Here is a 133,190-nt window from a genome sequence, read left to right as displayed (position 1 = left end):
AATAGAAAATGATATGGTGCATTGTTCAATTACCTTTGTTTCGCTAACCTTCTTGATCTAACCAATCGTATATGGTGAAGGATGACATTCCTTTTTCAATTGCAATTTTTCTACCATTATCCTAGAGATGATGTTCTCGCTGCTCACACTATTGATGATCACATCACAGACTTTTCGATTCACCGTAAACCTAGTTCGGAAGATGTTACGTTGTTGTGGGTGTACTTCTTTTCTAGGCACATACAATAGTCACCTCATAACAAGTGATTCGCCACAATCCTGCTGGACCTAACCTGACTCATCTATCTCATCTTCTGCGCGGTGCTAGTTCTTCAATACTTGGATCCTCATTAGCGTTTTCAGCAGTACTATCATTAATGGCAAGGTTCACCACTTACCGAGCATAGGTGACCCGGCTGGCCACAATGAAAGCAATGGTTCGGCCTTGGCCGAGCATAAGTGTGACATCCTAAATTTTTTCTATTTTGGATTGTCAAAAAGTCCTTAATTTTTTTTTATATAACTAACCCACATTGTCACTTATTAACCCTTGACGCTCGAAGTGAGCCTATACGCGGCTGGTACCGATAAAGAACCGTACAAATAAGATTGATCAGTCGTAGAAAACCAACAAATCCGACCAATCACTTAAACATCGAGTTTAGCCCCATGATTTGTTCACATAGGACCCAAATCTAGCCAACCTATCACTGACCAATCGAGATAACCATAACCAAATAAAGACATACCTAAAGCCGAGATAACTATGGGTCAGATCTTGATTAATAAACTAAATCAACCCAGTCACTCATTTAGCCTAAGAACCAACGATCTAGAGTGATCATAACTGAATCACCAATTTTGCTAATTTCAAATTAGGCCACACTGTGAACTTAGTTAATCCTGACCCTAACAACTGAGCCCAAGAAATATCCTTACCCAATTTATTCCATAAATGCCTCTATTACCCGAACAAGCTTTAAACCGCTCGTTAGTGGGTCATTAGTTTCAAAATTATAGAATAACGTCCATCTCACTGAGATTAACATCCATCGCGGACGATGGGCCCAAACGATGCCCCGAACCGCACAACTTAGACTGTGAAGATAGAGCTTGAAAGGCGCGACTCTCCGAAACTTGAAACCTAAAACATAAGTGAGTTGGCCTTGCTACTAAAATGGCGAAGTTGAGACTTTCCAACCGTTGAATTGCAATCAAACTCGGTCCATGAGTCAATGATATTTTCCTACTCATATCCGTATAATTGTGGGCCCGATCAATCATCAGTGATCATTGATCGCAAATCGGGCCCCTTCGATTAATTGACTCATTTGTTTGCCACCAAACTTGGGACAACTCTTTATCTGACTATGGGACATCTATTCCATAACACAGATGGGTCAGGGGGCCACTAGGATAGCCCCAGGGAATAGAAATGCACCCACTAAGGGTATATGCATTAGGACGAGCCTCCCTAAGGCCAATTGGGTTAACTTCCAGGCTATATAAGCTATAAAAATCCTCTCCCACCCTCTCATACAAATTTTTCAGTAAATGAGGGAGAGAGAGAGAGAGAGGGAGAGAGGAGAAAGAGGAGAGAGTGGAAGGGGAGAGTAGCTCAAAGGGTAGGAATTGAGAGGATTCCCTCTCCTACCACGATCTCACGTCGGAAACCGCATCTCCACCGCTACAAGAGGGGATTTGCTGCAATCCAAAAAGGTAACCACCCTATCATCTCCCTAATTCCAATAAGAGGAGCCGCATACATGTATCATAACCTACAAATTTATATGACACAGGCTCCGACGTGTCAACCCACGAGTCCAGCACCCCAAAAACCACTCTGCGAGCCTTTGGCAACCCCTAGGTGCGAACCATTAGCCATAGGTGGCCATTTATCAAATCTAGGCTGAAATTAGTGATTATGGGTGTAGAATTTGCTTGCATGTCAGTTGCATGTATGTTAATTGTGGAATGAGAGTGTTGTTTCGAACGTTTTTCAATTTAGGGGGAACTTAAGCTCTCAATCGCCCAAGATCCTTGCATTGCCTTAATTCCTATTATTTATGAGTATAAAATTAGGACACATTCCCCAAATTCTGATACAAATAGGAAAATTTCGTTACAAGTCTCCTATACACATGATTAATTACTGATTTCATGCATACTTGAAATTGAGCTTGTTTACATGTTTATTTAAAATTTCCATGTATTTAAGAATCTTTGATGAATCATGATTTTCATGTATACAGTTTACTGTTATGTATGTCTAAATCCCTCATAACTAGAAGTAGACCGACATCTACTTTAGTATTATTCATTTATACCCTACCCCCTTTCCGGATTGGCCAACAAATTTTAGAACCCACATAGGCAGCCCCTCTGGTAAGGCCGCCCACGAGTAAATTTGACCCAATTAGTCGAATTACGAATAGTAAGCTGTAGTCAAACTACACCGGACGTCGCTCCCAATGCCGTACAATTCGTAGTTCGTCTAGAGGGGACAAATTGGCTCACCAACTGGTCATTATGTTCGTTAAACATGTATGTACAAGCCTGTCTGAATTTAAAGCACCCCATACCTTTGAGAGGCTACTATTAACTATTAATGATACGATCTCCAAGACTCATGAGCCGGGCATGGTGATATGGGACACTGTGTTTGAGCTGTCAGCCTAAGCTGGGGTGATGAGCCTCCCCATAGTGACCAGTGAACAACTAAGACTCGGGAGCCGGACATGATGGCATGGGACACTGTGTCTGTGTTATCGGCTTACGTTGGGATGATGTGTAACGCCCCGACTTTTCAGGACTCGAGTATATGATCCGTATCTCAAAAACCCGAGTGTTAACTTTAAAGGATGGTTAGATATAATATTTTTCTTTTATCAGAGTGAGCAAATGAGCGCAGTGTGGACAAATCGATATAAAGAAAAATTTCATTATCATTCAAATATGCCCATAATGACTTATACAAACCAATATCTCTAAAATTAACAAATACAAAAATTACATGATCTAATACATGAGAAATAATAGAAAGCATATAAATATAAGTCGAAAGATCACACAACTCCTCCAAGCATACAGTCAAGCATTCCTGGTGATCATACCCTTCTCCTTATCAAGCTGAACATGCATATCACTTAAGCCACCTGTACTACCTGTACAGTTTTATATTTGATGGATGAGTGGCCAACTTAGTGTGAATTTCCCTCAAGATTACACACCGCCGCATTAGGTAAGAAATAGTATAAAACATACAGACAACCAAAACAGAGTAAATGCAGTTTTGTCAGATGCATGGATGCATGAATGTAATGATCGACTCGGGTAAAACATCCAGACGGTCTGTGCCCTGGATAAAACATCCGGATGGACAATGGGATTGTCACCCAGGGATAAGACTGGTTATCAGTGCAACACGCAGCGTAATCGCAGGGCATGATAATCCGAGTCAATATCATAATCGAATGACTGGACATAAGCGCAACACGCAGCGTAATCGCAGGGCAGAGTGATCCAAGTCATCGAAATATGCCATGTATGCATGACTTGTCAGCCCATTATTAGTCTATTTGCAACCAGCCAATTTAAGTAAGCTCATGGTCACTACGGGGAGCACATGGCCCAGCGTAGGCTGACAGCTCGGGCATAGGTCCTATTACCACCATCCCCGGCTCATGAGACTACCACCTTAGGATGTTTAATGGAAACCCATCGACTAGTGGCCAATCATATTACGGTATATGGGGCTTACCATCGCATGGTTGCACAGAATAAAACATCGAACCCATATAGGGAGAATACTAGAACAAAGCCACATAGGGCAATATCAAAGTAGGCCACATAGGGTGAGTATCAGAACTGTGTGATAAAAGACCATCCTTGAAAGCCATTGGACACAACAACCCTGGATGGTAGGCCCACATCAATGATCCATCTAAACCATCACTCAATAACCACCAAGTCGAAGGTCCATTACGATCACAACTAGTCAAGTTACATTCCAAGTATGGGTGTACATTCATATGTAGGAATTTCTCACTAATGTACCAGTTTAAGTTCCATAAGCAATCCACAAAAAGAAATCCACAAGCATGAACAATTATACAGGATAATCATAAAGCATGTAATACATCAATTCAATTTTCACCAGCTAACATATGTGAATATGAAGGGAGATATCAATTATGAATTAAAATAAAAACTATAACTTAAGCTAATGAGAAGATGGAAAGGTCAAGGGGAAGAATCATCACCAGATACGTTGTAGGGTGTCCTTTGGTGTGAGCCCTCTCGAGAAGCTAGCATCTTTGCGTCACTTGAACAAATTCTTAGAGAAATCTCTTGCATTAGTTGATAAGTCCTAAGGTTCTAGGACGCCATAGTTGGTCGAATGGCCCAAGTCATGATGGTTTGGCGCTCATTTGAGAGGGGTGCTGGCCCGACAATACTTGTCCCAATAAGTGGGCACAATATACTGTTATTTAGTTGGTGGGTCCCTTGCACATACCGTGCAGATAGGCATTTATATCATGGTGGAGGGTGCTGCCCATGGGACCCTCTAACATTTCATGCGGTATAGCCCACATGGCTTTGAACGAGGTACAACCCATAGTTCATGCACGTTGGGGTCCACAAGCCCAGTCTGCTTCACATCAGCAGAGTGCGGCCCATTCGCTAGACGGTATGGATTTAAACACACACAAGGAATGGGACCCTCAGGGTTGCCGGCGTGGATGTAACAACTGCTGCAGTTGTAGTGGTACACCGGCCCATCACCAAGTCAATGGATGGTCTGGGTATGCCTAAGGTGGACTACGATCCAGACCTTGGACGGCCCACATTGAACATACGCACGAGGTGGGTTTCACGCATATAGGACTCACCATGCATGGATGTATGAGGTACCTTATAAAAAGTTCATGCACGTACAGATGCATGCATACATGTATATATGTATATATGTATATACATGAGGCATGCTCCCTTGTGCACCTACACATGTGCCATGGGTGCCGAATCCGATCGGTCCATAAGTGTAAAATTCCAAGAAACCCTAGGGCGTGAGTTTTCACCCTGATCCAAGATTCTGGTGGGCCATAGCAAGAATAATTTCAAATCAAAGGAAGAAACTATTTGCATTCCTTGTGGCCCAATGAAGTTTCGGTTTAAAGTAAAATTTGAAACCAAGGGGTCTTATGTGGTTCTGCTTCATATGGACCATTTGGATTTCCCAGACTCATCAGCTATGATGAGATCTCAACTTTTTGCAATCAGTTTACGTGAACTGATTCGGCAGAGGAGCATTCAACTGAACATGTACAATACCCTCTGTTTCAATGCCCTTAGCATGTATGCACCGTTTATGCATTTCACAGGTGGGTCCCAGGTGGGGCCCACCACTTATCTATGTATACTATCAGGTATATGTTCATATACGTATGTATATATATACACATATATACAAATATTAAACAGAAATATAAGGAAAGAAAGAAGCAAGGAAAACTGCCCAGTACTGGACGTCTGGCCTAGGCTCTTTTTCTGGATATAACGTCCTTGATGGACGGTCCAACTTGAATGGCCCATGGTGGCCTGACACTAGAGCAACCCACCAACATTTGGTGGGGCCCACAGTCGGTGCAGGGCCGGCGGTCAAGGCAGCCCACAACTGAGGCCCACCTTCATTTGTGCAGGCCCAAGCCAGCAGTCAACCCACCAGCCTTAAACGTGAGCAGCATCATCTTCTGCATGGAGTTGTTTTCAGACCCTTCTGTAGCTGGATTTAGGTCTGATTTGGGGACCCTCTCACGGCCCACTTTCGAGGCTGGGTGGAAGCCGATCAAGGGCCATTCTGAGAGCCCCCAACCAGCGTTCATTGCTAGTCTAAACGAACCCGAAACAAGGCCGTTTGATGGCCTGTCAGACGGTCTGGATTCAACTCCAAACAGAGCTCCAAACAGAGCAACTGTTTGACTTAGCTTTAACTCAGGACAGGCCTTCTCTTAACTGTTCTCCAACCCCAGAAATGCTGTCGTTGCTGGACTGATACATCCTGAAAGTATGGCCATTAGTTGGCCAGTTTTCAAGCTCCAAAACAGAGGTTCAGCCCAGCGATTTCTCAGCTCACCCTGCTGCCATTGATTGGCTCAGGTCAGGCCGAAACTGGTGTCGTAATAGGATCAGATTCCCCACTGAAACAGAGCCATGGATCGGCTCAGTTCCAGACCAAAACAGGGCCATGGGTTGGCTCCGTTCTAGCTTAAAAACAGGGACCCAACATTTTTACTACATCAGTCCATCCCATAGCCATTGTTTGGCTGGTTTCCCGAGCTGGTTCGAAGCTCTATGGAGAGCTGAAACAACATTAAAATGAGGCCTGAACAGGGGTCTGAAATGGCCATTGTTTGGCTCGTTCAGACGTTATTGTGGCTGGACCGAACCCGACCATTGGTTTATTACCTCTATCTAGCCGAACTACAAAGGAATGAAAGGGAAAAATGGTTTACCCAAAACGGCAGATTTCTCCTTCTCTCAAGGTGTAACAGAGGCTCGGCCTTCTTCCTCACTTTCTCTCTCTTTATTTTCTCTTGGCATGAATTTCCTAGGGCTGCAGGACCCATCTTATAGAGGGAGTGAGAGAGAGACAACGGTTGAGATTGCTCTCTCATCGGACGGCTGGGATTCGTCCTTCCCAAAGAGGAAGGGCGGTCCTGTTTCTCTCGTCTTTTACAGGCTCGGGTCGGGCGGTTTTTGGCACGGAATGGACGGTGGCATTCGATCTCCTTCGTCCGATTACAAGTGATCAAACGTTTAAACCGTTTTGATTGTGTGGGTCCCATGAAGGATTTTAACGGTTTAGAGTGCTCGGAAAGCGATCGTGGTGGCCCACTTATAGGGTTGAAGTAGGTCGGTTTAAAACAGAGGAAAGGCGGGAAGAAGATATTTCAATCTCATTAGAGAGGTGTTCGGTCAAGGCCAGTTTGACTGAGCCAATGGTTTAGTGCCCTTCGTGCACAAGTGCTCTCAGTGCTCATGTATAGTGTGAGGGCCCACTGAAATGTGACTATTATAATCTACTCCATTCATTTGCATTGGGGAACATTACCCAGAGATCCTGGCCCACTTTGGGTCGATGGTCAGGCCCAGGTGGCCCATTACACACATCCTTGGGCCATCATTGGCTCAATCGTCATGATCCGCTGATCAGGTGGGCCTGATAGACTTTTTCAATGGTTAATGTAGGATATTAGTTATGATGAAGGCTTCGTTTGTCACTAACGAATTCTAAAGTGTTGATGACAAGTGTGTTGCACCAGAATTAACTAGCATAATGGCTTCAATCTTTGAGTGTTCGAGTGGTCTCACCTTCCCGATTATCGTAGGGAGTATTCTGGCTCCTGGAGGCCCTGATGGATGGTTCTAATGTCGACGGGAATCCCCATCCTGCGTATGTCGAGTTCACGTTTTGGTTAACCCAAATAATTTTTAGTTTAGTGTGGGTTTAAAAGGTAACACCCGAGTACTGAAAGTACGGGGTGTTACATGATGAGTCTCCCCGTAGTAACCAATGAGCATAGGAGGTGATAGGTCCCTGTTCGAACGGCCCCCATCAGATAGTTCCATGCCAGATTACTATTCAAATGACCTGGGCATGAATGGAATTGGGCGACAAGTCATTCCTTGTGGTGACTTGGTTATGTAACAAGCCCGCTCCTCAGAATTGAGTGATCATACTCGGTGTTTGGGTGACGAACCATACCGAATTGATCCTCATACCTTTGGATATTATGCCTTACCTTTGAAATTATTGATTTGTGAGACAGATGGATGATACTTAAATTTGGATCATAGATCGCAAGCTCAGAGCCGCTACGATCGCCATGGGGCAAGTGATCTGGATAAGGCCATTGATTAAATGGAGGTGTTTCAGTTTTTCTAATCTTGCTGGATGAACAGATTTAATTAAATACTCAGCTAACATCTCACCATCACATTGCATTAGTTAGGATTAGCGATTCGGCAGTCAAGGTCACATTGAGGGAGCATTGAGCATTGTGATCGTTAGACGTTATCGCTTGAGGGAGTATTAGAAGTAAGGGCATGCATCATATCATGAAACTATATATATGCATTAACAAGATTGGTTAGGATTCTATCAATGATTGCTTTTCACTAACTTTGTCTATGTATTTGATAATATGTATAACTTATTGATAACCGAACCACTGAGTTAGTTGCTCACTCCCACTCTGGGACGGTGTTTTAAAACAGCAACCAGAACCTATCATAGATGTAGGTGTCATAAAGCTCGATGCGTTGGATGGGGCAAGCATGGACGAGGAAGAGGAGCTCTCTTATTTTCAAACTTTCGGCGGATCCCTGTATACCGTCTTAGGACTTGCGATGGGGCCCCAGGGCAGGGATTTGTACATCTTTTAGATTATATATTTTGTGGGACACTGTCCCTTACGTTTATTTACATTATCTCTTTTGCTATATATATATATATATCCCATATTAGTTGCACATTTGGCTTATTATATTGGTCTTGATTTATGCTGCATGGTCCACTAAACTTCTCCCTTACTTATGAAACAAACAAGTTATGCATATTTTAAAACCTCGTAAGGCATAAGTGGCACCTGGGAATTCGGGAGTTGAGTATCTTCTCGGCCCCTGAAATCTAAGGTGTTATAATAGGGGTTCGGGATCCTGCTTGGGCTAGTAGCAGTGGATACACTCCTTTGGGGCTTGGTTTGTCCACTTCCTTGATCTTGATTCATGGGTGTAGGAGGTTGAGTGCGTGCTCCACGGGCTCCTTCCCCTTGGGCTGTGGTACTTCCTGGGGTGGACCTGCCGTGGTGACTCTTGCAGTAGGATAGGTCCGTCTGTTAGAAGGGTCCTTCCTCTTACCCGGGTGGTAGACTCTCAGTAGTTTCAACTCCCGGTCAAGGGTTCAAGGAGTACCTATAGGTGGTGAAATTCCACCAGCGTGAGTGTGTGGGGTGTGTGTAAAAAAAAAAGGTCTGTGTGTTAGAACATTCAAGCTGCGCTTCCACCCAGGTAGTCAACTTGATTGCATCATTCATCGTCCAAAAGGACTGTATCTAGACCCGATCCTGAATCGCCATACGCAATCCACCGTTTAATCGGGAGACTTGCTGCGATTCAATCTCGACCAAATCGTTATGTGCCGCTAGGCGTTAGAATTCTTCTGCCTATTCTCTCACTGGCCGACTACTCCGTCTTCAATTCTGGTATTGTTGGAATAATACCTAATTGTAGTCGCTAAGGAGGAATCAGGCGTGTAGTAGTTGCTTCATCCGCTGCCATGTGCGGATTAGGCCTTTTATTTGTTTGGTCCATGCGAGTTGCAATTGTTCCCACCAAGCTGAAACTCTCCCTTTCAACTTATAGGCCACAAGCTTGACCTTTTTTACTTTAGGGATGTCCATATAGTCGAAGAATCGCTCAACTTTATAAAGCCAATCAAGAAAATCCTCAATGTGTAGTTGGCCATTGAAGCTAGGAATATCGACCCTCCCGATCTGTTCGATTTATTCGATCGCCGCCTTGTCTGGGATATTGGAGGGTTATGTCGTCGACCTCCTCATCGCTGGATCCTCCTTCCTTAGGTCTGACTCTTTGGTTCGTTGCTGGTACTATTTTGCGATCAGGGTGATTATGAGTTCAAGCAATAGTTGGTAGTAGATTACCACTATGAACAATGAGTTGCCTTAGGGCCTCCACTAGGCGATCCGCCATGTGATCGATAAACGGTCAAATCCGATTATTAAATCTCAGGGTCGAGATTTTTATTAAGGGGGGGTAGATTGTAGCGTCCCAGTTTCTACATAGTCAAGTACACGCACGCCTATACATGTACATCCACCTCACGAGGAATAAAGTAAAATACTAAACATAACGGATCAGTGCAAGTGGAACATATAAATAAATTTCAGGGATGAAATTTTGTTTAAGGGGGATAGATTATAACACCTTGAACTTTTCAATACCCGAGTATTGAAAGTCTTCGAGTGTTACCACAAATTTAACATATTATGTACACATGTACGGTACCAATTCAGTTAACCTAACCCTACATCCATCCTCCAACATGAATCTGACCGATTACGAATGATCTTCATCCATAAATCAAGTCATCCGACCGTTGATCATGTGGTCTAATATATGTACCTTCCCTTGACTAAATCAATGAATAACTTTTTAACCATAATGATTTATATGTAAGTTCTTTTGTAAGAATTATTTAGAAATGGGCATAGAACCACGTAGAACCATTAGATTTCACAAAACTCTTAGATCAGGAATAATTATGAAAATGAAATTAACCTAGACTCCTGAATTCTATATCACGTGGTTCTCATGATCTACTTAATGAAGAACTTTATACTATGCCTATTTATCATAAAATAACCATACATGCTGAATTTTAGCCCTTAAATCATTGCAAAAGTGGCCCAATTGAAAAATCAGCCCGTAACAGTTGACTTTGGTGTCCATCGAGTGAAGAAACCTCGTGGGTAGTCGTAGTAGGATATTTTCCTTGATATGAATGACTTGCATTGTCTATCTGAAATATAAAGACCCCGTAGGCTGTTCCTTAAGCGTGAAGTTATCCTTTCCTGGCTTATCAACTCTTTAAAAACCTAGATCTTCAGATCTAGCCACTACCTGCCGTCCATCACAACTCAAATTTGGATCACACCTTAGCCTCACTTGACTACGATATCATACAAAATTCGGACCCCGATCTATGATCCTACACCATTGAACATTAAAGTCAGTTCCTTTCTTTTGATGCAAAAAATGATATTTCAAATTTAGCCTTTTTCCACCATCGATCAACCACCACGTTTTGTCCAATTGTCTGCCTATCTTGAATACACGTTTCCTCCAAATTTGGGACCTGATCATCAAACATGGACCGTTAATTTAGATCAAGTCCATTTTGACACCCGCTAGGAGACCTTTCAAGATAAGCTCATGTAGGGCTCGGATCTACTTTATATTTGAGCTCATGGGCTAACATAACCCGACTAGAGTAATGAATGAAATGGATTCCCCAAAAATTTATCATAGTGGGCCCCACTGATTTCGTACAACCAAAGTAAAACGAATTCTACATGCTATAACATCATCCGAGATACGTGTGCTTGCGAGGAATTTACGTACATCCTTACTGTAATTGTCACTCACACTTTCATAACATGTGGCCCACTTAATACTTAGATCAGGCCCATATTTGAAACCATAACCGAAGGTAACATTGCAAATGTGATGAATGAGATGGATCTCACAAAAGCTATCAAAAGTGGGTCCCACCAACCCTACAACAACCCATTTACGCATCCAAGCTACCCTCACGTATAGGTAGGGCTATACACGAGTCAAGCTAGCTCGAAAAGCCCACTCGGCTTAGCTCGATCTAGCTCGACTTAACTCGACTCAAATGATGAATTAAGGCGAGCCAGGCTTTATATGACCCAGCTCGTTTTGAAAACAAGCCAAGTTCAAATATAGTGGAGTTTGACTCGACTTGACTCGAATTCGGCTTGGCTCGAAGCTCGAGCTCGGCTCGACTCACATATATTATTATATATATTAATGTATATTATATCATATTTAAAAATTAAAAAAATAAAATATAAACCCTATCGTATCCGTTCGTTCCTCTCATACCATTTCCCTTCCTTACTTAACCCGCCGCGCTTGAGCCTCTCTCTCTCTCAGTATCAATAACAAAGTACCATCTATGGTTTTATCTAATATTTTATATATACACACACACACACACACACATACACACACACACATACATACATGTGTGTGTATTATTAATTAAATATTAGATTTGAGGGTTGGGTCAATTGGGTTGGGTTGCTGGTTAAGTTAGGTGTGGCTTGTGGGTTGGATCAGGTTGGGAGCAAGCTCGACTTGACTCGATCCATTAGCTTGCCTCAAGCTCGACTCGAAAGTTTTGGCAAACAAGCCAAGCGTCAATAGTAAGCTCGAGGCAAAGCTCAAGCTCGTGCTCAAACTCGAGAAGAGCACGGAAAAGACAAGCCAAACTTGGCCCACCTCGACTCGACTCGGCTCAATGTACAGCCCTATGTACAGGTACGTATTTGAATGAAACTCCTCTCCCCAAAATTTCTAATTTCGGAAGAATTACTTCAATCTTCAACTATTTCAGATCGTGTGGTCCACCGTATTAATGGATCTGCCTCATTTTTAACCCTATGTCCTAACATGATATGGAGAAACAGATGGACGAAGTGGATCTTTCAAAATCCATCATGTGTGGACCCCACATCCTAACAGCGCGTGTGCACAGGACATGTGCACCCGAAGTGCACTAAACCACACGACTCAGTCAAACACGCTTTGACCGAGAAAATCTCCAAAAAGAGAGATTTCCTCCCCGTTTACGTCTTCCCGCCAGCGAAGATTCAAACGAACATCGTCCGTTTGCGGCCATTGCGGCCCACCACCATCATTTGCATGGATGATCTGATCCGTTCATCACGGTGGGGAGCTCGGTCCGAACGGAACAGTGTCGCCCATGTGCATACACGCACACAAACGTACTCGTAGCAACAGAGAATGCATCACACCATTGGCTGATGGTGCAGCCCACTTCGAGCTCGGAATCACCTCACGATTTGGCCTATGACCTAAAATAATCCTAAAAAACTAATGGAGAGAACGGATCCTCCGAAAACCAAGATAGTGGACCCCACCAAGTCACGAAAATCAACCCGTAAGCGAAAGTTCAGCCGTCGTAACAGAGGGCGATGAAAATGGTTTGAAAGAGGATGTTACAAGACTGGAAACTCCCACGTTTGAGGAGATCTGGGCCATCCAATCCGTGCTTGAGGGAAAACCGACTCCCTCCACGTCGTTTAAAAGTCCTGGTCGAATAGAGAATGGTGGGAACAAGATCCGCCATTAAAAACGGATCCCGTCTCCTCGACCGAGCATTGAACTGTGATCGTTGTCCCTAGCTGCTTTGGCGAATCAACCGTTGATCTGATGATCCCAAGACAGACCATGACCTGCAGAAAACATGCACCCAAGAAGGTCAAACGAATCCGATGACAATAACGAGGACCCACCTTGCACAAGATGTGATCACCGGCCAAGCGAAACAGTTTTCGCAAGGAACTAACGCACACAGGTCGGCTACGCAACCCGACTACGCATGTTTACGCAGGAATATTCTAGAGTCATGTAAGTTATAAAAGGGCCTACTCTGTCTGACTGTCAGAGAAAAAAGAAGAGGTGAAACGTGAGAGTGAGAGAGAGCTCTAGCCGATTGGCTGCAGCACGAAAAGAGAAAGAGAAAGGGGAAGAAAAGAAAGGAAAGGGAAGAAAAAGAAAGAAAGAAAGAAAAAGAAAGAAAGGAGAGAGAGAGAGAGAGAGAGAGAGAGAGAGAGAGAGAGAGAGAGAGAGAGAGAGAGAGAGAGATTGTGTGCTGAGTCGACTTACCAAGTCAACATCTGAGTTGCTACTCAACGTTGGTTCAAGATGGGAAAGCGGGTTCTGATCCTAGGATTACTTGATACCTGTGACCTTATCAGCGGATATTAAATAACTGAATGTGAGGATTTTATCTTTTAGGCTTACATTAATTTAAGTTGTTATATTTACCTTACCCTTACATACCATCTCATTGTGTTATCTTACATTTATTTGCTTTCGTATTATTTCTTCCTTGCCTTTAATCTGCCTTCGTATTACTTTGAATTCTTCTTATAATTATATATTTGACCATCAATTATTTACCTTTTGAGATTATAGTATAATATTGCTTACGAGTGATCTTTCTGAATTTATGTGGAGCCTTGGATACAACCCTTGCCCTTGCCTCTCCTCTTTATTGAGTTGGCCATTGCCACTCTCCTTATTAAAGAATCGGCCGTTACCACTCTTCTATTTATTGAATTGGTCATTGCCACTTTCCTTATTAAAGAATCAGCCGTTGTCACTTTTCTATTTATTGAGTTGGTCATTGTCACTCTCTTTATTATTGAATTGGTAGTTGCCACTCTTCAAATTGTTATGTTGGCCATGACCACTGTTGAATTGACCATTATCACTCTTCTCTATATTGGCCTTGTGCTATCTATCTTTAAAGAGCTTGGGCATGTGTCTTGATATTCCAGAACTTTCATGATTCAATTTGTATTCTTTGTAAGTGTAAGTACTATGTTGCGTATTCCACTTCTAGCGATCAAATAAATATCATAGACGTAATGCGTTTTCGGTAATAGTCCATAGGGCGATATGTAATTCCATATTTCATAAGTAGTGGTGCACAAATCGATGTAAGTAATTCGCAATGCATGTTACATCACTTCTGAGATTGAATGTTCCAAATAGTCGCTCTATGAATAAATCGTGTCACGTAATTCATTCAGTCATGTGTTGTGTTTGTCTTGGGGTAATCGCATAAAATCATATTAAACGTAAGACACGCTGACAAATCTCCGTAGTATGGGATGTGGAGCAAATCGGATAACTCTAATCATATTTCACATTATGGTGATCGCTATATGAACCGCATATACCTTGCTAGGTATGCATCTTATGTAAATTGTTTGTGCATATTGATACCTTTTGTAGTTGTGGAGTACGGGACGTATCAGAACCTTTATATTACTTTTATGACTCTCTCGAATTACCTTTAATCTTAAAGGATGACCATCACTATGAGTAGGGCATTGACCCTCTCCCAACCGTACAGATGATGCAGGTGATGTACAGCTTGAAGACCTAGAGGACCATCTCCCAATAAAAGACCATATTGAAAGAATAAGAAGATAACTTTATGATTTAGTTTTATACTTCTGTTGCGAACTCTGACATTGTAATACACTCCCATTAGGAGGACACATGATGTTTTATTAAATTCTTTTAATAATAACGACGGTTGATTTTATTTTTATGAATAGTTGCCTTCATGATTGTATTTAGATGTGATCCAAATAAAAAATAATAATAATAATCAGGTGCTATTTTTAAAGTATCTAAGTTATACATTATTAACACCCATTTTTTTCGGGCACAAGTATAAACTCTGACCGTGAAAATTCGGGATGTTACACTAGGGTTTCCACTATACGATCCGCCATGCGAACGATGGAAGCCTACAGCTCTTGCATGGCTTGTTGATTCTCTCATTGCATTGCTTCGAAAGCTACCATCGTTAAAGGTAAATTCCTTCAAGCACCATCCATAGGATTGTTGCTCGACCCGTCGTTAGAAGCCATAGATCCAAGGAAAAACTTTGCTTTGATACCTAATTGACGCAGGGGAAGGCGTGAGGTAGAGCACATGTCTTCCTCGAGGGGATAATTATTCCAAATCCACGGAACTTCTCATGTAAGTTAGACACTCTTCCCAATTTCTTGGTTAGTAATAATAATAAAAAAAGAAGCAATATTTTATTTTGTAAATTATCTTTTGAAGCTAAATACAGGTCCACGACTTTAACTGCATCCAATTTATCTCGACAAAGACTTTATTTAAGGACTTGAGAATATGTCATAAGAACCAATGAATCTTTTTTAGGACAATCATGACGTTATTCTCATAGCAGTACTTAATTCCATTTTTCATGTTGGTAAAAGGGGTATACAAATTGATTATCTCCTAGGCTGAGAAAAGGTGCAGTACTCAAGCCTGATTAATTACTAGGCCTTAGAAACACATAATTAATTTGCAGACCATTTTCTTCAAAATACTCTGAAAATACTGTTTGCAGTATCTTTGTTTCAAGCATAGCTTGATTGATTGACATCTATGCACTGTCTTGAAGGGAATTGATGCTTGTTTGTAGCAGTTATTGGTTACATGCAACCATTAATTTTGATAGGATTAGGTTAGGTAGGTCGTGTCTTGAATTTTGAACATTTGTACCTTCATTTCTTATAAATGTGAGGATTCTTCAAGTAGTGATCCGTCTTTCTTCATTCATAATTCTTACACAAGGGATAAAACTTAAGGGTTAAAATTTGTATTTTCAAAAGTTTATACCTTTTAGAGATCTACCTATAAACAGGAAAAAATTTCTTTTTCTTTCACCTTTTTTTTTTTTTTCTCATTACTTGTCAAAAATTTAAATGGGACAATACCAACTTATCAACCCAAAGTCATGCTAACAACAACAACAACATATGATAATGCTCACATGCAATTACTTAAACAATATGGTAGTGTCCAACTGCCGGGTAAGTAGCACAGCATCATCTTTGTTGTTCAACTGGTACAGGAAGGGGACGTGCCATCATAAATTAAAATATCATCGTATAATAGTGTTAAGTGGTCCTCAAGAATGATTAAGTAATCAAGGGTTAGTAGAAGAAAGCTTTCTATTCCAATAATATATTGGATGTAACTTTCAATTGGGGAATTAACAACTGAATCCTCCTTAGTTGATACATTAAACCCTTTGGGATGTAGAATAATGCTTAGTGACCCTACGAGTATGACATCTATCTGCGGGCCTCACCATGATATATTTATTTATCCATTTGCTCTATTCATATTATGTTGTGTCACATAGAAGCAAACCCAACTTTAATCAAACAAGGCGGAATCAAATGTAAACGAGAATGCATGAAGTTTAAGTAGAAAAATCCTCACAAGAAAAAATCATAGCACAAAGCGACAGGTAATCCACTATAAAACAATATTATAAGAGATGTATGGATCACTTACCAATTTGAACAACTCCATAATCCTTATTCAAAACACTAGCTTTTCTCTTAACCACCTTAGAAATGTTTTAACATTCACTTAGAATTCCCTAATCTCAATTACACCCAATATATATACTATCACATCTGGAATTAGAAATAAATTGTGCACTTATGTTGTTTTGCACGCACTATCAATGAGACCTTCGATGGCATCGAAAGCCATTGAAGACCAGTCAATGACATGAAAGCCACATTCGATGGTATCGAATAGCAACTTCAAATCTGTTCAGCGAGCAACTGAAATTTTTTAAAAAAAATTCAATGACATCAATAGAATCTTGATCTCAGATAGATTGAAGACATTTGACAACATTTTTTACCTCAAAAATTAATTTCATGTGGACCACACCAGAGGAAAGCATTGGTGATTGAATGACCACCGTTAGAAATTTCTTTAAGGCCAACTATAATGTTTATTTGCCATCCAATGTCAATTAGTTCACATAGACCTGGACGAAGGAAAACCACAAATATCAGCTTGATCCAGAACTTTTATAGCTCCCAAGAAGTTGTTAATGGAAAGTGTCCAATCACCACTGTTTCCTATGGTATGATCGACATGAGATTTAGATCTGCCTCAATCTTAAGCTCATGTCCTAAAAAATGATGTGAAGAAAATAAATGGACAGAGTGGATAAAACACATACTTCATGGTGGGACCTACAGACTTTTCCAACACCAAACCATGTTTAGGGTATGGAATCCACTGCTCACATTTTCGTTCCATATGCGGCCGGGACGTCATGCATTATGTGTGTACTCAAAACATGTGGTTGGACATTCGAAACAACAGCTGAGTATTAATTCTAGAAAACGTTAAAATGCCGGCTAACTGGGACGAGCCATATCCCCAAAATTAGATTTATTAGTTGTTTTTTATATTAGAATAATAGATATTTGTTTGTTGATTCTATAGCCATTAGTAATTTTTGCTTTTCACAGTAGTCATCCATTGGGTGGACAACAATTAAGAAACTGTGATTATTTTTTCAGTGAACCAGTGAGTTATAACCATCAATGGTGGGCCATGATCTAGACAGTATAGTTTAAGGTACACGTACACCATCTTATGCAATTTACACGTTCATGGAGCGTCACAATCCACCAGAGTATCAATTTTTTTCTGGTTGGGAGGCAAAGGGTTGAGACAAAACTTAAAGCATATTCAAATCTCAAGTGGACCATACCACAGAAAACGGTGGGAATAATGATTTCCACCATTGAAACCTTGCTAGGGCCCACAATGATGTTTATTTGTTCATGAGATCACCCAGATATGATGAAAGGAAACATACAAATATCAGCTTGATACATAAATTCTGTGGCCCCCAAGTATTTTTCAATGTTGTTTCCTGTGGTGTGGTCCACTTGAGATTTGTATATACTTTATTTTTGAAAAGCCCTAAAATTATCTATTAAAATACATGGACGGAATGGATAAAATACATAGATCAGTTTGCTCAGTATGCTTAGTAGGCAATCATACAAGAAAGAGAGCACACGATCACATGAACGGAGTGGATAAAATGCATGGGTAATTTTTTACTATAGACCTAACTTACCACCCACCTTTTTTTATTCAACCGAATAAAATCTACCTTATTAAACTAAACTAGACCTCTACCCGTACGGATGAACCAATAAAGACAAAAATACTCCTAGTTTTTCTAACTACTTTACCTTACAAATCAAGAGTATTTTTGTCAAAAACCCTCTTTCCTTATACTAAAAATCTACTTTGGTAATATAAGTCTTCACGTGTCGAGGAAAAAAAAAAAGACATAAGAGGAAAGAGTCTACGGTGCTAATTTTTAAAAAAATACACTGCTTTTTGTAGTGTGGTCCACTTAAATCTTTGGATTTGTCTTATTTTTTGGGCTCAAGCCTTAAGAATCGCTCAGCAAATGGAAGGATGGCTGGGATATAAAACATAACTCATGATGGGACCCGCATAACTTGGTGACGTAAACACACCGTGTAAATCGGTGGTGTGAGGTACACCAGCATATCCGCTTCCAGATGCATAGCTTGAAATTTGTGTTGAACCCAAATTTATAGGATTGATTAGTACCAACAACAGCAAAACAACATTTGCATCTCTCCAAAGTCCATCCCTTTGCCTGTTTCAACACCCCTCTCAAACTCCTCTCTTCTTCCCATCTACCTACTAAAACAAGAAGAAAGGAAACATGGTTGATTCGCTTGTCTCAAACGCAGTGAAGAAGTTGAACACCATCCTCGAAGATGAGGTGGCTTTGTTGGCGTGTGTCACCAACGATATTGAAAAGCTTTCCAGTACATTCAAGTCAATTCAAGCTATGCTTGAAGATGCTGAGTCTCAGCAATTGAAGAACAAAGCAGTGAAGATTTGGTTGGAGAAGATCAAAGAAGTGGCCTATGATGTGGACGACATAATAGATGTGTGGACGACGGAAACTCTCAGATCACAAGCAGCTAATGAAGGTGATATGTCCTGTTTCAGCAAGAACATTGTAAGAAGCTTCCTCTCCCCTATTACTTGCTTTAAACATGTCATGTTAGGCCATAGAATTGGAAGTAAGATAAAGGAGGCAAGGGGTAGATTAGATGATATTTCCAAAGAGACAAGACAACTGGGTCTTAGTGTAGCTAGTGGAGAGAGGGAGAGAGTGGATAGTGAAGTGAGGCAAGACGAAAACAGAAAACGAGAAACAAGTTCCTTACTTGATAGACAGTCGATAGTAGGTATAGAAGATGATAAAAAAAAGGTCCTAAACTTGCTGCTGACAGGGAGTAGCCAGGAGGTAACCCAGGTGCCTGTAGTCATTTCTATCGTTGGAATGGGGGTTTGGGCAAGACCACTCTTGCTCAGCTCGCCTACAATGATGAGGAAGTCAAGAGGCATTTCGGCGTGAAAATTTGGGTGTGTGTTTCTATTGGACGTAGGCCAGTGGGGCCCACTGGTGTGCAATCACTAGTGGGTGGGTCCCACATGTTTAGGCTTTCTCCGGCCTTCTTTTCCATTCGATTGAGATTTCAAATTCAACTTTGAATTTGAAATATGATAAAAGATAAGGATTTGACCGGATAATATGGTTTCATCTTATCTCATCCGATTTCTCCCTCCTTTCCTATAAAAGGGATGCGTTCTCTCTCTCGTAATAACACAATCATACGAAATACCGAGAGTATACAGAGAGATATAGTGTGCACGGTAGTCTGTCCATCTTTAGAAGACCACAACAAGAAGGGGAATGGAAAGAAGAAGCAGAAAAAGACAAAAAACAACAGTGGTATCAGAGCATATGCTTTTTCCACAACAAGAAGGGGAATGGAAAGAAGAAGCAAAAAAAGACAAAAATAATCTGCTTTGTCTGTGGAAATTCCTGCCATTATGCTCGGCAGTGTGCCCACAAAAAGACGGTAATTTCTCAGTCACAAGATACTTTGTATGTAGGCGTTTGTTCTGAAATCCTTTCCGTTGATTCTATATCTAACGAGTGGATTTTGGATTCAGGCGCAACAAAGCACATGACACAGAGTCGTCGAGGACTCGAGGAATTTCAGCCTGTAGCCAAAGGAAGTTACAAGCTGTACATGGGCAATAACGCTGTTGAAGACGTACTAGGGATTAACGCTCTCCATCTCCGTACGCGCATAGGGCAAACAATAATCCTTCGTGATACTCTTTTTGCACCGGGGATGCGTCGGAATTTAATTTCTATTTCTAGGTTATTATTTGATGGTTTTGATATTCAATTTTCTGGGACTAGAGTTTCTTTGAGACAGAATAATCTCATCTTTGCATAGGAAAATTTAATTTCAAATTTATTTATTCTAGACGTAGATTGTGATAATGCTCATCTTGCTTTATCTACTATGTCGAATAAAAATGTAGTATCTGAATCTCAAAAATGGCACGCGAGGTTAGGTCACATCGGAAAGGATCGTATGACAAGACTAGTACGTTCTGGTCTGTTAGACTCCTTATCCAAAGTTGATTTGCCATTTTGTGAACATTGTGTGTCCGGGAAGACATCGAAGAAACCATTTTCCAAAGCGGCTAGATCTAAGGGCACACTAGAGATAATCCATTCAGATATCTGTGGACCCTTTAATGTACATGCTAGAAACGGATGTCAATACTTTGTCACTTTCATTGACGATTACTCGCGCTATGGATATGTGTATCTCATCTCACACAAATCTGAGGTTTTTGATTGTTTTCTTAAATATAAAGCTGAGGTGGAAAATCAGCTTGAGAAAAAGATTAAAACCCTTCGATCTGATAGAGGTGGCGAGTATATATCTGAAACGTTTAAATCATATTGTGAAAACGTTGGAATTGTTCGGCAGTACACAATGACTTACACTCCACAACAAAACAGTGTTGCAGAGAGAAGGAATAGGACACTATTGGACATGGTTAGATCGATGATGGCACAAGCCAATCTCTTTACCATATTCTGGGGAGACGCACTATTAACAGCCGTCTACGTCCTTAATAGAGTCTCATCCAAATCCATTCCTAGGACTCCATATGAGATATGGTCTAGGAGGGCTCCTTCTTTAGCCCACCTACGCCCTTGGGGATCATTGGCATATGTTTTGCTACCTACTCAACATAAAGGTAAACTTGATAGTAAAACCACTGAATGCGTGTTCATTAGGTACCCTATGCATTCAAAGGGATACGTTCTAATTTATGAGGACCATGGACGATGAATTGAGATAGAATTTCGAGACGTGACCTTCGTTGAAGATAGATACCCAAGCCGAATGAAGCAAAAGGTTCCAATAGAACTTTTTGAAATACCCGATGTATCTCAGGAGAGTGGGAATTCTGCTCCTCAAGATGAAGATGCTCCTATAGTTCACCAAGACAGTGGGAGGACATCTCAGCAGGCTCCTGAGTTACGTCGAAGTGAAAGAGGATTGATTCCCCGAAGATACTTCGATATTGAGGGGCAAATATTCTCTTGCATTGCAGTTGATGATGATGAACCTGATTCATATCAGGATGCATTATTATCTTCTAACTCGGCCGATTGGGTAAATGCTATGGAGGAAGAAATCGCCTCCATGGAGAAGAATAAAGTCTGGGAACTTGTTGATCTGCCTTCTAATCGCAAAGCGATAGGTAATAAATGGGTACTTAAGATCAAAAGAAAGGCAGATGGTACAGTGGACAAGTATAAAGCACGATTAGTTGCTAAAGGTTTTACATAGCAAGAAGGCATTGATTACGAGGAGACCTTTTCACCTGTTGCAAAGTTCTCCTCAATCCGTATGATCTTGTCCATTGTCGCAAGTTTAAACTTAGAGTTATATCAGATGGATGTAAAGACCGCATTCTTAAATGGTGACTTGGATAAAGAGATATACATGCAACAGCCCATGGGTTATGTGGACAAAAAACATCCAAAGAAAGTCTGCAAGTTGTTAAAATCTATCTATGGGCTGAAGTAATCTTCAAGACAGTAGTACATGAGGTTCCACTTGGCCATCACCACTTTTGGATTCACGATGAGTGAAGAAGATCATTATGTATACATAAAACGGTCTGGAAGATCTTTTCTGATACTATCTCTATATGTAGACGATATCCTGTTAGCTGGTAATGACATGAAATGGTTAATATTGACTAAAGATTGGCTATTCTCGAACTTTGAGATGAAAGACCTCGGTGAAGCCAATTTTATTCTTGGGGTAAAAATCATCAGGGATCGCCCTAAGAAATTTTTAGGCTTGTCTCAAGCAACCTATATACAAAAGATCTTAGCGCAGTTCAGGATGAAAAATTCAAAAGTTGTTGAAACCCCTATGGATAAAGCTACCAAGCTAAATAGGAAATCGTGTCCCCAGACTGAAGCCGAGAAATTGGCTATGTCCTCAGTACCTTATGCAAGTGCAGTAGGGAGCTTAATGTATGTTATGCTTTGCACCAAACCGGATATTAGCTATGCAGTTGGCATAGTCAGCCGTTATCAGAGTAACCCGGGACAGTCTCATTGGCAAGTCGTCAAACGTATATTCCGCTATCTCAGAGGAACAAAAGACCTAATGTTGTGTTATGAAGGAACAAGCCTCGAGCTCAAAGGATATTCAGATGCTGCTTGGGGTAATGACGCCGACGAGAAAAAGTCTACTTCAGGATATGTATTCTTACTTGGAGGAGGAGCTATCTCATGGTCGAGTAAGAAACAGACATCCACAGCTCTTTCATCTACGGAGGCCGAGTACATTGCATGTTGTGCTGCAGTTCAGGAGTGTGTATGGGTTCGCAGATTTCTATTGAGTCTGGGTGTTGTACCGAGTGTTCGCCAGCCTATATCGCTGAAGATAGACAATACTTCTGCCATTAACTTGGCAAAGGACACCACCAGAAATCTAAGCACATTGAGATCAAGTATCATTACGTCCGTGATCAAGTGAGAGATAAGAAGGTCACCCTCAGCTACATTCCTACTAAGGAGATGATGGCTGATCTCATGACGAAACCTATAACTAGAGATCTATTTCAGGTTCACGTTAGGCAGATGGGATTGAGGAAAGCTTGACTGATGTACTTGTTTTGTAGTACCTTTGATCTTTCATTAATGAATATTATATTTCTTTTTATTCAGTATTGAACACTAATATAACTAGGTATGAAGATCATCAGCATTTACCTTGAAATCATGTAGGATTTCTATTTTTTGTTGGCAGGCCGGTCACCCACTCGCACGGGTTGACCAACCTTGAATGTACAAGAGAGGTACATTTATGGTTATGTTTATACATTGAGGTATGAACTTCCCTTTATTGTGAATAATAAAGGATGAGGATATGAGTGAGTCGTATCTGCCTACAATCTTATAAAGATTGAAGATGAGACTGATAAAGTCGAATAACATAATCGCACCATTCCGTTACATGCGATCAATGTTATATCCTAAAATTAAAGCCAGGTTATGAGGTTATGAGATGAGTCATACCTTATGTAGAATGACATGCGTATTGTAGACCCGACATTCACCTAGTATTGTCTACTTTACGACGTGGATTATCGCCACGTGCTGAGACCTATTACCTACAGATTGCTTTGATTCGATCTAATCATTGCAACGTGCGAGTAGCCAGTCCCGTAGGTGACTCTTTGTGTCTTTAGCTACCCTCCTCTTGTGTATATGAGGATGAGATTGAGTGTTGCTACTTTAGTGTACTATGACGAAAGGTCCTTGATTGGCCAGACTCAGTTACGCTAGGAAAGCAGCTTGATTAATTCCAAATTACACATCTGCGTGGGGAAGATCCCGTGACAGCTACAACAAATTTCTAGAACTATAAATACGCACTTGAAGACTTATCCGCCGGCAGTATCGAGTTGTTTTTATTAGACTTTTGCAAACAGTATTTTTCTTAAAAAGCATATAAGTATTGCTTTGAATTGGTTTTATTCGAAGTTTGTGAAAAATCAAGTTTTCATAATAACTCGATAAGTTGGATAAGTGCGTATGTTGGCCGAGTACTCCAGGTCGGGAGTTAACTCCATCCGGTGTGGTTATTGAGTACTAGTCAGGTGGTCACTTAGTACTTAAGCACCTGTGAGAAGATTATGGTGATCCAGCTGGTCCCACGCCTCTGATTCTTTTGATCACAATGTTTATTTTTTTATTGTTATTAGGCAAGTTAGATGGACAAATCTTTTGTGCCTATCCCACAATGTGATTGAGTGGGAGATGTTGGACGTAGGCCAGTGGGGCCCACTGGTGTGCAATCACTAGTGGGTGGGTCCCACATGTTTAGGCTTTCTCCGGCCTTCTTTTTCATTCGGTTGAGATTTCAAATTCAACTTTAAATTTGAAATATGATAAGAGATAAGGATTTGACCGGATAATATGGTTTCATCCTATCTCATCCGATTTCTCCCTCCTTTCCTATAAAAGGGATGCGTTCTCTCTCTCTCGCAATAACACAATCATACGAAATACCGAGAGTATACAGAGAGATATAGTGTGCACGGTAGTCTGTCCATCTTAGCTTGTCCTTGGGACGATCTGATTCATAGATCGCAATCCGGGGCCACTATATACCGTAGGATCAGAGGTGTGAATAGTTCCATCTGCTCCAGTAGTAGATAGGCGGGCCGTTGGAGCGTCAATCTTCTGCTTTGTAAAGGTTCCAAACATCGTGTAGACCGTCAGATCTTGAGGGCTCACCTTCCACGCTTCCCAACAGTTTCAGAAGTGTTTGATGTGAAACGGATTACGAAATTAATGATAGAATCCGCGACAGGGTCTCCTTGTAATCTTGAAAGCTTGGACCTGTTGCAAAGTCGCTTTCGTGACATCTTGCATTCAAAGCAATTCTTGCTTGTGCTTGATGACATTTGGAGTGAAGATCGTAGGATGTGGGATGAATTGAGACTTCCCTTCCAAGCTGGTGCATTAGGGAGTCGAATTGTCATAACCACTCGAAAAGAAAATGTTGCAAGGGCAATGAGAAACACCCACATGTGCAAATTGGAGGCCTTATCTGATGACGAATGTTGGTTATTGTTCAGCAGCGAAGCGCTTGAGCATCGGAGTACAACAGAGTGTTTGGAGTTAGAAGAGATTGGACGGAAAATCGTAAACAAGTGTGGAGGCATACCACTTGCAGCAAAGACACTTGGGAGTGCCATGCAATCGAGAAGGATGAGAAGGCAGTGGGAGCTCGTGTTGGAAAGTGATATATGGAATTTAGTTGATGTCATGGAAGGAATTTTACCAGCTTTATTACTCAGCTACTACGACTTGCCTCCTGCTCTGAAGCAGTGCTTCGCATATTGCTCTATTTTCCCCAAAGATTGGGAGATAAAGAAGGATAAGATCGTTAAGTTATGGGTGGCACAAGGCTTCATCAGCTCCGACGCAAGCAAAGATATGGAGGAAATTGGTGGGGTGTATTTTGATGATTTATTAAAAAGCTCGTTACTCCAAGATGCAAGAATGGATGGTGATGGAAAAATATTCAAGTGCAAGATGCATGATTTAGTTCATGACCTAGTGCAATTTGTTGTAGGAAATGACTGTTCCATTATGAAGATCATACAAGGGGCCATTTTGAACCTAAACAAGGTCCACCATTCTTCTTTAGCATTCACCACCTCATTTGCATTTGAAGTGACTTCAATTCCATCCACCTTGTATAAAGCCCACAAGTTGCGAACATTGCTAATCTTCCCAGAGTCAGATTTTATAAGTTTTCGTTTTGAGATAATGTCGGAAATGGAAAAAGTAAGAAGCTGCAGGGTCCTTCACAATTTATTTCATCATTTGCGATGCCTTAGGGCATTGGAGATGAGTAGATCTAATATTTCGAGATTACCTGGCACAGTAGGACAGTTGAAGCAATTGAGATATCTCGATTTGTCTGGCTCAATGATAGAGGAGTTATCTGAGGAGTTGATTAATTGCATAAATTTACAGACCTTGATACTCACTGGCTGTTATTTCCTAAAAAGACTGCCTAGAGAAATGAGGAAATTGATTAGCCTCAGACATCTAGAACTCAGCGGCACCGACAAGCTGGAGTACTTACCCAAAGGGATAGGGAGACTAACTTCTCTTCAGACGTTAACAGAATTCGTTGTGGGTGGGAACGATGGATGTGAGTTAGGAGAACTGAAACACCTTAACCTCCTTCGGGGAAGTCTTCGTATAACCCAATTGCAAAAGTTAATGTCGAGCCTGGAGGATGCTATGCAGGCAGATTTGTATAAGAAGGTGGAACTTCATAGTCTCATCTTATCCTATGAATATGGAGAGGTAGTGGGAGATGAAGAGAAGAGGAGAGCAGAGGTGGTGCTTCAAGGACTCCAACCCCATACAAACTTGAAAGGGTTGATGATAAGGGGTTACAGAGGTTCCAAGTTTCCCAATTGGATGGGGGATCCTTCTTTCTCCAATCTAATCAGAGTGCTACTGTTTGATTGCACCGAATGCGAAGAGCTACCACCTCTCTGGAATCTACCAATGCTCCATAAATTGATGATCTTCAATTGTCCGCTCTTGAAGGAGCGGTACAAAGAGGGAGGGGAAGAGAGGCACAAGATTGCCCATATCTCTTCTCTACATGGTTTATGATCTGGACACCACCACCTGTGATGATTTTATGAGCGCTGAGGGATCACTTGATGTATTTTTTTTTTATTTTTTTTTAATTAGTTGTGTGTTGTTTATATTTATCTTTTCATATGTAATGGATGTGATAAGATATCAATAAGTGAATATTTGTTCCTTGTTGTGTGATACCATGCAATTCACGAGATACTATTAAGGTGGAAATTGTATTGTGTTGCGTATTTCATTAAGATTGAGAAAAATATATGGATGAAGTGGGACGGTTCTTTAGATATATGTAGATCTCACCATATATAAATATTTATGTCATACATAGCATATCAAGGTGAAAAGCCTGATATCATCCACATGATTTTTAATACAAACCATCAACTCAGCAACGATTTTCTTGTTAGTGGCTCTGATATCACACACCTGTGCCCCTTTTTGGTTGATATCTATGTGGAAAAGCCACCTTGAAAGTCTTCACATACACCTAGTTGAGCAGTAAGTGATGATGCGGGCCAATCACAATGCAGGCAAACATGGTTTTCCTGTTTGTCACAAACAGAGGATCCAGATTCCATGAGTAATTATCCAATGACTCTGTTTGGTCTTCCTCACATCCACCATCCATCATGTGGGGCCTATGGGGCTAACCTTTGATGTGGACCATTCATTATGTGGGCCTCACCTTGATTTGGGCCGTCCATCATGCAAGGCCCACCTTGGATGTGGGTCATTCATCATTTTGCCCTGAACTTTAATGTGCACCATTCATTATGTAGGGCCGACCAAAATGTCCGTCATCCATTAAGTGAGGCCCACCATCAATGTTATTGTCCATCATGTTGGGCCCATCTTCAATATCCACCACCCATCATGTGGAGCCCACCTTTGATGTGGACTGTCCATCATGTGGGCCCCACCTCTCATGTGGACAGTCCATCATGCAGGGCCCGCCTTGGATAAGGGCCACTCATCATTAGGGCCAATCTTTGATGTGGACCTTCCATCATGTGGGGCCTACCTTGATGTGGATCATCCATCATCTGTGGCCCGACATTCTTTAACTGTCCATCATTTGGCTTCCAAACTAAGAGTTCTTAAAATCCAATACCTGGTGGCACATATCAGATCAACGGTTAGGATTGTCCAAACCATTAACCATCCTTGTCAAAGGTATGGACATACACAGATCCTTGGTTACAGATCATATCATTCGATTCCATTCCTTTATTTGGAAAAACTATTTTAGAAAAAAAAAAAAAAACTTCCAAAAAGAAAAATAACATACAGTTGATCAAACATGTTTTTCATTGGCCGCATTTCCTAGGGTGGCAAGTGGCCCAATCAAATTCTGGCACATCAGGTGATGTAGAGCGGGTTGTGGACAGTTTCATGGCCAAGATGGATCAGAAAAGACCCGATCAGAAGAGGATGTGATCTGGACCTTTAGAACTTAAAACGGACGTATCTCGCAAACCAGAATGAGCTATCAGACATACCATACATGATTTTGCGGTAGAATGAGCTACTTTAGCCACCCAACCCCGCTATGCCAGGTTGCTACCATCGTTCGAGTATAACTCTTCATCCGTTCGGCTTTAGGAGTTGCGCTCAACATGAAAAGTGCTTAGAATAAGTAGGAGAACAGCATGGACCAAATAGGACACTTACTATTTTTGGCCGAAAACTATGCGCACTAGTAGAGATCACGACCGTTTGTAAATATAAAGTTTACTATTTCTAGTAAGTCATGAATTCTAGGAGTTTTAGTTGTAGTTTGATTATGAAACTTCTCACATGGCCTAGTATCCATATTTAAAGGGTTGTGAACTCGTTTATTTCATTCATCAATCAATTTGACGAATTTTATAGAATTTATTTTCTATTTTCCTTGCTTTTTCCTTGTGGATTTGAGAAGTTTCTGTGGGGAGTCCAGGGAAGCTCCGTATATTCGGAGTATAGAGAAGCTTTGTGTATTCGTAGTTATCCTTGAAGAAGATGGTGATCGACTTCATCACGTTCATCCCTACGTCATCAGGTCACCACACTGCAGGCTCACTATGCGGACCCCAATGATTTTTAATGGCTCCAATGTCAGGTAAACTTGATGAGGCTAGACCCGACTATAAATCTTAGTTAACTGACAATGAGATGTGTGTGGCCCAAGATAATGTTTTTGTGACATCCACTCCGTACTTCATGTGTATCCCATCATGCTCACCTGTACATGCATAAACGGGCCGATGTAAAAAATCAAGTGGGCCACACCATAATATTTAGTGGATCCTTACCTTTGACACATTAACCGAATAAGACTTGTTGAATGGATTATTCATATTGATGGCTGGATTTTGTTCCTAGTAGTCCATTTTGCATGTCAAGGACAGAATACAATAGGCTGCTTTAATGGTTGTGAATCTTCATGGCGAACTATATACAGTGCTGTGAACCTGATGAATGGTCCAGATCAATAATTTAAGAGCCCTTTATGTATGGCAAAAAAGATCCAATTCTCCATAAAACACAAGCTAACTGCCTACTTAAACATGCTGATGCAAATTGGTGGCATATATCTATTAATGGTCTCCATATACAAACGCAACATGCCAAATAACACATTAGAATAATGTAGTGGACCAACTACCAATTTCGATAATGTAAAGTATATGCATCATCATTACAAATTTACCTCTACCTAACCAACCACAAGAGTCACCACCCAAATGCATTTGCATTTTAGAGAAGCAAAGGAATTTGTATTCATTGCATTACAACAAAGACCTTAAATCGAAATATTTTGCATTAAAATAATGTAAAATTGTTATTATTACAATTTTACCACTGATAATTCAAACATGGGAATTAACGATCAAATAAAGATGTTGAGAGGCACAAAAATAATGTATTAATACTACGGACTTGGTTTGTCGTTTTTTTGCTGTTTTGGCGTAATGATTTATCGTGCAGTCCTTTGCATTAACATGATAACTAATGAAACAAACAGCCTAAGTGTAATATAGGTAGACATAGAGGCATGTTATTGCTCGACTGAGTTTTGTTTTGCCTATGCCATTACTCCCATAATTTCTTGCTCTATTGGGGCCCGGTATGGGCCATATTAAAAAACATAGGCTGAATGGATTATTTGAACCATCATCATAGTGCGTCAACTAATTTGCAACATTGCAACTAAAAAATTTTATTTTTCACATTCAACTCCAAAAATAGCACGCCATTACTTATAGTTATGGAGTATTGAGAACATGGACGGCCCAAATCTTTGTATAATCCAAGCGCATATGTAGGGCTGTAATTTGGGTTATCCCAAACCCAACCCAAGTTCAAGTCAAGTTGGATTAGGTTGTCAAGGTCCTCAAGTCAGGTTTAGGTTGAAAACGCCAATTTTTTTAAAAAAATTTTCTTACACCCAGTACTCACACCACAATGGGTACTCGAACCCATGACCTCGTGTTGAAACTATCGTGAGTCTACCATAGAGGCATGAATCTGGACCCGAAAGGAAATCACTAACCTGATTTGAAGTCGAGTTGGCAAAATTGTTGTCGGATTGGGAATAATCACATGTATTCCGATTCAGTCAGGTATAAACAAATTCAGGTTGGGTTCAAGGTAGGCACCTCGCACTGGAATTCAGTTTTGGGTCCTTTTTATTAATATTGGGTTGAGTTCACGTTGATTCTCAACCCAACCCATCCTACCCAAATTCCCCAAATGATCAATATAAATCATGTTGTCATGATCCACGTAGACCCTATCATTAGGGCACCCACAAAAAGTTCCACCATAGGTGGGGCTGAAAGTAGTCCAGACTATGTCCAGCCCAATCGGTTTGGACTTTTGCTAAGGCTAATGGCCCATAGGTTTGGCTTAGGCATGAGTTTTTTACTTGTTACACCTAAGCTGAGTTGGTTGTGTATAAAGGCTCTGTACATCATTAGGGATGCACATTTGCGCAGGTTGAGCCAGTTTGAGAGTCAACTTGAGCCTGGCACAACCTCAAAAGGACAAGACCCACACCCCAACCTAACTCAAATTCCAACCCAAGGTGCCCAGCCCGAACCAGACCCAAATTCCTCTATACTCGACCTCACCCGAAACAAATACATTCAATTGTTTCGAATCCGGCGTAACCCAAACCATATTTGCTCAATGCAAGCCCAACCCAACTTTTCTCAAATTGGGTTGATGTTATCCAACCCGAACCCAACCTGGGGACCTTGACAAGACCCATACATTACACCACCTTGAAGCCTAACTATTTTGACATTCTTTGGATGGAGAGTAGAGTAGTAGAATGCTTATTTATTGGGCTAGGCTAGGCCTAACACGTGTTATGGGTTGGGCATGAATTTTGAAATATATGAGGTGTAATATATTGTGTAACAAAAGAATCACCAACACATCAATAATAGAGATTCAACATAATAATCTTAAAGGCGTATTTGATTGGAAAGACATCTATGATGCCATGATATATCGAGAAGGGATTTTGGTCTTCCGGACCTTACACCCTTAGGAGAACCTCTCAATAGAACTAGGGTTTTCTCTTTTATGTGGATGGGGGGACCAAGACATGTATAATTTATAAGAAAAATGGTTAGAGAAACTTATCCATTATACTTCTCTCCTCTAAAATCTTCATACTGTAAGCTTTCATATCTGGCTTAATAACCTTGATATAAGGACCGCGGTTCAAGCGTCTCACCCCAAGTCTATTTGTAATGGTCATAACTGTAGTGGGGCCCACTGAATCGCTCATTATAAATAATCCAATTGTCATATCTAAACTAGGGCTGAAAGTTGGGCGGGTTCAACTCGACTGACCTGACATTGGGTTGGGCTTGGGTAGGATGTATCGGGTTTGGTCTCGGGCTTAGGCCATACAAACACCAACCCGATAACACTTGGGTTAGGCTTGAGTTGAGGTCTCAGGTTGCCCGACCCAACATGAACCTGATCAAATATATAAGTTCAATATAAATTAATTATAATTGAGTGCAGATCATCTGTGTTGAAGGCATATAAGTTAATTATAATTGAGTGCAGATCATCCGTGTTGAAGGCACAAGAAATTCCAATGCCGTCGGGTTTCATTGCTCCACGTCATTTCTGATGATTCAAGCTAACAAGATATGCTTGATTTCTCTCTCCCGAATAGATTGCTTGATACACAATACGACTTTTAAAAGAGTAGTTGTCCTATATTCTAGCTTATTTGTTTAGAAAAAATGAACTTCTTTACAATAAATAAATACATATATAATTAATAAAATTATAGGTATACAAAATAAGACGCGTATTGAAAATATAATAGACTGAAGTATAATGAAAATATTAGCATATATCTACCCAACCAACCCTGCCAACCCGACTGAGTCCGCTTGGGTTGAGAATTCCCAACCCGAGTTTGGGTTGAGTTGGGTTAGGGTCAAGGTTTAGGAACCTTGGGTTGGGCTAGGGTTGAGCACCAACCCGACCCGACCCGACCCGCCCGACTTTCAGCCCTAATCTAAATTGGTGATCTTGTGCGGCCCACCTAATAGTCTTACATAATGTTCTAAATTCTTGAGTTACTAATACATTCTATTTATTTTTATTTTTTTAATACATTCTATAAAAATAGATTTAGGTAGCTAAATTCAATTGAATTTAAAGGGATTTGAGGCTAAAAGCCAATCTCTAAGTTGGTCCACCCCATAGACGGAATTGGACTTGGATAGGTACCATGGGTGGGCCCCACATAGTCACCCACTTCAAAGACCCCACTCTATCCAAGTTGGGTGCAACTCAAGGTGAGACATGATCATTTGGTTCAACACCATGAATCACCCGTGACTTGGCTGAGTCACAACTCAACTCAGGTCGAACGAGTCAATCCAAGACACTGAGTTGTTTAACCTTGTGTCCAATGGTCCAAGTCAACTTGTCATAGTGACTAGGTGAGCATTCAAGTTGTGTATTAGGTGAAGTGTAGCAAGATCATTCAAGGCTGAAAGCAGCACATATCTGCCTACATGTACGTACCATTAATCTCTCTGATGAATGGATGGTTGGAGGGAGTCCAGTAGCATTATTAGATTTTTAAGTTTTAAAAAATTATTTTGAAATATGTGTTTGGATTCCCACCCAAGTATAAACCTTGAAAATGAATTCATTCTTTAGCGGCATCTTCTTTTACCTTGAGCACATGTTATTGTTGGTGATGTGTTCTGCTTGGAAGAGGAACCATAATCAACTGATACCATGAAATCCTCATTGCAAATCATCGGCTTGTTCATGGTGATGTTGACTGTATTTGCCTTGTAATATGGTAAAAATTTGGAAAGGGAATATAAGTTTAAAATATGAACGCTGACAAGTTTTTAAAAGTTTTTTGGACCATCCATCGTATTTCCAGCTCATTTTTCAGCGGGCCCAAAAAAAATGAAGCACATCCAAAAACAGTGGTGATTGACCATTAAAAACTCTCTATGGCCACACAAGTTTTCGATAAGCTGATATTTATTTTTACTTTCATCCAAGTCAGGGACTCACCCACAATGCTGTTGCCCGGGACCTGATCTGTGCTCAGACTCATGCATCTGAGTTGATTTTTGAAGGCGTTCAATCACCACTGTTCAATCATACAGCCATCTTTCTGCTTCGGTAGTCCCTCTGCCTCTCAACTCATATCTTCTTACTTCTATCTCTTCCATTTCTTTAAAAGTCTTTCCTGGTCTTCGCTTCCTTCCATCTACATTCCAAAAGTGGAGAAAGAAAACATGGTCAATTCCCTTGTATCGATCGCACAGGAGAAATTGAGCACCATCATCCAAAATGAGGTGGCTTTGTTGGTGGGTGTCAAGAACAAGATCGAAAAGCTTTTCGGAACGTTCACTTCAATCCAAGCTGTGCTTGAGGATGCTGAATCTCGGTGAGTGAAGGACAGAGCCGTGAAAATCTGGTTGGAGAAGCTCAAAGAAGTGGCCTACGATGTGGATGGCATACTAGATGAGTGGACGATAGAAAATCTAAGATCACAAGCAGCTGAGGAAGGTGATGGCTCCTGTTTCAGCTTCATTGTCATTTGCTTCCTTTCCCCTCTTACTTGCTTTAATCATGCCATGTTCCGCCATAGAATTGGAAGTAGGATAAAGGAGGCAAGGGGTAGATTAGATGAAATCTCCAAAGAGATTACCCACTTGGGTCTTACTGTAACTAGTGGAGAGGGAGAGAGTGGATACTGTAGTAAGGCAGCACAAAATTAGAAAGCGAGAAACAAGCTCCCAAGTTGACAGATCGTCGATTGTCTGTAGAGAAGACGAGAAAAATGAAGTCCTAGACTTGCTGCTGAGGGAGAGTAGTCAGGAAGTAACTGAGGTTCCCTTTGTCATTTCTATCGTTGGAATGGGGGGTTTCGGCAAGACATCCCTTGCTAAGCTCCTCTACAACGATGAGAAACTCGAGGGACATTTCGACGTTAAAATATGGGTGTGTTTTGGAAGATTTTGATGTGAAACGGATTACAAAATTACTGATAGAATGCGCAACAGGGTCTCCTTGTAATCTTGACGGCTTGGACCCGTCGCAAAGTCGCCTTTGTGAAATCTTGCATCCAAAGCGATTCTTGCTTGTGCTTGATGACATTTGGAGTGAGGATTGTAGGATGTGCGATGAACTGATACTTCCGTTCCAATCTGGTGCATTAGGGAGTCGAATCATCATAACCACTCGCAGTGAAAAGGTTGCAATGGCGATGGGAAACAGCCACATGCACAAATTGGAGGCCTTATCTGATGAGGATTGTTGGTTAATGTTCAGCCGCAGTGCATTTGGCGATCGGAGTGAAGAAGAGCATTTGGAGTTGAAAGAGATTGGACAGGGAATCGTAAAGAAATGTGGAGGCATACCACTCGCAGCAAAGACAACAGGGAGTGCCATGCAGTCGAGAAGGAAGAGAAGGCAGTGGAATTTAGTTGGTGTCATGTAAGGAATTTTACCAGCTTTGTTACTCCGCTACTACGACTTACCTCCTGCTCTGAAGTAGTGCTTCGCATATTGCTCTATTTTCCCCAAAGATTGGGAGATAGAGAAGGATACAATAGTTAAGTTATGGATGGCACAAGGCTTCATCGGCTCCGACACAAGCGAAGATATGGAGGAAATTGGTGGGATGTATTTTGATGATTTATTAAGACGATCGTTACTCCAAGATGCAGAAATGGGTAGTAATGGCAACAAATTCAGCTGCAAGATGCATGATTTAGTTCATGACCTCGCACAATCTGTTGCAGGAAATGACTGTTTGATTGTGGGGATGACACAACAGGCCAATGTGGACCTAAACAGGGTCCACCATTCTTTCATCTTCAGTTCATCTATGTTTGAAGTGACTTCAATTTCATCCACCTTTTATAAGGCGGCCAAGTTGCGAACATTGCTAGTCTCCCATGGGTCAAGACCTTTCCCTCCTAAATTGGAAATGTCACTAATGAAACAAGTAAGGATCTCAATTTGTCTCCACAAATTATTTCATCATTTGCAATGCCCAAGGACGTTAGAAATGACCGGAGCTAAGATTGCAAAATTGCCTCGAACAGTAGGACAGTTGAAGCATTTGAGATATATCAATTTGCCTTACTCAAATATAGAAGAGATCTCTGCTTGGTTGATTTATTCCGTAAATTTACAGACCTTGATACTCAATGCCTGTGAATGGCTAAGAAAACTGCCTAGAGAAATGAGAAAAATGATTAGCCTCAGACATCTAGAACTTGAGAGGACCAACAATCTAAGCTACTTACCCAGACTAAGTACTCTTCAGACATTAACAAAATTCATTGTGGGTGGAAACCATGGTGTGGATGGATGGGATTTAGGAGAATTGAAACACCTTAAGCTCCTTCAGGGAAGCCTTGATATAACCCATTTGCAAAATGTGTCGAGTGAGGACGAAGCTAGGGAAGCAGAATTATATAAGAAGAGGCACCTTCATACTCTCTCCTTATACTTCAAGTACTCCACATATGGAGAGGTAGTGGGAGATGAAGAGAAGCAGAGAATGGAGGGAGTGCTCGAAGGACTCCAGCCTCATACAAACTTGAAAGAGTTGAAGATACGGAGTTACAGAGGTTCCAAGTTTCCTGAGTGGATGGGGGATCCTTCCTCTAATCTAATCAGGATTCTACTGTATGATTGCAGTGAGTGAGAACAGCTACCAGCTCTGTGGAATCTACCTATGCTCCAAGATTTAGGAATGTTCGGGTGTCTGCTCTTGGCAGAGAAGTACAAAGAGGGAGGAGAAGACAGTCACAGGATTACTCACATCTCTTCTGTCCGCATTTTTTAACTTGACTGATGTGGGACTAGATTAGGTGGTGTGATGATGTGGGCCCCACCTTGATGTATTTGTTTTACGTTCATGCATTCATCCATTTTTCTAGCTCATTTTAGGACATGAGTGAAAAAATTAAGCAGATCCAAAGCTCAAGTGGACTAGACTACAAGAAACAGTGGGGATAATAATACCGAATGTTAAAGCATTACTAGGGCTTACTGTAATGTTTATTTTCTATCCAACATGTTGAAAAGGTCACCCAGACCTGGATTTTGGAAAAATACGAACATCATCTTGATCCTAACTTTTGTGGGCCACGAGAAGTTTTTAATGGTGGGTGTTCAATCACTACTGTTTCCTATGATGTGGTCCACTTGAGCTTCAGATCTGATTCATTTTTGGGTTCATGCCTGAATGATCTGGCAAAACAGATGAATGGCATGGATACAAGACAAAAACATCAAGGTGGGCCTGACAGTGCCCAACACATCATTGTACCACTGCTGGATGTAGCAACACCACCTAATCTGCATCCAGTGTCGCGAGCATCGGGTGGCGCTCCATCAATTTGTTTTGGTGGGGGCATTTGATGGCACCACATGAATCTCTTTCTTCATTTTCTCTGTTCTTCATTGGGCTTCTTTCTTCTTTTTTCTTTCTTTTTTCTTTTTTATAAATTAGTTGTGGCTTGTTTTTCTTTTGGTTTTCATGTGTAATGGATGTAATAAGATATCAACTAATGAAGACTTGTTCCTTTTTCTGTGGTACTATGTATGGTGGAAACGGTATTGTGTTCTATTTCATTAAGAATGAGAAAAACATTTTTTTTTTTTTTTTTCCAAGGTGCGACCTCTCTAGAGATATGTCGGAAATCGTATGTCATGTAAAGATAACTTCGTTTCAATACTGAGATCAATGGAGATAACCTCGTTTCCAGAGGCAGGGCCATGCCCTGGTGCTGTGGCTTTGGGATTGGAAGCTTGCGAATGGGTCCCAAAAGTCGATTCAATTGTGGGGTGTCTTGAGGTGGTGTTGGATGAGCATTTCTCCTGCTTGGCTTTGTATAATGAGTTACATGAAGAGATGAGATCAATGGATCAGAAGCTCGTGAGATGTTCACAGCAGAAGCTGAGTTGTGTTGTTCAGTGGTGAGTGTAATTGAGAATCTGAGAGTGGATGCTGGCAGTCGTGGAGGTACGAACGCTGCTTTCTTTTCTTTAAAGCAGCGTTCTATCTCGGTAATTTTGATTTCCTTTTGCTTCTTTTTCTTGTTTTGGCATGGGATTGGTATATCCCATGGCCAATATGTGGCATGTTTGGCCGGGCGGACTGAACTTGGGATTGCAATCGAGTGGGCGTGTTTGGACGGGCATGGGATTGCATGCAATCCCATGGATTGAATCCAAAGGCTGCCAAGGGTGGGCAGATTCGGTTATAACCACAGGCCCACAGCATGCGTAGGCAGGCCTCTATGGGGCCCACTGTGATGTATTTGTCTCATCCACGCCATTCATCGCACCACTGGACGGATGTAAGTACGTAGTCCTACAATTGAACGTTGTCCATCTCTCTACTGGACCACATCAAAGGAATGTGCAGTGATAATAAAACCATCGTATACGCGATTTCATGGGCCACCGTTCTTTGCTTTTTTACCATCCAAAAAAGCAGTGGGCCACACCCTAAAATCTGGTTTATTCAATCAGATATCAGTCTCACGTGGGACATGTCTATGTATCCTGTGGACCACACCATATGACAGTGCTGTGATACAGACATATCGAGATAATATGGATAAAATATAATGTAAAGGAAAGTTTTTAACGGCTCATGTGGCCAACGTGAGTATAAGTCATACAAGAGAATCCTACTAAAAGATCAAGTTATAATCCCATGTCTTCTGAACCTATTAACAAACATGTTAAACAGGACCCTAAGACAACAAAATATCCAAGAAACAGGTCTATGTAGATTCAAAACCTTTTGGACGGTCTTAATCTTTTCCCAATAAAAAAAGCTCGACTCTAAGGAAAGAAGGCAAAAAGCTCCATTCTAGGAGTTGATCTGACACAACCAGATGTATAGATATGGATGATGACATGCATCAGATATGGACCCACATCATCATCGAGTAACTGTTAATCTCTCCTGTAACAGTTGAGTACTAAGAAAAGAGCAAAGACATGTGCAGGATAACTACGCTAGAAATTGGATTTTACAAATCCTCGACATGCAGAAAATCGTGAAGAACAATGAACATCAATTTCAGAGAAATTAGCAGAACCTGATCCATATAACCTTTATGCGTAATATATAAAAAACAAAATCCATCTGCCCACTACCTGAGAAACAGTCAAGGCAAAATAGATGAGAGTGACCATACCAGAGATTTATAACAAAACCCGGAGATGAGATCAATGAATATCAAGTCAATGAAACATTGCTGCGAGTAACCAAGAGAAATTCACAGAATAAAACCTGACTTTATGTGTTAAAAATAAGTCATATTGATGTATTAAGAAGGAATCCAACTGCACATATCTGGATTGAATCCAAAGAATACTCTTCAAATCACAAAATACAACAATTTTCATATATACTTACCAAATAAAAAACAATTCTTCCTCTATATATAAACCAAGAAACTTCTTCCATAGTAAACTGAATGTGAAGAACAGGATACAAAATAATCTTTGCACAAACACACTACTTGATAGATACAAGTAAATGAATTTATATACATCATGCTATATCAGGTTTCAAGGGTGGGAAAGTGCAAACAAGAACATAGCTTTGGTAACCAAAGAGTCACTTTGGTAGTTTAAATAAAATTTCATAACTAGACTACATGGAAACCAACAATAGTAAATTCATTCGAGAATGTTGGTAAGAAGAAGAGCAGACTGAACTTCAACTCCAACTGTACCAACATGTATGATATTCAATCAAAGTAACATCTCATAAGAAGTAATTATAAATTTATGAAGAACATTTCACATCAAGTTCAGATAAATTAGTAGAACCTGATCCATAAGACCTTTATGCATATTAAAGAATATCCATATGACAAAATTTATGAGCATATTCAGATGAGTCGAACTTGATAGTAAATGAAATTACACAGAATATTAAACCAAGAATCCATCTGCCGACATTCTGAAAAACAGTAAAGCACAATAGATGAGAGTAACCATACCAGAGATTATAACAAATCCCAGATATGAGACCAGTGAACTTCAAGTCAATGAGACCATGCTGCAAGTAACCAATAGAATTCCATGAAAAGAATATGACTTTAGGTTAAACAGAAAAAATATATTCCTTGCTTAAAGAAGGAATCCAACTGCATATATCTGTATTGAATCCAAAGGATACCATTGAAACCACAGAAGACAACAATTTTCATATATGTTGACAAAAAAGAAAACTATTCTTCCTGTAAATCCTTCTGAGATCACTGGTAACAGGAAAAACAGACTGAACTTGAAGTCGAACTTATTCGACACATGATATTCAAGCAAAGTAACCCTCCAAGGAAATTAACAGCAATGCATGAAAAACAATCCACATCAATTTCAGAGAAATCAGTAGAGTATAAGACAAATTTCCACTTTATGCAATTCAAAGAAAACCCATATGACAAAATATTCACAGATATTCAGATGAGTCGAACTTGATATTAAATGAAATTCCACACAATATTAAAGTAAGAATCCATATGCCCATATTCTGAGAAACAGTAAAGCAAAAAAAAAAAAAAAAAAGACAAGTGTGAAAAACAAGATACTTGATAACAGATGACAAAATATACAAAGATATTGTGAGAAAATCCACAGCCTAAACTGAATGTGAAAAACAGGAAAATTTATGGGCATACATTCCGCGAAAAAAAACAATTTATCTCATTTGAATTAAAAGAAAATACGCATGGACAAGGATCAACAAATAAAGATAGTATTGATCAAACAATAATTAATATATGTACTTAAAAAAAAAAAATCATAACTTGATTCCAAAGAAAACCAACAACAGTAAATCCATATGAGATCTACCAATGTAACACTCCAATTAAGTAAATAGAGATTCTCAGAAGAACAATCTATAGCAAATAGTCCATAAATTAGTAGATTATATAACACACATGAGATCTACGAAACTGAAGAAACCAAATAATCAAATTCCTCAAATATATTCAGAGAACCCAAAACCCCCTGGATCATGTTATTGCAAAGACTTTTATAATCAGAATTCAGAAGGCCTAAACATGAGAATCGATATAGAAGAAAACCCACACGACCATACTCCTACGACATCACCACCATCCGAGTTAACAGAACTTGAAGACAATGGAATGATGCAGTGAAATACATCAGATTTTTGTAAGAAAGGTAAGAGCAATAAGAATTAAAAAACAGTATATATGGCCTATAGACAGTACAGAAGGGCGTTTCATGCTCAGTGGGCAAAGAAGAAAACCTACCTTAGCCTGACCACACTGTCAACTCGCAATGCCCGGCGATGAAAACGGCCATCATGACCTGATGGTGGTTCTTATAACCTAATTTCGCGCCAAAACAAAACCCTCCCTCTACCATCTCTCCCGCCAAATCACCACCCTGTGAAAACCTATCCCACGGTCTGTACAATGGTCTGCGGACGGATATGGGATGGGATCGAGAAGGGATACAAATCCAGCGATTTCACCTCCGCGGGATTTCATAATCCAGCAGAAAGTCTCCTGAATCCAGCGAAATCTGCCATCCATCTTCAATCCGTCACCGCCCAAACAGACTTGCATACGGACGGGATAGTATTCGAGAACCCTATCTCACCAACTCCACCCTACTCCAGCATAAGACGTCTGTCCAAACATGCCCTAAATATAAATCCAATGCAAATCCATGAATTTGACAATTTCATGGATTTGCCAAATCCACATTCTTATTTTCTTGATTACAAACAGGGTCTAAGGTAATAATGGAATTTATCATGGGATTCTACTAAGAAATGTGCTTGTGGCACATCAATGGTGATTTGAACTGCCACCATGGGCTACTGACCCCTGAAAAAGAAGAAAAGAAATCTAACCTGTAGAAAGTTTCAATCATCCAAACTATTTCTTGTATATGGATGCAACAGTAAATTTTTGAGAAGAAAAAGTCTATCGATGTTGCGGATAGGATTTCACAATTCAAACCCTTTTTTTAATCATGCTCATTCAATTCTACGTTCTTAGTAATGTGTAGCCTCTTGGAGTCTTTAGCAAGTGGATCCCCTCCCCCCTTCTTATTATTAGTGGTTTTGGAAGCTTTGATTAGCATGCTTTCCAGGGGTCAGTCAGTGGGTCTATTCTGTGGCTTTGAGATGGCTAATTTCTCCCAGTGAGTAAGTCACCTCCTCCAATTTGTTGATGACAACCTTCTTTTATGTGAAGCTGATAATTCGAGATGATCATATGCTGGTTCAGGGTTTTTTCGGGGCTGAAGGTGAATTGGGCTAAGAGTGAGTTCCTTAGGGTCCATCTTGCTTAGGGTTGTCGAGAGGACTCTTTTCTGTCGTCCTATCGAAGTCATTGAGAGAATAGAGAGGAAACTCTCACGCTAGAAAAGCAAATTGTTATCAACTTTAATAGAGAGGGCTCTTTTCTATCTTCCTATCAAAGTCATTGAGAGAATGGAGAGGAAATTCTCATGCTAGAAAAGCAAATTGTTATCAACTGTAATGGAGGAGTGCCTCTTCAACCTCCCAATTTACTTCATGTCTTGTTTTTGCCGCCCTAGATCGGTTCTTTTGGGAATTGATAAGTTTTGCAAGGACTTCATGTGGCAAGTAGTTGCTACTTACCAGAGGAGTGTCAATGCAAGAGTCATTTGTGGTGCGGTCCATTTGGCGTTGGATCTACTTCATTTTTGTGTTCATGCCTTAAAATGACCTGAGAACGGGGATAGACGGCGTGGATAAACAGATACATCATGGTGGGCCCGCCCATGGAGCTGCCTGTTGGGGCTAAGACAGGTGGCTGTAGGACAAAATCCACATCCATTATCCAAAACTCGGGTAAGCCACACTTCAGGAAAACATGTGTGATGGAATGTTCACAGTTAGTTTTGTGAATGACCCGTACCCTTTGGGTACGTGCCATCCAATTCTTACTACATCATTATACATTTAATATGATAGTGTTGATGTTAATGATATGGACCAATCATAATGCAAACCTTTTCTACTTATAACTCATAGGAGATAAGAATTCCATATTCTTTCATCTGACTTCTATTAGAGATACTCTCAATCAGTGGGATACCCTCCATTGATTGAGGTAAAACGCAGGAGTATCTCCAACCTTAACACAATTTTGATTGCTGAGCTGTGACATGCTAATCTCATCTTATTATTTTGATTGCTGAGATATGTCATGCTAACATCCAATCTTATCACAATTTTAGTTGTTGAGCTGTGTCGTGGTAATAACTTCTTCCCTGCGATGAAATAATTTCCAAAATTTATGAAATTTTAAAACTCAGGTGGGCCGTTCCTAGTGAATTTAGAGGTTTTTTAGCTATAAGCTTTTTGGGTGGCCCACCTGAGTGTTGAATCATCATCCTGATTTTAAGAAGCAGGGCCTAAAAGTGGTATACGTGTTCGACGGCTTAGATTCCATGCACTCAAGTCATTACTCCCACGTGGTGAAAGTAACCGCCGTCGGTAACTACCAACGAGTACCAACTGTTTTCTTTCGAACATGCATCCGAGGAGACTCACGCACGTGTCAAGAATCCAAACCGTTTAGTAGCTGGCCCTAATCCAGAATCGGCATATCATCTGATGTTGACCGAAAAAGGAATGCTCGCTTGCGAAAGGAGCATTTGATGTGGGGTCCACCGTGGTGTATGGACGGGTAGATCTCACGAAAGTTACACCCACGTGGCTGTCGGTTTTCGAAATAATCCACGTGGGCGCGAGTTATACGGGCGTGGATTCGCTACTAGCCTGACTCGCTACTGAAGTGACGTCACCAATTTATGCACGTTAAGCCATGATGTATATTTTACATCCACACCGTCCATCCATTTTGAAAGATCATTTTAAGGTATAAGACAAAGAACGATTCAGTGACAAAGCTCAAGTGGACCATCACAGAAAAAAGTGAAGAGAGTAACACCCACCGTTAAAAACTTCTAAGGGTCACAAAAGTTTTCGAAGAAGCTGATATTTGTTTATTTAATTTTTTAATGTCTGTGTTAACTTAATAGATTAGATCTCAAATAAACATCACGGTGGTCCTTAGGAAGGTTTCAGCAGTGGGCGTCACTCTCTCCACTCTTTTCTTTGGTGGGGTCTATTATATCTTTGGATCTATCTCATTCTTTGGATCATGCACTGAAATGATCTCTCCAAATGAATGGACGGTGTGGATATAACACATACATCATGATAGGACTCACAGAACTTGGTGACGTCACTTTAGCGAGTCTCGCTACTCAACCTTTCAGTAGCTAATCCGCGTCCGAGTTACCCTAGCGCGGTTGATCAACATAGAAATAAGCGGGCGGTGGACTGCTACTAGCTTGACGATTTCCAGGTTGCAGAGAAATAGTGAGAAGAAGGGGAGCGGATTCGGTCAGGCCGAGGTAATACCGAATTCCGGCAGCTGTGAGGTGGCGCCGGCCGCCAGGCAGGATCGAGTACGTACACGACTCGAGCCGCTTCATTCCATCCCGTCAGATGCATTTACTGGTCAGACGGAAGAGGAGCTCCTTGCCTCCTCGCAAGAAGATTCAATGTAAGGTTTTATTTATTTATTTATTATTATTATTTTTTAAATGCAAGAGGAAAATCTAAATCCCCACAAACTAAGAACCGGGCAAATCCTCGAAATGAGACTCTTATAAAAGCGAACAAAGTAATTCCTATACAATGAATGCTCTACCACTACAATAAATGCTCCCCAAATCCATGCATTTGTAATTTGATTTCAAATGATTTCAAACAGTAGACTTTACAATTCGCTAAATGTAAATCCAATGAAAATCCATGAATTTGACAATTTCATGGATTTACCAAATCCACATTCTTATTTTCTTGATTATAGACAGGGTCTAAGGTAATAATGGAATTTATCATGGGATTCTACTAAGAAATGTGCTTGTGGCACATCAATGGTGATTTGAACTGCCACCATGGGCTACTGACCCTTGAAAAAGAAGAAAAGAAATCTAACCTGTAGAAAATTTCAATCATCCAAACTATTTCTTGTATATGGATGCAACAGTAAATTTCTGAGAAGAAAAAGTCTATCGATGTTGTGGATAGGATTTCATAATTCAAACCCTTTTTTTAATCATGCTCATTCAATTCTACGTTCTTAGTAATGTGTCTTGGTTTGGGTTTTTCAAAGCCTCTTGGAGTCTTTAGCAAGTGGATACGCTTCCCCCTTCTTTTTATTAGTGGTTTTGGAAGCCTTGATTAGCATGCTTTCCAGGGGTCAGTCAGTGGGTCTTTTCTGTGACTTTGAGATGATTAATTTCTCCCAGTGAGTAAGTCATCTCCTCGAATTTGTTGATGACACCCTTCTTTTATGTGAAGCTGATAATTCGATGGTGGAACATCTACGGAAGATCATATGCTGGTTTGGGGTTGTTTTGGGGCTGAAGGTGAATTGGGCTAAGAGCGAGTTCCTTAGGGTCCATCTTGCTAAGGGTTGTTGAGAGGGCTCTTTTCTGTCTTCCTATCAAAGTCATTGAGAGAATGGAGAGGAAACTCTCATGCTAGAAAAGCAATTTATTATCAACTTTAATAGAGGAGAAGGGCTCTTTTCTGTCTTCATATCGAAGTCATTGAGAGAATGGAGAGGAAACTCTCACACTAGAAAAGCAAATTGTTATCAACTTTAATAGAGGAGAGAGCTCTTTTCCGTCTTCCTATCAAAGTCATTGAGAGAATGGAGAGGAAACTCTCACGCTAGAAAAGCAAATTGTTATCAACTTTAATAGAGGAGAGAGCTCTTTTCCATCTTCCTATCAAAGTCATCGAGAGAATAGAGAGGAAACTCTCACGCTCAAAAAGAAAATTGTTATCAACTTTAATAGAGGAGGGCTTTTTTCCGTCTTCCTATCAAAATCATTGAGAGAATGGAGAGGAAACTCTCATGCTAGAAAAGCAAATTGTTATCAACTTTAATAGAGGAGAGGACTCTTTTCTGTCTTCCTAGCAAAGTCATTGAGAGAATGGAGAGGAAACTCTCACACTAGAAAAGCAAATTGTTATCAACTTTAATATATGAGAGGGCTCTTTTCCATCTTCCTATCAAAGTCATTGATAGAATGGAGAGGAAACTCTCAAGCTAGAAAAGCAAATTGTTATCGACTTTAATAGAGGAGTCCCTTTCCAACCTCCCAATTTACTTCATGTCTTGTTTTTGCTGGCCTAGATCATGATAAGTTTTGCTAGGACTTCATGTGGCAAGGAGGTGCAACTTAAAAGTAGGGGTGTCAATGGGCTGGGTTGGCCTGTCGGGCTTACAGGCTTGGTTGAGCTTGGGTTGGAGTATCAGGCCTGAGGGACGGGCTTGGGCTTAAAAATCAAGCCTGTTAAAAGACGGGCCGGGCATGAACGCAGACATCTAAAGGCCTGTAAGCCCGGCATGGCCGTCTCTCTTTCTCTGGCAACAGCAGAGCCATCCGCCGTTCCTCCCTCCCTCCCTGTCTGGCAGGGCGCCCTAAAGTTACCCAAAACCCTGGATGGACGCTGGTGCAGATTGCCTACGGAAGGCTTTCGCAGGGAGTTCCTTCGCTGAGAAGCTAGGTGGGCCCATCATGATGTTTACAATAAATCCACCCTGTAATCCAACCTGTTCATAATGTCACATCGACATGGATGAAGGGAAAACACAAAGATCAGTTCATCTAAAATTTCTGTGACACTCAAGATTGTTCAACAGTAAGCGTGCAATTCACACTGTTTATTATGGTGTGCTGGATCTTTGGATATGATTCAATTTTGGGCTTTTGCCCTAACATTAGATTTTAAAACAGATGGAGAGTGTGGATAAGACATATTTCACGGTGAGTCCCACAAAGTTTACTCAGTATGCTGTAGTGTAATGACTAATGAGTTACTCAGTACATAATCTCCTTTCCTTTATAACACAGGTTGTTGGAAGGAGGATTGCCAGCGTACTGAGTAAATGGGGTGGGGCCCATGGTAATACATGTATCTTACCTACACTGTCCATCCATTGTTATATCTTATTTTAGCTCATGAGCCCAAAATTGAAGCATATCTAAGGCTCAAACGGACCACACCACAAGAAACAGTGGGGATAACGGTGTTTGTGGTCCGTTCATCTGCTTTCCTCCGACATGCTTGAACTACAAGCTAAGCATCTCAGCAGTTGGACAATCTTACCCATCTTTCTGTTATCTGAAAATGGACAGCTAAAATAATATCAATAATCCACGTTCTGTAAAAAATAAAAATATTAATCTCAGGAACCGCTGATTTCTGTAATTCAGGCAGTTTTTTAAACATAGTCATTCCACAGTGGAATTGAAAAAAACACAGTCAGTACCACTACCACCACATTGTTATGTCATATGACCAATTTTGAAGGAGTTCATGCTTTGTAGTACATGGTGTGAGTAAAATAAAATAACAAAATTTCAGGCGAATACAACCCATCAATCGAAAGATTAGTTTGCAATTTAATGTTCGTAATTATTTTGTTACTCAAATGGTATTTAAGGTGACATATCTGTCAAAGATAACATGAATTTGTTCATTCTGAAATCTAGGTTGGAAAGTGACAGTTGGAGCTTAACACATCTAGTGGCCCTGCATTTTACCATTTAGCTTAAATGAAGTTGGAAGAACAACGCTCCAAGTTCAGCACCTGTTTATCCATCCATCCATATATCTGTATTCGAATGAATGCTGAACAACATCTGTCTATAGTCAACACAGATAATCTCCATTACTGTAACCCCTGATCCTTCTCTTTTTCATTGATCTGCACAGATGTCTAATTTTCCATACAAAAGGATACTACGTTTCCATTTCCTGCAAAACCCATCTCTCAAATCCTTCACAACAGCCTCCACAACCCCACTGCAATCTTTCACAGCCCAATACCTCATAAAGTCATGTGGACTCCCATTAGAAACAGCTCTCTCCATATCCAAAAGGCTCCACCTTCAAGAAAACAACCTGCAAAAACCTGACTCTGTCCTCACTTTCTTCAAATCCCATGGATTCTCGGAGACACACATCACAAAAGTAATTGCAAAGCTTCCTGGCCTCCTCCAATCCAGAATAGACAACAATCTCAAGCCCAAAATGCAGTTCTTCCTTGCAATGGGCTTCTCAAACTCAACCCTACCTGAACTGATTGCATCAAATCCTCTCATTCTGCGAAGAAGCCTGATCAATCACCTAAGACCATCTTTTTATTTCCTCAAGAGCTTTCTTGAGACGAATGAGAATGTCATAACTGCAATCAGGCGCTCGAGATGGTTGCTAACTTATGATTTGAAGGGGATATTGAGGCCGAATCTCAATCTTTTAGTGAATCGAGGAGTACCAACTTCATGCATTTCGAAATTGATTCTGAGCAAACCGAGAGCTATAATGCTAAAAGTGAACCTGTTTGCCAACATTGTGGAAAGGGTTGAGAAATTGGGTATTATGCCGGGATCTCCTATGTTCGTGCACGCGATCCGAGGGATGAGTACGATGAATAATTCCTCGTGGGAGAGTAAGCTCGCATTTCTAAAGAGCTTGGGGTGGTCGGAAGAGGAGATCATGATCATCTTTAAGCGAGAGCCGATTTGTATGACGTGTTCAAAGGAGAAGATTCGAAGGGTGGTGGATTTCTTTGTGAACACATTGAAGTTTGACCATTCAATGTTGCTTACAAATCCAAAGCTTTTTATGTATGGGTTGGATAAGAGAATTTTTCCGAGGTGTGCGGTTATTCAGGTTTTGCATTCAAAGAAGCTGCTTACAAAGGATAAGAAGCTAATTTGGATATTTTATCTTCCTGAAAAGAGGTTCTTGGAGAACTATGTGATTCGATATGTTGATGAAGTCCCGGGTTTGATGGAGATGTATCGTAGAGGCATTGCAGTCGGCCAATTTGATTCGAAGGACAGAAAAGTAGTGTTGTAATTGTAGAATGTAGAATGCATAATTTTAAATGTTATTTTTCAGATCTTGAAGAAAATGTTATACATGCACTGGCTGCTTTTCTTCAACGCCCCTTGTTGATTTTAGCTTAGTGCTCTGGATTTTCATCTATGTTTGGCAAATAGGTACAATATCCTTATCAGGTATGCTTTACCTTGGATGGCCAATACCTCAAAAATAACCTGATTTCACAATCCAAACTGTCTTTAGGAGGAATTTTGGATTAAGAAAATGGATGGTTATAAAATGTCCATGGAAGTTTCCTTGGCTGTCCAATCCTCCAATCAAAGGTTAGCATCGTCCAATTGGTGTTAGTTATAGGATATAGACAATCCAATATCGGACCTACTTCACGTCGGTTTATAATCGACGTACATGTTGCATATATGAGAAGTGAATAAGTGAAAAAAAGAAGAGAAACATTATGGGTTTTCTCCATACTGATTGTCATTTTATTGCATGTATTAACTGTGATTTCTTGCAAGGTCTATGATATGTATGAATGTGATGGCTTGGATTTTTATTTATTTATTTTTTTCTGACAACTAGAATGTAATTCTATTAAGGAGTTCTAAGAAAATATAGAATTCCTGACTCATCTATGAAAATCTATTTTACTGACTAGAAATTAAATAAATAAAAACATTATTCTACAATTCCTTTGTGGTGGCTGCTTGCAGACTTAGACAAAATGTCTGCTGTGACATTTGCTCGCAGGGAGACTAGCCGAGTCCTCCGGATCCTGATTCAATAACCCAAACCATTTATGTGATGGGCCTTACTGTGGATGGTGGATATCTGAAGAACCTCTCACGTTGAAATAATTCAACCCATTGACTATCCAGGGGTTAAGTTGATCATTCATATTCAAATGAAAAGAATCAAATGATCATTGATTTGAAAATATCCTGATCAAAGATATTAATAGTTCTTATATCCCCTATCTAAGTTGAGGCCTATTATATAAAAGGTTTGGATCATTGTGAGATGACCCAAATCCAACGTCTAAATTCCCAATGTATCTTATAGTAGGTCTGGATGTGTTCTAGCAAACCTCTGGATTGAATGATAGGGACTCCCAAGCACGTGGGAGGATTTCTAGCCATGGTATGGTGGTTTTCAATCTCAACTAATTCCTCGAAAAAGTTCTCAACATCACCTTATTATCATTTCATATTTCTCAACCTCATGCTTCAAAGTGACTTAAAATCTTATTGATAAATGTATCAAGTATCATGGATTCAAAGATTTTAAGAGTTTGCACCTTCCATTGTTTATCTTTTTTCCCTGGGTGAAGTGGTAGGCGGTTTGCATTAGAGCTGTACACGAGCCAAGCTAGTTCGAAAAGCTCACTCAGCTTGGCTCGGCATGGCTCGATCTAGCTCGGTTTGACTCGACCTGAACGATGACTCAAGGCAAGTCAAGCTTCATATGACAAAGTGGAGCTTGACTCAGCTTGAGGCTCGAAGCTCGAAACTCGATTCCAAGCTTGGTTAGCTTGAGCTCAACTTTGCTTTTATATATATATACTCTAAAAACCAAACCCTAACCGTCCATTCCTTTACCTTTCCTCTCTCTCTCTCTCTCTCTCTCTCTCTCTCTCTCTCTCTACGGCAAGGTACCTCTACATATATTCTTTGATTTTTTATTTTTTTTAATTTATCTAATTAATTGAAAATAGAAAAGTTTCAAATCCTAAAATTGAGATTTGGGGTTTTGAATATATGATTTGCAAATTGAAAGGTTTGGAGGTCGGGTTGGGGTTGGGAGCTCAAATGATAAGCTCAAAGGTGAGCTCAAGGAGAGCACGGGCGAGTCAAGCCAAGCTCCAATGGTAAACTCGAGGGCGATCCTGAGGTGAGCACGGACGAGCCAAGCCAAGCTTGGCCCACCTCGACTCGACTCGGCTCGATGTACAGCCCTAGTTTGCATGAGGAGAGATTGGAGTGATTCAAGGTGGCCCACTTGATGAGTGTGATGGTTTCCTGTTTAGACATCAAAAACAAATTTTCACTTATTTGATTATCTGACAATTGGATTGGTAAACATTTATTGGACTATTAAAAAAAAAAAATCCAGTGATCCTATTTCCACAAACACTCCTCGACAAATCAGAGGTCAGCATTGTGCAACCAATCTGATCTTGAGAATGTGACTTGGCGGAAGTGTTTTCCACAGTTTGTCGGTTTAAAGTCTATATGCCATGTACTTAATTTATGAGTGGCTGTATCAAGTGTCAGTGTATCATATTAAAACTCCTCTGTTGCAATTACAACTTAAGGCTGTGGCATATGCATTAGGGGTACGCGCAGTTCGGTTCCGTCCAGTTTTGAGGTGAAACCGGAACCGAACCATTCCTAACGGTTCCAGGAAAACTAGAACCGGAATCTGACCGTTTGCACCCTAGAACCGAATTGGAACTGGACTGTAAAAAACCGGTGTTCTGCAGTTCTAGGCTTTTTATAATCCAGCCCAATCGCGTGGTTTGTTTTTATAATCCAACCCAATTGCATGGTTTTTTTTTTTTTTTTTTTTTTTTTAAATCCAGCCCAAGCTCCTCTACTGAAAATTTTCACAGAGGGTAATCTTGTCATGGTTTGTTCTTATAACCCTTTTGTGTTCCCAAAATGATTTTTCTACCAATGTCTATTCGTGTTGTGATTCATTTGATGAATAGTCTAGTTTTTCATATTTAAAAAAAATAAAAAAAAAATAAATATTTAATGACCAAGTGGTCTGGTTCCAGGTTCAGTTCTACGGTCCGGTTCGGTTCTATAGAACCCCAAACCGAGAACCGAACCAAACTAACTGGTTCTTTGATTTTCGAAACCAGAACTGGCACACTTCAGAACCGGACCAAACCGTATGGTCTAGTTGGTTCCGGTAGACCCTACCGCTTCGGTGTGCACCCGGCCCTAATATGCATTGCACACGGAGAGAGGACGGACGAGAGAGATTTGCAGAGAGTAGCTGCTAGAGAAGGGAGAAAGTAGGCATTGGAGCCCTTTTGAAATGACAAAAAATGACCTTGGTTGATGACTTCGATTTTTCATGCCCCAAGTATCCCAACCTATACGATTAGGTTGAGGGCTCTCCTAAAAACTACTTGCAGGGACAAAATCATCCAGTGTAATATATATAGAAATTGAGAAGCTGAACTTTGTCAATTGGAGCGTACTGACTAAGGGCGTGTTTGGACACACCCTCAAAAGGGCCGTTTGACACCTATACTCTGTTTTGAGCCAAACCTCAGTTTATGTTGTGTGTTTGGATGCACTGTTTGATTTTGTTCACTTGTGCTACATTTCAGTTTTCAATGTAACACATTAACACTGTAATGGAGGACAATGGAGCAGTGATGAGGATAGAATTTCTTGTTGTTCTTATGCAGGAAAAACATCAACATTAAAATAGCTGATGTGAGATTCCTGCGGCCAGGATCTGCTACCATGACTAACACAAGGATAGGATCCATTAATGATGCCTTGGTGCATGAATATCTCTTGGGCTGCATTCATTGGCTTGTAGAAATATGGGAGACCTGAACATGCAGACTGGTAGAAAGAAAGATGCTGAACTTGGCAATGGCCCAGCAATCTGCAGAATGGTTGGTTTGCTGGTAAATCCTCACCATTGGAAATGTCTACCAGAGTCTTATGTTCCTTAACTCTGTCATTGTCAAGCTTAGAGCCTTCAGATAGAAAGAAGAGGAAACGAGGAAAATCGAAATAAGAAGAAAAAGAAAAAAGAAAGAAGAAAGAAACATCATCGGAGAATTTTTGGGGCCCATTTGGATTCACACTCTGAAAGAGTGTTTGCTTCCTAAACCATGATCCGAATGGCAGTTAATCTTTTGCGTTTGGATGCACTTTGCAAACCTTAGATTCATCTCCTACTCGGCAGAATAGGTGCTAAAATGCTGACTCGACAAAAACCAATCTGATTAGTTTTCGCCAAGTCGACTAAAAAAGCAGGCTTGATGGTAAACTCTGCTTTGAGGAAGTGCCCAAACAGGCAGGGAGCCCCGATTGAGAATGTACCATTGGAAAGAAGGGGTGAAGAAAACAGAAACATGATCTTTGTTTCCAGTAAACTTCAAATTTCTTGGATAAGAAAACAGAAACATGATCTCTATCTCTTCATCTGCTTGATAAGATTCTCGTTCCATTACCACTACAACAGCGTAAGTCTTCTGCCTTTACACCCCATCTGGTACCTTGAATTTGGTGGAAAATGGGTGTATTTCGAATCCAAATAGCTGCCTATTTTGCATCTGGAAGCCTTGGATTTGCAGTAAATGGAATCCAAGGTATTTTAAATCTACCTTTTTTAGCTATTCAAGGGCGTGAGAGTCACATATGCAACAAAGGTATCTCTAGGCTACTAATCCACTGAACACATGGCATGCTGGTGATATCCAAAACAATTCAATTATTGACTGCAACACTAAAATCACATTAATAGAATGATCCGAACCATCCAAACAATGGACATCTAAATGGATGGTTAGGAAACGTTCGTGAGTATCTTGTTTGTGATCCTTGCATTTGTGGCCCACCCAAGGCTTCTAATTTCCTCTTTTTTTGCCTAAAGTATATATTTTAATGGGCTTATTACAATCATTCTATCAAATATCATATATATATACACACACTAATTTGGGATGTGAAATTTGATTTAGTTAATCAAATCTAAGTTCTGTAAATATATACTAAGAAATCCAATGTCCTCTCAATACAAGCTTCCAAAAGGAAGATTCGGATTCCAACGCATTTCAACCAAACACAAATGAGGATTTAGAATCACCTTGATTCCAATGTAATTGTGATTTAAATTCCAATTCATTCCAAATCCAAGCTCCCAAACGGGCCTTTAGGAAATCCAACTTGTGAATGTAGCCTTGAAACTTAAGAAACCTGCGGCCGTTGCAATATGTTTGGGTCAAGTCTAGTTCAGCCCCAGCCTTACCTGTTTCATAAACAGGTTACCGTATGTGGCCCCGACCTGACCCATTTAAAAATTAATGAGACCGTGTGAGTCGCAACCCAACCTGTGTATTTGTAATTTGGGCAGGTGTGGTAAACCCAACTCAACATCCAATTCAAGTTCAAGATTGATGGGGGATCCTGACTCTTGCTCCGGAGTTTCAACACGTGGTCAAGGGTTCGAGTATCCATAGGTGGTGAAATCCCACTAGGCGTGAGTGTTGTGTGTGGGGATGTGTGGGAGCCGGCCAGTGCTAGGGAACTATTGAGCTGTTGAGATGAAATGCCTACCATTAGTTTTGTGTAGGACCCGCCGTGGAGTTTATATGCAATCTAATCCATTCATCTTATGTGGATGATCTGGATGAAAGCATTACTCAAAAAGTACAGTATTCTAAAAATCAAGTGGGCCATAAGACATGAAATGTATATGTTTTAGTTGTATGTTTTTTGTGTAGCCCACCTGAGTGGATTGCATGATTCTTGTCCTGATTTTTGGGATCAAGGCCCAACTAGGGGTGGAGTACTTGATGGATGGCGTGGATTTCATGCATGTGAAGTCGTTTCTCTCATGTTAGTGGAAGTAATGCAGGCAGGTACCTAGCATAAGGTATCCAAGTGTTTTCCAACTGTAGTAAGGTAGGATTGCAATCAGAGTATGGAATGTGGGATTTTATTTTATTTTTTATTTCCGGAAAAGTGCTTTTACATGCAGGTGCCTCTTTCTTATTGGTGTTCTGCCTTACAACGGTTCTCTTAAGATTTAAATATGGTGCTAAAGCTACGCATTGCCAGGCTAGCTCATACATGCATTATGCATGTGTCTCTTATCTTCCCTTACCTTGTTTTGGGTTTCACGTTAGGTCGGGCCATTGGGCTGAGCTCACTGAGAGCCTGTTCTAGCGAGAATTGATGGTTGTGGGAATCTCCTGTAACTTTTTGGCATGGTTCAATGAAAAAGCGGCAAGTATGTTGGTAGTGGTGAAAACTGCTGGAACTTTGTTTTACTTATAGGAATCTTTTCCTTTTTCACCGTGGGCTTCACCTCTAACACACACCCATTTAATGCAGCCTAAACCACTTCTAAAATAGCTTGGCATGCGAATTGCCTATAGAAATCTCCTATGACTCTGTTATGGATAATAATAATAGACTCTATTATGGATAATAATGATAATAATAATAAGGATTATGTGCGCATGTCAAAAGTAAAGCTTCAAGACAAGGAAGGCAGAACCGTCATTTCACCCAAATGAATCTTGTGCTTTTCATTGTAGTCCCCCTCTAACATTCACCCATGACTCCTTTTCATTAGGCCATGTTAGGAGTTACAGGATATGTTGGTTACAAACAATTTGCATCCTGCGGGGATTGGTTGGGTAGGCAACATGATCCTATAGGGCTAGGGCCTGTGCCCTTAAACTTTGGCTTGGGAGTGGGCTGTATCTAGCCCTAACGATAGTGTCAGGCTGAGGTAGGTCCAATGATAAGTGGTCAGGCCCCATTCCGTTTGTCCGATTCAATCTTTTAAGTAGGACGCCATTACGATGGTCCACCCCCCCCCCCCCCCCCCATATAGTCATGCTCACCTAAGTAAGTGCATACCTTTGTACACATGTCATGGGTTTCTAATCCGAACGGTCCATGTGATGTAGAATCCCGTGAAGCCCCTAGGGACAAATTTTTACCTTGATCTAAAATTATGGTGGGCCATAGCAAAGAGAAATGAAAATTAAGGGAAGAAACTGTTTTCATTTTTCATGGCCAACCAAAGTTTTGGATCAAAGTAAAAATTGAGCTCGGAGGGTTTCATGAGGTGCTGCTTCACGTGGACTGTTCAGATTTTGGAACCATGTCATGTATGTTGAGTTCTCAAGTGCTATATATATGTGTGTGTGTGTGTGTGTGTGTGTGTTGGGGGGAGGTCAAGCTGGGTGGGCCCCACCGTGATGTGTTCGAACATCTTACCCCATCAGTCAGATGCACCATTCCATGGTGGGCCATGGGCTTAAAAATCAAGTTAATTGGTGACTTGGGTAGGCCACAGCACATACAATAGTTGAGAGGAATTACCCTCCCATTAAAACATCCCTAATCATTTATTGGGCTCACCGAGATGTGATTCACAAATCCAGCCTATCCATTGTGTGTGTCCCACTTATATGAGGGGTTAGACCAAGTTTCAGCCACATTCAAAATTCAAGCATGCCCCACCAAATGCTTTTTTATGTTTCAGGCATATGTTCACATCATTTTAGATGCTATGGCCCACCTGAGTTCCATATACGGCTGATTTTTAGGATATCCTATAACCTAAAGGGGACCCATTAAATGCACGATGTTGATGTTCGACACACATCATGGTGGGGCTCACACAGCTCGTCCTCACGGGAAGTTCCCATGAAGTCTGACCTTATAGTACCATATATATATATATATATATATATATATAGAGAGAGAGAGAGAGAGAGAGAGAGAGAGAGAGAGAGAGAGAGAGATGCTCACACAATTAGTTCGACCCTGCGGTATCATCCAACTAACTGGGCATTTATTGAGAAAAGATCCCTCTTGGATATAGTATATACACCTATGTTGAGTGATTTTGGAATATATGCTATAGTTATGTAAAGTGACACACGTGTTAAAAATTCAAATTATTCATCAGTTAAGGCCCACTAAAGAGAAGTCATGTATCAAAAACTAATAAACAACGCTTATTAAATAACCACACATGCATGTTGAATCTGAACTGTTGAACTGCTTTATTAACTACCCACTCTTGCTCTCTCTTTTTTTATCTTTTTTAGCTTGTTAGTACACCCATTCTCAGTTCACACTTCCCTGTTAGCCACCCCATTAGGAAATTGATACTATGACCTTAGTTTTGAAACGAAGTATCTTTCAGCCGGTCTGCCACTTGAGCGCCGGTGGTAGACTCTCAAGAGTTTCAACACCGGGTCAAGGGTTTTGAGTACCCATAGGTGGTGAAATTCCACTATGGGCGTGAGTGTGGGGATGTGTGCGCCTGTTTTTTTAAAAAAAATAAAAAATAGAAAAAAATAATGCACTACCCACTCCTTTTTAAATTATTTTGACTTGCTTGACCACTAGGGTCTTTATCTTTTCTTCTTCTTCTTCTTCTTCTTCTTTTTTTTCTCTTAATTTTTTCCCAAGCATATTTGCAATATACTATATCCAATGAGTGAATCTGATCTATTATACATGAGTTGTATGGTCCAAATCCATTACAAGTGTGTAACCTCTTGGCATTTACTCTCAATTTTGTGCATCTTCCCTTCCCAAATTTCTCTAAATAATGTTTGCGTGGCTTTCCTATGTTTTATAACTTGGAAGCCAAGACTTCATGCGGAGGAGATCCACACTGTCCATGACGTGGACCACCTTGTGTTTGGACTGCGTCTCAAAATTCAGCCTAATTCAATACTCAAGTGGGCTACCACAATGAGCGAAATAGTTTAAGATGGGAATTCCCACCGATAAAATCATCCAAATTGTGTGTGGCCCACATACATGTATGGTATGATGGCTGTTAGGTGTTCTCCAAAAGGTGATGCTTACAGTAGGCCAATCTATTAGATGGGTTAGATGTCATACACACATAGAGGTAGAATGGTAACTGGATGTTGGATTTTAAACTATATTGCAGTGGCTGTTGTACCTTACACTTTCATTAGAAATATATATATATATATATATATATATATATTTTAATGGTAGGCTCAGCCTTGATTTTTTATGGGTCAATCATGGTGTGTATGTGAGAGACGTTTAATCCGACGTGGGTCCCAAAACAAAAAAATAAAAATAAAAATCAAGTTGGCCTGTGATTTAGGTGGGGCAACACCAAGGGAAACCATTGCAAGAAATATCTCTCTTGATTTTTACAGGACCCACCGTGATGAATGTATGAAATCCAATCCAACCATCAATGCCACACTAAAACGCACTTTTAGGACCAAAATGGAGGGAATGATTTAAATGGGCCACATCAAGGGAAATATTTTGGAGGGTGAAACTTTCCATGTATACTGTTTCCGATCATATGGCCTTTTTTTTTTCTTTTTTTTTTGGATTAGCTTGTTAGTACACACCCATGTCCGTACATAGTCCATGTTTGCCACCCCAGCTAGGGACCGATACCAAGACCTCAAGTGTTGAAACGAGGTATCTCCACTCAGTCTGCCAGTTGAGCTATAGATCTGGATGTTCCAATCATATGACCTACTTAAACCATGGATGGAGCTAATTTTTGGACCCTTGGTGTAACATGCAGTGACCTAATTGATGGACGAGGTGGATTTAACATTAACCCTAAGGCCCACCCTAGCCATGACCCCTTCAAAACGTTTTCTAGCTCCTCCGCCAATATTTATTATATTAATTAATTGCTTGATTAAGTGGCTGGTTGTTTTCTCCAGAGAAAATTACCACTGTAGAGCCCATCTTTTATCCAGCGTCTTTTACGAAAGATCCAAAACTAACCTTCCCAACTTATACCTTGCACGTATGGACAGAGCATTTGAAGATGGAAATACTGCTTTTCAAAGTGATTTTTTCGTCTCTATAGACCTATGGCTATGGATTATAACCATAGCTAGGACTATACACGAACCGGGCTAGCCCGGTTAACTATCTCGACTTGGCTTGAAAAAGCTCGACTCGGCTTGACCCGGAACCGAGTTCGGTCCGGGATGGGCCATTTTCTTCAGCTCGAAACTGAGCTCAAGCCGAGTTCGAATAAGTCCCAGTTTGGCCCAACTCGACCTTTATCCTTTATGGTATATATATATATATATATATATATATATATATATATATATATATATATATATATATATATGGGAAAAGGTACTATGCACTCGACCTCACGATAAGCTCCTGTGAGGTCGAGCTGTGTGGGCCCCACCGTGATGCGTGCCGATCATCAACACCGTGCATTTGATGGGTACCCTCTAAATTATGGGATATGCCAAAAATCAGCCGTATACGGAACTCAGGTGGGCCATACCATCTAAAATCATGTGAAACACCGTTAAAACATATAAAAGCACTTGGTGGGGCCCACCTGAGTTTTGAATGCTGCTGAAACTTGGTCTGAACCCTCATGCAAGTGTGACACACATAATGGATGGGCTGGATTTGCAAACCACATCTCGGTGGGCCCAAAAAACTGATTATGAATGTTTTAATGGTGCACGACTCCTCCCCACTTACGTATGTGGTGTGGCCCATACAAGTCACGATTGACTTGATTTTTGAGACCTAGGCCCACGATGGAATGGTGCATCGGGATGGGTTAGATGTTCAAAACGCATCACGATAGGTGTAAGACCGTATCTGGTTAAATCTTGTTAGTCGAATCCGCGATCCTTCTGTCGAATTTCGCAACTGTGACGTATAATCGGCGTTTGCGCGTGACCCTAAGTCATATTTTGTAGATTTGAGTCGGCTTAAATCAAGACTTGTACCATTGCGACCGCACGGTCGCCGTGTCGCACTGATCCGATACCCTGGCAGGAAGATGTGAGCCGGCGTTTATTTCGAAGAAAATGTCGCGCATTTACAATCTTAATAGAATCTCTACAATATGTCAAATCAATCCCATCAATCAATCCATCAATCAATCACATCATGTCAAGTACACATCACCTTTCACCCCATCCCCAAGCAACCACCAAGTCAACTCTCTCTCACCCTCTCTCTTACACACCCATACATGTCAAGTACAACATCACCTCACCCATCACTCACATCCATCACTCTCTCTCCTTACATCCCATCTCCCTCTCTCATTTCTCAACTCAATCCCAAGCAACAAGAGAGCTCACGTCCAAGCTTTCTTCCATGTGAGAGAGTGCATGTGTGTGGCCCACTTTCCCATCCCAAATCCTTCATCCTAGCCATTCACTTCTCATCTTCCACCATTAAAGTGAAGCTTAAGGAGATCGGCATTCCAACAGACCGAGAAGATCGACCAGTGGGTGCTTCTATAGGCTAGATTTTCCATGTTCTTATGATGGGCCAAGTGAGGCCTACTGATCAATGGTATGGATCTCACTTTGGACCGTAGGTGTGGTCGATGGCCCACCTTGATGCTCATGATCATTCTATGATAGAGTCATTCTCCATGGACCCCATCATGATGTTTATTTTCTTGCTTAAATAGGGTCATCTAAACCTTTCATTTTGGTGGAGAAAGGATCTCCACCATTGATTTTCAATTTGATGGGCCCACGTGCAATGGGACCCACTTGATGTATGATCGATTTCAAGGGAGGGCCCATAGTGTCGGGGTCCCTCCATCATGCGTGTCCCACTCTATTTCTCTCTCTCTCTCTCTCTCTCTCTCTCTCTCTCTCTCTCTCTCTCTCTCTCTCTCTCTCTCTCTCTCTCTCTCTCTCTCTCTCTTCCTTTTTGTGATGAAATGGTTGTGTGGCCTGCTTGGATGCACCCCACCATGAGGCATGTGTTGGATCCAAGTCATTTGTAGGTGAGGCCCGCTTTATATGTATTGTATACACACTATCTATCATTTGGTGGCCCACCTGAGCAGGGCCCACCTTATATTTATGTGTTGTGCCAAGCCGTCCAGCATCTCTAGACGCTGGACGTGAACTGTATATATATAAAAAAAAAGATTCCTTTTAGATTTTGGGGTGGGCCACTCATTCAGGCCCCACCTTGATATATAAATTCAATCCATGTGGTCCATCCCTTTCCTAAGACTATTGTAGGCGTTGAGCCGAAAAATGGGGCTAATCCAACTTTCCGGCAGGCCATGCTTCAGAAAAACAGTGATTTTCACTGTTTAAATCCACTTACAATTTTCTACATGCCGAAAGATGCCCAATATTGGGCTTGATAGATTTGTTATGGTCTATAGAGACCAATGGGTGGGGTGGATTTGCTTGATGCAGGCCCCACGAGTGAAAAACCATGAAAAAACAAGGTTTTTTAAAAAAATAAAAAAATAAAACCAATAGCAGCATTGCTGCTGCTGCTGTGTCAAAGGCGCCTGCGCCTGCGCTTGCGCCAACGGCGATGGGGTAGTAGGCAAGACCCACAGCTCCAGATGTGGGCCCCACCATGATGTATATTTGTCATCCAACCCGCTCATATGGTGGGCCACTTCCAACAGTGGTCCCCCTCCAAATTTCAGCCACATCCAAGACTCAGGTGGCCCACATCATGGGAAACAGTGGGATTGAATGTCTGCCCTTGAAACTCCTTTTCTGGGCCACAGAAGTTTTGGATCAAGACGAAATTTGTTCTCCCTTTTCACCCAGGTACGTGTGACCTTATGAACGGATCGGATGGCATATAAGCATTATGGTGGGCCCCACATGGGACCCACAGTGATGCATGTGCTTTATTGCCACCGTCCACGCAGACAGTGGATCCCACGGTAATGTATGTGTTTTATTCAAACCGTCCAGCCATTTTGCTGGCCGCTTGATGGATAGTGGACCCCATCATGATGCATGTGTTGCATCCAAGCCTCCCAACCATTTGGAAAGCTCATTTTTTGGGCATGAGCTGAAGAATGAGGCAGATTTAGGATCAAGTGGACCACATTGCAAATAGTAGTGGGGATTGAGTCCCTGCCATTGAAATCCTTTGTTGTCACAAAAGTTTGGATTAATAGGAAATGTGTTTTCCTCTTAATCCAGGTTTGTGTGACCTTATGACCGGATTGGATAGAAAATAAATGTTAGGGTGGGCTTTGGGAACCTTAATGGTGGAAAAATCACTATCTCCACTTATATTTGGGTGTGGCCCATTTGGTATGCATGGGGCCCAATTGGTGTGGTCCATTTGAGATACATAAAGCCCATGTGATTAGGCCCATTTTGATGTATTCTAAGGCCCATGGGTTATGGCCCATTGCAATGTACATAAGGCCCGTTGGTGAGGCCCATTAATGCGGCCCATTTGATGAATGTAAGGCCCATGTGATACGGCCCATTTGATGTATCTAAGGCCCATGGGTCGAGGCCCAATGGGTTGTCCTTAGGGTCCATTGCAATGCGTGATTTCTCCATGGTTTGTGGCAGGCTATGCCTTGGGAGCAATGTTGGTTTGACGTCCACATTGCAAGTATAATGTTGGTTAAATGTCCGCATTACGACTCTCCCTAGGGCCCATTGATAGGCCGTACTTGTTGTGTGTAGGCCGTCTAGGCCCATCTGCATTGTAAGGATAATTCATCACTTTATAACATGCTTAGTATAGCTCCATGATACATGCCCATACGCATCATATGTATGCTTGATATGAGGAATGTTTGATCATAGCATAAGCCGTTGGGCTGAGGCATTTACGGGACTCCTTATGAGACGGAGTGCCCCACATGAGCGCGTGGTACGCGCGAGATTGATGCAAGACTGACGGTGTGACTCATGCATTCCGCATATGTGTGACTTGATCACTTCACGCCCTAGCGACATCAGAGCCGTGGCCTCCATAGGCACATCGTGGATGGTCGTATGGGATACCGAAAATATTGGCTCTAGCATTGTGGGCACTTAGGATGTCCTTGGGTGAAAGTCTCAGAACCTTTTTGGTACCAGGAGATGCTCCAACGTCTACACCGAGTGGATACATGAGCGCCGAGTGCCGAATACCGTGAGCGGAGTCTCCCACCGTGTCGTGGTGGATTGGAAGAGGGTGTGGCCTTATCCGCCCGAGTGAGGGAGTTTGACCGGCTCGTAAATGAGTCCGCTATCGAGGAGCCGGGTAGGTATTGGTAGACTCGGTTAGGCGGATAGTGAGGTTTATTCCACTTGCTCGACTGTGCGGCTAGGGAGGAGGCAATCTGTGTGGAGTGTATTAGACCCCAGTGATATCCAGAGAAGAACCATACTGATATGTGTACTTGATGAGGATTGGCATGCTTGCTTTGCATCTCACATATGACATTTGGTTACATAGGCCTCGCATTGCATGGCCTTGGTATGGCCGATGGTATTCATGTCTTGCATCATATAGCTTTGGTACAGCTGATAACATTCATGGACTTACCGCATATTTCCGGATTACTCTAATATTGTACACTTGGCGCTTGCCTTGCGCACACACTTACACCACCCTCTAAGCTTTTGTAAGCTTATGCACGATTGTTGGTTGCAGGTGTCGTTGGACAACAACAGCGTTGAGGTAGGAGCGTGTACCTGATCATTTTGGAGCTTTTTGATCACCTTATATTTCCCTTTCCGCATTGTACTTAAAACTTTTTGATATGTTGGATATGTGGTGGTGTTATTTTGTGACTTGGTTATGCTTGTGGTTATGCTCCATTACAAAAAAAAAATTATATTGAAAATCCTCCTTTGAGGATCTTAGGATCGAAATCTGGCATATGGGTGCCGAGAGTCGAGAATAGGGCACTACGGAGGCTGTCGGCGCCGGATTCGGCATCTGACTGATGGGGTAGATGTTCGAAACGCATCACGGTGGGGCCCACACGGCTCGACCTCATGGGACGGACTCGTGAGGTCGAGCGCATAGTACCTTTTCCATATATATATATATATATATATATATATATATAATGTTTTAAAAAACCCTAAATCCCCAATCCCTTTCCCCTTTTGAGAAGTCGCCCGACCCCACCAAACCCTCTCCCCTGCTCCCTCTCTCCCTGTCTGACCCAGCAAACCTCTCTCTCTCTCTCTCTCTCTCTCTCTCTCTCTCTCTCTCTCTCTCTCCTTCATTTCTTCTCCACCGCAAGCATTCCTGTGCCCCTCTCGGCTCTCACCTCTCTCTCTCTCTCTCTCTCTCTCTCTCTCTCTCTCTCTCTTCCAACTAGCAGGCAGCGACGTCCGACAAGCATTCCTGTGCCCCTCTCGGCTCTCACCTCTCTCTCTCTCTCTCTCTCTCTCTCTCTCTCTCTCTCTCTCTCTCTCTCTCTCTCTCTCTCTCGTCCGACCAACAGAGGCCCTCCACCTCTCTCTACTCGTCTTTGCTCGTCCGTCCGTCCAACCACCAGAGGACCTCCGCCTCTCTGCTCGTCTCGCCACCCAACCAACAAAGGCTTGCTCGTCCGTCCGTCCAACCACTATGATTTCTCTCTCTCTTTCAGTGTATTGATTTGTGGAATGTGGAATGTGGATTTACTGTTTCATTTTTTCTTTTTCTTTTTTTTTTGGATGGTAGGGATCTCATAAACATGGTATTCTAAACCATTGATTTGATGGGCCTCCACTCATAAATCATCGATTTGATGGGCCTCCATTCATAAATCCTAAAAATTTATGATTGGGTCAGGTGTGCAGCTTTGAACCATAGCTTGAAGCCAATTAAATTAATCTCTGGGTTGATATCAAAGCCCTGGTTCAGACCTCAGGTCAAGCCTGATTGAGCTAACCGAAAAGAGAGAGAGAGAGAGAGAGAGAGAGAGAGAGAGAGAGAGAGAGATTAAGGAATTGTGTTGGCAATGGATATTCATTTACACAGATTATTTTATATTTTTTATCTAAGAAAAGCATACACGAAAAATGAGATTCTTACCCAATTCAAAATATTTTACTCGATCATTTGATTACCCAACTTGGAAGCAGGTTGGAGACTCATATAACCATGCCTATATCCCATTATCCAAATCATAGGAGAGCATTTTCATAATATACTCAACTAATAATATCTCTTTTTCAAAATCTTAAATACTAATGCATGATATATTAAATTCTACGGGTTTAATTCTTGACATGGATGTGGATGATTATGTTGATAAGGTCAATGTTGCTATTATTGGCATTATCTTTCATTAAAGCTACTAAGTTTTTATTTAATTGCTTTAGGTTTTATATATTATTAGTTAATTACCATATGAAAATTACTTATTTTTCTATTTTAGCAACTGTTTTAAACTTTACTAAGTGCCTGACTTTTCTTTCTTTTTTTTTTTTAATAAAAAAAAAAAAAAAAAAACTTTTTCAAGTAGCTAGATACTAGTCAGATATCCAATTACCTAATTATCCGACTGCTTTAGATGATATTCGTATCTAACTTAAACTACACTTGTTTAGATGGGATTGGAATTTATATCTGTATTGGATGTCTAAGTCGAATGTTGAAAATGCATATGGTAAAATCTGTCTATATCTTATCCCTTTAAAGCCTTAAGCTTTTAGCATCTTGCTTTTATTTATATGGGTTGCATAACCTACACTCTTTAATAAAATGGGGTGTGGATTTCCTTTAACCATGGATCTCCTTTGTAAGTCATAATGTAATGTTTGTATGAAGGACTCAATTTTGTACACCTGGCACCTGTGTACATGATCTAATCACTTGATGGGCCCCAATCTAGATGGACCTGAGTCAAATATCACATAGATTAGAATATCTTGACCATTCATTTGGAGACTTGACGAAAGTAAATATGATTAAGAAAACAGTTGGCAGACCGTCTGCTTATATATTTTCTGGCAATAAGTTTCCTACAGCAAATATGTTTCTTCTAGCTGTGTGGAAGATCAAGGATGCCCTGAAGAAAGCTGCTAATGACGGTTCATTTTTTCTACAACTCATGACAGGTGGATTGCAAATGAAGTTCGATAAGTACTGGGATGATTGTCATGTGATAATGTCTTTAGCTGTTGTTCTTGATCCTCGGTGCAAAATGAGTCATGTTAAGTACATCTTCATGAGGATTTATCCTAATGAAAAGGCAATATCTGAAACCTCGAAGATTCGTGACGCAATCGAAGCATTATACAAGACGTACATAACCACAGTGTCCACACCAAGTACTTCTGAAATTAGATCGCATGTTGCTTCAGGCTTCGATGATAATTACATGTCTTTTTTAGCAAAAGAAAATACAGACATAGAAACGAAAGAATCAGAGTTAGACATGTATCTCAAAGAGTCAGTCGTACTACGGTAGGATTCAGAGTTCAATGTTTTAGAGTGGTGGAAAATGAGAGTTAGTAAAGAAAAAATCTTACACTATCAACGATGGCACATGATATTTTGTTAGTTCTTATTTCAACCGTGGCATCGAAATCTACTTTTAGCACATGGAGTAGGGTCGTGAGCAAGACTAGAAGTTCCCTTGCACCAGATACAGTGAAAACATTAATTTATATACAAGATTGGTTGCGTCTGAGTCTAGGAGTTATGATCTTAATGAGGAAGAGGAGGAGAATGTGTATCAAGCCGCAACACATGAAACAACAGTGACATGATTACATGAATGAAGTTAGATTAATATTTCTTGTTAATTTATTTGAATTTGCAAATGCTGTGATGGGTACTCTTTTATTTTATTTTTATGTTATGTTGATGGATGTTACGCGCGCTGCGCAATGCATTAATGACTCTTTTTTATCCATAAATTGCTTTTATTTTATGTCGGTATTTTATTATTGCTAAAAAGCCTAAAATACTTTTCCAACATAATATGTAGATATGTTTTTAAGTGAACCATCGATTGACGTTTGGGACTATGATTCCTTAGTCCATTCTCCAAAGTCTGGAAAGTTGAAGATTTTGTATAATTTATGTGGAGCCAAGTTTGTTAACAAAATTAATCGGCTCAAATTACATTTATCCTGTCAGGGTGAAGATGTAAAACTGTGTCCTAAAGCCTCAAAAGAAATTCAAGTTCTTTTTCAAGCAGTTCTTGATTCAAACAAAAGAGCTTCCACTCCCCGATCCAAACTTTCTGAGGTAGAGAAGGAAGCTAAATTATTAGTATTAAAAGAAGAATAATTCCAATCAGCCTTAAAGCGCAGTATGGAAGAGGCTTCTAGACATCAGCGATGTCCTCTAAGACCACATAATGTTGAAGTAGGTTCAAGCTGCACGGGTCAAAAGAAGAATAGTAAGAATTCAGCTAAGTTTCTCTTCAGTCTGAGTGCGTTTTACAGGATGTTGGGAACTACGTATAAATCTTCTTACAAAAAAAAGTTTGAAAAATCTAATTCAGACTATACAAAAGAAGGGGATAAAAAGCTATCTCCACCTTCTGAAAAGAGAGAGAGACAGAGAGAGAGAGAGGTGAATGAGTACGTATATGAAGATTTAGATAGTAGCTCGGACTCAGCAGATGAATCTCCTCGACAGTAGTCAGTAGTGTATTCAGTTTGTATTTGATGTTTTATTTTATACTTTGTCAAATGTATGTAAATGAAGTAAAATTTTATATATATATATATATATATATATATATATCGGAAAAGGTACTATGCGCTCGACCTCACGAGTCCGTCCCATGAGGTCGAACTGTGTGGGCCCCACCGTGATGATTTTCGAACATCTACCCCATCAGTCAGATGCACCATTCCATCGTGGGCCTAGGTCTCAAAAATCAAGTCAATCCGTGACTTGTGTGGGCCACACCACATACAGAAGTGGGGAGGGGCCGTGCACCATTAAAACATTCATAATCACTTTTTGGGCCCACCGAGATGTGGTTTGCAAATCCAGCCCATCCATTATGTGTGTCCCACTTGGATGAGGGTTCAGACCAAGTTTCAGCAGCATTCAAACCTCAGGTGGGCCCCACCAAGTGCTTTTTATATGTTTTAACGGTGTCTTCACGTGATTTTAGATGGTATGGCCGACCTGAGTTCCATATACAACTGATTTTTGGGATATCCCATAATTTAGAGGGGACCCTTCAAATGCACGGTGTTGATGGTCGACACGCATCACGGTGGGGCCCACACAGCTCGACCTCACGGGAGCTTATCGTGAGGTCGAGCGCATAGTACCTTTTCCCTATATATATATATATATATATATATATATATATATAATATTTGAGACTGAGAAGTAAGAATGCCACCCAACCATAAACCATAAAACTCTCTCTCTCTCTCTCTCTCTCTCTCTCTCTCTCTCTCTCTCTCTCTCTCTCTCTCGTCCTTTTGGTATTGGGAAGCAGAGGAAATGGTGGATATCGCGTCTTTCTCCATTGCAAGGCCAAGGAAGGATGGAACTTGCACCCACAGGTGTCATAGATTTACAGCAATCCAAGCTGTCCAAATTGTGGGTCCCTTTGTAGATGGAGCAAAGTCCAAAAATCACATAAATTGAAAGGTCGTAACCATTTAAGTTTGACGATTGAAACATTTTAACCATTCATTTGATAGCTGCTGACTGGATAGCCTAGATAGTTTGACATGTTTCAAGTTATTCACCGTCCGTAATGAAACGTATAACTTGAACGACCTATATTCACCCAAATACAAAAAGGAATTATAATGTCCTGAGTAGTTAGATTTTTTATGGAGTCTATAGTTCAACTATCTAAACCGTTGATTGAGGGCTTTGTAATGGGACGTGGATTACCTGTCAAAGTCCTTCCCATGAACTTGCTGTAAGGTCCGAAACTAGCCCGAACTCGGCCCAAACTCGCCTGATTGTTGATCAGGCCGAGTTCGAGCTGGACATGTTGGCCCGGTGACCAAACCGGGCCGGGTTCTGGCTGGTAATCGGGCCCGGCCAGGTTGAGCCCAGTTCGACTCGGTTCGGCCCGATGTACACCCCTAACCATAACCATAGGCAGCGAAAGTAGGGATATTTTCGTCCTCAAATGCTCTACTCGTACATGCAAGGTCTAAGTTGGAAAGATAAGTTTTAGATCCTTCATAAAAGATGCTGGATAAAAGGCGGGATTTACGGTGATAATTTTCTCTTTTCTCCGGGAAGGTAGAGAGTGACACTTACCTCTCATTTTTTTCAAAAGGCCTACCATGATGTATATGTGAGATCCAATTCGACGATTAGATGTGTAATTCCATAGTTGGGCTAAAGGAAAAAAATTAGCCTAAAATGTGATTCAGGTAGGCCACACCAATGGAAACATTTGGAAGAGAGATGTCAACTCTTTATGTTTACCGGGCTTGCCATGATGAAAATAAGGAATCCACTCCATCCGTTAGATTGATCCACACCAAAATGTAAATATGGATCCCAAAATTCAGGTCCATAAGTGATTCAAGTGGGCCACACCAAGAGAGAGTTTGGAAGGTGAACCTTTCCTGTACATAGTTTTCAATTATAATGGTCCACCTAAACCACATATGGGGATATTTTTTTAGACTGGGTTCTAACAAGGGGTGACACACCTGATGGTCAACGTAGACTACACGTTAACATCACAATGGGACCCACCGAAGCTCTGCCCCTTTTTTCAAACGCACTTTAAATAAGTCTCTCAGGGAGCATTTATTACCTTGATTAATAGGAATGACCGGAACTAGTTGGACCGTAGCCCAAACGATAGTGTCAAGCTAAGCTAGGTCCAATGATAAGTGGTCCAGCCCATTCCCTTAGCTCAATTCATTCTTTAAGTAGGACACCATTAAGATGGTTTAAATACACTTCTTAGTAGTTCTCTAGATATTCAAACGGTTTATATGCAGGATTTATGTGGATGGAGGATATGTCAAGAAAAAAAGAATTCTGCACTTGGGCCTTTTAAGCACTTTATTTTTTAATTTTTTTAATTTTCTTATAGGGATGGCCTTATATCCAACCTCTAGAGCCCAGTTATTTTCAGCTCATTAAAGATAGGACCATCTTAAGGAATTAAGGCTGGGCTATGGCCTTCTCCTCATTTGTTTTGATTTGAATATGGTATGAACTTAGAGGTAAAAGTGCATTTAATTTAGAATCATCTCTACCTGAATGAACCTTAACATATATGGCCAACTAAAAATTATAGAATCATTTAAAGATTGAAAGTTGTAAGATTTTCTAACTTAAGTAACTCATGTGGTTGTTTTGCAACTGTAAATTCTGAGTAAGGGCATCGCTTACAGAAAAGAAAGAGGTTAGTCACTCTTTTTCACTCGTGCGATGCCCAATTTCTATTCTACGAGACTTTATGACTTTTTAGGGGGTTTAATAGAGTTTCGGCATTACTACATCCAGCCGCACTTCATAAATGTTTAAGATTATGAGCATGCAAAAGAAAAAAGAATTTAAAAAAAAAAAAAAAAACCTGAAACTTAGCCTTAGCCTTAGCCTTATTTGGTAGGATTTAGGATCTTGGATATACAGAGTAAAGTAAAAAAGGAAAGATAGATGAGAAATAGTTGCAAAATAAAATAAAAGAAGGTAAGTGTGTTTTTTGTGTCTGAATATTTAGACTAGAATGTAAGTTAATTTGAAATGTAAGAAGAAAAATGGGATATGTAATATCCTTTTGTGCAAAAGGGATGGTCAGATATCCTCAATTTCAAACATAGTCTTAATTTTGCTGGCTTTCTCTAAGGAGTTGGTTTTTTTGTAATTGGTTTCATATCGAGCAGGATTTAGGCACAAGTGTGATAGCATTTTAAATCATCGGCTAATGATTGGTTGAAGGTGAACACTTGGCAAAAAGTTGTCATGCAAGATCTTTTGAAAGCACTGAGATCTTCGACCGGAGTCAAGGGAGTGCCAACCTGCCAGGTGGCAGTTGGCTAGTAGTTGTCCGACAGTCCACATGGCATTATAAAATGGATCTCTTGACACATGTAGAAGCAAGAAATGGAGAGTAGGGACGATGATATTACCATAAGCACACCACTACCTATAGTTTTATTTTGTCAATCTAGTCCATTGGTTACATTTGGGAAGTACTGGGAACTCTAAATGTGCAACTTGTTTGGATTTATGATGTTTTATAGGTCAAATATAGAATTTTATAATGATAATTAGGTTTTCCAGAGCATCTGAATGATCAGTCAGGATTTGATTTGTCGACTTTCATATTTCTCTATTAGGTCTCCACAACCCCACTGCAATTTCCATTTCCTGCCAAACCCATCTCTCAAATCCTTCACAACAGCCTCCACAACCCCACTGCAATCTTTCACAGCCCAATACCTCATAAAGTCGTGTGGACTCCCATTAGAAACAGCTCTCTCCATATCCAAAAGGCTCCAACTTCAAGAAAACAACCTGCAAAAACCTGACTGTGTCCTCTCTTTCTTCAAATCTCATGGATTCTCAGAGACACATTACAAAAGTAATTACAAAGGTTCCTCGCCTCCTCCAATCTGGAATAGACAACAATCTCAAGCCCAAAATGCATTTCTTCCTTGCAATGGGCTTCTCAAACTCAAGCCTACCTGAACTGATCGCATCAAATCCTTTCATTCTGCAAAGAAGCTTGATCAATCACCTAAGACCATCTTTTTATTTCCTCAAGAGCTTTCTTCAGACGAATGAGAATGTCATAACTGCAATCAGGCGCTCAAGACGGTTGCTAACTTATGATTTGAAGGGGATATGTAGGCCGAATCTCAATCTTTTAATGAATCGAGGAGTACCAACTTCATGCATTTCGAAATTGATTCGGAGAAATCCGATTGCTATAATGCTAAAAGTGAACCTGTTTGCCAACATTGTGGAAAGGGTTGAGAAATTGGGTTTCATGCCAGGATCTCCTATGTTCGTGCACGCAATCCGAGGGATGAGTATGATGAGTAATTCCTCCTCGTGGGAGAGTAAGCTCGCATTTCTAAAGAGCTTGGAGTGGTCGGAAGAGGAGATCATGATCATCTTTAAGCGAGAGCCGCTTTGTATGTCGTGTTCGAAGGAGAAGATTCGAAGAGTGGTGGATTTCTTTGTGAACACATTGAAGTTTGACCATTCAATGTTGCTTACATATCCGAGGCTTTTTACGTTTGGATTGGATAAGAGAATTTTTCCAAGGTATGCGGTTATTCAGGTTTTGCATTCAAAGAAGCTGCTTACAAAGGATAAGAAGCTGATTTGGATATTTTATCTTCCTGAAAAGAGGTTCTTGGAGAACTATGTGATTCGATATGTTGATGAAGTCCCGGGTTTGATGGAGATGTATCGTAGAGGCATTGCAGTCGGCCAATTTGATTCAAAGGACAGAAAAGTAGTGTTGTAATTGTAGAATGTAGTAGAATGCATAATTTTGAATGTTATTTTTCAGATCTTGAAGAAAATGTTATACATGCACTGGCTGCTTTTCTTCAACGCCCCTTGTTGATTTTAGCTTGTGCTCTGGATTTATGGCCAATACCTCAAAAATAACCCGGTTTGACTATCCGAACCGTTTTTAGGAGGAATTTTCGATTAAGAAAATGGATGGTTATAAAATGTCCATGGAAGTTTCCTCGATTGTTCAATCCTCCAATCAAAGGTTAGCATCGTCCAATTGGTGTTAGTTATAGGATATAGACGATCCAATATCGGGTCGGTTTATAATCGACCTACATGTCGGGTATATGAGAAGTGAATAAGTGAAAATAGAAGAGAGCCATTACGGGTTTTCTCCATACTGATTGTCATTTTATTGCATGTATTAACTGTGATTTCTTGCAAGGTTTATGTTATGTATGAATGTGATGGCTTGGATTTTTATTTTATTTTTTTATTTTTATTTTTTTTTTGTGACTACTAGAATGTAATTCTATCAAGGAGTTCTAAGAAAATATAGAATTCCTGACTCATCTATGAAAATCGATTTTACTGACTAGAAATTTTTTCATAAAAAACATTATTCTACAATTCCTTTGTGGTGGCTGCTTGCAGACCTAGACAAAATGTCTGCTGTGACATTTGCTCCCACGGAGACAAGCCTAGTCCTCCGGATCATGATTCAATAACCCAAACCATTTGTGTGATGGGCCTTACTGTGGATGTGGATATCCGAAGAACCTATAACGTTGAAATAATTCAACCCATTGACTATCCAGGGGTTAAGTTGATCATTTATATTCAAAGGAAAAGAATCAAATGATCATTGTTTTGAAAATATCCTGATCAAAGATATTAATAGTTCTTATATCCCCTATCTAAGTTGAGGCCTATTATATAAAAGGTTTGGATCATTGTGAGATGACCCAAATCCAACGTCTAAATTCCCAATGTATCCTATTATAGTAGGTCTGGATGTGTTCTAGCAAACCTCTAGATTGAATGATAGGGACTCCCAAGCACTTGGGAGGATTTCTAGCCATGGTATGGTGGTTTTCAATCTCAACTAATTCCTCGAAAAAGTTCTCAACATCGCCTTATTATCATTTCATATTTCTCAACCTTATGCTTCAAAGTGTCTTAAAATCTTGTTGATAAATGCATCAAGTATCATGGATTCAAAGATTTTAAGAGTTTGCACCTTCCATTGTTTATGTTTTTTCCCTGAGTGAAGTGCTAGGTGGTTTGCATTAGAGTTGTACACGAGCTAAGCTAGTTTGAAAAGCTCACTCGGCTTGGCTCAGTGTGGCTCGATCTAGGTCGGTTTGACTCGACTTGAACGATGACACAAGGCGAGTCAAGCTTCATATGACCGAGCTCATTTGAAAACAAACTGAGGTCGAGCAGAGTGGAGCTTGACTCAGCTTGAAGCTCGAAGCTCGAAACTCGATTCCAAGCTTGATTAGCTCGAGCTCAACTCGGTTCATATATATATAACACACACACACACACACAAAAAATCTCTAAAAACCCTAGCCTAACTGTCAATTTCTTTATCTTTCCATTTACAAACCCAACCCGCCACGCCCACCCAAGCTCCTCTCTCTCTCTCTCTCTCTCTCTCTCTCTCTCTCTACGGCAAGATACCTCTAAATATAATCTTTGATTTTTTTATTTTTTTTAAATTTATCTAATTGTTTGAAAATAGAAAATTTCTAAATCCTAAAATTGAGATTTGGGGTTTTGAATATATGATTTGCAAATCGAAAGGTTTGGAGATCAGGTTGGGGTTGGGAGCTATGATAAGCTCGAAGGTGAGCTCAAGGGGAGCATGGGCGTTTCAAGCCAAGCTCCAATTGTAAACTCGAGGGTGATCTCGAGGAGAGCACGGACGAGTCAAGCCAAGCTTGACCCACCTCAACTCGACTTGGCTCAATGTACAACCCTAGTTTGCATGAGGTGAGATTGGAGTGATTAAAGGTGGCCCCACTTGTTGAGTGTGATTTGGATTTGCCACACTTCCACTTGTTGAGTGTGATTTGGATTTGCCACACTTACACCATGTTCACATGGGTGGGGCTAATGGTCTCAACACTTCCTTTTCCTTAATATTGCAACGAGAAGAACTTTGATGCTCTAACAGAGTGTGATGGATGATATGCAGGCAGTTGGAAACTTTGAAGCTCTAGCAGAGTGATGGATGATATAAATGTAAATCAAATGAAATTATCTAAATCATGGTTTCCAGTTTAGACATATCATAAACCAATTTTCACTTATTTGATTATCTGACAATTGGATTGGTAAACATTTATCAGTGTTTTCCACAGTTTGTCAGTTTAAAGTCTATATGCCATGTACTTAATTTATGAGTGGCTGTATCAAGTGTCAGTGTATCATATTAAAACTCCTCTGTTGCAATTACAACTTACCGCTGTGGCATATGCATTGCACATGGAGAGAGGAAGGAAGAGTGAGATTTGTAGAGAGTAGCTGCTAGAGAAGGGAGAAAAAAGGAAAGAAGGCATTGGAGCCCTTTTGAAATGACAAAAAAATGACGTTGGTTGATTACTCAAATTTTTAATGCCCCATGTATCTCAACCTATACTGGATTAGGCTGAGGGCTCTCCTAAAAACTAATTGCAGGGACAAAATCATCTAGTCTAATACATATAGAGGTCGAGAAACTGATATTTGTCAATTGAAGCGTACTTATAGATACATCACATGCTGCAGGTATTTAGAATTTATTGAGGTGCTAAATTACTAAGTGCATGTTTGGACACACCCTCAAAAGGCTGTTTGACACATATACTCTGTTTTGAGCCAAACCCCAATTTATGTTGTGTGTTTGGATGCAATGTTTGATTTTGTTCATTTGTGCTACATTTCAGTTTTCACTATAACACATTAACACTGTAATGGAAAACAACAGAGCAGTGATGGGGATAGAGTTTCTTGCTGTTCTTATGTAGTCAAAACATCAACATTAAAATAGTTGATGTGAGATTCCTGTGGCCAGGATCTGTTGCCATGACTAACACAAGCATAGGATCCATTAATGATGCCTTGGTGCATGAATATCTCTTGGGCTGCTTTCATAGGCTTGTAGAAATATGGGAGACCTGAACATGCAAACTGGTAGAAAGAAAGATGCTGAACTTGGCAATGGCCCAGCAATCTGCAGAATGGTTGGTTTTCTGGTAAATCCTCACCATTGGAAATGTCTACCAGATTCTATGTTCCTTAAGTTTGTCATTGTCAAGCTTAGAGCCTTCAGATAGAAAGAAGAGGAAATGAAGAAAATCGAAATAAGAAGAAGAAAAAAAAGAAAAGAAAGAAGCATCATCAGAGAATTTTAGGGCCCATTTGGTTTCACACTCTGAAAGAGTGATTACTTCCTAAACCATGATCTTGTGCTTTTGGTTGCACTTTGCAAACCTCAGATTCGTCTCCTACTCAGAAAAATAGGCGCTAAAATGCCGACTCGACAAAAACCAATCTGATTAGTTTCTGCGGAGTCAACTAAAAAAGCAGGCTTGAAACCTCCTCTTTCGAAAACCCTACTTTGACGAAGTGCCCAAACAGGCGGGGAACCCAGATTGAGAATGTACCATTGGAAAGAGGGGGTGAAGAAAATAGAAACATGATCTTGGTTTCCATTAAACTTCAAAATTCTTTTATCTCTTCATGTGTTTGATAAGATTCTCCTTCCATTACCACTGCGAAAGTCTTCCTTGTGCCTTTACACCCTGTTTGGTACATTGGATTTGATGGTAAATGAGTGTATTTCAAATCCAAATAGCTGCTTTTTTGCATTTGTCAGCCCTGGATTTGCAGGTAAATGGAATATGAGGTAATTTAAATATACATTTTTGGCTATTTAAGGGTAAGAGAGTTGCATATGTAACAAAGTTGTCTTTAAGCTACTTAATCCATTGAACACATGGGATGCTGATACCCCAAAACAATCCAATTATTGGCTGCAACACTAAAATCACATTAATAGAATGATCCGAACCATCCAAACGTTAAACATCTAAATGGACGGTTAGGAAACATGGGTGAGTATTTTGTTTGTGATCCTTACAATTGTAGCCCACCCAAGGCTCATAATTTCCTCTTTTTTGGCCAAAGTATATATTTCAATAGGCTTATTACAATCATTCTATCAAATATCACACACACACACACACACACACACACACACACACACACACACACACACACACTCTTAGTATATGAAAGTTGATTTAGTTAATCAAATCTAAGTCCTGTGAATATACCTAGGAATTCCAATGACCTCTCAATACAAGTGCTTCCAAAAAGAAGATTTGGATTCCAGTGCATTTCAACCAAACACAAATGAGGATTCAGAATCAGCTTGAATCTAATGTAATTGTGATTTGGATTCTAATGCATTCCAAATCCCATCTCCCAGATAGACCGTTAGGAATTTCGACTTGCGAATGTAGCCTTAAACTTAAAAAACCTGCAGCGGTTGCAATGAGCCGTGTTTGGGACAAGTCTGGGTCAGCCCTATCCTGACTTGTTTCATAAACAGGCCACGAATTTTGGCCCAAACCTGACTTGTGACCCATTACCGTATGTGGCCCAACATGACCCATTTAAAAATTAATGAGCCCATGTGAGTCGAGACCCGACCTGTGGATTTGTAATTTGGATAGGCGTGGTAAACCCCGCTGAACCCAACATCTAATTCAAGTTCAAGATTGATGGAAAGTGTTAACTACTGAGCTGTTGAGATGAAATGCCTAGCATTAGTTTTGTGTAGGATCCACCATGGAGTTCATATGCAATCCAATTCATTCATCTTATGTGGATCATCGCGATGAAAGCATTACTTAAAAAGTACAGTATTCTAAAAATCAAGTGGGCTATAAGACATGAAATATATATGTTTTAGGTGTAATTTGTTGTGTAGCCCACCTGAGTGGATTTGCATGATTCATGTCCTGATTTTTGGGATCAAGACCCAACTAGGGGTGGAGTACAAGATGGATGGCGTGGATTTCATGTATGTGAAGTTGTTTCCCCCCATGTTAGTGGAAGTAATGCTGGCAGGTACCTAGCATATATATATAGATATATATATATATATATATATGTGTGTGTGTGTGTGTGTGTATGTGTGTGTGTGTGTGTGTGTGTGTGTGTGTGTGTATATATATATATATATATATATATATATATATATATATATATATATGGGAAAAGGTAATATGCGCTCGAGCTGATGGGAACGTCCCATGAGGTCGAGCTGTGTGGGCCCCACCGTGATGCGTTTCGAACATCTACCCCATCAGTCAGATGCACCATTTCATCGGGGGCCTAGGTCTCAAAAATCAAGTCAATCCGTGACTTGTGTGGGCCACACCACGTACAGAAGTGGAGAGGGGCGGTGCACTATTAGAACATTCATAATCATTTTTTGGGCCTACCGAGATGTGATCTGCAAATCCAGCCCATCCATTATGTGTGTCACACTTGGATGAGGGTTCAGCCCAAGTTTCAGCAGCATTCAAAACTCAGGTGGGCCCCACCAAGTGCTTTTATATGTTTTTTGCATGTGTTCACATGATTTTAGATGTTATGGCCCACCTGTGTTCCGTATACTATTGATTTTTGGCATATCCCATAATTTAAAGGGGACCCATCAAATGCACGGTGTTGATGGTCGACATACATCATGGTGGGGTCCACACAGCTCGACCTCACGAGAGCTTATTGCGAGGTCGAGCGCATAGTACCTTTTCCATATATATATATATATATGGGAAGTCGAGTTATGTGGACCCCACTATGATGTGTGTCGAACATCTACCCCATCAGTCAGATGCACCATTCCATGGTGTGGGCCATGGGCTTAAAAATCAAGTTAATTGGTGACTTGGGTAGGCCACATCACATACAACAGTTGAGATGAATTACCCTCCCATTAAAACATTCCTAATCATTTATTAGGCTCACCGAGATGTGATTCACAAATCCAGCCCATACATTGTGTGTGTCCCACTTGTACGAGGGGTCAGAGCAAGTTTCAGCTGCATTCAATACTCAGGTGGGCCCCACCAAATGCTTTTATATGTTTTAACCATGTCTTCACATCATTTTAGATGCTATGGTGCACCTGAGTTCCCTACACGGCTGATTTTAGGATATCCTATAACCTAAAGGGGACCCATCAAATGCACGTTGTTGATGTTCAACACACATCATGGTGGGGCCCACACAGCTCGACCTCATAGTGTGTGTATATATATCTGGCGGTGCGTTTTCATCCAACTAACTGGGCACTTATTGAGAAAGCGATTCCTCTTGGATCTATATACGCCTACGTTGAGTCTTCTTTCTTTCTCTCCCTTTTTCCCCTTTCTCTACCTACTGAAAAATGTAACCCGACCTGACTCAGGCTCGCAGCTCGGCAGAGCCAGACTCGACCCAATTCGAGTTGAGTCGGTGCAGTAATGCACCCTCTCTCTCTCTCTCTCTCTCTCTCTCTCTCTCTCTCTCTTCCAATCAGAAATGTCCCATTGAGGACGCCAATCCAGCCAGATTCGACTCGGCGCCCCTCTCGCTCTCTCTCTCTCTCTCTCTCTCTCTCTCTCTCTCTCTCTCTCTCTCTCTCTCTTATCCGACCAGCAGAGGCCGTCCGCCTCTCTCTGCTCGTCCATCCGTCCAACCACCAGAGGACCTCCGCCTCTCTGCTCGTCTTGTCGTCCGACCAGTAGAGGCTCGCTCGTCTGTCCGTCCAACCAGTATGATTTCTCTCTCTCTTTCAGTGTATTGATTTGTGGAATGTGGAATGTGGATTTACTGTTTCGTTTTTTCTTTTTCTTTTTTTTTGGATGGTAGGGATCTCATAAACATGGTATTCTAAACCATTGATTTGATGGGCCTCCACTCATAAATCATCGATTTGATGGGCCATCTGGATGTAATCTAAACCATTGATTTGATGGGCCTCCACTCATAAATCCTAAAAATTTATGATTGGGTCAGGTGTGCAGCTTTGAACCATAGCTTGAAGCCAGTTTAATTAATCTCTGGGTTGATATCAAAGCCCTGGTTCAGACCTCAGGTGAAGCCTGATTGAGCTAACCGAAAAGAGAGAGAGAGAGAGAGAGAGAGAGAGAGAGAGAGAGAGAGAGAGATTATGGAATTGTGTTGGCAATGGATATTCATTTACACAGATTATTTTATATTTTTTATCTAAGAAAAGCATACACGAAAAATGAGATTCTTACCCAATTCAAAATATTTTACTCGATCATTTGATTACCCAACTTGGAAGCAGGTTGGACACTCATATAACCATGCCTATATCCCATTATCCAAATCATAGGAGAGCATTTTCATAATATACTCAACTAATAATATCTCTTTTTCAAAATCTTAAATACTAATGCATGATATATTAAATTCTACGAGTTTAATTCTTGACATGGATGTGGATGATTATGTTGATAAGGTCAATGTTGCTATTATTGGCATTATCTTTCATTAAAGCTACTAAGTTTTTATTTAATTGCTTTAGGTTTTATATATTATTAGTTAATTTCCATATGAAAATTACTTATTTTTCTATTTTAGCAACTGTTTTAAACTTTACTAAGTGCCTGACTTTTCTTTTCTTTTTTTTAATTAAAAAAAAAAACTTTTTCAAGTAGCTAGATACTAGTCAGATATCCAATTACCTAATTAACCTTCTGCTTTAGATGATATTCGTAGCTAACTTAAACTACACTTGTTTAGATGGGATTGGAATTTATATCTGTATTGGATGTCTAAGTCGAATGTTGAAAATGCATATGGTAAAATCTGTCTATATCTTATCCCTTTAAAGCCTTAAGCTTTTAGCATCTTGCTTTTATTTATATGGGTTGCATAACCTACACTCTTTAATAAAATGGGGTGTGGATTTCCTTCAACCATGGATCTCCTTTGTAAGTCATAATGTAATGTTTGTATGAAGGACTCAATTTTGTACACCTGGCACCTGTGTACATGATCAAATCACTCGATGGGCCCCAATCTAGATGGACCCGATTCAAATATCACATAGATTAGAATGTCTTGACCATTCATTTGGAGACTTGAAGAAAGTAAATATGATTAAGAAAACAGTTGGCAGACAGTCTGCTTATATATTTTCTGGCAATAAGTTTCCTACAACAAATATGTTTCTTCCAGCTGTGTGAAAGATCAAGGATGCCCTGAAGAAAGTTGCTGATGACGGTTCATTTTTTCTACAACTCATGACAAGTGGATTGCAAATAAAGTTCGATAAGTACTGGGATGATTGTCATTTAATAATGTCCTTAGCTGTTGTTTTTGATCCTCGGTGCAAGATGAGTTATATTAAGTACATCTCCTAATGAAAAAGCAATATCTGAAACCTCAAAGGTTCGTGACGCAATCGAAGCATTGTACAAGCTTCGATGATAATTACATGTCTTTCTTAACAAAAAAAAATACAAACATAGAAACAAAAGAATCAGAGTTAGACATGTATCTCAAAGATTCAGTCATACTGCGGTAGGATTCAGAGTTTGATGTTTTGGAGTGATGGAAAATGAGAGTTAGTGAAGAAAAATACCTTACACTATCAACGATGGCACATGATATTTTGTTAGTTCCTATTTCAATCATGGCATTGGAATCTGATTTTGGCACAGGGAGTAGGGTCGTGAGCAAGACTAGAAGTTCCTTTGCACCAAATACAGTGGAAGCATTAATTTTTATACAAGATTGATTACATCCGAGTCTAAGAGGTTATGATCTTGATGAGGAAGAGGATGAGAATGTATATCAAGCAACAACACATGAAACAACAACAACATGATTACATGAATGAAGTTAGATTAACATTTCTTGATGGATGTAATGGGTACTTTTTTTTTGTTAAAATGGATCTTATTAATTTATTTGAATTTATAAATGCTGTAATGGGTACTCTTTTATTTTATTCTTATGTTATGTTGATGGATTTATGACTTATGCGTGCTGCGCAATGCATTAATGACTCTTTCTTATCCATAAATTACTTTTATTTTATGTCGGTATTTCATTATTGCTAAAAAATCTAAAATTCTTTTCTAAGACAATATGTAGATATGTCTTCAAGTGAACCATCGATTAACGTTTGGGACTATGGTTCCTTAGTCCATTCTCCAAAGTCTGGAAAGTTGAAGATTTTGTGTAATTTGTGTGGAGCCAAGTTTGTTAACAAAACTAATCGGTTCAGATTACACTTATCCTATTGGGGTGGAGACGCAAAACCGTGTCCTAAAGCCTCAAAAGAAATCCAAGTTCTTTTGCAAGCAGTTCTTGATTCAAACAAAAAGCTTCCACTCTCCAATCCAAACTTTCTAATGTAGAGGAGGAAGCTAAATTATTAGCATTAGAAGAATAACAATTCCAATTCGCCTTAAAGCACAGTATGAAAAAGGCTTTTACATATCAACGATGTCCTCCAAGACCACATGATGTCAAAGCAGGTTCAAGCTGCACGGGTAAAAAGAAGAAGAGTAAGAATTCACCTAAGTTTCTCTCCAGTTTGGGTGCGTTTTATAGGATGTTGGGAACTACGTATAAGTCTTCTTACCAAAAAAGTTTGAAAAATCTAATTTAAACTATACAAGAAGAGGGCGATGAAAAACTATCTCCACCTTTTAAAGAAAGAGAGGTAAACTAGTATGTATATGAAGATTTAGATAGCAGCTCGGGCTCAACAGATGAATGTCCTCGACAGTAGTCAGCAGTGTATTCAGTTTGTATTTGGTGTTTTATTTTGTGCTTTGTCAAATATATGTACATGTAGTAAAATTATATATATATATATATATATATATATATATATCTTGCACGCATGATTAGCCTGATGCTTGCATACCCAAAACTCTCTCTCTCTCTCTCTCTCTCTCTCTCTCTCTCTCTCTCTCTCTCTCTCTCTCTCGTCCCTCTCTAATCTCTATCTCTCTCTCAATCTCTCTCTCCCTCTCTCTCAATCTCCCTCTTGAGTTCGGTCCAGGATGGGCCATTTTCTTCAACTCAGAACTGAGTTCGGGCTGAGTTCGAACGGGTCCCAGTTCGGCCCGACTCCGTCCGAAACCCGACTCGACCTTGCCCGACCCGGCCAAACTCGGCCGTTTACGTATACATTTTAAAGATTCATTTGATAGCCGCTGACTGGATAGCCTGGATAGTTTGACATATTTCAAGTTATGCACAGTCCACAATACAATGTGACATATAACTTGAACGGCTTAGATTCACCCAAGTACAGAAAGGAGTTATAATGTCCTGTCTAGTTAAATTTTTTGTGGAGTCTATAGTTCAACTATCTAAACCGTTGATCGAGGGCCTTGTAATGGGACGTGGATTACCTGCCAAAGCTCTTCCCATGAACTTGTTTTAAGGTCCGAAACTAGCCCGAACTCACCCGATTGCTGACCGAGCCGAGTTCGGGCTGGACATGTTGGCCAGTAATCGGGCCAGGCTGGGTTTGGCTGGTGATTAGGCCGGGCAGGTTGAGCCCAGTTCGACTCGGTTCGGCCCGATATACACCCCTAACCGTAACCATAGGCATCGAAAGTAGGGATATTTTCATCCTCAAATGCTCTGTTCGTACATGCAAAGTCTAAGTTGGAAAGGTAAGTTTTAGATCCTTCATAAAAGATGCTGGATAAAAGGCGGGATTTATGGTGATAATTTTCTCTTTTCTCCGGGAAGGTAGAGAGTGACACTTACCTCTCATTTTTTCAAAAGGCCAACCGTGATGTATATGTGAGATCCAATTCGACGATTAGATGTGTAATTCCATAGTTGGGCTAAAGCCAAAAAATTAGCCTAACATGTGATTCAGGTAGGCCACACCAATGGAAACATTTGGAAGAGAGATGTCAACTCTTTATTTATACCGGGCTTGCCATGATGAAAATAAGGAATCCACTCCATCCGTTAGATTCCACACCAAAATGTAAATCTGGATCCCAAAATTCAGGTCCATAAGTGATTCAAGTGGGCCACACCAAGAGAAAGTTTGGAAGGTGAACCTTTCCTGTACATAGTTTTCAATTATAATGGTCCACCTAAACCACATATGGGGATATTTTTTTAGACTTGGGTCTAACAAGGGGTGACACACCTGATGGTCAACGTAGACTACACGTTAACATCACAATGGGACCCACCGAAGCTCTGCCCCTTTTTTCAAACACACTTTAAATAAGTCTCTCAGGGAGCATTTATTTACCTTGATTAATAGTAATGACCGGAACTAGTTGGACCGTAGCCCAAACGATAGTGTCAAGCTAAGCTAGGTCCAATGATAAGTGGTCCAGCCGATTCCCTTAGCTCAATTTATTCTTTAAGTAGGACACCATTAAGATGGTTTAAATACACTTCTTAGTAGTTCTCTAGATATTCAAACGGTTTATATGCAGGATTTATGTGGATGGAGGATATGTCAAGAAAAAAGTATTCTGCACTTGGGCCTTTTAAGCACTTTTTTTTTTTTTTTTAATTTTCTTATAGGGATGGCCTTATATCCAACCCCACGGGATTAGGTCTAGAGCCCAGTTATTTTCAGCTCAGTACCATCTTAAGGAATTAAGGTTGGGCTATGGCCTTCTCCTCATTTGTTTTGATTTGAATATGGTACTAACTTAGAGGTAAAAGTGCATTTAATTTAGAATCATCTCTACCTGAATGAACCTTAACATATATGGCCAACTAAAAATTATAGAATCATTTAAAGATTGAAAGTTGTAAGATTTTCCAACTTAAGTAACTCATGCAGTTGTTTTGCAACTGTATATTCTGAGTAAGGGCATCGCTTACAGAAAAGAAAGAGGTTAGACACTCTTTTTCACTCATGCGATGCCCAGTTTCTATTCTACGAGACTTTATGACTTTTTAGGGGGTTTAATAGAGTTTCGGCATTACTACATCCAGCCGCACTTCGTAAATGTTTAAGATTTTGAGCATGCAAAATAAAAAATAAAAAAAAAAAAAAAAAAAACTTGAAACTTAGCCTTAGCCTCGTAGGATTTAGGATCTTGGATAGACAGAGTAAAGTAAAAAAGGAAAGATGAGAAATAGTTGCAAAATAAAATAAAAGAAGGTAAGTGTGTTTTTTGTGTCTGAATATTTAGACTAGAATGTAAGTTAATTTGAAATGTAAGAAGGAAAATGGGATACCTAATATCCTTCTGTGCAAAAGGGATGGTCAGATATCCTCAATTTCAAACAGTCTTAATTTTGCTGGCTTTGTCTAAGGAGTTGGTTTTTTTGTAATTGGTTTAATATCGAGCAGGATTTAGGCACAAGTGTGATAGCATTTTAAATCATCGGCTAATGATGGGTTGAAGGTGAACACTTGGCAAAAAGTTGTCATGCAAGATCTTTTGAAGGCACTGAGATCTTCGACCGGAGTCAAGGGGGTGCCAACCTGCCAGGTGGCTGTTGGCTATGTAGAAGCTGATATTTGCAAATCCAAAAACCGTGTGCAGCAAGCTGTTAGATTAGATTTTTTTCTTCTAAGATCATATTGCTAGCTATGTAGATTTCTTTCTAGATTTCTCTGGATTATTTCTTCTTTATTTAGCTACCCCTAGGATGAATCTAGACAGGGATAGTTTAGTAATTTCACACAATAAGAAAGCCTATAAATAGGCAGCAGTGTAATACGATTTTCTCATTCCAATACAGCTGCTGTTCTCTCTTCTTCTTCTTCCAAAAGTTTCTGATTTTTGTAATCATTCAAATTCATTCCAATATAGCAGCAGTTCTCTCTTCCGCTTTTTCAAAGTTTTGGTTTTTGTTTCATGGTGGCTGCAGCCACACGTCAGCAGGAAGCTGGGTTTTAGACCCAACAAAGTGGTATCAAAGCCCTTGATCCTTGGGCCTCATCAGCCATGAGAAGGAGCTGTTGATCATTGGGGCTCATCAGCCGTAAGAAGGAGGTTCTACACCTGTTTTGGGTCTGCAATACCCAAGACAAATCAGCCGTGGAAGGAGGTCTCGCACTCCCTGTTTTCCCTCTGCCAGGTTTGTTTGATACGTCAGTTGTGGTGGGGCCATAACCAACAGGTCCAGTTTTTTTATCAGAAGCAGTTTCCAGCAAAAAAAAAAAATCTGCTTTAAAAAACCGATTGAAAAAATCTGTTTTTCAAAAATCAGATTGCAACAAATCTGTTTGCAAAAAAAAGAGATTGCAGCAAAAAAAATCTGTTTAAAAAATATTCAGATTTTTTCTTTCATCTATATTCTTTTTAAAAAAAAAATCAGCCGTTTTTAAAAAATATATATAGAAAAAATGGCTAGCACAATTCAGCCGCAGGTCCCTAAGTTGTCAAAGGACAACTATGAAAAATGGTGCATCCAAATGAAGGCATTGTTCGGGTCGCAAGAATTATGGGAAATCATCACGGATGGGTATGAAGAACCCACTATGGAAGAAGAAGCCGTCTTCACCAATGAAGAAAAGATCACTCTAAAAAATCAGAGGAAGAGAGACAATAAAGCTTTGTTTCTCCTCTATCAAGGGTTGGATGAATCCACCTTCGAAAAGATTGCCGAAGCAATATCAAGCAAGCAAGCATGGGATACCCTTGGCACCATCTTCAAGGGTGTAGATCGAGTGAAGCGGATTCGCCTTCAAACATTAAGAGCCGAGTTTGAAGCAACTCACATGAAGGAAGGTGAGAATATTACTGATTATTTTTCACGTTTGCTTGTAATTGTCAATAATTTGAAAAGAAATGGTGAAAAGATTGAAGATGTCCGAGTTATTGAAAAGATACTTCAATTCCTCACAACCAAGTTTGAGCATGTGGTTGTGGCGATCGAAGAATCAAAAGATATTGAGAAACTCTCCATTGAGGAGTTGATGGGATCGTTGCAAGTTCATGAGTAATGAATGCGGAAGAATGCCAGTTCCATGTCGATGGAACAAGCTTTGGAGTCAAGATTGACTCTAAATGATAACAATGGTGGACGTGGAAGTTCACAACGTGGTGGACGTTTTGCTAACAATCGCGTAAGAGGCAGAGGGTGTGGATATCAACAAAGCTATGGCCAAAACCAGCAGAAAAATATCACTTTCCATGGAAGAGAAAATGGTAGAGGTAGATCTATGCGTGGACAAGGAAGTACAAAGAACATCCAATGTTATAATTGCAACAAGCTTGGCCAAATGCATCTGATTGCTGGAGTAAGCCGGTAACTTAAGATGAGCTATCCAACTATGTCGAAGCATCAGGCTATGAATAAGAAAGCTCCACACTTCTCCTTGCACAAGAGAAAGGTAGTGATCAGCATAATGTATGGTATCTCGACACGAGTGTAAGTAATCACATGTGCGGTGACAAGAAACTCTTTATGGAACTCACAGAATGAGTTCATGGCGATGTAACGTTTGGAGACTCATAAAAAACGCCAGTGAAAGGTAAAGGTAAAATCAAAATCTTTCAGAAGAATGGTGTTCCAAATTATATCTCCAATGTGTACTATGTGCCCAACATGAAAAGTAACATACTGAGTTTCGGACAACTCCTCAAAAAAGGATATGTCATACACATGGAGAACTCTTCTCTTTCCATAAGAGATATACATGGACGTTTGATTGTAAAAGTCCAGATGGCGAAGAATTGTATGTTTCCTCTCCATATAAACACAATGCTTAAGAAGTGTTTTTATGGAAAAGTAAAGAATGATTCTTAAATGTGGCATCTTCACTTTGGCCATCTAAATTTTAGGGGCCTGAAACTTCTATCCTCATCAAGCATGGTGCATGGCTTTCCTGCTATTGAAGATCCAGAACATGTGTGTGAGGCGTGCACACTTGGGAAACAATAAAGGAACTCCTTTTCGAGTAGAGTATCCCGAAGAGCAAGAGAACCGTTGCAGTTGGTTCACACTGACATCTGTGGACCATTAGATCCAATCTCTCTTGGAGGTAATAAATACTTTATTACCTTCATTGATGATTTCAGTAGAAAATTATGGGTGTATGTAATCAAAGAGAAGTCTGCTGCTTTTACTATTTTTAAAAATTTTAAGGCCCTTGTTGAAAAAGAAAGTGGTCTTAAAATCAAAACTCTTCGATCTGACAGAGGTGGGGAGTACACCTCAAATATTTTTCGAGAATATTGTAGGGAACATGGTATTAAGCAACAACATACTGCAGCGTACATGCCACAACAAAATGGAATTGCGGAACGGAAGAACCGCACCATCCTTGATATGACGAGGACCATGCTGAAGGAGAAAAGTCTGCCAAAGAATTTCTGGGCAGAGGCAGTTGCATGTACTGCCTATCTACTCAATAGGTGTCCGACTAAGAGTGTCAGATTCCAGACACCGCAAGAAGCATGGAGTGGATACAAACCGAGCATGGCACACCTTAAGATCTATGGGTGTGTTGCCTACGCTCAAGTTCCAGAAGCAAGAAGGAAAAAGCTTGATGATCGTGGCGAGAAGTGCATCTTCATCGGCTACAGCGAAGAGTCAAAGGCATACAAGCTCTACAACCCACTAACCAATAAGCTGGTGGTGAGTAGAGATGTGGTATTTTGTGAGGAAGAAGCATGGAAATGGAACGAGGGAAACTCAGCCAAAGAAAAGCAAATCGAGGTCGAAGAATATGAAGAAGAGAGACATGAGAAGCAAGAGCAGACACCCACATCACCCCTTTCGGATCACAGAAGTCCAGGAGTACGCTCCATCTCTCCTGGAAGTACTTCATCAAATCAGAATTCATCCAGCACATCTTCATCCGATTCTCCTTCACCCTTGGCTCCCATTAAAATGAAAAGCCTCAACGACATCTATGCAGAAACTGAGGAAGTGAATTTACTCTGCCTGTATGCAGACCACGAGCCTCTCACATTCGAGGAGGCTGTGAATGAAGAATGTTGGAGAAAGGCTATGGAAGAAGAGATTCATGCCATCGAGAAGAATCGAACATGGGAGTTGACCTCACTCCCCAAAAGCCAGAAGACCATTGGTCTCAAATGGGTGTACAAAATCAAGCGGAATGCCGATGGTAAGATCGAACGATATAAGGCAAGGCTCGTAGCAAAAGGCTACAAACAGAAATATGGGGTAGACTATGAAGAAGTTTTCGCCCTTGCTCGCCTTGACATCGTAAGAATGATTATCTCCTCAGCTCATCACAGCTTGGATGATCTACCAACCGGATGTGAAATCTGCATTCCTAAATGGGGTACTCAAGAAGAAGTATACGTTGACCACTGAAGGCTTTGTCATGCAAAGGGAAGAACACAAGGTGTATCGGTGAAGAAAGCCCTGTATGGGTTGAAGCAAGCTCCCGTGCTTGGAATGCACAGATTGATGATTATCTTCAAGAGAATGGCTTCACAAATGTCCGTATGAGCATGCGGTCTACACAAAGAAGAATGCCCGTGGTGATATCCTTATTGCTTGTTTATATGTTGATTATCTGATTATCTCAGGGAACAATCAGACGATGTTTGAAGAATTCAAGCAGGCTATGTTCAAAGAGTTTGAGATGACTGATGGTGGATTGATGTCCTTCTTCTTGGGCACTGAAGTGAAGCAACAAGTCGGCGGTATTTATATATCCCAGAAGAAGTACACAAAGGAACTTCTTGAGAAGTTTCAGATGGTCGATTGTAAAGCCGTAAATACACCTGTAACAACAGGCCTGAAGCTCACAAGAGATGGAGAAGGAAGAAACGTCGACTCAACCCTATTTAAGAGCCTAATCGGAAGCTTAAGGTACCTCACAATCACTAGGCCAGATATAGTCTACAGTGTTGGTCTTCTAAGCCGGTATATGGAAGCCCCAAAAGAGTCACACTGGCTAGCTGCAAAACGAGTACTGAGGTATATCAAAGGGACTATTGAATTCGGTCTCTTTTATCCATACGATGATGAAGCGATGTTGTATGGATACTCTGATAGTGATTGGGGTGGTGACCAAGATGAAAGAAAAAGTACCACAGGCTATGCTTTCTATCTTGGGTCGACAGCATTTACATGGAATTCAAAGAAGCAGAGTGTGGTCGCCCTGTCCACATGTGAAGCTGAGTACGTAGCAGCTTCATCCACTGTATGTGAGGCGATCTGGCTAAGGAATCTGCTAAAGGAGCTGAAGCATCTACAGGAGGAATCCACTGTTATATATGTGGACAACAAGTCGGCAATCGAACTTGCCAAAAATCCAGTTCAGCATGGAAGGAGCAAGCACATCGACACAAGATATCACTTTCTTAGAGATCAAGTAAAGCAGAAATTGGTAAAGCTGGAATACTGTCACACCACTGAGCAAGTGGCAGATATCTTCACCAAAGCATTGCCAACTGACACATTCAGGAGACTTAGATCAATGCTTGGAATGAAGCCGGTTTTGGTTTGAAGGGGAGTGTTAGATACGGTGATATCTGCAAATCCAAAAACCGTGTGCAGCAAGCTGTTAGATTAGATTTTTTTTCTTCTAAGATCATATTGCTAGCTATGTAGATTTCTTTCTAGATTTCTCTGGATTATTTCTTCTTTATTTAGCTACCCCTAGGATGAATCTAAGGAGTTGGTTTTTTTGTAATTGGTTTCATATCGAGCAGGATTTAGGCACAAGTGTGATAGCATTTTAAATCATCGGCTAATGATTGGTTGAAGGTGAACACTTGGCAAAAAGTTGTCATGCAAGATCTTTTGAAAGCACTGAGATCTTCGACCGGAGTCAAGGGAGTGCCAACCTGCCAGGTGGCAGTTGGCTAGTAGTTGTCCGACAGTCCACATGGCATTATAAAATGGATCTCTTGACACATGTAGAAGCAAGAAATGGAGAGTAGGGACGATGATATTACCATAAGCACACCACTACCTATAGTTTTATTTTGTCAATCTAATCCATTGGTTACATTTGGGAAGTACTGGGAACTCTAAATGTGCTAACTTGTTTGGATTTATGATGTTTTATAGGTCAAATATAGAATTTTATAATGATAATTAGGTTTTCCAGAGCATCTGAATGATCAGTCAGGATTTGATTTGTCGACTTTCATATTTCTCTATTAGGTCCGTTGATTATTTCCATGACGTGCCAAGAGTCTTACCTCCTGATCAATTGGATCTTTCGACGGTCTTTAAATTACCCAGAGATAATTTTATTGAAGCTCAATGGTAATTAGGAGAGTAGTTATATCTAGCTTTAGGTGGGGTGTCTACACCTATGTGTCGACCAGACCGCTTGCCTCCCCTATAAAAGGGGCGTTTGGAACATGACCATGTGCAATGTGTGTACATGACCGATCGGTGCTCTGCCGAGGTTTATTCCCTAAAAAGATCAACACACATGGGTGCTCTGCCCTAGATTGAACCAAAAAAGAATTTTAGATGACTACATTGTCTTATTTTGTTGTTATGAAAAAAAAAAAAAATTGTTATTGTTGCCATGTAAAATGACGATTCAATACTCATAATTAATTATATTTGTATTATTGAGTTTTATTTGTATTAACGTAAAATTTTCAATTTTGGGAAGGATGTGACCTTACGAGCTGTCGCGCTCACAGCCGTATAGATTATTTTGTAGGGTTTATATATGAAGAATTAGTTGAGCAAGATTGAAGACCTTTTTCCCTTAATTATTTAGAAGTTAATTAAAAATCAATGTATGTTGTTATTAATTATTTTTTAATATCAATGTAACTAAATATTTAATGATTGATTTGTGAATGCTATTTAATGATAATTATTTTCACCCTTTTTGATTGCTCTAATTGCCTTGAAAATACATAAAAATAATGTGGATTACGATGTATATTTTATTTAAGTACAACTCACAGTCCTGAAATTTCAATTTAAGCATGTTAGATTCCATGCACTCAAGTCATTACTCCCACGTGGTGAAAGTAACCGCCGTCGGTAACTACCAACGAGTACCAACTGTTTTCTTTCGAACATGCATCCGAGGAGACTCACGCACGTGTCAAGAATCCAAACCGTTTAGTAGCTGGCCCTAATCCAGAATCGGCATATCATCTGATGTTGACCGAAAAAGGAATGCTCGCTTGCGAAAGGAGCATTTGATGTGGGGTCCACCGTGGTGTATGGACGGGTAGATCTCACGAAAGTTACACCCACGTGGCTGTCGGTTTTCGAAATAATCCACGTGGGCGCGAGTTATATGGATTGCGTACTACCCGCCCGTCCTTAGCTCCGACCGGTTCTGTGGGCGGGCCACCGTGATGTATCTATACATCCAGACCGTCTATTCCTTTTTAGAAGTTAAGCTAAAAAAATGAAGCAATCCAACGGTCAAATGGACCACACCATAGATGACTCTTGCATTTAATGCAATCGACGTTTAATGCTTTGTGCATTTTCATGCAACCAAGCTTATTATTTGGTGTGGTCGGCTTGAATATTGAATCTGTCTTATTTTTGTGCTCATGCCTTAAAATAATCTAAGAAAAGGGATTGATAGCTTGGATGTACAGATACATTAAGGTGGGCTACCTCTGAGAACTACCCGCTTGTGCCAGGACAAAGCGGTAGATGAATCGCGTGGCCCAGCGTTCATGTCATAGAAATCAGCAAGCGATCGGTTTGCAAAAAGTAACCCACGGGTGCGAGTTATCTGGCGTGTATTCGCCATCGATACGTTGAGTATAGGGTTGGAAGTCGGCCACTGGGTCGGTTTGTGCTCAACCCTAACCCAACTCAAGGTTCCTATACCTCGGCCCCAACCCAACCTTGGGTTGAGAATTCTCAACATAAGCCTAACCCAAGCGGGCTCCGTCAGGTTGATCGAGTTGGTTGGGTGTATACGTATTAATATTTTTGTTATTACATTAGTTTATTATATTTTAATAGAGGACCTGTTTTTTGTATATATGATTTTATTAATTATATATGTGATTATTCATCTTAAAGAACTCTATTTTTTTTCTTTAAAAAACTAAAATATAGGACAACTACTCATTTAAAAGTCACGTAGCATAACACACAATCTATTTGGGAGAGACAAATCCGGCATATCTTGTTAGCTTGAGTCCTTGAAAATGACACGGACAAATGAGACCTGACATCACTAGTGTGCCTTTGACATAAACAATCCATACTCAATTATAAATTATAAGTAACTTATATATTGATCGGGTTCTGGTTGGGTCAGGTAACTCGAGACCTTAACTCAAGCCCAACCCAAGTTTTATCGAGTTGGTGTTTGTATAACCCAAGCTTGAGATCGGACCCGATATATCCTGCCCGAGCCCAACCCAATGTTAGGTCGTTCATGGGTCGGTTGGGTTGAACCTGCCCAACTTTCAACCTTAGTTGAGTAGCCCGACTCACTACCAAGTGACGTCACCAAGTTATGCAGGTCCCGCCATGATGTATGTTTGGTATCCACACCGTCCGTCCATTTTGAAAATTCATTTTAAGGTATGATCTTTTTGTATTTTACTTTTTTTTTTTTAATGTCTATGTTAACTTAATAGATTAGATCTCAAATAAACATGATGGTAATGCTGGTTTGGGGTTGTTTTGGGGCTGAAGGTGAATTGGGCTAAGAGCGAGTTCCTTAGGGTCCATCTTGCTAAGGGTTGTTGAGAGGGCTCTTTTCTGTCTTCCTATCAAAGTCATTGAGAGAATGGAGAGGAAACTCTCATGCTAGAAAAGCAATTTATTATCAACTTTAATAGAGGAGAAGGGATAATTGCTGTCTTCATAGCGAAGTGAATTGGGCTAAGAGCGAGTTCCTTAGGGTCCATCTTGCTAAGGGTTGTTGAGAGGGCTCTTTTCTGTCTTCCTATCAAAGTCATTGAGAGAATGGAGAGGAAACTCTCACACTAGAAAAGCAATTTGTTATCAACTTTAATAGAGGAGAGAGCTCTTTTCCGTCTTCCTATCAAAGTCATTGAGAGAATGGAGAGGAAACTCTCACGCTAGAAAAGCAAATTGTTATCAACTTTAATAGAGGAGAGAGCTCTTTTCCGTCTTCATATCAAAGTCATTGAGAGAATGGAGAGGAAACTCTCTCTCTAGAAAAGCATATTGTTATCAACTTTAATAGAGGAGAGAGCTCTTTTCCATCTTCCTATCAAAGTCATCGAGAGAATAGAGAGGAAACTCTCACGCTCAAAAAGAAAATTGTTATCAACTTTAATAGAGGAGAGGGCTTTTTTCCGTCTTCCTATCAAAATCATTGAGAGAATGGAGAGGAAACTCTCATGCTAGAAAAGCAAATTGTTATCAACTTTAATAGAGGAGAGAGCTCTTTTCCATCTTCCTATCAAAGTCATTGAGAGAATAGAGAGGAAACTCTCACACTAGAAAAGCAAATTGTTATCAACTTTAATAGAGGAGAGAGCTCTTTTCCGTCTTCCTATCAAAGTCATTGAGAGAATGGAGAGGAAACTCTCACGCTAGAAAAGCAAATTGTTATCAACTTTAATAGAGGAGAGAGCTCTTTTCCATCTTCCTATCAAAGTCATTGAGAGAATAGAGAGGAAACTCTCACGCTCAAAAAGAAAATTGTTATCAACTTTAATAGAGGAGGGCTTTTTTCCGTCTTCCTATCAAAATCATTGAGAGAATGGAGAGGAAACTCTCATGCTAGAAAAGCAAATTGTTATCAACTTTAATAGAGGAGAGGACTCTTTTCTGTCTTCCTAGCAAAGTCATTGAGAGAATGGAGAGGAAACTCTCACACTAGAAAAGCAAATTGTTATCAACTTTAATAGAGGAGAGAGCTCTTTTCCGTCTTCCTATCAAAGTCATTGAGAGAATGGAGAGGAAACTCTCACGCTAGAAAAGCAAATTGTTATCAACTTTAATAGAGGAGAGAGCTCTTTTCCATCTTCCTATCAAAGTCATCGAGAGAATAGAGAGGAAACTCTCACGCTCAAAAAGAAAATTGTTATCAACTTTAATAGAGGAGAGGGCTTTTTTCCGTCTTCCTATCAAAATCATTGAGAGAATGGAGAGGAAACTCTCATGCTAGAAAAGCAAATTGTTATCAACTTTAATAGAGGAGAGGACTCTTTTCTGTCTTCCTAGCAAAGTCATTGAGAGAATGGAGAGGAAACTCTCACACTAGAAAAGCAAATTGTTATCAACTTTAATATATGAGAGGGCTCTTTTCCATCTTCCTATCAAAGTCATTGATAGAATGGAGAGGAAACTCTCAAGCTAGAAAAGCAAATTGTTATCGACTTTAATAGAGGAGTCCCTTTCCAACCTCCCAATTTACTTCATGTCTTGTTTTTGCTGGCCTAGATCATGATAAGTTTTGCTAGGACTTCATGTGGCAAGGAGGTGCAACTTAAAAGTAGGGGTGTCAATGGGCTGGGTTGGCCTGTCGGGCTTACAGGCTTGGTTGAGCTTGGGTTGGAGTATCAGGCCTGAGGGACGGGCTTGGGCTTAAAAATCAAGCCTGTTAAAAGACGGGCCGGGCATGAACGCAGACATCTAAAGGCCTGTAAGCCCGGCATGGCCGTCTCTCTTTCTCTGGCAACAGCAGAGCCATCCGCCATTCCTCCCTCCCTCCCTGTCTGGCAGGGCGCCCTAAAGTTACCCAAAACCCTGGATGGACGCTGGTGCAGATTGCCTACGGAAGGCTTTCGCAGGGAGTTCCTTCGCTGAGAAGCTAGGTGGGCCCCTCATGATGTTTACAATAAATCCACCCTGTAATCCAACCTGTTCATAATGTCACATCGACATGGATGAAGGGAAAACACAAAGATCAGTTCATCTAAAATTTCTGTGACACTCAAGATTGTTCAACAGTAAGCGTGCAATTCACACTGTTTATTATGGTGTGCTGGATCTTTGGATATGATTCAATTTTGGGCTTTTGCCCTAACATTAGATTTTAAAACAGATGGAGAGTGTGGATAAGACATATTTCACGGTGAGTCCCACAAAGTTTACTCAGTATGCTGTAGTGTAATGACTAATGAGTTACTCAGTACATAATCTCCTTTCCTTTATAACACCGGTTGTTGGGAGGAGGATTGCCAGCGTACTGAGTAAATTGGGAGGGGCCCATGGTAATGCATGTATCTTACCTACACTGTCCATCCATTGTTATATCTTATTTTAGCTCATGAGCCCAAAATTGAAGCATATCTAAGGCTCAAACGGACCACACCACAAGAAACAGTGGGGATAACGGTGTTTGTGGTCCGTTCATCTGCTTTCCTCCTACATGCTTGAACTACAAGCTAAGCATCTCAGCAGTTGGACAATCTTACCCATCTTTCTGTTATCTGAAAATGGACAGCTAAAATAATATCAATAATCCACGTTCTGTAAAAAATAAAAATATTAATCTCAGGAACCGCTGATTTCTGTAATTCAGGCAGTTTTTTAAACATAGTCATTCCACAGTGGAATTGAAAAAAACACAGTCAGTACCACCACATTGTTATGTCATATGACCAATTTTGAAGGAGTTCATGCTTTGTAGTACATGGTGTGAGTAAAATAAAATAACAAAATTTCAGGCGAATACAACCCATCAATCGAAAGATTAGTTTGCAATTTAATGTTCGTAATTATTTTGTTACTCAAATGGTATTTTAGGTGACATATCTGTCAAAGGTAACATGAATTTGTTCATTCTGAAATCTAGGTTGGAAAGTGACAGTTGGAGCTTAACACATCTAGTGGCCCTGCATTTTACCATTTAGCTTAAATGAAGTTTGAAGAACAACGCTCCAAGTTCAGCACCTGTTTATCCATCCATCCATATATCTGTATTCGAATGAATGCTGAACAACATCTGTCTATAGTCAACACAGATAATCTCCATTACTGTAACCCCTGATCCTTCTCTTTTTCATTGATCTGCACAGATGTCTAATTTTCCATACAAAAGGATACTACGTTTCCATTTCCTGCAAAACCCATCTCTCAAATCCTTCACAACAGCCTCCACAACCCCACTGCAATCTTTCACAGCCCAATACCTCATAAAGTCGTGTGGACTCCCATTAGAAACAGCTCTCTCCATATCCAAAAGGCTCCAACTTCAAGAAAACAACCTGCAAAAACCTGACTGTGTCCTCTCTTTCTTCAAATCTCATGGATTCTCAGAGACACATTACAAAAGTAATTACAAAGGTTCCTCGCCTCCTCCAATCTGGAATAGACAACAATCTCAAGCCCAAAATGCATTTCTTCCTTGCAATGGGCTTCTCAAACTCAAGCCTACCTGAACTGATCGCATCAAATCCTTTCATTCTGCAAAGAAGCTTGATCAATCACCTAAGACCATCTTTTTATTTCCTCAAGAGCTTTCTTCAGACGAATGAGAATGTCATAACTGCAATCAGGCGCTCAAGACGGTTGCTAACTTATGATTTGAAGGGGATATGTAGGCCGAATCTCAATCTTTTAATGAATCGAGGAGTACCAACTTCATGCATTTCGAAATTGATTCGGAGAAATCCGATTGCTATAATGCTAAAAGTGAACCTGTTTGCCAACATCGTGGAAAGGGTTGAGAAATTGGGTTTCATGCCAGGATCTCCTATGTTCGTGCACGCAATCCGAGGGATGAGTACGATGAGTAATTCCTCCTCGTGGGAGAGTAAGCTCGCATTTCTAAAGAGCTTGGGGTGGTCGGAAGAGGAGATCATGATCATCTTTAAGCGAGAGCCGCTTTGTATGTCGTGTTCGAAGGAGAAGATTCGAAGAGTGGTGGATTTCTTTGTGAACACATTGAAGTTTGACCATTCAATGTTGCTTACATATCCGAGGCTTTTTACGTTTGGATTGGATAAGAGAATTTTTCCAAGGTATGCGGTTATTCAGGTTTTGCATTCAAAGAAGCTGCTTACAAAGGATAAGAAGCTGATTTGGATATTTTATCTTCCTGAAAAGAGGTTCTTGGAGAACTATGTGATTCGATATGTTGATGAAGTCCCGGGTTTGATGGAGATGTATCGTAGAGGCATTGCAGTCGGCCAATTTGATTCAAAGGACAGAAAAGTAGTGTTGTAATTGTAGAATGTAGTAGAATGCATAATTTTGAATGTTATTTTTCAGATCTTGAAGAAAATGTTATACATGCACTGGCTGCTTTTCTTCAACGCCCCTTGTTGATTTTAGCTTGTGCTCTGGATTTATGGCCAATACCTCAAAAATAACCCGGTTTGACTATCCGAACCGTTTTTAGGAGGAATTTTCGATTAAGAAAATGGATGGTTATAAAATGTGCATGGAAGTTTCCTCGATTGTTCAATCCTCCAATCAAAGGTTAGCATCGTCCAATTGGTGTTAGTTATAGGATATAGACGATCCAATATCGGGTCGGTTTATAATCGACCTACATGTCGGGTATATGAGAAGTGAATAAGTGAAAATAGAAGAGAGCCATTACGGGTTTTCTCCATACTGATTGTCATTTTATTGCATGTATTAACTGTGATTTCTTGCAAGGTTTATGTTATGTATGAATGTGATGGCTTGGATTTTTATTTTTTTTTATTTTTTTTTTTTTTTTTTTGTGACTACTAGAATGTAATTCTATTAAGGAGTTCTAGGAAAATATAGAATTCCTGACTCGTCTATGAAAATCGATTTTACCGACTAGAAATTTTTTCATAAAAAACATTATTCTACAATTCCTTTGTGGTGGCTGCTTGCAGACTTAGACAAAATGTCTGCTGTGACATTTGCTCCCACGGAGACAAGCCAAGTCCTCCGGATCATGATTCAATAACCCAAACCATTTGTGTGATGGGCCTTACTGTGGATGTGGATATCCGAAGAACCTCTTACGTTGAAATAATTCAACCCATTGACTATCCAGGGGTTAAGTTGATCATTCATATTCAAAGGAAAAGAATCAAATGATCATTGTTTCGAAAATATCCTGATCAAAGATATTAATAGTTCTTATATCCCCTAAGTTGAGGCCTATTATATAAAAGGTTTGGATCATTGTGAGATGACCCAAATCCAAGGTCTAAATTCCCATTGTATCCTGTTATAGTAGGTCTGGATGTGTTCTAGCAAACCTCTAGATTGAATGATAGGGACTCCCAAGCACTTGGGAGGATTTCTAGCCATGGTATGGTGGTTTTCAATCTCAACTAATTCCTCGAAAAAGTTCTCAACATTGCCTTATTATCATTTCATATTTCTCAACCTTATGCTTCAAAGCGACTTAAAATCTTATTGATAAATGCATCAAGTATCATGGATTCGAAGATTTTAAGAGTTTGCACCCTCCATTGTTTATGTTTTTTCCCTGGGTGAAGTGCTAGGCGGTTTGCATTAGAGCTGTACATGAGCCAAGCTAGTTTGAAAAGCTCACTCGGCTTGGCTCGGCGTGGCTCGATCTAGGTCGGTTTGACTCGACTTGAACGATGACACAAGGCGAGTCAAGCTTCATATGACTGAGCTCATTTGAAAACAAACTAAGGTCGAGCAGAGTGGAGCTTGACTCAGCTTGAAGCTCAAAGCTCGAAACTCGATTCCAAGCTTGGTTAGCTCGAGCTCAACTTGGTTCATATATATATATATATATATATATATATAACATACACAAAAAAATCTCTAAAAACCCTACCCTAACCGTCAATTTCTTTATCTTTCCATTTACAAACCCAACCCGCCGCGCCCGCCCAAGCCTCTCTCTCTCTCTCTCTCTCTCTCTCTCTCTCTCTCTCTCTCTCTCTCTCTCTCTACGGCAAGGTACCTCTAAATATAATCTTTGATTTTTTTTTATTTTTTATAATTTATCTAGTTGTTTGAAAATAGAAAATTTCCAAATCCTAAAATTGAGATTTGGGGTTTTGAATGTATGATTTGCAAATCGAAAGGTTTGGAGATCAGGATAGGGTTGGGAGCTATGATAAGCTCAAAGGTGAGCTCAAGGGGAGCATGGGCGAGTCAAGCCAAGCTCCAATCGTAAACTCGAGGGTGATCTCGAGGAGAGCACGGACGAGTCAAGCCAAGCTTGGCCCATCTCAACTCGACTTGGCTCAATGTACAACCCTAGTTTGCATGAGGAGAGATTGGAGTGATTCAAGGTGGCCCCACTTGTTGAGTGTGATTTGGATTTTCCACACTTACACCATGTTCACATGGGTGGGGCTAATGGTCTCAACACTTCCTTTTCCTTAATATTGCAACGAGAAGAAGTTTGATGCTCTAACAGAGTGTGATGGATGATATGCAGGCAGTTGGAAACTTTGAAGCTCTAGCAGAGTGATGGATGATATACATGTAAGTCAAATGAAATTATCTAAATCATGGTTTCCAGTTTAGACATATCATATACCAATTTTCACTTATTTGATTATCTGACAATTGGATTGGTAAACATTTATGAGTGTTTTCCACAGTTTGTCAGTTTAAAGTCTATATGCCATGTACTTAATTTATGAGTGGCTGTATCAAGTGTCAGTGTATCATATTAAAACTCCTCTGTTGGAATTACAACTTACCGCTGTGGCATATGCATTGCACATGGAGAGAGGAAGGAAGAGAGATTTGTAGAGAGTAGCTGCTAGAGAAGGGAGAAAAAAGGAAAGAAGGCATTGGAGCCCTTTTGAAATGACAAAAAAATGACGTTGGTTGATTACTGAAATTTTTAATGCCCCATGTATCTCAACCTATACTGGATTAGGTTGAGGGCTCTCCTAAACACTAATTGCAGGGACAAAATCATCTAGTGTAATATATATAGAGGTCGAGAAACTGATTTTTGTCAGTTGAAGCGTACTGATAGATACATCATATGCTGCAGGTATTTAGAATTTATTGAGGTGCTAAACTACTAAGGGCATGTTTGGACACACCCTCAAAAGGCTGTTTGACACATATACTCTGTTTTGAGCCAAACCCCAATATATGTTGTGTGTTTGGATGCAATGTTTGATTTTGTTCATTTGTGCTACATTTCAGTTTTCACTATAACACATTAACACTGTAATGGAAAACGACGGAGCAGTGATGGGGATAGAGTTTCTTGCTGTTCTTATGTAGTCAAAACATCAACATTAAAATAGCTGATGTGAGATTCCTGTGGCCAGGATTTGTTACCATGACTAACACAAGCGTAGGATCCATTAATGATGCCTTGGTGCATGAATTTCTCTTGGGCTGCTTTCATAGGCTTGTAGAAATATGGGAGACCTGAACATGCAAACTGGTAGAAAGAAAGATGCTGAACTTGGCAATGGCCCAGCAATCTGCAGAATGGTTGGTTTTCTGGTAAATCCTCACCATTGGAAATGTCTACCAGATTCTATGTTCCTTAAGTTTGTCATTGTCAACCTTAGAGCCTTCAGATAGAAAGAAGAGGAAATGAAGAAAATCGAAATAAGAAGAAGAAAAAAAAGAAAAGAAAGAAGCATCATCAGAGAATTTTAGGGCCCATTTGGATTCACACTCTGAAAGAGTGATTACTTCCTAAACCATGATCTTGTGCTTTTGGTTGCACTTTGCAAACCTCAGATTCGTCTCCTACTCAGAAAAATAGGCGCTAAAATGCCGACTTGACAAAAACCAATCTGATTAGTTTTTGCGGAGTCAACTAAAAAAGCAGGCTTGAAACCTTCTCTTTCGAAAACCCACTTTGACGAAGTGCCCAAACAGGCGGGGAACCCAGATTGAGAATGTACCATTGGAAAGAGGGGGTGAAGAAAATAGAAACATGATCTTTGTTTCCATTAAACTTCAAAATTCTTTATCTCTTCGCTCTGTTTGATAAGATTCTCCTTCCATTACCACTGCGAAAGTCTCCCTTGTGCCTTTACACCCTGTTTGGTACTTTGGATTTGATGGTAAATGAGTGTATTTCAAATCCAAATAGCTGCTTTTTTGCATTTGTCAGCCTTGGATTTGCAGATAAATGGAATAGGATGTAATTTAAATATACATTTTTGGCTATTTAAGGGTAAGAGAGTTGCATATGTAACAAAGTTGTCTCTAGGCTACTTAATCCAGTGAACACATGTGATGCTGATGATATTCCAAAACAATTCAATTATTGGTTGCAACACTAAAATCATATTAATAGAATGATCTGAACCATCCAAACGTTGGACATCTAAATGGACGGTTAGGGAACATGAGTGGGTATTTTGTTTGTGATCCTTACAATTGTGGCCCACCCAAGGCTCATAATTTCCTCTTTTTTGGCCAAAGCATATTTTATGGACTTATTACAATTATTTTATTAAATATAACACACACACACACACACACACACACACACACACACACACACACACATAGGATATGAAAGCTGATTTAGTTAATCAAATCTAAGTCCTGTGAATATACCTAGGAATTCCAATGACCTCCCAATACAAGTGCTTCCAAAAAGAAGATTTGGATTCCAGTGCATTTCAACCAAACACAAATGAGGATTCAGAATCAGCTTGATTCTAATGTAATTGTGATTTGGATTCCAATGCATTCCAAATCCAATCTCCTAGATAGACCCGTAGGAATTTCGACTTGCGAATGTAGCCTTGAAACTTTAAAAACCTGCAGCAGTTGCAATGAGCCGTGTTTGGGAGAGGTCGGGTTAACACTTTTCATAAACAGGCCATGAATTTTGGCCCAAACCTGACTTGTGACCCATTACCGTATGTGGCCCAACCTGACCCATTTAAAAATTAATGAGCCCATGTGAGTCGAGACCCGACCTGTGTATTTGTTATTTGGGTAGGCATGGTAAACCCCGCTGAACCCAACATCTAATTCAAGTTCAAGATTGATGGAAAGTGTTAACTACTGAGCTGTTGAGATGAAATGCCTAGCATTAGTTTTGTGTAGGACCCACCATGGAGTTCATATCCAATCCAATTCATTCATCTTATGTGGATCATCGCGATGAAAGCATTACTTAAAAAGTACAGTATTCTAAAAATCAAGTGGGCTATAAGACATGAAATATATATGTTTTAGGTGTAATTTGTTGTGTAGCCCACCTCAGTGGATTTGCATGATTCATGTCCTGATTTTTGGGATCAAGACCCAACTAGGGGTGGAGTACAAGATGGATGGCGTGGATTTCATGCATGTGAAGTTGTTTCCCCCCATGTTAGTGGAAGTAATGCTGGCAGGTACCTAGCATATATATATACATACATGTGCATATATATATATATGGTATTATATGCTCAACCTCACGATAAGCTCTCGTGAGGTCGAGCTGTGTGGGCCCCACCATGATGCATTTCGAACATCTACCCCATCAGTCAGATGCACCATTTCATCGGAGGCCTAGGTCTTAAAAATCAAGTCAATCCGTGACTTTTGTGGGCCACACCACGTACAGAAGTGGAGAGGGGCGGTGCACCATTAAAACATTCATAATCATTTTTTGGGCCTACCGAGATGTGATCTGCAAATCCAGCCCATCCATTATGTGTGTCACACTTGGATGAGGGTTCAGCCCAAGTTTCAGCAGCATTCAAAACTCAGGTGGGCCCCACCAAGTGCTTTTATATGTTTTTAGCATGTGTTCACATGATTTTAGATGGTATGGCCCACCTGAGTTCCGTATACTACTGATTTTTGGCATATCCCATAATTTAAAGGGGACCCATCAAATGCATGGTGTTGATGGTCGACATACATCACGGTGGGGCCCACACAGCTCAACCTCACAAGAGCTTATCGTGAGGTCGAATGCATAATACCTTTTTTACATATATATATGGGAAGTCGAGTTATGTGGACCCCACTGTGATGTGTGTCGAACATCTACCCCATCAGTCAGATGCACCATTCCATGGTGTGGGCCATGGGCTTAAAAATCAAGTTAATTGGTGACTTGGGTAGGCCACATCACATACAACAGTTGAGATGAATTACCCTCCCATTAAAACATTCCTAATCATTTATTAGGCTCACCGAGATGTGATTCACAAATCCAGCCCATACATTGTGTGTGTCCCACTTGTACGAGGGGTCAGAGCAAGTTTCAGCTGCATTCAATACTCAGGTGGGCCCCACCAAATGCTTTTATATGTTTTAACCATGTCTTCACATCATTTTAGATGCTATGGCGAACCTGAGTTCCCTACACGGCTGATTTTAGGATATCCTATAACCTAAAGGGGACCCATCAAATGCACGTTGTTGATGTTCAACACACATCATGGTGGGGCCCACACAGCTCGACCTCATAGTGTGTGTATATATATTTGGCGGTGCGTTTTCATCCAACTAACTGGGCACTTATTGAGAAAGCGATTCCTCTTGGATCTATATACGCCTACGTTGAGTGATTTTGGAATATATGCTATAGTCATGTGAAGTGACGCACATGTTAAAAATTCAAATCATTCATCAGTTTTTTTATTTTTTGGTTAGCTTGTTAGTACACCCACTGTCAGTTCACACGTCACTGTTAGCCGCCCCTACTTGGGAATCGATTTGAGCTATGGACCTGGGTGTCAAATCATTCAACAGTTAAGACCCACTGAAGAGAAGTTATGTATCAAAAACTAATAAATTATGTTTATTAAACAAGAACACATGGGTGTTGAATCTGAACTGTTGGACTGCTTTATTATCTACCCACTCCTTTTTAAATTATTTTGACATGCGTGACCACCGGGGACTTTATCTTTTCTTCTTTCTTTTTTTCTCATAATTTTTTCTCTGGCATATTTACAATATACTCTATCTAATGAGTGAATCTGATCTATTATACATGAGTTGGATGGTCCAAATCCTTTACAAGTACATAACCATTCGGCATTTACTCTCAATTTGTATATCTACCCTTCCCAAATTTCTCTAGATAATGTTTGCATGGCTTTCCCATGTTTTATAACTTGGAAGGCAAGACTTCATGTGGAGGAGATCCACACTGTCCATGACGTGGACCACCTTGTGTTTGGACTGGGTCTCAAAATTCAGCTCAATTCAATACTCAAGTGGGCTACCACCATGGGAAATAATTTCAGATGGGAATTCCCACCATTAAAATCATCCAAATTGTCTGTGGCCCACAGACATTATGCTATGATGGCTGTTGTTGGTCCAAAAAGTGATGCTTACAACGGGCCAATCTATTAGACGGTTTAGATGTCGTACACACGTAAAGGTAGAATGGTAACTGGATGTTGGTTTTTAAACTATATTGCGGTCGCTGTTGTACTTTACAATTTCATTAGAATATATATATATATATATATATATATATATATATATATAATATGAGCTTTTTTCTACTGTATATCTCACTTTTAAGGCACGTACCTTATTAAGCCCTTCCAAACTTACCTTCCTAAACTAATCCCCTCCTATACGGACTACATTTACTGGACCAAAATATCCCTGCTTTATTAGAAATGTCATTTCTGAATGAAAGTCAGGGTTTCCTATGGCTACGGATTATAACTGTAGCCATTGAAATTGACCGCGAAGTGAACGAAGTGAATGGAACTAGCCGTGAAGTAAACAAAATTCACCACGGAGTAAAGGAAATTGACCATAAAGTGAATGAAGTGAATGGAATTGACTGCGAAGTGAACAAAATTAACTGTGAAGTGAATAAAATTCGCTGCGAAGTGAAGGAAATTCACAGCGAAGTAGCCGCGAATTGAAAGGAATTGACCATGAAGTGAAGTAAATTCACCATGAAGTGAACAAATTTGACCACGAAGTGAATGAAGTGAATGTAATTGACCGCGAAGTAAAGGAAATTCACCGCGAAGTAGATAAATTGAATTGAATTCACCGTGAAGTGAATGAAGTAAATGTAATTGACAGCGAAGTGAAGAAAATTCACCGTGAAGTGAATGGAATTGACCCCGAAGTGAATGAAATTCACCGTGAAGTAGATGAATTGAATGAAATTCACTGCGAAGTGAAGGAAATTCACCGCGAATTGAAGGGAATTGACTGCGAAGTAAAGGATATTTACCACGAAGTGAAGAGAATTCACCGCGAAATAAATAAAGTGAATGAAATTGACCGCAAAGTAAATGAAGTGAATGAAATTAATCACAAATTGATTGAAATTGACCGCGAAGTGAATAAAATTGACCGCGAAGTGAATAAAGTTGACTGCGAAGTGAATGAAATTGACCGCAAAGTGAATGAAATTCACCATGAACTGATTAAAATTGATCGCGAAGTGAATGAAATTCACTAAGTCCTATATGGCTTAACCACTTTATTCTTCTAATTTTTCTAAGCACTTTTCATGTTGGACATAACTCCTAAAGTTCAAAGGATGAAGAGTTATAATCAAGCTAAAACTTACTACAAATAGTAAAAATGGAAATAAAATGAATTTTCAACCATCGACCTGATGGAATCTTGGAAATTAAACAGGTTGGTTGGCTAAAATAGTTTCTCTTACCCCAAAATCATATATGGTACGTCAAGTAACTCGTTCTGGTTTGGGAGATATGCTTATTAAATGAATAAAAAAAGAAAAAAAAATGTATATGCTTATATATACATATTTACACAAACAAGTATTGGAGAAAAATGTGGGGAAAAAAAATCTTCCTGTAAAAAAATAAAAAATAAAATCGGCGGCACTATCGCCCGCTAGACAGAGCACCGTGGCACTATTGCCGAACCGCCCAGGAAACGGGAAGCGGATTGGTTGGTGTACAGGTGTATTGACGTTAGCAAGTTCTGTGGGTCTTATCATGAGGTATGTGTTATATCCAAACCGTCCATCCATTTGGCGAGCTTGTATTAAGGCTTGAGACCAACCAAAAATAAGATAGATCTAATTATCAAGTAGACCACACTGTAAAAAGCAGCAGGGTATTGAATGTCTACCACTGAAACCCATTTAGGGGTTAGAGAAGTTTTGGACCAATATGAAATTTGTTTTTGTTCTTCATCCAGGTCTTTGTGACCTTATGAATAGATTAGATGGAAAATAAATGTTATGGTGGGCTCTACGAAATTTTTAACGGTGAAAATCAATATCTCCGCTGCTATTTGTGGTGTGGTCCAGTTGATCTTTGGATACAATTCTTTTTTTGGATAATGCTCTAAAATGATCTCGAAACATGGATGAAGCATTGTGGATAATAAATACATAACTGTGGGGCCCATGTAACTTTGATCTCTTTTGAACCATTCGTACAACTTGGAGTTCGACGAGTGTCAGTGCTCGTCTTCGCACACCAGCCAATCCACTTTCGAAAGGAATGGCAAGGGTATTTTAGTCCGGTGAAAAGTTGCCCATACAGCAGGGCGTAGTTTTGGTATAGTAAGTTTGGACAGGCGTGATAAAGTTGCTGGCTTAAACAATGAGGCGTACAGTAGGAAAAAACTATATATATAGAGGTTCTGCCTTGATTTTTTATGGGCCATCATGATGTGTATGTGAGAGATGTTTAATCCCATGTGGGTCCCAAAGCTAAGAAAATCAAGTTGACATTTGATTTAGGTGGGGCAACACCAAGGGAAACCATTGCAAGAAATAGCTCTCTTGATTTTTACAGGACCCACTGTGATCATTAGATGCCACACTAAAATGCACTTTTAGGGACCAAAATGTAGGGAATGATTTAAATGGGCCACATCAAGGGAAACATTTTGCAGGGTGAAACTTTCCATGTATAATGTTTCCAATCGTATGGCCTGCTTAAACCATGGATGGAGCTGATTTTTGGACCCTTGGTGTAACATGGAGTGACCTAACTTTATGGTTAGGGTGGATTTAACATTAACCCTAAGGCCCACCCTAGCCGTGACCTCGTTGAAGCATTTTCTAACTCTTCTCAGCCAATATTTATTTCCATTAAATACTTACTTGAATACGTCGCTGGCTGTTTTCTAAAAAAGAGAGACAGTGAGACAACTCTAATTTATTTTTTAAAAGGCTACTATTGTATATGTGAGATCCAATTCGACCATTAGATGTGTAATTCCATAGTTGGCCTAAAGGCAAAAAATTAGTCTAACACGTGATTCAAGTAGGCCACACCAATGGAAACATTTGGAAGAGAGATGTCAACTCTTTATTTTTACCGGGCTCACCATGATGAAAATATGAAATCCACTCCAGCCATTAGATTCCACACCAAAAGTTAGGTCTGGATCCAAAAATTCAGGCCCATAAGTAATTCAGGTGGGCCACACCAAGAGAGAGAGAGAGCTTGGAGGGTGAACCCTTCGGTGTGCATAGTTTTCAATTGTATGATCCACCTAAACCACTGATAAGGACATTTTTTAGCCTTGGGTTGAACACGGGGTGACGTACCTGATGGTCAAGGTGGACTACACGTTAACATCACATTGGGACCCACCCAAGCTCTGGCCCCTTTTCCAAACACACTTTGAATATGTCTCTCAGTGAGCATTTATTTACCTTAATTAATAGTAATGACCGGAGATAGTTGGACCGTAGCCCTAACGATAGTGTCAAGCTAAGCTAGGTCCAATGATAAGTGGTCCAGCCCATTCCCTTAGCTCAATTCATTCTTTAAGTAGGATACCATTACAATGGTTTAAAGACACTACTTAGTAGTTATCTAAATATTCAAACGGTTTATATGCAGGATTTATGTGAAGAAAAAAGAATTTTGCACTTGGCCTTTTAAGCACATTTTTTTTCTTAAAGTGATGGCCGTGTGCCCAACCCCATGGGATTAGGTCTAGAGCCAAGTTATTTTTAAGTCATTAGAGATAGGACCAGCATAAGGAATTAAGGCTGGGCTATGGCCTTCTTCTCGTTTGTTTCGATTTGATTTGATTTGATTTGAATATAGAAATGACTCGGAGGTAAAATTGCATTTAATTTAGAATCATTTTTAGCCGAATGAATCTTAAAATATATATCCAACTAAAAAACATAGAATCATTTAAAGGTTGGGGGTTGTAAGATTTTTCAACTCAAGTAACTCGTGCAGTTGTTTTGCAATTGTAAATTCTAAATAAGGGCATCGCTTACAAAAAAAAGAAAGGATTATACACTCTTTTTCACTCATGCGATGCACGGTTTCTATGTTACGAGACTTTATGATTTTTTAGGGTGTTTAATAGAGTTTCTACATTACAGCATCTAGCCACGCTTAGCAAAGTTTAAGATTCTGAGCATGCAAAAGAAAAAAAATGAAACCTAGCCTTAGCCTTATTTCATCAGTTTTAGGATCTTGGATAGACAAAGTAAAGTAAGAAAGAAAAATAAGAAATAGTTGCAAAATAAGATTAAAGAAGTTGAATGTATTTTTTTTATGTGTTTGAATGTGCAGACTATATTGTAAGTTAATTTGAGATATAAAAAGGAAAATGAAATACGAATATATCTTTTTATGCAAAAGGAATGGTTGGATATCCTCAATTTCAAACATTCTCTTAATTTACTTTCTCTAAGGAGTTAGTTTTTTTGTAATTGGTTTCATATTGAGCGGGAATTAGGCATAAGTGTGATAGCTTTTAAAATTGCAGGCTAACGATTGGTTGAAGGTCAACACTCTAGCAAAAAGTTGTCACGCAAGATCATCATAAGGCATTTAGATCTTCAACCTGCGTCAAGGGGGTGCCAGCCTGCCAACTAGCCGGCCAACGGTCCACATGGATTATAAAATGAGTCCCTTAACACCTATAGAAGCGAAAAATTGAGAACATGGATGATGATGTTACCGTCAGCTCACCACTAGCCAATAGTTTTATTTTTTTTAATCTAGTCCATTGGTTACATATTAGCGAGAACCCAAAATGTGTAACCCATTTAGATTTATGATATTGATATTTTACAGGTTGAATAGAGAATTTTATAATGATAATTATGGTTCCCAGAGCATCTGAATGATTGGTCAGGATTTGATTTGTCGACTTTCATATTTCTCTATTAGGTCCGTTGATTATTTCCATGACGTGCCAAGAGTCTTACCTCCTGATCAATTGGATCTTTCGACGGTCTTTAAATTACCCAGAGATAATTTTATTGAAGCTCAATGGTAATTAGGAGAGTAGTTATATCTAGCTTTAGGTGGGGTGTCTACACCTATGTGTCGACCAGACCGCTTGCCTCCCCTATAAAAGGGGCGTTTGGAACATGACCATGTGCAATGTGTGTACATGACCGATGGATAGACAAATCAGCTATTAGGATCAGCAATGTGATTTGCTCATTTTTCATGCCCACTATGAAAAACTTACATATATTGAAAAAGAGGAATTGACCTTTTATTATTTAAAACCTTCAGTTTTAAAAGCCATGCATGACATGGTTATAATCATGTGATCCAAGCAGTTCTTGAAACATGATTTCAAGTGGAATCTGTCACATGGCCTCTCTTATTGGTTATTGGACTTCTTAGATCCAAACCATTCATTTTACACATACAAGATGGGACACTTTCCTTTCCAACATGAATACCTCTTGTTGGTCCGTGATAAGTGGGATGAATCTAATGGACGGTCCAGATTAATGATTCGATCATCTGCACGTCTAAAGCACCTGAGACACACCATGAGCATCTGTCTGAAGATACATCTACGAAAACTTGGAAAATGAGAGTTTCAATTGGGACCGGTAATGGCTGCTGGCCCACCAGGATTTTGGGCAAAAAGCTCCTTCTGTACTAAATTTTGGCCTGAATTTATGACTGTAGATGGATTATTAGCCCAAAAATTACACTAAAAATATGATCTGAACGGCTCAATCGGTGTAAAAAGAAATAAACGGTACAGATTCGATGAAAAAATGTCCATTAATCAGAGGCCAACATTGTCTAATCACTCTGAATGTTTTGGTAAATAACTGTCTACAGATGCATCGGCTATTTGGGCGGTTTGGATATATGCCACGTGTACCTCTCATGAAGTTTGCTAGCCCCAAACGACATTACATTGCACACGTGCCAACTCGCATGCATGTAGGATATATGATCCGTGCATAAGGTTATGATGTGGAGTAAGAACGTGACCGGCCAACTCATCAGGGGTCCACGTGTCTACATTGAGTATGTTCCATTGGAAAGTTATTTGAATCCGTCCATTTTATGACAGAAGTGGTCCACCAGATGAGTTGGCCGGCCCCATTTTGCTGCTTGACATCTTCGTGGTGGGACCCACCTCATGCAGCTGATCAGACGTCCTGTACAGATGCCAGGTTGGCAAGTTGCTGCATCCAGAAGTGCCTGTGGTGAGGGTGCAATGTGGGGCCGCAAAAAAATCGACTGTCCTGCATGTGATGAAGTATGGACGCGACTGCGAACCGGAACCAACGGTTGGGGTGAGAAGCTGACGGTGGGGCCCACTTCAATGTATGCATTGTATATCCATGCCGTCCATCCGTTTTTTCAGCTTATTTTAGGCTTTGGTGCAAAAAATAAAGCAGATGCAAATCTCAAGTGGACCACACCACAGAAACAGTGTTCATCAAATGCCCACCATTAAAAACCTCTTAGGGTCCACGACCACTGCTTCCTGTGGTGTGGTCCACCTGAGATTTGTATCTACTTTATTTTTAACAACATGCATTAAAATAGGCTGGAAAATCGGATAGACGGCATGGTTATAAGATACATGCATTAAGGTGGGCCCCACGCTCAGGGTCCCACCCACATCTCTCGTTCAGGTTGGCGCTGAATAGCGTCTAAAGTGGATTGGGTGCTGACCCGAGCACCACCAAGATAGGTGGTGTTGGCTGTGTCCATCCGTTTTTCATGATCATTTTATTGCATGACTCACGCCACTATTGCCATCTGTACACGAGTTAGGAGTGCACACGGTTTGGTTCGGTCTAGCTCTGGGGTGAAAGCGGACCGGTGGATTTTTGAACCGAAATTGGACCGTTAGCACCCTAGAACCAAACCGGAACCGGACCATGAAAACCGGTTCGGTTCCGGATCGGTTCCACGATTCTAGGTTTTTTATAATTCAGTCCAATTGCATGTTCTATTTTATAATTTAGCTAATGTTCATTCGTGTTGTGATCCATTTGATGAATGGTTTAGATATTGTATATGGTGTGAAAAAATATATTTATGAAAATAATCAAAATGTGTATTATAAACCATAAATCATGAGTCAAATATACAACTAAAATATATTGTAAACTCACGGTTCCATGTTCGGTTCTACGGTTTGGATTCACGGTTTGGATCTACGGTTCGGATCATGATTCGGTTCGTTTCTACATACCCTAAATCAGAACTAAACCGAACTAAACGGTTCTTTAATTTTTGGAACCAGAACCGATGCACTCTAGCACCGGACTAAACCGGACCGTTTGGTCAGTTTCGGTCCGATTCCACGATTCTACAAGTTCGATGTGCACCCCTAACATGAGTTGAACCAGGCCGAGCTTAACTCGGCTCAAGTCGGTTGGGTCAGTAGCTAACTCTAGTTCGAACTTAGCTTGACTTAGTTCTTGTGCCTATTTGACCAGCTCGCCTCAATTCGATCTCGAGCTTGTCTAGCTAGCTCTGCTAGTTCCGGTCTCAAGCTTGTCTAGCTAGCTCGGGCTAATTCAAGCATGTATGACATTTTTTAAAATATATATATATAATGCATTTTCTATTTATCAAAAAATGCAAAACAATAACAACAAGTTGAAAGTATTTCATCAAACACTTGGCTAGAAGTATCAAAATCAAGATGTGTGAATGATCTTATAATGTAAAGTTTTTTTAATATTGATTTATTTTGTATCCATTCTTACTTTGCCACCAGCTAATCCCACCAAGAATCTATGCACCCGAAACAACATGTTGTTAGGCCATTTCATCAAATACTCGACGGGCAATATCAATATCAAAATAATTGAGTCACTGAGTTGATTCAATTGTTGCAAAAATATTGATTTTAATAAAATATATTTTAATAATAAAATAATATATAATATATAAAAGTTGTTTTGAAAAAACACTTTTTTGTGGGTTTTTGGGAATAGTTCCACGTGGAAAATAAAAGAGAAAAAATTGTGGTTTATGTGATGTGGAGTATTATAATATTTACCTACCTAGTCCGTGGACTATGGACCTTACACATTGGAACACCCGCTCGCGCGCTCGCGCTCGGGCACGGTCTCGGGCTCGGGCTCGGTGCAAGAGCGTGGGCATGTGAGGTAATGTGGCTGTAGAGGCGCTAGTGGCGCACTTTGCACTTCGCCGCTCCTTCACGAGACGTGTGCGAGTCGCGGTGCGACTCTCTCAGTATAAATAGAGGGACTAAAAAGAGCTGTTGCAGCAGAAACTATAACAGTTGAGCCATTAGTGCAGGGTCTAGCTGTAACTGCTGCATGGCTAGCCCAACAGCTAGAAAACAGCTAGCTGTTGTCTCACAACAGTCATCATGTAGCAGCTTAATGGCCCATGCACAACAGTCAGAAAACAGCCATAAAACGGCTAATTTTCCAATAGTCAGAAATGGCTTAATGAAATTTAAGTCTCTGGACCATAACCCCCTAGCCACCATAGTCTATAAAAGGAGGACCTGGATGGATTTCCAAACCATCTCAACTCACTTCAGCAAACCCATACGAACTGAGACAGTCAGCCCTTCTCCACTCAAATATTCTAGTGTTTCTAGCAACATAACAAGGCTTAAACTTTATCTTGAAGAACAGACCGGCGGTGTGGTCTAGGACGGTTCAACTAAACCAGTAGCTGAAAATTTGAACTGACCTGTGCAGAAGTCAAAACCACTTTTTCTCTTCTTTTCTTCTTCTTTGAGATTTTTCTTTTATACTGCATTACTGCCAGAAAGTGTGTAATTGAGTTCCATTTGGTGGGCCTTCGTGTTCGAATGCAGACCGTATTTTAGAACTGGTTTGCCTGTAACCTACCAGCATACTCAATTCACTTGAGTAGGGGCAAATAACGCTTTAAGGACAGCGTCTCAGACGTGCTTCAACCTGTCATGATTTCTGATTATTTTGTACTTTTTGGTTTCCACATTATACAGAAATACATTAATCTGTATATTCCCAACATTCGATAAGAGTCAATTTAATTTAAGGTTCAATCCGAGTTGAGTCGAGCTCGGACAAGCTTAAACTTTGCTCAAAATTTTTCTAAGCTCCAAAAATCAATTCAACTTACTCCAAATCCATTTTCAAATTGTGGTGAGTCAAGCCTTTTCAAGTCGAGTCAAGCAAGCTGACCAAGCTAACTTGAGTCATGCACAACAACATGAGTATAAAAATGAAGCATATCAAAACCTTAAGTGGACCACACTACAAGAAACAGTAGTGATTTAAGGCCAACCATACAAATTCATAGAAGCCACAAAAGTTTTGGATCAAGCTGTTATTTGCTGTCGGTGGGACGCTATCAACAGGTTGGATGGTAAATAAATATTATAGTGGGTTTTGGGAAAGTTTCAACGGTCGCTGTCATTATTGCCACAGTTTCCTGTGGTGTGTTACGCTTGAGCCACCGATCTGATTAGCTAATTCCCTTAGCATGAGATGGCAAAACGGATGGACAGCGTGGATATAAAACATTTATAAAAATAAAAATAAAAACGGTGGCCCCACAGCGTCCGACGCCACACCCAATCCGCTCCATGCATGTAGTGGCCCATTAGTGCAATGCGCCTCCCGAGACGCATTTTTCGTTGGCACCAGATGGGGTACAATATCACTGGCCCACAATATACGATGATCCGAACCAGTCATCCTGCCTGCTTCGACCTTGATTGGCCACTAACAAAAATTGCTCAAATGAGATTATCCTAACCATCCAATAAATGGACCTTTGGCTGACAAAACTAATACTCGTTGAATGCACCTTTTAGGATCCAAACCGTTCATGTGGTAGACCCCATTGTGGATGAGGAGATGCCCTTAAAAACTCCTGTTCAAGGGTTCAAGTATCCATGGGGCGTGAAATCCACTACTGCGTGAGTGTGTGGTGGTGTGTGCGCGTGTGTAAAATAAAATAAAATATATATAAAAATAAAAAATATAAAAATATAAAAAATGAAAAACATCGAAGGCATCACCTTTTAACCGTCTTATTGTTGTATGCGATGATGCTATCTGATTGGAACCTTGCACACAGCCCGATTTGATGGGCTAATCCAGCGGTGGTGATCGAAACTTGATTCCGGGATCCACGGCCCACAAAGCAAAACGCAGAACGTGACCCACAAGCTGAATGAAGGGAAGTGGGGTGCGTAGGATAAGGTGAAGGTGGGTGCGTACGTTAAGGACATGATCGGGCAGCGGGGATACGAAGGGGAGATGACACGGTCGTGGTAAACATCACCCTACACGACACGTGGCAGGCCGATTTATCGACCGTTTCCACACATGCACGTTTTAAAAATTACATCCATGAGACAATCCCATCCATTAGTTTTTGTACGGCTTATCCCACCGCATATTTGATCCTTAATTATTTTTAAGACCATTAATTTAATGGCCCAAGATCAGATGGATATGATCATTTAATATCATAAATTTTTTATATACGTACCAACATGATATGGGCATGCATATGGACGGACCTGATTTGAACATTACCCTTCCAATTTTCCTGTGGAGAGACGGATATACCATGTAACCGTTCTTCCAGCTCTCCCGTATCATGTGGCCCAGAATCTTCTGTGGAAAAAGAAGATATGGTCGTTGCAATTATTTCTGCGAGGTAAGATACGTAAAGAGTAAAGACAGCGATCGTGGCATAATTGAATAGCTATTTCAGAAAGAGGGAGTTTTCTCCAGCACTCAACGTTGTACACGTGGCAAATTTCAAATCAATTTAAACGGTCCAAATTTCGGGACTAAATGTAGATAGGTCATCATAAAAAATCTAGATTTTTAGAATAATCCCATCTTCTGATTAATTAACATTTTCTTGATGAATTCGGACCGTTGGATTTTTTTCTCGTCAATGGTCCAATAAATGTCCATCAATCTGTTATCAAAGTACTTAGATCAATCTTATTTTTTATATATAGTCCATCTAAATTCATATTCATAATCTGGACGGTTCATATTAGCTAAAGTTATTTCAGATATGAAATATTTAAGTGCCTGGTATCATTCATTTCGCTCTACCATGAGTATTAAAAGTTTATCTCTTCTTGGAAGTCCACCGCATCGGATGCTCCGGGGTGCGTACTGCGCACTCCTTAAGCAATAAACTGGGCTTGGGCTTGGTTTACTCCAGCCTTAAAATGCCTAAGGAAGAATTATACGGTCCTCATGGATGCCTCCTGATGTACGAGATCTATACGTATAGGGCCCACCTTTTGTTGATCCGGATCGTTGATTGGATGGTCGCTGAACCAAGGTCCCGATTGTACGGTTAGGGTGCATAGATTATAACACCACACTAGTGGGGCCCAGGATTCCGTAATCCAGACCGTTCTTCTATTGCATCTCAACGTGGTTGGACCATGGTTCAAATCACTCCAGATGGGTGGATTCTTTTCAGTTGAATGAGTACTGTTGATGTCCTTCTCTTTGGGCCAAAAAATTGGAAGGCTGTGATGATCTTATCGAGGATATTTTTTGGGAATGCTCAACCAACGGTCAGATGTCAAATAAAGGGACAAACGAGAGGTGAACACGAGCTCTGTGGGGCCCACCGTGTTGTTTTCGTGACATCTACACCATTCATCAGGTGAGCCTCATCAGGATGGAGGGATGGTCTGTAAGTAAGCTTATCCAAAGCTGAAGTGGGAAACACCTCTCGATCCTGTAGGTTTTAGCCGTGGATTTAAATTCTTCTCCGATGTGTGGTCCACCTTTCTGGATCGGTCTGAGTTTTCAAATCTACGGTGAATATGGGAAGAATCACCTAACGAACGAAGCCGATGATATCCACACAACACGGTGGGCCCCACAGATGTTGGGTGCTGCATGCTGAGTCAACAGGCGTTGTAGAGGATTCGGGTGCTGGAGAAAGCGGGCCTAGCTTTTTAACCAGTCCAGCCCGACAAACATTTCTCATTCCTAAAAAGGGTGGTTTGTTTGATACTCTGGCTGTGCATGTTGCACTATACGCAGGCACTAAGTAATTATATATTTGGGGTATAATAAGTAAAAAATAACCAACAGAATTATGGAACCCAGTGTTTTTAAGTCGTAGTCCCAGAATCAGATTGATTGAACAATCCTAACCTCTGATTCGTGGACACTTTTCTTTTGAAATGGGACCATTGGATAATTCTATTTTTAACCGTCCAATAAATGTCCACCAATTTGATTGTAATATAATCAAATAAGGTTAATTTTTTATTAATAATGCATCTAAACTATGATATATAATTTGAATATTTTATTTGGATTAATTATATGTTACTTTTTTCAATCTCTAAGTGCGTGTGTATCTTCACAACACTCTGCTAGAGTATCAAATATTTTCACTTCCTGACAACAGTGAAAACCTTTTACCGAGTTCCCCAGACAGGGAGTGGGCGTAGTCCACCTGAGGCGCATTTTAGAATTACCTTCTCTATCTATATTTCATATGGATCTCCGTCGCATCTTCTTCCATATCTGAAAACCCTAGGTAGGGTTTCTGAAGATCTACTCTCTCCCTTTCATTCTCTGAGATTTTCTTCCGCCATGGAAGCTCTGCCTCGGATCTCCTCTCCTTCTTCCTCTCTCTGAAGGTATCATTCATATCGATCTTTGCTCTCTCTCTACCTCTCTCCCTTTTTCTTTTTCTTTTTTCTTTTTTTTGCATTTTTATTGTTTTTGGATATTTCTATGTAATTTTCGATTGATAGAGATGACATCTTGCGTTTAGGGTTCTGCAGCTAGAATTTGGTTTTGTTTCTGCTGATGTATCGATTTGAGCTTTTTAATTTATTTGGGATTTGTATATTTTGATGTTGTGGTTGGATTTTCTTCAATTTAGAGTTTAATTTGCAACCATGGATTTTGTTGTATGAGATATTTAAGTTTTGATTTCTATATGATTAAATGTTGAGATATTTCGTATTTCTCATGGCTTGGGGTGTGTTCGGATGCACCGAATTTCATGAAATATCATGAAATCTTGCACCAAATTGGATTGATTGGTTATGAGTTTTGGTTTTAGCTCTTTTTTCAAAAAAAATTAATTATTTTGTGTAGCGTTTCAATTCTTTTGAATTTATTAGCTGAATTCAGTTCTTTTTGGGGGATTTTCTGCCTTAGAAGTTGTTAATTGGGATTAAATGCTGGGATTTGTATCTGGTTGTTGTTGAATTCTGGCCATTTCAATGCAGTGTGTGTGATTGATCCAGGGTTCAATCAGTGGTACAGTTACCTTTCAAAAAAAAAAAAAGAAAAAAGGAAAAAAAAAAAATCTGGCAATTTTGTGTCTTCTCTTTTTGTGGTTGTCTGCGTCGTTAGCCGTTTAATGAATTCTGCTATGTTGCGAGCTTGCTACATGTGATGGAACTTCAGTATGCATCTCCCATACATGTGTTATACATGTAAATAAATCCAGATCGACCAATTCATGGGAGCCATTGTGGATAGAACATAGCCCAAAAAAAATTGCTCTGATTAGAAGGATTTCACTTCTGAATGGTAACTGTCAGGTGGACAGTTAAAAGAAAATGGTCGAGTGACCAAAGTTCAATTTACGAAATTAGATGGCTATGATTGTGTGATGAATTTGATGTGCAGTCAACACTTGATCCATGATGGAGGTGGTGAATTGGACAGTGTGGATTGACAGACATGTATGCCATGTGTACCATGTATATTTGTTAATGCTCTCTAACTGTGAAGAAAATTCATGTGATAAACTCGACATAGAGATTCAATTTTTTTTCATTTGTGTTTTTTCTTTTATGCTTAAATTAATTGTATAAGTTCTTTTGAATTTTATTTACTGTTAGCCATGGTTTTAAATAGCTGTTTTGGAGTGCGACCTGCCGGTGTCTTGACTTGGTCTAAACTGAGTTGGATTGGACAATTTTTAAAACCATGCTGTTAACTGTTTTTAATGAGTTTATAATTCCTTGCTCCACTCTGTTCCCATTGAGATTTTTATTGTAAGGTATGTCATATGCTGGCCCCCTTTTTATTATGAGAATTGGATGATTTTAGATTGGAACATCTCCACCAAGGCTCGTGAAATGGCGAGACTATTTACTCTTACCATCCATTTTGCATGCCTTTAATTCTATGGCTTTGATTATCCAATCATGATTATTTTTCGGTCATATGCCATCCATGGTTGATCCCCCTCCTATCCACCAGTCATTGTTGATCATAGTATGTGTTGACCTGGGGCCCACCGAGAAATTTGCACTGTAATAAGGTATGGAGATTTTGTACCAGATCATAGCTCCTTATTTGGTGATCATAACTGTGCATCCAGTGGGCCACATCATGTAAATGCACTGATTGGATTATCCTCACATCCAAGTGGTGGACCTTGGCATGTTGAATGTGGACCATTACCATCTTTGTTATCATTCGACCAGTGGCTTAACACTATGAGTATAATCAGTGAGGTTTGTGGTAGGTGGACCATCCAATGGGAGTGCAGGTGTGCATTCCTGAACCTGTTTACAAGATCATGACTGCTGTAGGGGTGCAATGGGGAAAGAGAAACATCTGCCTCGTTGGAGGATGATGTCTTTCTACGATACATTGCAATCTGTATTGCCTTCTCATTTATTTGTATTTTTCACTACCAGCTGTTGAGCAGAGTTCTCAGTTGGAAGCAGGAAGGACTCAACGGCACAACATCTGAATTTTGGCCATTGGGTTCTTTTGGGTTTTCCCTAAGAGATTTGGTAGGAGATCATTAAGAGAGGAGGAAGAATGTCCAGTGGAAGGAACACACACTGGTGTTACAGATGCAGGCGACCTGTTCGCCTCAGAGGACAAGATACAGTTTGCCCCAATTGCGATGGAGGTTTTGTGCAAGAACTCAGCGAGATGGAAGGCATTGCTCCTCGGGATTTCGTAGACTCGGATACCAATGGCAATAGAGATGAGATATTCGGGCTAATGGAAGCGTTCTCAGGTCTGCTGAGGCAGCGGATGGCTGGTAGGAATCGCCACACTGATGAAAGGGAGAGATCTGATCTGGTTCGTGGGCAAGGGATTGGATTTGGTCCTAATCCTTGGTTGATTTTCCGTGGACCCCTTCGGATGTCTGAAGGCGGTGGGATTGAGGTTCTGTTGGGTGGGAGTCAAGGTATCAGAGTTAATGACCACGTCATGGGCATGGGACTGGATGAACTGATTGTTCAGCTGTCTCGGAATGATAGACAGGGATTTGGTGACTACTTCATGGGCACAGGGCTGGATGAACTGATTGAACAGCTGGCTCGGAATGATAGACGGGGGCCACCTCCTGCTTCTAGGTCTTCCATTGATGCAATGCCCACGATAAAAATTTCTCATAGTCATCTGCATGTAGACTCGCATTGCCCTGTTTGTAAAGAAAGATTTGAGTTAGGTGCGGAAGCACGGGAGATGCCATGCAACCATATATACCATTCTGACTGCATCATCCCTTGGTTGGTTCAGCACAATTCTTGTCCTGTCTGCCGCCTTGAATTGCCGCCACCAGGCTCTAGTGGTGCTCATACAAGGTCAACCAATTCAACCAATCAAAGTTCCAGCAGCAGCAGTGGTGGCAGTAGGAGCAATGGTTCAGGTAATAGTGGCAGTAGCAGAGACAACAATGGAGAGGGTCTGGGGCGGCGTAATCCACTCTCCTTCCTGTGGCCGTTTCGTTCATCAAACTCAAATTCTCACCACAGCGAATCCGTGGGAAACAGTCCACCGCCAATGAACGAAGATCGTCACCAGATGAGTTATTCTGGGTGGCCTTTTGATTCCTAAGTTCATGTCTTTAGGTGCTGTTGTGTGCTGTTTGTTTGTGGTCTTATTTCACTCATCATCTCCAACTCAAAACTTAGTAATATGCTCGCCTGGAGTGGAAGTGGTGCAGACTGTCTTGCCCACAGACCGTAATTCGAGGTGTGCGTGTTCCTATCCTTAATGTATAGGTTTTTTGCATTGCTTCTTCCTTGATAGGTGCCAAAAACTTCTCTTTTAATTGCTTTGCCTTTATGTATAGGTTTACCCTGTTTTAATAAAGTGTCAGTAATATAAATGTTAAAAAAGATACAGCCAAAGCCCAAACAAACATCTACACTTGGTGGCAGTCTGAGCCGTTCATCAGGTGGGCCCCCCCTGGGTAGATATCTAACCCAAGAGTCAGGCCCATTGACCTGTCGGTTGGGATGTTTGCAACGCACATGCAGATGTCTTGTAGATTCTGCACATCTAGTGGATTGTTGGCAACTGTATTTGTTGATTCTGTGTGTCATTCCTGTTTTTTGGCCACCCTGACATTTGGGCCAGGTCATCTGCAAATTGTGGGCCACCTAATGCATGGCTCAGATGTCTGCAACACACATGCAGATGTAGGGTACAGCAAGGCTCATGAATGGCTATAGTGGTTGATGTCGAATGATTTGCATCCTTGTGTTTGCTGTTAGTGCCCAGGTTCTTTTTTATATTCCCTTTGTTTAGTAATGTTTTTGTTTGTTTGTAGTTGGCGTGAGATTCTTGCTTCTAATGCCTGTCTTTTTATTCCTCCTGTTTATTTGTACTCTGTAAAAGATTCTTACAAAGTTCTCTCTCTCTCTCTCTCTCTCTCTCTCTCTCTCTCTCTCTCTGTTAATTTGGAATCTGTCCAAGATTTGACAGTTGGATCTGGAGGTAATTGTGATCGATTGATACAGAGTAATGCTGGGGAATTTTCACACTGGGCTCGAGTGGGTGGCCTGTGGGATGCAGGGGCACACTCAGGGTGGCCCACCCATTTGAGGCGGGTGGCTCATGTGAAGCAGAATCCATGTGAAGGGGGGCCATGAGGGGGGTTTGGCCGAGGTCCTAACCCATGAGATGTAGTGCCTGAGCTACGAGATAAAGGGATTGAGTCATCATGCTCCATCAGTTCGAGCTTTTAGAACAAGGGGTTAATTGTCCCGCATCACTCTCGTATCGAAGCAGGTGCTAAAGAGTATATGTCAGGATGTATTTGAGCAAACCTTGACGTTCCAGTTCATTTCATTTTAGTTAGCGGTAAATATGTATTGGAGATGTTGACCACAAATACATAATCACTGTTAACATGAACTCGTTAATACATAATTACCGTTGACATCAACTCATTTTCTCCGGTTTGATGCCATTTGAGGTGAAGAAGTGGATGTTTATGAGCCTCATCTTGTTGTGTATGAATAGGCTATCCAACATATTTGCCACAACATGATGTTGCCCCACCAGGACCAACCAGATGAACCAAGAATCTGGTTGATTGGATCATCAGATGGGCTATATGTGAATTTGGATGTTTTTGGGTGGTGTATGGCCAACCTTATCATTAGATCAGATGCGGATGCATCCCCATCCTACTCCCTCCTGTCTCTATCCACGAACAGGCAGATCACTGTGATGTATCTGCTTATCCATGCCGTCCATCCCTTTTCTTAGATCTTTTTAAGGGAAACGGATTGGCTACTCCCCTGACATCAGCCCTGTGGCTGGTTGTCCATCCTCTGCGGGCCCCACCATGATGTATATGTTTCATCCATTCCGTTCATACATTTTAACAAATCATTTTATGGCTTTATGCCGAAAATGAAAGGAATATAAATCTCAGGTGGACTACACCACATGAAAACAATAGTGATCGGATATCCACCATTAAAATCTTCCTAAGGCCCACTGTATTGTTTATTTGACATCCAATATGTTGATTAGGTCATACAAGCCTAGATGAAGGGAAAAAATAAAAATCAACTATTTGACATCCAATATGTTGATTAGGTCATGCAAGCCCAGGTGAAGGGAAAAAATAAAAATCAACTTGATCCAAAACTTTTATGGCCCCAAAATGTTTTTAAATGGTAGATGCTCATTCAACACTGTTTCCTGTAATGTGGTCCACTTAAGATTGTGATATAACTCATTTTTGGTCTCGTACGGTAAACTGATCTTTAAAAATAGATGGACGGCATGGATGAAACGCATAGATCATTGTGGGGCCCACAGAGCACGACCATCAGCCATTGGCCGGTGTCAGGGGGAGTATCCAATCCGTTCCCCTTTTTGAGGTATGAGCCCAAATATGAGGCAATCCAATGCTCAAATGGACCACACCACAGATGACTCTTTGCATTTAATGCAACTTGAATTTAAAGCAACCCAAGCTTACCATTCGGTGCGGTCCACTTGAGCGTTGGATGGACCTGATTGTTCGTGGCTATAGACGGGAGGTGTTAGGATGCAATCTGTGGGGATGGACCTGATTGTTCGTGTCTGATCATCATGGTGGTGTGCATTTGTTGGACTGATTGTACCATACTTTCCACAGGTGGCCCCCACAATTCTCTACCTTACCCCTTTTTAAAATAAAATATTTAGGCATTCTGGTCATTTCGGCTCTCTCGAGAAGCACCAACCAGAATATCCATTATCGGGCCATTATTCTAATAAAAATCCAAACTAGCAGAGGAATTTTGCCATTAAAACCTTTTATTTATGTTGGCCGGTTTATACTTGAATATAATAGTGTTTGTGACATCTGTTGTGACTGTTGAAACTGGAAACCAGTCTGCAGCATGAGAAACAAAGACATGAAATTTTCGGTCATTAAACCATAGGTTGCTTTATCCGAAGATAGATTGTAGATTACAATGTGTTTTATAAGGGTTTCAGTAATTCTACTCATCCACCATTCATGCCTTTTGCAATCCATGGTACGATTATGCCAATCCAAACATCCCACATTGCAGGACCCCATTGGATTGAGTATATGCCGGCTACACTGACTGGATGATCTTAGCCATTTGATTTCATCAATTGAATTTATTTAGACTGGCCTCCATTGTGTTAAACCTTCTGTTTGATGCAATTGAATTTATTTAGACTGGCCTCCATTGTGTTAAACCTTCTGCTTAACGGTTAGGATATTGGATAGGGGGGTCATTGTCGCCATTGAACCCAAAGAATGGATGGTGCTTATTAGCATGCAACAGCTTGGGCTGTACACGAACCGAGTTAGTTCGGTTAGCTCGCTCGACTCGACTCGAAAAAGCTCGATTCAGTTCGGAACTGGGTTCGAGCTGATTTTTTGAGCTTGAAAAAATTTCAAACCGAGATTGGCTTGCCCTAGCTCAACTCGGATCGAACCAGTTTGGTGACTCAATTACTTTGATATTGATGTTGCTCATTAAATGTTTGATGAAATGACTTAACGAAGTGTGGCTGGTGGCAAGGAAGGTATGTATATGAAACAAATACCCTTTTTTTCTTAATTTTTATATTGCTTACAAGGTGTTTGATGAAATACTTGGAAAACCACTGCTGTTGTTTTGCATACAGTGAGATTTTAAAGGTGCAGTTCATATGTTTGTGAAAATGCTGCGCAGGCGAACTTGGCTCAATCTTGGCTCGAACTGACCTGAGCTGCTGATTGAGCCGAGCCGAGCCGACCAATCAAGCTCGAGGGCTGAGCTGAGTTCAAGCTGGAGTATCTTGCTAGCCGAGTCAAGCCGAGCTGAGCAAAGGTCAACTCGTGTACACCTCTACAGCTTGTTTCAATGCATGTGGATGTCTGAAAATCGGTGCTGTGCCACATACCAATGTGGACAAATAATCATCTTCAATTCCTGTTTTAGAGTATTCATGTTCATCATCCCTCACCTCTGTCCAAACCCGTTTTAAGGCATCAATGTTCTCCTTTGAAGGGGTCGGGCCTGTTTGGAATCCCTGACAAAACCTGGATTCGGAGGGACGTAGATGGCCTGCGAAAAGCTTTGGAAGGAACTTCTTGCAACAGGAAACTAGTTGGGAACTAATGTGTTGCTTGTCAGAAATCCACACCGTCCATCCGTTTTTTCAGATCTTGTTAGGACATGAGCTCAAAAATAAGTCTGATTCAAAACTGAAGTGGGCAGCATGAGAGGAAACAGTGAGTATTGAGCATCCACAGTTGAAACATTCGTAGGTTGGATCAGGCTAATTTTTTGTGTTTTCAGTTCATCCCAGTAGGAGTGACATTATAAATAGTATGGATGGCATATAAACATCATGATGGACCCCAGGGAGGTTTCTACAGTTGGGCATTTTCCTGTCATGGGGCCCACTCGAGTTGTGGATTTGTCTAATTTTTTAACTCATGTCCTAAGCATGATCTTGCAAACAGATGGACGCATCCCGTCAAGGCCCCTTCAGAGAAAAAACCATCGTTTTGTGCAATCTCCGGTTTGGGACCCAGCTGACATTTTAGCCAATAAATTTCCACAACTTGACATTTATGGGTACTCTCTTGCATTGGACCGTCAACATTATATCCAAATATTCCTTACATCTTAACATGAAGGGATTTTGACTGATCTACCCTTGTGGTATTGCCAGAAGTCTCAAAAATTTGACCTATCAAATATATTCTTTGGTTGGAGAATTTGTATATGAAAATGTCCTACTTTGGAATTTGGTGACTGTATGAAGCTTTTTTTCTTCTTTATTTGTTTTTTTCTTAGGGCTTGTTCTTTCTTTTCAAACATATATTTCAAGAACCCATCACCACTCATTTCGATTGCATTTTCCAGCGTACATTCACCACTATCAACTTGTTTTTGCTCCAACAACCATATTTCTTAGAGATAAAAGTCACTAATATGTGAAAGACCGTTCAAATGAATTTTTTTATTGTATTTTTTGTAGAATACCATTTTCTTAAAAACGGAAGCCACTTTTGGTTATAAATAGAGAGGGATGGTTGTGGTTGTTGTTATTGTCATGGGGAGAAGTGATTGTTAAAAGGGATTTGAGGTAGATAAAGATGGGTATAGTTTTGATGTTGAAAACAATTAAGGAGATATAATTTGAATATTGTAATGTATTGTCTTGGTTGAAGTGGTTGTTATGAAGGACCCGAGTTGCCAATGTGTTAAGGATTTGAATCTATGTTGTCATGTGTTAAGGATTTGAATCTAGGTTATCACGTGTTAAGGGTATAAGTTATTATGTGTCAAGGGTCTAGGTTGTGGTTGTCATATGTTAAGGGCTTGAGTTATGGTTGTCATGTATCAAAAGTTTAGGCTGTGATGTGTTACGGGTCATAGTTGTCATGTGTTAAGGGTCAAGGTTGACAGTAACCTAGACCCTTAACACATGACAACTTTAACCCTGGCAATCTCGACCCTTAACACTTGATAATCTCGACCCGTAACACATGACAACCTTGACCCTCACAATCTCGACCCGTAGTACATGACAACCTGGACCCTTAACATGACAACCTCAGTATTGACAACATTGACCCTTAACACATGACAACCTCGACACTTAACACATGAAAACCTCAACTTTGACCCTTAACACTTCAAGGACACCATTTGTGGACCCATCGACTATGTATTAAGGATCGACATTGTCATGTGTTAAGGTTCTAGGTCGTCGCATGTTAAGGATTGTGAGGCCCACCATGGGATATGTGTCGAAGGTATACTCTGGATTCATAATTTAATTTAATGTCATGAGTCAAAAAATAAGCTACATCTAAAAATTTTGTAGCCCTCAATAAGTTTTTAATGGTATGTTTTCAATCTCACTGCCTTCTGTGACCAAATAATGTGTCACATCCACAAATAAGGTGAACCACACCACACAAAAAAAATAGTTGGAAGTGACAACCATCGACCACTTTTATTAATTGTTATGGATCATTATGATGCATATAATTTATCCATGTCGTCTATATATATTAACATAACAATTTAGAGTATGAGCCCCAAAAGGAGGCGGACCAAAGGCTTAAATAGACTACACCACAAAAAATAGTGGTGATTAACCTCTTACTGTCAAAAACTTCTTAATGGACTACACCAAAAGAAACAATAGTGATTGAACTTCTACCATCAAATTTTGTTTAAATGGAATACCCCACAAGAAATTTTCTAAGGGTGTTCATACACCATCAGTGGGATCCACTATCACATGTGTGTGGAATCTACTCTATCTATTAACCTCGGAATTTCATAGAAGGCCATGGTTGGAAGCAGGTTTTGTGGGCCACAAGATAAATGAATGAATTGGATATAGGTTCCAGTAGGCCTTGTGTATCGTGAAATTATGGCTATTGAGTGTTTGATGAAATACCTGTATCTTGATTTTGATGTTGCCTCCCGAGTGTTTGATGAAATACCTGTTAATTGTTACTGTTGTTTTACATATCATGAGAAATTGAAGATGCACTCAATGTGTTTGACAAAATGTTGCACAGGCTTGATCTTGGCTCGAACTCAGCTTGAACTGGCTTGAGCTACTGACTGAACCAAGCCAAGCTGGCTAGTCAAGCTCGAGGACCGAGCCAAGCCGAGTTCGAGCTGGGGTCATCTAGTGGCCGAGCTGAGTCAAGTTGTGCCAAGCTTGACTCGGTTCAACTCGTGTACAGCTCTAGCCCGACCCAGCAAGTCATTACCAGTTTGTGAATACAGTCCAACTCAGTCGAGTCAATCAGATGGGCTCTTGCAAATTGTACAATATATTTAGGTTCTTAATTGTGGGAAGTAGGGTCTCATTAATAAATCTATGGAATATTTTGGACCATTATGTAGGAGCCTGCTCCAAACAATTTTTATTTTCAAATATCATAATTATTAATAGTTGATATTTTTATTATTTCAATTAAATGTGTCTCAATATTTCTTTTTATGAAGTGTTATATGACCTATGGTTTAAATTTAAAATTTTCAAAGTTATTAACTAAATAATGAACGAATATTTGTTAAAATTTCTTAAAATATGTGTGCAACAAAAAAAGATACAATTTTGGAGGGCTAAATCTTCCAATCTAAGAGAGTTCAGGAAATTCCCTGTCTATGTTTGGAACCATGGTTAGGTGATATGGACCATGGTCCAAGCCAATATGCGGGTAATGGACTATGCCTCTAAAATCTCTAAGGTGAAAGAATCCTATCCACCAGCCTTTGGCCTTCTTCTAGATGATGTTATCTTACTTCTTAATCATCTATTTTCTGCTGAATTTTTGAAAGGTTTGGATTATCCTATCAAGGAGATATTTGGGGGATGGTCCTTCCATAGGAGTGCCCACTAAGCCAACGATGTGGATCAATGAATAATGAATCTCACGTGTACAACTTGAAGAGCTGAGTGTAGTGTGGATGTCATCGTCGCCTTGTCACTGACCTTAGCAGATTGCATCGTCTCGGACCGGTAGCTCAACTTCATTCTAACATTGAGATTGCTGCCATATCCTCAGTAGCTGCTTAACTTTGGGTGTGCTTGGTACTTTGTTGTGAGCTTCCCTTTTGTTCCAGTGTTTTAGGTGTTTATCTTTGGTTTTGGTCTTCCTCTTATCCCAGAATGTGAGATTTTCCTAGTGTTATTCTCCTCCCTAGGATGTGGGGCCTTTCAATTTTATTTCTTGCTCTCTTAGTATTTTAGGAGAAATTTTTGCCTTGCTTTTCCTTGGTGTTGATAGCTCATCTATGTATTTTTAGGCTTTTGGCTCTTGGAAGTAATAAATTCTATGCTTACTTTCCACCAAAAAAAAAAAAAAAGCTTGCAATAAAAATCCGTTTGGATAGCTGACTAGAAGCATGCAGATACAAGCTTCCATACATATAGGACCGAAATTGAGCCTAGCCAAGTCGAGCTTGGCCCAGCTCAACTTAGTTTGCCTAGCTTTGAACTCGGCTTAGCTGGTCCACGAGCTTGATTGGCCAGCTCGACTCTGCTTGGTCAACAACTCGAGCTAGCTCGAGCAGCATTCGAGTTGAGCTTGAGTTCAATCTTTCAAGCCGAGTTCGAGTTCAAGCCTACAAGCTGAGTTCATGTTTAATTTTTTAGACTTTTAATATATATCATATGTCATATATAATTTATTTAAATATATAAATATTTATAAATTATTTGTATTGAGTTAACCCAATTTGGACCAGGTCAAGTTCGAGTCAAGTTTCAAGCTGAGTTGAGTTGAGCTCAGTCTACCTTGAACTCGGCTCACTTTTTTACAAGCTCAAAAAATAAGCTCAACTCAGCTTGAACCTAGTTTTGAGCTGAGTCAAGTCGAGCGAGTTAACTGAGCTAACTCAGCTCGTATAATACAGCTCTATCCACCACCTGTTCTAGGCAGGCATTAAAACACACAAGCGCTTTAGGGCCCACCATGTTGTATATGTGAAATTCACTCCGTCCATCGGGTGTGCTCCTCGATTTTAGGCCTATGGACATAAACCATCCAGATCCAAAACTCATATGGGCCACACAACGGGGAACAATGACGGTGAGATGCCACCATAAGTTTTTTTGTGGGGCCAAGATGGTATATTTTTTAAAACCTAAAGGGAAGATGCAATATAACTTGATTTGAAACTTAAGTGGGCTACAACATGTGAAAGTAGAGGTTTTAGGTGGTTATTCACATTAATCACATTGGTTTATGGTCCATTTGAGTTTTTTATAGGGTTGATCTTTTGTAGGTATGGTTAATATAAGGTTATCACCTGATGGACGGAGCAGATTTCCTATGCATAAGATGGCCCATCAATCCAAACCGTTGATATGATGGACCTTATACTTGAGGCTAAGTCTCAAAAAATCAATATTCCATCTTGGGGTTAAGATGTATTGCATGAAATACGACTTTTTACGATTAATGTTATGGGCAGCAGTGGATTGTCACTCATTCCATCCCATATTTGTATTATATACCTGGCATGGTATGATACGTTCGATTCCAACAAACGTTTGAAAAAATACAGAATTGTAATCAACGAACCACATTCCATAACTGATGTCAATCACAAGTAGACATATGTATCTTGAATGTCACGTGCAAAGGGCACATATAGATGAACAGCATGGATAAATCGTGTGCACCAACATGGGATCCACAATTGTAGCGAATTTTGAAATCCATAAAAAATCACGTAGTTTACACCATTCGTATTGGAATATCTGATATCGGAATTAATCCAATCTTTCATCTTGTTACCAAACACTAGATGAAATTTGCACGGACCAAATACAATTCAATACCTATTATTTCCTAACACCATGCACCAAACAAGCCTAGATGGTGTAGATCATTCGGCCTTTTTGCCGAATTAAATGTATACTTTTTTGTATTTTCTGGGGCACCAGGTAACTTTCCATGGCAAGATTTTTGTTTTAGAGACCACAAAAGTAGGGACCATTGGCCAGAGTAGCGTGAGTAATCAACGGTTAAAACCAAGGTAATATTGGAGCTAGTGGTTGGACATCCTGGATTTAGGATACGACATTCATTTATGGGAATATTATTATGAATATGAATCACAGCAATGAAGTTGGATTCTCCACAACGTTAGTGAAAGAATACTTTCCTGTAGAACCGTGTACCACTCCCAGGAAGTGGATGGACTAGATTTCTGTGGCATCCCGTCATCAAGGTGGGGCTCACTTGATGCAATGTGTCCAATGGCATTCAAAAAACAGTAGACGCCACAGACTCGAATGACATTTACATTAAGTGAACTAGTTAAAACGAACATTAGGATTTGTGCTTATCAAGCAGCAGCCCATACTCTACCAGAAACTATTTTAGTTTTATTGGTACAAAGAGAGTTGGGCACACAACGACTCGATCCAGCTAACTCGACTCGTCGGACTCGATCCGATCCGACTCGACCCGAACTGAATTGGTGAGTCGGTCCAAACCGATTAGGCTTCGTCGATTTCGAGTTACCCAATAACTTGACCCAACTTGACTCGAAACTCGATCCGGTTAGACCCGACTCGATCCGAAACCAGACTCGACCCGACTCTCTAGCCCTACCCGCCCCACCCCACCCCGACCCGATCCTGAACTCTCTCTCCCTCCCTCATCCTCCTCTTCTAAGCCTGGCAACCACCCACCTCCATCACCCTCCTCTCTCCTCTCCAATCCCTCCATCCCTCATTCTCCTCTTCCAAGCCCGACAACCACCCACCACCATCACCCTCCTCTCTCCACTCCCTCCCTCCCTCATCTCTCAATCCGACTCGGTGCTAACTCGACCCAACTCGGTGCTTTTGACCAGATCGGACTCGGTCCAGATCAGTCCAGGCCAGACTGAATCCAAGCCCGACAACCACCCACCACCATCACCCTCCTCTCTCCACCACTCCCTCCCTCCATCTCTCAATCCGACTCGGTGCTAACTCGACCTGACTCGGTGCTTCTGACCAGATCGGACTCGGTCCAGATCAGTCCAGGCCAGACCGAACTCAAATCGAGTCAGGCATGCTGGACTCGGTATCGAGTCGGATCGATTTGGGTCAGGCCTATTTCAAAACTGGATCAAATCAAGTCAGCCCTAACTCAGTCCGACTCGACTCGATGCCCAACTCTAGGTACAAATGCCCTGCCCCCTCAACATCCTCTTCCTCTCCCCTATCGAAAACATGGTGTGATCAGGACTGCTGATGTGGTAGGCCACCACTTGAAAGGAAGGGCATCGGACACTGATAGCCACCCAATTGCTAGCCAGCATATGGGTAGGTTAGCAAGTTTTGGATTATGACGAGACGGCCACACCAGATCAAGTCACTATCATCGCTGATTTTTGCGAGGTATATGATGAGTACAGAAGCTCCATGGTACCAGCATTTCTCATTCATAAACCACTGCGGACGAAAACCAGTGTTAGTACAGGTGGCTGGATAATTTACAAACTGAATGTGAACTGCTCTTGTATTTTCCTTTCTCAACCTACCTATACATTAACAAGGGGTTTCTGTTACATCAGCCCTCGAACGAAAAAAAGGGTGATCCAATACCAACTTTTTATGAAAATATCATGGTTTTATAGCTAGTCATCAAAACATCTCTATTTAGGATGGCCTTCAAAAAAAAAAAAAAAAACACTACTCCATTTAGAATCAAAATGCTTATATGATTTGATGGAAATTAGAGCAGGGATGAGATCATTTCTGCAACATAAAACACGAGGGTATTTGAACTCACCACTGTTGCAGGTCACTCTGTAGAAATTTTTTTATCTTTTATTTTTAAAGAAGAGAAGGAAATGAGAATGTAGTTACACAAGGAGATGAGATCACTATGTTCTGCTGCCTGCCCTGCGCCGGTTCCAACCCTCATCATTGCCACTCTCCTGCCGTGAGGGACCTGCTCTTTTAGAAGCATCCCAACTAGAATTACCACCAGTGCCGCTGCCACCATCCCCACCCCCCCATCCATCTCCGCCACCGCTGTTGCCACCACTCCAACCGCCGCTGCCACCCCTGCCACTGCCTCCTCCACTGCCTCCTCTGCTGCCCCAACCACTGCTACCGTCATTGCCCCAATTGCTGCCACCATCATTTCCACCATTGCCCCAGTTGTCACCGCCGCCACTACCGCTATTGCCCCAACCCCCAGGAAAAGCCTCTCTACCAGGTGAATTCTGGACTTTGGCACCCGGGAAGCTGCTCAGCTCATTGTCGTCTTCCTTTGCACCTGAGCCCCATTTGGAAGAAGAACCATAACCAGAATCATGTCCCTCGCTGCCACTGTGGTGGTTTCCTCTTCCATGGTGGTATGACCCACGCCCCCGGCCACGCCCATATGGTCTAGGCAGCCCGCTCGGGTGTCCGCCACGACCACCACTATTCCTGTAATCATTTCTACCTGCATTCAATAAAAAAGGAGGACATTTTCAGTTCTCCAACCTAACTCAAATTGGAAATCCCCCACGAAAAAAGAAAAAAATAATAAGAAGAGAAAAAAAAAAAAAAAAAAAATACATAACGAGCCCTTTGTAGCCAAGGGGGGAGAGAGGGACAGTGAGGGAGTTAGAAAACATCTATTTGCTTGCTCACCTGTTCTCGAACCTGGTGTAGAAGATCGGTCCCTGTCCGAACCTCTCCAACCCCCATCACTGCTATTGGCTGTGGAACCGCCCCAACCACTGCCTACAGATCCCCCGCCAGAGGAACCCCCAGTCATAGGGCTTTTCATTGGCACCATCGCAGCCACTGATCGGATTGATGGCATTGATTCATGCTGCAGATCATCAATATGCTTCTGGAAATACGCCACAAGCCGGTCAATGCTTTCAAACATCCGCTTCCGGAACTTGAAGCCCTTAGGATACAGACCAATATACTCGTGATGTGGATTTGTGCTCCGTATATATGACAGAATAATGGTTCCTGGATGCTCATGAGAAATTCCAAAACAGTAAACTATCCTCATCGGATACTCTGACTTCTCCATCCTTAAAAGATCGTCGACTTCCGCTTTCGTGCCCTTCTTGAATTTGCGGTATTGAAGCATGACCTTCAGGTTGGTTACAAGTGGATCAACATATCGATCCACGACCTGTTGAGGGGTCAAGGAGGTTGACAGACAAAAAAGAATAAAATCATGATTAACCCAGTAATGGAACTATTTACATATAAAAGCAATGGGAATTAAGCATGTGTTTCTTTTATGCGTGCATTAATGAGCATGAACCTCACCAATAAATCCACACCACAAGCAAGGCAACTAAGATGATCAAGCATTCTCCCATGCTTCAACAGTCCAGATATTGTTGTATAGTTGGAAACTCATAAAATTGTTGAACAAATACAATGTAATTGTTGTATAGTTGAAACTCATAAAATCGTTGAACAAATACACTGAAAGTAAAGAAGATTACTGTTTTTTTTTTTTTTTGAAGGATAAACTTTAATAAAAAGGTGCAACGGAAGCAAAAATACAAAAAACAGCAGAGAACAACAGAAAAACAGCAGAGAAGCAGAACAGAAAACTAAAATTACAACAGAACAGATCTTTGGTCAAGGATCCCACTCCTTAAGCAGCAAAGAGACTTGAGCGAAAACATGATGAAAGGGGTGACTGAGATCTCTGAAACAGCGGTCATTGCATTCCTTCCATATGCTCCAAAATACTGACAACCAGTGTTCGAAATATCGATACTATCAGCCGATATATCGGCCGATATTATCGGTATCGGGCCCTAGAGAGACGAAACTCCTCCGACAACCCCTGGAAGATACCGAAAATCCAAAACTTCTGATATCGGCCGATATTATCGTCGATATCGCACCTGGGAGAGCATCATTATCCGAAAAAAATGAAAAGAAAAGAAAAGAATAAAGAAAAACTTTTAATGGTAGATTTCGGTACCTGTAAAGAAGATCGCCTGATCAGAAGCTGTGTTTGATGGGCCATTTGAATCGAAGCCTCTGATTTGGAGAGATTTGGCCGCGAAATCCGCCGAAATCGTTGAAATAGTCGGGATTTGGGAGAGATTTTAGGGTTCCGGCGTCCGGAACCCTCTCTGCTTCGAAAAAAAAGGGCCCCGAGCCCTTATGCAGAAGAAGCGGACGGGTGGTGCATCGCACGTCACCAACGTGTTGACGTCACCAAGTTATGTGGGTCACATCATGAGGTATATATTATATCCAAACCGTTCGTCCATTTGGCGAGCTCCTCGTAAGGCTTTATCCGAAAAATAAGACAGATCCAAAGATCAAGTGGACCACACTGTAAAAAAGCAGCGGGATATTGAACGTCCACCATTGAAACCCTTTTGGGGTCGCAAAAGTTTTGGATCGTATGATATTTGTTTTTCCTATTCATCAAGGGCTTTGTGACCTCATGAACAGATTGGATGGAAAACAAACGTTATGGTGGACCCTACGAATGTTATAACGGCAAGAATCATTGTCCTCACTGCTATTTGTGGTGTGGTCCAATTGAGGGTTGGATGTCACTCATTTTTGGATTCATGATCTAAAATGATCTCTCCAAATGGATGAACGGTGTGGATATAATAAATACATTATTGGTGGGGCCATGTAACTCTGATCTGCTTTGAACTGTTTGTACAACGTGTACTACGGAAGCGGATTGCGTACCGAGTAACTCAGTACCCCTAGCGTACTGAGTAAATTGTGTGGGGTCCACTGTTACTTTTTTATTTTATC

At 40.5% G+C, this 133,190-nt stretch overlaps 5 protein-coding genes across 16 annotated transcripts in view; 4 read left to right on the top strand and 1 right to left on the bottom strand.

Annotated features, from left to right (window-relative positions):
- Nucleotides 1-34,322: 34,322 nt before the first annotated feature.
- Nucleotides 34,323-34,859, top strand: LOC131251933 (putative disease resistance protein RGA3). Its single transcript, XM_058252921.1, has one exon. It carries the CDS (start codon nucleotides 34,323-34,325, stop codon nucleotides 34,857-34,859), a length of 537 nt encoding a protein of 178 aa, XP_058108904.1.
- A 126-nt stretch (nucleotides 34,860-34,985) lies between these two features.
- Nucleotides 34,986-36,077, top strand: LOC131251932 (disease resistance protein RGA2-like). Its single transcript, XM_058252919.1, has one exon. It carries the CDS (start codon nucleotides 34,986-34,988, stop codon nucleotides 36,075-36,077), a length of 1,092 nt encoding a protein of 363 aa, XP_058108902.1.
- Nucleotides 36,078-43,679: 7,602 nt separating this feature from the next.
- Nucleotides 43,680-99,372, top strand: LOC131250935 (transcription termination factor MTERF9, chloroplastic-like). Of its 8 annotated transcripts, XM_058251338.1 has the most exons (4): nucleotides 43,683-43,989; nucleotides 47,223-48,269; nucleotides 71,106-71,156; nucleotides 96,164-96,437. In XM_058251338.1, exons 2-4 carry the CDS (start codon nucleotides 47,223-47,225, stop codon nucleotides 96,314-96,316), a joined length of 1,251 nt encoding a protein of 416 aa, XP_058107321.1. In that variant the 5' UTR covers nucleotides 43,683-43,989; the 3' UTR covers nucleotides 96,317-96,437. The 8 variants fall into 8 exon arrangements, 1 of the variants encoding a protein (XP_058107321.1); XR_009173505.1 differs by lacking the exon at nucleotides 47,223-48,269 and having other exon boundaries at nucleotides 43,680-43,989; nucleotides 70,780-71,156; XR_009173501.1 differs by lacking the exons at nucleotides 47,223-48,269; nucleotides 71,106-71,156; nucleotides 96,164-96,437 and adding exons at nucleotides 73,455-73,501; nucleotides 74,027-74,632 and having other exon boundaries at nucleotides 43,687-43,989.
- Nucleotides 99,373-115,688: 16,316 nt separating this feature from the next.
- Nucleotides 115,689-119,710, top strand: LOC131250934 (probable E3 ubiquitin-protein ligase RHC1A). Its single transcript, XM_058251336.1, has 2 exons — nucleotides 115,689-115,843; nucleotides 117,872-119,710. Exon 2 carries the CDS (start codon nucleotides 117,999-118,001, stop codon nucleotides 119,028-119,030), a length of 1,032 nt encoding a protein of 343 aa, XP_058107319.1. The 5' UTR covers nucleotides 115,689-115,843; nucleotides 117,872-117,998; the 3' UTR covers nucleotides 119,031-119,710.
- A 9,894-nt stretch (nucleotides 119,711-129,604) lies between these two features.
- Nucleotides 129,605-133,190, bottom strand: part of LOC131250932 (transcription elongation factor SPT6 homolog) — a 24,620-nt gene continuing 21,034 nt past the window's right edge. For 2 of the 5 annotated variants that reach the window (XM_058251332.1, XM_058251335.1), the window contains 2 exons: nucleotides 131,073-131,574; nucleotides 129,928-130,881 (listed from right to left, as the gene is read on the bottom strand). In XM_058251332.1, coding sequence (XP_058107315.1) covers nucleotides 130,313-130,881; nucleotides 131,073-131,574 — 1,071 coding nt within the window. In that variant the 3' untranslated portion in view covers nucleotides 129,928-130,312. Of the gene's footprint in view, nucleotides 129,879-129,927; nucleotides 130,882-131,072; nucleotides 131,575-133,190 lie in introns of those variants that run through there. The other 3 variants (XR_009173499.1, XM_058251333.1, XM_058251334.1) reach the window with 3 other exon arrangements.

Source organism: Magnolia sinica, chromosome 7, assembly GCF_029962835.1.
Source record: "Magnolia sinica isolate HGM2019 chromosome 7, MsV1, whole genome shotgun sequence".
In the NCBI taxonomy this organism is placed as follows: domain Eukaryota; kingdom Viridiplantae; phylum Streptophyta; class Magnoliopsida; order Magnoliales; family Magnoliaceae; genus Magnolia; species Magnolia sinica.
This window is presented reverse-complemented; position numbering and strand designations above follow the sequence as displayed.

Coding starts and splice junctions, on each gene's coding strand:
- LOC131250935 (XM_058251338.1), top strand. CDS start 47,223: ATGTCTAATTTTCCATACAAAAGGATACTACGTTTCCATTTCCTGCAA. Junction 48,270..71,105: donor AGAGGTTCTTGGAGAACTAT/GTGATTCGATAT, acceptor ACAAAGGATAAG/AAGCTGATTTGGATATTTTA. Junction 71,157..96,163: donor AGAGGTTCTTGGAGAACTAT/GTGATTCGATAT, acceptor ACAAAGGATAAG/AAGCTGATTTGGATATTTTA.
- LOC131250934 (XM_058251336.1), top strand. CDS start 117,999: ATGTCCAGTGGAAGGAACACACACTGGTGTTACAGATGCAGGCGACCT.
- LOC131251933 (XM_058252921.1), top strand. CDS start 34,323: ATGAGAAACTCGAGGGACATTTCGACGTTAAAATATGGGTGTGTTTTG.
- LOC131251932 (XM_058252919.1), top strand. CDS start 34,986: ATGGCACAAGGCTTCATCGGCTCCGACACAAGCGAAGATATGGAGGAA.